The sequence below is a fragment of the Sturnus vulgaris genome, chromosome 6 (assembly GCF_052056855.1).
Source record: "Sturnus vulgaris isolate bStuVul1 chromosome 6, bStuVul1.hap1, whole genome shotgun sequence".
NCBI classification, from domain to species: domain Eukaryota; kingdom Metazoa; phylum Chordata; class Aves; order Passeriformes; family Sturnidae; genus Sturnus; species Sturnus vulgaris.
Window position 1 is genome coordinate 25402485 of NC_142248.1, and position 138946 is coordinate 25541430.

The window sequence follows — 138946 nt, forward strand, 5'->3', positions numbered from 1 at the left end:
GTTAAATGTCTTCATTAATCATCAGGATGTAGAGTCCCTCCTTACTTGGAGATACTTAAAACCCCTCTGATATGGTCCTGATGCATCTCTCAGTGGCCCTTCTAGAGCAGGGGTTTTGACAAGATGACCTTCAGACATCTCCTAGAGCCTCAGCCACTTCATGACTGTGATTTGGGGCACTGTCTTGTCTTTGGTCTCCCACCTGCTGTTTTCGTGACATTCATGGACTTGCATGTTACCACAGGAAGCAAGAAACTTCTACCCCACCTGGAACTCTGTGTAAAAAGGCTTTCTGCTAAGTAGGATGCCTCCAGTAAACCTGTACCTTATGTTCCCTAATTATTTAGCTACAAAGAGACGTATTTGCTGACCCTTCCCTGAGTCAGGCTGTCCTTTCCCTTTCCAGCAGCTTTGGTTTTGCCTATCCAAAGCATTACTTAAGCTCTGAGGTCGTTATTGCCTGCAGGAATGGCACATTCATGGTACCATCAGAAGCATTTATCCAATGTTGTACATGTGAGTCCAGCACCCTTAAGCTTTGGGATGTGTCTGTCTGCTTCCAGCACCACCCTCCTTTCTGATCCTCCCAAGTTACACTTCACAGCAGACTAACCATGAGACATTGGGTGAGGGGGCAGGTTGAAAGGAGCTGAGGTTGCTTAGTGGGGCCTGCTTGACCCCACAGAGATGCTGGCAGAAGGACTGCCCTTTAGCTGCAGTGTTATTTTTCCCAACAAAAAGCAAGAATTCCTAGGATAATACTTTAGAACAGGCATTATCAAATAGGTCTGTAGGGATGTAAAGGGGTAACTTAAACAACATGTTTATTTAAAAAGGAATCAAGTAAATTTGGTGTTGAGGTTGTAAATTACACAAACTTGGAGAAATAAACATACAAAAAGAAGCAGGAAATCTGGGTGGCCACACTTGTGATGGGGGGAACCACTGTCAAACTGCCCCTATTTCAGAGCTCCCCATTGTGTCCTGATGTTACCACTTCTTTATTCCTGTAGATGCATTGCCTGTGGATCACCCCTAGATGATGGAGCTAGATGCTGGAGCTGTGATTCTCCTCTCAAGAGTCACTTGCTGCACTCTAGTACCAGCTGACACCTTACAGCACACCCAAAATTATCTTGGCCTTTCCCCAGTCTTCTCCCTGAGGGTTTTGTGCAGGTATGTTGTTGCTCATCAAGGCCCTCCCAGTGCCCTCATGCCGTGCCTCTGTCAGGACTCTCTCCTCTTCACAGCCTTTTCCTCCCCACTGCCCCCTCTGTCAGGGTTAGAGAGCCCTTAACACAAAATGTTTCACTTTGTTCCATCAGGTAGAAAAGCAGTCACTAAGTCTTGGCCACAGGGTAAAGAAACCTCCTTGAGTCTGCAACCCTTACAGCAGTGGGGTTGTAGATATCAAGGCCTGGCTCTTCCCCAGCTTTTGTTAAACCCACAGAGACCACACAGATGGATCCCAAACAATATTCTCCGCTTTCACCAAGGGCAGGGTGAGGAACAGAGATGCTTGGGGCAGTTTTGCCAGCAGGAACACGGTGTGAGGGAACATGAGTGGGTGTTTAACATGGAGCTGTCCTCCCAGGTGATGGGCTGATGGAGGCTCTTTGGAGTGCCGAGCAGTGCTGACTGTGCACCCTGCTCCTCCAGCATCCCAGAGCACACTGCTGGGAGCACACACCTGCTTGGCCACAGCACACGCGGCATAGGGGGGGGTCTTGTCTAACAGCACAGGGGCGGTGGAGGAGAATGTTATTTTTGCTGGCTATGACAGACAGTTTTTACATATCCCAGACAGAACAACTATCCCCATGGAACGCTTGAAATGCTGGAATTCACCAGCTGTTTTCTTTGGACACTGGTGTATTGTATCTGGACAGAAACTGAGTCATGCTTTTGGACTCAGTACATCCGCTAGTCTGCTATGCCAAGGAAATTTTGCCCACTACTAGGACCTCTTCCTGTTTTATAAAGAGCAAGGCTCTTTGCCCTGGTTTGTGACCCTCTGGAAGAGAGAATGAAGGCAGCTTAGCCAGGGTCATGAGGAGAGCTGGGACAAGGCAACTTCTGAGGCTCCAACCTGATGGCTTCATCTCTATCCCTCCCTTCTGGCAGTCCTCACCAGTTCTGAGCAGCAGAATAAAATACACAGCATAAAATCCCAGCACATGAGGCAAGTGATAGGCCTCACCTAAGGAGCTGTCTGCAGAGAGTGCATGGCCCTCAGAGAGAGACTACCCAAATAACAGGTGCTGTACAGAGTGCCCATGAGGTTCTTAGCACATGGTGGCTGCACACACGACCGAGGGCTGCTTTCACAGAGACTCAGCTGTGGAGCAGTTCCTGGGAGCAGCCAGCAGCTTTGAACCCTTCTGGGATGTCACTGTCCAGTTTGGAAATGATTTTGTAAATGGGTTTCTTCCAGGAGGGGTCGGCATCCTTGCCTGCCCTGACAGCGCTGAAGAACTCCTGCAGTGTCAGGCTGGCCACCTCCAGGAACCGCCCTGGCACCTGCAGCAAGACAGGCATCAGACAATGGCACCACCGTGTCACGATCCCTCCTTACTCCCACAAACACCACTACCCCTTTCCCCCAGATCCCCTTCCTCACCTCAAAGTCGTTCCCCTTGTTATAGTGCATGTTGAGGGCACGGAAGAGCTCTGAGTCCCGGGAGACTTGGAGAGTGCAAGCATCCACAACACCCTCCAGCAGGGCCTGCCGGGCGAACTTCTCCACCTGGATGTAGTAAAACTCACGGAAGTTGCTGAACCATTTGATGAGCTGGGAGGTGATGCAGCGGCTGAACTGGTGGGGGGAGAGCGAGAGGATGGTGTTATGCCAGCTTAGATCCTCCCTACCCACGAGCTTCTGAAAACCCAGCCAGGCACTGCTGGACTGGCCCAAACCCAGCCCTGCCCCAAGGCTGCAGAACCCTAGCTGGGGCAAACGAAATTGGGGTGTCTGAGGTGTTCTCCACACTGAGATTCAGATTCCAGCTGCCCTGCAGTGGGAAGGCACATTCATGATGTGCTTTAATCTGAATACAGCGATTGCACAGACTGAAGAACTGACAGCCCAGGTCTGCCACAGCCCTGTGCACCTGCTCCTGGGCAGCACATACTGAAATGGGTGCTGTCCCCCATCTCCTGCCAGCAAGGCAGGGGGACACAAGAGCAGCCCTTCCCTCATGGTTCCCCAGGGAGACAGGCTAGATGCTACACCACATGAGAGCCCTGCCCAGCACCGGCTCTGGCTGCTGCTCTTTTACCTGCACATCAAGGAAGTAGGTCTTCAGTAGAGTGGAGCTGGGGTAGCGGGTGAAGAAAAACATCAGCTTGGCCTTCTTCAGGTGCCCGGGAGTCAGCGTCTCCTGCATCTGCCTTGGGGTCAAGGAATGTCTACACGTAGCAAGCCCTTAGCTCAGCATGTCCCTGAGCACCACCCCTGACACACACATGCCCATAGGCCCTCATAACCTGCCAGTGGGGCAGAGGGGGTTCATCCTTGGCTGGACAGCCACTGGTTTTTCCCTTGAGAATCCCTGAGGAAGTTAGTGCTCCCCACAGTCTTGTGAGAACTAGAATTTCCATGAGACACCAGTTCATGGTTTAGGATGACAGGACCCCCAGTATGGCCCAAGAGCAGGCTTGGTAGCTCCTGGCTTATACCCACAGCTACAGCATCTGACCAACCCTGAGGAGTGGCAGTGCCCCTCCATGGCTTAGGACTCCTTTCCTCACACCAGTTTAGCCCCCTATGGAGCAGCAGAGACCTTGGCCTTGCAGAGGCTGGCAGGGGCAGTGCCAAGCTGTAGTTCCAGAGGACAAGGGGAGCACATTCCCCAGGGACCTCTAGCTGCCCCCAAAGGATATATGGGTCAAGGCAAAGGGTGCTCTGTCTTTTGCAGCTGGCAGCTCACTGTGGCCATCCCTGCCAGCTGGCAGTAGTGCTGGGCTCTCCATGTTGGCAGGGCTCAGGGGCAGGGGATGGTGCTGCTGCTGTCTCACAATCGATGACCTCAGTTTAACGGTTCCCCAGTGCAAGTTGAGGGGCTCTGGACAAACCCTCTCCAGAGCAGATGGGCTCTCATGAGAGTTACTGCCCCAGAGGCTGTGCTCGCCATAGCCCAACAGCTGGCTCAGCAGCTGGCTGTGCTGGACAGGGGTGGCTGAGCCCAGATAATAACCCATGCTGGGTACCCTAGAGGGTTTTCTGACCCCCTTTGAACTGAAGGAGCCAGCATAAGCGCCCAGGCTCTTCCCCAGAGCTCCTGGCAGGACTTCAGCCTGGGGTGAGCCCAGGGAGCCTGGTGCATTCATGGGAGATGGCTTAGCAAGTGGCTTTCTGCATTTCCCACCAGCTGAATACTCTCTCCTGGCATCTGGCCCCAGCATTGGAAGGCTGTGCTGCTCCTTCTGGATGTGGCTGTCTGCCTTTGGCCAGAGAGTCTTCAGGACAGAGTCCACTACCTGGGATGTCACCACAGTCAGCTCATGCTTCAGTGCCTGTGAGAGTACCCTCACTGCCAAGGGCAGGCCACCTGTGTCACCTCTGTCCTCAGCCTCCTCCAGCCCACACACCTCCAGGACACTCCTCCTGCAAGGCACTTTGCGTAGGTTGCTGGTGGCAGTGGCAATGTCCTTGTTCAGTCTGTCTTCAGGCTTTCCAGGCAGCGGCTGCACTTTCTCAGAATCTTCCTGGGTTTGGGCAGCGTCCTCAGAGTCACAGACTTGGTAGAACTTCTCCTGAAGCCACTTCAACTGCTGCTCTAAAAAGCAGAGCTGCTCTTTCAGCTGCTGGCAGCCCTTGGCATGGGAGTTGCCCTCTGTGGGAGCCACTTGTCCAGCTGCCTCCACGCCCTGCTGGGGCACCCTTGGCTTCCTCTTACTCTCCTGGGGCATCTCACCACCTCTTTCATGCCTAAAAGCTGCCTCTGGGTTCGTGTCAAATGCCTGAGGGGTTGGTGGGAGGCTCATGCCCTGGATGATGCTCTCCACCCTGGCCCGCTTGGCTCGCAAGTGCTGGTCACAGAGCTGCTCCCGTGGGTGCTGGTTGGAGAGCTGGTCCCCATCACGAGCACAGGGCACGGAAGCTGGGGCACGGGTCCTGGGGAAAGACAGAGCTTGTACTTCTTCTCCAGGACCTGCACCACATTTGTAGTCTTGAGGTAGGGCCACTGCCTGAGAGGAAGGGAAAAGAATGGTGGGATCTAGTTTCCTGCCAACCATTGTGTGGCTGAGGAGCTGTGGTATCAGGGATGCTTTGGGGGAAGGCAAAAGAGAGTCATTCTGGAAACAGGGTTCCAATTTCAGGCCCTGGCCATGCCCTGAAGTGGCACAGTCTCTGTCCTGCTCAAAGCCAGTCCTGCTGTCCATCATATCTTCTTCCTGCCTGGACAGACTTGCAGGCTTCCCAGATGTTTGATGTTCAGCCTGCTAGTGGTGTGGAACTGGAGAAAGAGCAAGAAATAGGACCTCATACAGCAGTTTTCCAAGCATGGGGCCAGAGATTTTTTCTCCCAGATTTCCATGGCATCCCTGCTGCCCTGCAAAAATTATTTCACCAGGAAATGACCCAAGCAGAAACCTCCAGGCACTGCAAAACCTGTGAGCAGACTGTCAGATGTCACACCACAGCAGCAACACCCTGGGCACCGCCACACCTCCCACGTACCAGCCAGGCATTCATCATGTCCAGAGTACATTTCACCTGCCTTGGGCTCGCAGTGCCTGGGAGCACAAAATTCCCACATCACCAGCTGCATCTGCACCAGGAGCATTTGGGGAAACTGCCCTTGGGGCTTGTGGACTCGGGTGTGAGGGCAGGGAGCACCAGGCAGAGCTCTCTGCCTCGTACACCTGGGCAAAGGGATGGGTTTGGGTGCTCCTGGGTGTTGGCAGAGCAGGGTGGAGCAGCTGCATCCCTGGTGGAGGTATTAGCTAGCCCGTGGGCACTGCCGGCTTCTGCCGGCTCCAGTACGTGCCAGCAGAGCCCCCAGGGCACGGGGATGGGGGCCAGCACCTGGGGGCTGGGCAAGCACAAACAGGCTGGCGGAGGTGGGCACAGAGAGGGTAAAAGTGCAGTGTGACCTGCTGGGAGCAGAATACACCGAGATGTTCGGGTTAACACAACATAGGGTTCCTAAGAGCTTGGAAAAACACTGAATAAAAGAAATGAGGATGGGGATTATCAGGGAAGAGAAAAAATACTGAGCCAGCAGCCCCAGGCTTAAAATTGTCATGCTGGCTCCAAGCAGGGATCCACCCCCTCCACTCATTCCCCGCTTACCCAGCTTTGCAAAAGAAGGTGTAAAACCTTGTATCCTGGGCAATTACACAGTAACCATCCTTGTGGGATGTTTTTTCCTTATCCACATTAATTAGCAGTAGCTTTGCAGCACTAAATTAGGACAGCTCTTGTCTTTTCTGGACACCTTAAAATTCTGAGATTCTTTTGCTATTCCCAGAAATGCCTGATCATTTTCAACATCATCAGCCTCCTGTCCCTGTAACTGCTCCACACCAAGTCCCCCAGGCAGTGTAGAAAATGGGTTGCTTCTCAGTGGTTTTTAGCAGGTTGCCTTTTTTTAAACACCCCTGAATTCCTCTACGTTTTCCAGAGCCATAGTCTTGACAAAACAGGTATTTTCTGGGTTATCTGACACCACATGTTCTGTGTTGTCTCCCCACCCATCCTGACCATTAGGATTTCATTTTTCTAAGAGTCTGCTGAAGGGTCTTTCAAACTGCTCAGTTTATCCACAGCCAGCACAAGGCTGGGGTGCCAGCAGCTCTCAGCATCATGCCTTGTTGCCCTTGTGTTACAAGCTTCACCATTGCCTGCAGCTGCCTCTCAGCCTGCCGCGTGCACCCAGCAAAGTCGCACAGCAAACACATTGCAATCATAGATTCCATCCACCCTTAATCCTTTCCTCAAGCGTGTGGTCCTGTAACCTCACTTGTTTTTCTACAGAAATGCCTTCTTTTAACACTTGCTCACAATTTCTCTCTTCTGCTGTGCTCAACAGCAAGGTCAAGAGCCTACTTGTCCCCTGTGCTGTGGCTTCCCAGCTCCCTGGAACCTGGGTGATACACTCCTTTTAAGCAGATCAACTCAGAGCTGGCAAGGTGACCTCCACTTGCTTAAGGTTTCCAGCACCACCATCTTTCTTCTGGAGATTTAGAGGGAGGGAGCAGAGCCTCCAGCCCCAGGCCATGGCAGCTCGCTGTGCGTGGCCTTGTCCCCTCCTCGCAGCATCCCTGGCACCGCAGGACCAGAAGGTGCTGCCCTAAGCACACTCCTCCTGCTGATACAGCTCTTTCCCCACAAAGTTAACAGGTTCGTGCTTTGGTTCCTAGTTTTACTGGTAGCTTTCGCTAGTGCCACCCTTCAGAACACTAAACAGCAGTCGAGACTCCTCTTACCTGAACAAAAAGACAGGAACGAAATGAAGATGCTCAGAAGAGAAGGGCAGCGTGCCTTCTCCAAAACTGAAGGCACGCCACACGGGCTCTCTGGGTGCTCCTCGGTGGGACAGCCGTGCACGGAGCAGCGTGCCGTCCCTCCGGACGGAAATCGCCCCCAGAGCCTTCCCCAGCCACCGCATGCCAGTGTCCCGTGGCCGCGGTCCCGAGCCGAGCCGCTGGCAGCCCCCGGGGCCCCGGGATGCCGCAGGGGCAGCGCCGGCGCGTCCTCCCGCTGCGCTCGGGCCTTTAAAGAGGGAGTGGGGAGGACGGAGGCAGCCAACCAGCTGAGAACGACTTCTGAATATGCAGATGGACATTCAGGAGGTCAGCTCCAACACCAGCGTCCAGCCACTTTCCCTGCTGTCTTCCGCACTCACAGCCCCTGGAGCCAGACAGGTGTGAAGGGCTATCAGGTGCCGAGTTGCTGGCTGCCCAGATGGGCAGAGGCCCAGAAGAGCAATTTTCCCCTGGAATTTGGCCGGAAACCCCATTCAGGACCCAGGATGGTGAACTGTTGGTGAGACGATGCAAATACACCAGGCTGACAAGCCGTGCCACACGCAAGGAAGGAGCTGGCCCAGATCCCACCAGCTGCCCATCTTCCATGGAAAGTGGCCAGGCATTTCCAACATCCCACACCATGGGGGCACAGAGGCATTTTGGCTGTCCTGAAAGTCTGCAGCATAAGACATCGCCAAGAAATGGTACAACACAGGAAAAGCCGCAACACAGAGTCCCTTGTTTGTCACGGGGTGCTTTACAGACACCTGCAGAGCTGGCATCACTCCCAGCTGAGCACATCCTGACCCTAGCCCCAGGACAAGCCTTCCTGCCCCAGCAGCATTTGTGGTTATCAGACACTTCTCCTCATGCAGGAGCTATGGGTGGGTGGGCAAAGTCTAGCCATGCATGCCACTCCTGGGGCTTTATCTGTTTTTCTTCCACATGCTTACTGAGCATGGCAATGTTTAGTGTATTCATTGAGTAGGCAGGAGGCTGTGGTTAAAAGCAGTTGACATCAGGTGGTCAATATTGTTCAAGGATATTAGCCTTCGAAAGACAGATCACAGAGAAATCCCTGGCAGAGAGCACTTCTGGCTCAGTTACCTTCTATTAGAGTAGTCAGCTCATCCTCAAAGCTTCAGAGACTCTCCCCTTTTGATTTTTATTTAACCTCCTTCCTTTGAAAATGATCTCATATTTTGAAGCTTGCAGTTTACCGTTCATATATTATTAAGCAGTGACTAAATTAAGCACATGTGCATAACCCAGACTTGGCTCCTTGAGAAATGCCTGGTTGCCAGACAGCCCTTTATAACTATCCCAGGCTGATTCTCAGAATCTGTAAATAGGTTCCTTGGGTTTTTCTTCCACATGCGGTTCCCTGCCTGGAAGCAGGCAGAAAACAGAAACTAGCTGGGGAATTCTCAAATGTTTTCAACATACAGAACAAACCTGAGGAACAGGGCTTACTTATGAACTAATTTTCCCGTCTCTCATGGTGAGATGACCTCATTGCCCATTTCTAACCATGCAGCATCCCAGTGGGTGATGCTTGCGGCAGTGTCATCCCACACGAGCTCAGCCCCGTAGTTTGCCAAGGTGAGCCGAAAAACCACAGGTACAGCTGCCCTGCAGCAACCCAGAGCTGGTTCAAACAAGAGCGTCATGAAACGGCACTTTTCGTAATGCATAGGGTTATTTATCTCACATTACAATACATATACTGTTACATACAATAACGTCTATCTACACATATACGTGTTTATATAAAAATATGTAATACATTGATATTTTATATATATGTGATCCATAAATAATAATATTTAATATAACATATATTATATAGAATATAGCAATACATATATTGTCACATATACGTTAACAATAGGAATATTATGAGCGGACCCTCGCCCCCGGCCCTGCCCCGCAGCCCCGTCCCCCGCTCGCGGTGGTCCCGCCCCGGCTGCTCCCCTCGTCCTGGGAGGTTGGTCCGACCCCGCGCGCTTCCGCCTCGCGCCGGGCCTGGTTCCGGTGTCCGCCCTGCGGCCCCTCCCGCCGCCGCCACCGCCGCTGCCGCTGCCGCGATGGTGCCGCTGTGGCGGTCCCGCTGCCTCGGCCGTGCGCTGGGCCGCTCGCTGCGCGCCCTCCGACAGGTACGGCCCGCGGGCACCGGCCGCGGGGAGCGGGGCAGGGAAGGAGGGCGGTGGCTGGGCGGGCGAGGTCGGCGGCGCCAAGGGCACCGGGACGCGTCCCCTGCTGCCTGGCGCTTGGCACCGCCGCCCCGGGGACACGTCAGGGCCGGGCACAGGAAGGGGTGGCCGGGCTGCTCCCCGGCAGGGACCGCGGTGAGCGCGGCGCTGCCCTTTCCCAGAGGGTGCGCTGCCCCGCTGCCGCCCGGCCCGGCCCGGCCCGGCCCGGCCCGGCGGGAAGGGCGGCGGCGCAGCGGCACCGGGGAGAGCTGACCGGCGGGAAGGGCTTTCGAGCACCGCCGCTCTCGGGCTCCGCCGTGCCCGCCTGCCAGTGGCTGCAGCATTTGGGCCCCTCGCTGTTGGCAGCCACCGGCCTGCGCTGGCAGAGACCCCCCCGGCCGGAGTGCGCCCGGGGCAGGAACGGCAACAAACCGGTATGCGGTTTGTTGTTTAAATTCTGTGCTCGGTTTTCAGGGCAATCATTGAACCGCTGCAAACGGCGGTAACCTCTGCTGGTTGCAGCGTGGGCTGAGAGAGCCCAATAACTACTTAACCCTGAAGCTGCCCTTGGCCAGCTGAGTCCTGTCGTTCAGTGACTGCTGCACACATCTTCCATTTAAACAGCAAACACACACAGCTTCATGTGCACACACATACTCGTGCGTACCTACAGGATGAGAAAGTTCTCTTCCATTGACCAGCTGGAGCCTTAGAGCATGAGACTTGATTTTAGACATCCTGTAAATGTTGGCGAGCATATGTTGACAACCAGTGGTAATGTAATGACACGTTTTTATAAATGTGTGTGTATACATGTAAAACTGCGTTATGGACAATTTACAAGTAACTGTACAGTTAAACTTTGTTATACATATATGTAGAGACAAATTGATCGTAATGCAGTTTAAACAACGTATTAAAGTGGCATTTTAGCAATATTTGCACTTTGTCAGCTCTCAGTGATGCTGTGTAGTTATAATGAACAGGGAGAAGTAGATGTAGTATTCAAACATTGTACAAAACTAATCTGAAAATCAGGAGATTTTAGGCTGAATGCTAGTTAACCTGTACGTTAACCTGTAGTTAACGATGTACTGGAAAAGTTCTAGTAGTGGTTTTATTTCCATTTGAGCAGCGATATGGGAAGTAAATTTTGATTATAATGTAATACAGGCTTTTTGGAGAGATAGAAATACATTTCAGAACTTTGCAAATCTCTGATGGCAGAAGTGAGAACAGTAGACATGTACAAAATTCAGAAATGGAGGATTGAATGGGAGGAGAGTAGAGTCAGTGAGGGTGAGGAAGGGTGACTGGGTTTTGACTGTCTGTAAAAGAAGAAAAGGTCCTGAATTCATGTCAAGTAGAAACAATGAATGTGCATCAGTAGCCTGTAGCACGTAAGATTCGGGGCAGGCAGATGTTGAAGGATATGTTGAAAAGTCCAGAGAAGAGCTGGTCTGGAAAAGATTGGTTTGATCAGGAGCTGCACAAAGTGCTTCAAGAATCAAATCCTGTTCATCTGAGCAGGAGTTGGTAAAGAACTTTTTCTTCTCTGGTTGACCTTCCCCTCATACTGGAGGAGTTCTGAGCCTGTTGTCTTACTATCCTTCACCTTTCAGCGTTGTTATCTCTGTCCCATCTTGGCATCTGCCCTCCCATGCTGTATATAATTCTTTTTATACCCATGAAAACCGTGCAGTGAGGTTCTTGTGTGTAGCAGTGGTTTGTGCTCATCCTTGTTGAAGCAGCAGCTGCTTTGCTCTCAAGAAGCCATGCCTGGAGAACCAATTGCTGCTTTGCATGTTGTTGGAGCTGCACAGCACTGGCCTTCTGGTTTGCCTCTGCTGAAATGAGCTGCACTGTCAAGTTCATCAGATTCCTTACCTGAACTGGTCCCTCACTGTTGGTATACATGCTGTTGCTTTAGCTGATGTATTCCATCCTTTATTTCATTGTGTAGTGACCTACTGGAAGGTGATGGCTCCTTGAAAGGTGTGGCCTGGGACACTGCATACCAGGGTCACTTTGGCCTAATAACAGTTATAAAAACAATTCTGTGAAGTCATGTGAAACAAGAGGGAAATATTAATCACTTGGTACATGAGTCACTGGTTAATTAGACCAAGACTTCTTTCCCCAAGTAAAGGCTGTCTTCTTAAAGTGACCCAAAGTGCTAATGCCAGATAGCAAACCCAAAATATTTTTATTCTCACTGAAAAAGCTCCAACAGAAAGCAGAGGACAGATTTAGCCAAGTGATCCAGGAACAGGTGCAATCAGAATGATTCCTTCAGGAAAGAAAGGGAACAGGAAGCAGCCCTGTCCAGTGTCTCCTGAAGCTGCATGTTCATCTCTGAGGTACTGTAGTTAAGAGATAGACACATAGCAGTTCTGCAGAATGTAAGCCAGAGAAATTACAGTATCTTTTATTAGTGGCTTCCTCCTCCCATTAAGCTCTTTCCGTAATTTCTTTATCTAAAAGACAAAGGGTAGAGTGATACCAGTTTTTTCCTTAATTTTGCTCCAGTTGTAGAACACAGACTTGACACCACTGATGGAAGAGAGCTGCAGATGTGTTTTCTCATAGTGATTTGTTTTAGGACAGGCCTTCTAAACTTTTCTTTTTGTTTTAACTCCGCAGTAAACTGGTCCTGAGCAAATAAAATTGTCTGGTTTTTCTTCAGTCTGAGGCTGTTCCTTTCTAATGATTTATTGTCTGTCATGCTAGGAATGCCTTTAGCCACTTTTAAAATAAAGCATCCAGGGAAACATTAATGGATAGAGGGAAAGTCAGGTTGCTTGATACTCAATTTGTGATTGACTCCATGCTATTTGGGACACTATGGAATGTGGGACAAATATGACCAACACAGAGTGCTGAGGATTGTAGTGCTCTAGACAGCCGACCCAGTGGAGTTAAGTTGGAGTTTGTCTTACTGATCCTGGCTTAGAGCTGGCTTTGCACAAACCAGATGTGAATTAGCAGGGGCCAGTGCTGCACCAAGATTAGGCATTGTAGCACTCAAGATGACTCTACAAAATCTGCACAGTGCTTCCTGCTTTCCCTGACCCAGCCAGGCTTGGGGCAGGGGCTCCAGCAGGCCCTGCCAGAAGCCAGTTTTGCAGGACTGTAGGTTCAGGATCGTTGATCACTGCAGTGAACTGGCAAGCAGGGTAGCTGCATGGTGTTGTGCTGGAGCTTAGCAGTAAGTCAGACTTGCTGCCTGCATCCTTGGCACAGCTAATCACAACCCTGTTGAATTGGCCATTGATCATTGCGTTGACTCTGTGTTAATACCCAACAAGTAAATCCATTTATAAGCTTGGATAGTTAAACCACCAAGGGCTTGATTCCAGGTCTGTCAGTAGTTTTGTTACAAAGTGTTCATTGGATATGTTTCTGTATCCTGCAGCCCTCAGTCCTGTAGATGGTGTGCCGAGCTAAAGTATATTGTTGGTCCTTGGTCTTTGTGTTGTTTTGCCACACAGCTCCTCAATTTATTTTGATATTTAAGGTCAGTTATATCCCATCCTGCTTGCTTTGCTGAAGCTGAAATCAGGGCTTGTATGCAAACTTCTCTACAGATGCTGGAGGTGTGAAGGAAATCTAACTTTTACCTTAGCTGCTGGATAAGGGCTTTTGCTTTGAGCTCTTGAGTTGCTGTTGTTCTAAGCCAGTCAAGTGCATTTCAGTTGTGGTTACAGTGCTGTTTTCCTATTGCTTTTAAAGAGCTCTTAGCTTCTCCAATCCTGCAGGTTTGATGTGAGAGAAATATGTAATAACAGTAGGGGAAGTAACTGGAATATTTTGAAATGTCTTCTACTTTTGAGTGCTGTTATGCTGAGCTAGGAGTGCAGTCATTGATTACACAGGTATGAAGTGAAACATCAAAGAATATGGAATTCCTGGCTAACTGACAGCAGTAGAAATTTTGCCATTGAGAGGAATTCTGGCCTTCTGGAGTTCAAAGGCTCCATAGCTTTAGAAAAAAAAATTAAAAACCCTAGATGCTGCATTCATGACTGTAGGAGTAAACATCATGGGATGTTTTTTCATTATATCCAGTAGCTACCCTTTACCTTTTCATTCATAGCAAATTTTTTTGGAAATTTGTTCCTTCTTCAAGAGTAAGGTGCGCATGAGAAGGTCAAAATTTCTGGATGCAGAACTGGAAAATGAAAGCATCAAATTTAACATCACTGCATCAAAAGCACCCTGGGAGGAGACAAAGGATAGAGAAGGGCATAGGTGCTTTCTTGGTCTAGCACACTGTGGGGAAGTGGCATTCCTGCAGACTGGAGCATGGGAACAGTGGGTCCTGTGTCTGATTCAGATCTCAGGGGAAATGCAAAGTCCTTCTAGGATGAGTTTGTCTTCTTGCAATACTGATACATTCTCTTCTCTCTGACAGGGGAACTGTACTCTGGCAAGATGCCCTCTCTCTGGTGAGTCTTACACTTTTGTTTCATTTCACACTACCTAGAAAAGAACAGAGCTGATGATGGAGGTTGGTAATAGGTCTGACTGAGGTTTATTTCTATCAGTCATGTAGTGAAGAAGCAGTGGAATGAGCTAAGTTTCCATGGGAGTGCCTTCCTTGCCTGATGTAGATGCTGCCTGATCCATTTGGCTCAGGTGAAGATTTCACAGCAGCAGCACAGTGTATTTCAATCATTGCAGTGCTCGAAGCACATGCTGTTGCAGAGCCCTAGCTTTCTAATAAACTCCTTGGAAAATTATACATGAAATGTTAAATCTAGTGTGCCTGTGAACTCCACTTTGGTATTTAAACTATTTCTCCTTAGAGCTCTGTTTTTTCTTGCTGTACTGTGTTCATGTGGCATTACTTCACTCACTTCTAATTCCAGTTTGAGAAACCAGTTAACTCTGCTTTTTTGGTCTCTAGAGTTCCAATATCAACCCTTTAGTAGAGGATGGTGTAGAAATTGTGTTGCTTTTTTAAAATATCAAGTGGGGGAATGGTTCTTCCCTCTGGCATTGTGTAATTGAGATAATTATGTTCTCCAGTTACTATGCTGACTCTCTTTAAGATCAGTCTGGAAAACTGCCCAGTGCCCTGTAAGAGACAAAGGACAGGAGTTCAGTTCATAATAAAAATTGCAGTGTCAGGGCATATGAGTAGTGTCGGAAGGGAACAGTAGGGTATGTGAAACTGGTAAGCTGTGCAAGTATTTCCCTGTTGCTAGTTTTGGAAAATAATTTCTCTGGACAGGGAGTGGGCATAGAAGAAGGATGATGATGGCTCATTACTCTGCTCTGCACCCTCTTTTCAGTCCTTTTTTATGTCCTTAGCTGTCTCTGCAACTATGAGACTTCCTGGGGATTCCTCTTACAGGGCTGATACCTTGCTCCTACCCTTCATATGGGTGTGGATAACTCAGCAGTCCTGGATGTGGTTCCTCACAGCTCTTTCCTGGTTTTGCTCTGAGTAGGGTAGCTGCTACTTTGTTTGCCCTTTTCAAAGTTATCCTTATTAGCTTTGTTGTCAAGCTGTAACTGTTTTCTCCATCCATATAAATCTAGATGAAGACAAGACCACTCTTCTTGGCAAGCTCTGGGCAGGTTTGATGGCACTGAGGTGTCTCTGCATGGATATATTCCCCATTTGGTCCCAAACTTCTTTCAGGGTGGGCTGTGGTGTCCTCTGCCTTCTTTTATCTGACAAGGATACTTGAGGGCTGGACAACTGGATAATATTGCTGTGGGTAACTCCTTTGTCATTCACAGGTGTGTCTGGGAGCCAAGGACTGGCTTACACAAACAGCAGGAAGCTTGTGTAAGTATCCACAGAAAACTGTCGTGTGGGGAGACTGGGGCTGCTCTAGCCGTGATAAGATTTGAGATCTGAGAAACAGAATATGGTTGGCTGTCATGAAATCCTTGTGTGCATCATAGGAACATAGAGCTAGCCAACAAAATCTAGGTTTTGCAGGCTGAGAACTGAAAACAAGCTTTGTCTGCAACCAGATATTGAAGGAAGGAACAGGAATGAGAAAACCAGTGATAAATGGATTTCCACTAATTGATTATCTGACTAGAGGTGTTGTTTGCTCTGTGATAGTCTCCTGGTAGATTTTCTGTCAGGAGTAGCAGGGTCATTCACAGAGCTGTTGTTCGTATGTCAGGGTTTTCATTACTGAGGTGGTCTTATAAAAATGCATTTGTGGAAATAACCATAAGAGTACATGCATAGAGGCCTGAAATGCCAGTCTGTTTGTATAAAGTAGCCTGTGCTAGAGGAAAGGCTAAAGCACGTTTGTTTCAGTTTTCCAGCTGTGATGTCAGTAGATATAAAAATCATCCTTTGGAGTGCTTGAGATTGCCAGCTGCCTGTGAAGAAACATGGTGGAGGGAAATAGCTGGGTTTTGGATGCGTTGCCATAGGCAATTTATGGTGCTTTTCTTTTTTTTTTTTTTTTTTTTTTTTTGGAGTAATCTAACAACTTCTGTAGAGATGATGGTCCTAATCTGGAGGTAAAAAAATTCATGCTGCACTAGTCTTGGGCATTAAACCACAAGGGTTCTCTTGGGTTGTCTGTCTGAATTAAAATTCCATATGTGTCAGTTCTCACTCAGTTTCTGAGAACACTAATGATGGTAGGATGTAATACTTCTTTTCCTACTGGATTGTTGCAGCTTGAACAGTAAGTATGAGTCCTTTGGAGCAAATACATCAGAACAGCCGAGCAGCCTTTCACATCAGTTTAGCAAATGTAAATTCTGTACTTGAGCTTGGTGCCGGCAGCCTGGAGACGAATGTTCTTCTTTGTTCATACTTTTCTCTCTTTCTGCAGAGTAAATAGCTCCAGTGTCTTCACTGTCCGCTACTTCAGAACCACTGCGGTACATAGTAAGTAAAAAGTCAGGAATGAGTGTGATGCTCCCTCTTGCTGTCCTGCCAACAGCTACCTTCCCTCCTTGATCAAGGCTTACTGCTGTCCTGCCTGCATGGATGACTCAGGGTTTATATCCGCAGGGCCCTATAGATTTTGTCTGTCACAATTCCTGTCACAACTTGGCTTTCAGTCAAATGTGAATTTCTGTGATTGTTTAAATGTTGATCAGTGTTGAAGCAAGGGGACGGACAGTAATTGATGTCTGATAGCCTACCCCCTTTAGCAGAGTTATGATGACAAGAATGAAGCAATGCCATCAATTTTTAGCTCTGAATGCAGTCAAGTCTGTTTGTCTCTCTCATAGGGGATGAAGTTGTTACGGTGAACACACCAGCCTTTGCAGAGTCAGTCACAGAAGGAGATGTCAGGTGGGAGAAAGGTAAGCAATTGCCTTTTCCCTGAAATTCTCATCACTGTTACTGCTGTGTTGGACACCTTGGGAATGCATTACAGTTCACTGGCTGACATCCTGCTCTGTGCCTTTCAGTCTGTGACAAATGAGGCATTTAATTGCAGCTTTCCTAAGGGGTATGGATTGCAGTTACTGCCTCATCACCTCTCTGTCAGAGGTAGTGTTGGATGAAGGGAGATGTCTGAGCTGGATGCAGACTCTTAACTGTGCAGCAGATTGCTTGAGCTAGTCTTTTCTTTAGAAGCTGTGGAGAATTGGGGTGAAAAAGTTATGGTTTAGTGTGGGAAACTGCTGTGGGTAAAGAGGGGAGGCCAGAGCACACCTCCCTCCTCACAGTGGTCTTCATATCTGTCATTCAGCTGTTGGAGACACAGTGGCGGAAGATGAAGTGGTGTGTGAGATTGAAACAGACAAGGTAGGAGTTTCTGGACCAAAACTTTTTCTAGTTCTGTGGCAGGTACCCTGTATGGCTTCTCTCCTGCTAAGAGCTCCTAGAGCCTGCAGGTTCCTGACTGTGTCTCCTGCTCTCTTTCATGGAGAAAAGCTTTTCTCATCTAGTATGAAAACTTGCTGTGCCTTAAGAGAGAATTCTTGATAACCCTTACTCATCCATTTGATTAATCATCATGGTGTTGATGTTTGTTGGAGCTGTAATTCTATTCCTCCTTCTAATTTGAGCGCTTTGAGTTTTGAAACCTGTTTGTGTTTAAACAGAAGAGAAATTTGCAAGCCACAGGTTGTCTTCAGATTATTTGAAATTTAGGCTTTAAGTTTATCTATCCCTGAAAGGACTGTTAAGCCTTGAAATTCTTGCTGAAATCTCTGCCAAGTTCTGTTTTTTCTGTTTTGCTGTCAGGAAGATGCTGGCAGTGGGTAAGTTCTTGACTGTACCCTGGAGATCAGGCTATATGTTACACTGCCAGCATCTCCTAAAGCTTCTAACTGTTGACACAAATTCCCGGTGGAGGGTGTGAAAAACTGGTGCAAATAGCGTGAGACATAGTTGCTGGCCAAATTACAATGTAAATGTGCACATTTTGGCATCTTCTTTTGGGCACTTGTTTTCCAACCAATGTTTGGAAGAATTTCACTGGTTTTCTTTTTTTTCAGACATCAGTGCAAGTTCCAGCCCCAGCAGCTGGTGTGATTGAAGCACTTCTGGTACCCGATGGTGGCAAAGTGGAAGGGGGAACACCTCTTTTCAAACTCAGGAAAACTGGAGGTAAGTCAGGCATGTATAATTTGAAGAGGCCTTTGTGTTTCCACCTGTTTGTTTTTTCTGAAGATGAAAGCAAAGCATTTAGATGGATCCTCAGAGAGGTTAAATAATTCCTCCATCTGCCTCTGTAACTGGAAGGAAATATTCTATTCTGTTGTCCATTAGAAAAGTTTAATTTTGGTCCTTCTGAGGGGGATCTTCTCTTTTGTTCCCTCTGGAAGAGACTGAGTTCTTAGCTATAACTAGTTGAGAATTCTCCTAACTCCCTTCTGTGCCCTCTTCTCTGTAGCATCCAGCCTCCTCCTGTGAGGAGGTCAAGGGTGTTCATGAGTAAAACACTTCCACAATGGCTTTCTCTCCTGGTGACTTCTGCCAGCTCAGTAGTGCTGAGAACATAAAGGCACTCTGCCTGAGGATTTACTTTTGTTAGGTTGGTTGGACACAGATCTCTGCCAGTGGAAGCTGGTGCCCTTACTATGGTTCTTCCTTGTCTTTTAGCTGCTCCTGCCAAGGCTAAACCAGCCGCAGCCCCTCCTCCTCCTGCAGCCCCTGAACCTGTAGCTGCGCCTGCTCCTCCCCCTGCTGCAGCACCAATTCCCACTACAATGCCACCAGTGCCGCCTGTGTCAACTCAGCCCATCGACAGCAAACCAGGTGAGGCAACAGCTATTTGTTCCTGTTCTCGAGTCTTTCTTCTTTGGGGGGGAGAGTGTATAAGGTTAAAGAAAGCAAACAGAGGCATTTATGGTGAAGGCCTCTCTCAGTATTGCCCTGCATGCTCCAGACTGGATCGCTCAGCTATGCCTGGAACTTCTCAGCCTAATTCAAGGCTGCTTCCATGCTGTATTGTTTAAGCAAGGAGCTCAAATATGCTTTCTACCTCAGGACTTTTTCTACCTGGCTTCTGTTTTTGACTGATGTGTTTTTTACCCTCAGTGTCTGCTGTGAAACCGGCTGCAGCTCCAGCGGCAGCCCCTCCTGGGGAGGCAGTGCCCACCAAAGGTGCCAGATCAGAGCATAGGGTAAGCTGTGAGAACAGGGGCCTTTCCAGCACTTCTCTTGCTAGGTGATAATCTGTTCTGGCATAAGCCTTGAGCTTTCCAGATGTATCCATATCCACCTGTACACATCCAGCTCAGTAGAGCTGTGACAGGTGGGAAAATTCTCTACATGAGGGAACCACCTATGAGTAGTGTGGAGGAAGGAGCCTGGACCAATGTGGCACGGGTCTTTTCTAGGCAAAAGTCTTGTCTTGAGCTCTGCTGACTCAGAAGGACAGAAGGACTCAGTGTGATCTGCTTTGTTTGTCCACAAGCCTTCAGCAAAGGGTTGAGGTTGCTGAAACTGCCTTGCACATTCTTAAGAGAGCATGGTTGAGCAACCTGCTTTCTTAGCAGTCTTGCTCTTCTCACGTTAGCCACATGGAAAGTTATGCATGCTTGCAGGTCTTGAGGAATGCAAAGGTCAGAAGTAGCTATGCTGTGATGCATTTCAGCACTGCTTTTCAGGTGAACTGTGTTGAGCTGAGCAGTGAAATAAACTCCTCAGCCCATTGTGCTCCTGACCTAGAGTGAAAATCTTGGCCCTAGGCATCTAGTCAATCAGATGGCAAGAGAAGGCCCGTTTGTGTTTCTTGTGCATTTTGCCCTTGTATGAGCTTAAGGCAGCTTCTGCTTATACCTTTTTAATTTGCAGGTGAAAATGAATAGGATGCGTCAGCGTATTGCTCAGCGGCTGAAAGAGGCTCAGAATACTTGTGCCATGCTAACCACTTTCAATGAGATCGATATGAGGTGAGGAGTAAACCCATTTTTCCCTTTATGAGTAGAAACAGATGAAGGCAGTCATCTTTAAATAGCAGTCAAAACCTTTCAGGTTTTCTTTGGAGAGATTGGCAGCATGTCTTTTGGGACCTCTTTCTTAGGTGTGTACCACAGTCTGCGCAACTTCTTTAGGACCATGTTGGTGTTGTGGTGTGAGGGGGTACAGAGCTTCCTAATGGCCTGTCATTCTTTGGGAGTCACCTGCTACTTGTAATAGGGGTAGTCTCTGGTTCCTCTTCTGTGGGCTTTTTGATGGAAGACTGGTAAATGTTGAGCAGAAGAGCAGAAGGGGTTTGTATCACTTGCATATAGTGGCTGTTAGAAGACAGGAACACGGAGCATCTGCTTTCTGCCGCTCCACCAGGTTACTGCTTTTGGAGGTATTTAACTTGCAGTGAGTTGGTTCTCCAGGGCTCATCAGCCTTTCAGGTGAGCATTGCTTAGGCCTAAGGCCTTTGCTGTCAGATGGTACAGCTTTCCAGAGACAGACCAGCACCCTTCCCCATCCTCTCAAGCAGGTGGGGGGCTCCTGACTCAAGTGCTTGCGTGGACTGAGCACATTAATGTCTTTGGAGGGTGGGCAGCTTATGTTACAATGCATTAAGGGGAAATTGTGCCCAAATCAAATTGTCTTGTGAAATCCTATGCTACTCCTTAAGACAAAACATGTAAATATTTGGGTCTCAGAACAATAAGGCTGGCAAAATAGTCTTGATTGGAGGGAAGTGCTGCAGCTTTATCTCCTCTCAGAGGCTCATTGAGGTGTCGCTTTACACCAGCTTGGGGCTCTTATTGCATCTGGTAATGTGGTTTGGATTGATTACTGTGGAGTTGATTTGTGAAGACCTGTGCTGGGGCCTCTTGCTTCCCACGGGGGTCAGTGTCTGAAAGGAGGAGGCCTTAATGAGCCAGTTCCATAGCAAGCTGCATCCTCATTGCTGCAGTCCTTTTGTCTTGGGAGGCACTAATGTCTTTGGGCGGTAATCCTAACCCTAAACAAGGTTAGACACAGGAAAACAAACACTTTAAACCGTGGAAAATCCTGCTCCTTGGTGAAACTATCTCTTCAAAGACTCAAGGTCTCTGAAGGGGGAAGGGATGAACCGTGCAATTCTACAGCATCTGGTGTTAGCCTGGAATAGGCAGAGCTTGTAGCCATAGCTTGGCTGATGTTTTGTAAGTGGCCTCAATTTTGATTAATAGAAACAGTGAGAAAATGTGATTTGTCTGGTCAAGAGCTGTGGGTAGACTGACACCCACTACCATAGCACCTGGGAAAGTTCCTTTCATATTTACTCAACTCCCAAAGCCAGAGAATTGGGTACAAAAGTGGTGGTGTACTGCCTGGTGCTGAATTTGCAGAGTGATTGAGATCTTTTCCTTTGATCAGTTTGATTTAATTTCCTGCATGTTTACTGCTTTTGGCATTTCCTGGTTTTTCACTCTTCTGTGTCAGCCCAGCCACACCTGCATTTGCTGTCTGTGTTGCCACACTGGTACGAGCACTGGCATCTCCAGAGAATAGGTGGCAACATGAGGCCTAAGCAGGAAATACACCATGCCCCATCTTGCTTCTGTGCTTGGCAGTGTGGGCCTTGCAGGTTTACCCTGGCTGTGGAGTTTGCAGTCCAGGACCACTTTCTGTTTGATCCTTTGGCAGGAACCTTTGAGCCATGTTCATATCATACATGAGGGGTTTTGCAGTAGACTGGAGGTTTCCAACTTGGTGGTGAAGATTTGCATCATTGGAGCCAGCACTGAAATCTGTTATGGAGTGAGGAACGGTGTTTTCTTGGACTCCCTGTTTACCGGCGTTATCATGTGTTTTGCAGCAACATCCGGGAGATGAGAGCTGTACACAAGGATACCTTTCTGAAAAAGCACAACCTGAAGTTAGGTTTCATGTCAGCTTTTGTGAAAGCTGCGGCCTTTGCTCTGCAGGACCAGCCTGTTGTGAATGCAGGTGAGTGGGGACCCTTGCTGGTGACTTACGTGTCTAGGAAACGTGGCAAAATGGGGAAAGCAAACAGCCAAGTCCATGTCAGGAGTAGTAGCTTGGAGAAGCAAGTCAAATACACAGGAAAAACGGGGACCTGCATGCTGCAACTGATTTTGCTAATGCCACTTACATAGGTAGAGGACAGCTTGCCAAGAGGGACTCAGTTAGGAAGGGGTGACCAGGAGTGGGGCTGGGGCCATGCATATGCAGCCTACAAAGGGCTGAGCCTTCTGGTTGGCGCAGGTGGCTGCTGTAGAAACAGTGCAGTTCCTGCGCATGTCAGAAGTGCTTGCTGAAATGCAGAGCAGAATAATCAAGGGGAGAATTACTGAGGAGGACTGAGCTGTGTGGACTGTTTTCTTTCTGTCTATCCTGGTGCCCCTCCCACAGAGAGGCAGTGAGGTACAGGTACAGTGAGGGCTCATTCTTCTCTGGAGTTACATTTAAGCTAGACATGAGCAAGTTGTTATGATTTTGTAGCCTATCAAACCCTTGATCTTAGGTTCTATATATGTAACACAAGTTTTTTCTCTTTCTAGTGATTGATGACACGACCAAAGAGATTGTGTACAGGGACTATGTGGACATCAGTGTCGCTGTAGCAACTCCCCGGGTATGTACCTTGGTGGCTTTGTCCATGCTTCCCGCAGCCTTTCATATGGGATGATCTGATACTTTGAGCCAGCTCAGCTTTGTACTCTGCTGCAGCAGAAATTAACTGATAAGACTGATTGTATAAATGAGACACCTGATATATTATGGACTGCTGAGATAGGTTTTGAGAGAAGATGGAGTACCAAGAATATTCTACCACTAGATTCATCTTAATAAGAGATCCGGTGACAGGGTCAATATAGATCTCAGTTGTTAATTAGTAGGGCCAGGCTAGGGAAACCTTGTCCTGTCATGAATCCATGACATAGGCAGTAAAAGCTTTGAATGTCCTATCCTCTGGCTGATTTTGCTGTGCTGTTCCACAGAGATGTTTCTGTCCAGGGAGAGTATGAGATGGAGTTACAGATGTTGAATTAGTGAATTGCCTTCTTGATTAGAAGGTTCTGCTATAAAGCAGAGATTTGACAAGGACTGGAGTTCTGTCACTGCCTTCTCCCAAAGTCTAGGGGAGGCCCAGCATAAAGAGGTGCCAGCTGAAATCCCAGTGCCTCACCGGGGAATTTATCAATGTGGAGCTGGCTCCAGACAGACCTGGTAAATTTTATGAGATAGGCTAACAAAGGCAAAGATGATGGCTCAGTTTAAGGTGTCAGCCCTTGATGTGTGTCATGCCAGGTTTCCTGTCAGGCTGCCATAGTGTGAGGCAGCTCTGCCAACCAGCTGCTGTGGGCTGAGGGGGAGGCAGGACGTCTCCGGAGCTGTGTGCAGGTTCCTGCCCCATGACAGCTATCTGTGTGTCACTGCACCGAATTTGCTATTCATGGACTTTGCTTCTCCCCAGGGTCTGGTGGTCCCTGTGGTTAGGAATGTAGAAACCATGAACTTCGCTGACATAGAGCGTGCTATCTACGAGTTGGGGGAAAAGGTAAGGGCAGTTTTCTGAAGAAGGTTGGGAGGAATGGAAAGAATTGGAAATGCTGGATCGACGTGTATTGATTTGGTCTCTGTGTCGTCATCTCTGACCTCTAACACACTGAGTTGTTCTGTGAGGAGTGATCCAGTTACGTTGCTGGCTGTGCTTCTGCCTTCTAGGACAGCTCTACTTGTAGCACTTCCAGAAGGCTGCAATCTATGTATTAGTGACATGGTGTATCTTCACCTTTGTCTTTAGAGGCCAAGGCTGAACTGTCCTGAGGTAGAAGTCCCTGTGCCTGTCTCCTGCAAAAGCAAGAGTTGGAAGCAAAGGCGAGAGATTCCTTCTCCAAAGCCACTAGATGTTCACTCTAAAGACAGGATGCATTTTCAAGCAATTTGTGCTGGTTTTCAGCTGAACAAATCAATAAGCAAAACTCTTGCAATCAGTATTTATTCCTGGAGAGACTGGATGTCCAAGCCCTTGTTCTTTGCTGTCTGTGATCTGTGTGACTTTATAAAACCTTATTTTTGCTTCTAGGCACGGAAGAATGAACTGGCCATTGAAGACATGGATGGTGGCACTTTCACAATCAGCAATGGTGGGGTTTTTGGGTCACTCTTTGGAACACCTATCATTAACCCACCACAGTCTGCCATCTTAGGCATGCATGCCATCTTTGACAGGCCTGTGGCTGTAGGAGGCAAGGTAGGTGGACCTGCACAGGGGGTTTTAGTGAACAAAGGACAGGGCTCAGCAGACTGAGGACCTTTTTCTAAGGGGTTGGTGTCACTTCTGAAATACTTCAGTGTGAAGGAGGAGCAGAGACTAATGGGCATAGGGCTCCTTTGCTGACCTTGGCACTTGCCTGAGCTGTGCAGGGGACTTTGTTCTCTGTGAATGGGCAAGCTGGTTATAATATGTTTAGGTGTGGGAAGGAGGAGATTGTAAGGTTGTAGCCTTTGTGATAGGGAACAGTTCCAGGAAGGGACCTTATCTTGTATGTGGCATCGACTCAGCCTGAAAGGGTAGGTAGGTAATTTTGCCAGGCAGGACACATCCAGGAAGGCCTGAACCCAGGATTCAGGGTCCAGGGAAAAAGCCAGGTCTTCCCTAAATTCTCAGGAGGGGAGTGTGCAGGCGGGAGCACTGAGCTCACTAATGCCCGTGTCACTCCTCAGATCGAGGTGCGGCCTATGATGTACGTGGCGCTGACCTACGATCACCGGCTCATCGACGGCAGAGAGGCCGTGACCTTCCTGCGCAAGATCAAGGCAGCGGTGGAGGATCCCCGCGTGCTGCTGCTTGACCTGTAGGGCAGCCACACCCCCACACAACCCACCCAGGACAGGGCCGCAGCACCAGCAGGGACAATGCAGGGCATTCAGGAACTGGCAGGGGTCATTCCAGTCTTTCTCCCTCCGCTGTGATTGGAGCTGTCCCAAAGGGAATTGCGGGGATAGCTCCTACCTCCTTTCCTATTTTGTTTAATGAAGGTTTAGTATCTCACAATGCAGTGGGCCAACCACTGAATGGCACTGCCTTTCCAGAGCCATCTGTGTGGCATCCTCTCCCTCACGGCACCAAACTCTCACCTCTAGCTTGTCCTGTACCACTGGAAACTGCTTGCTGCTGCTGTGCTAGGGTACCCTTCCCTGCCCCTCCGTGGCAGGTTCAGCTTTATTGCCTAGCACTAAGGTTCCTGGGGGGGGAGAGGAGAGGAAAGGCTACTGTCCTGTCCATGTTTTGCTTGAAAATATTTCACACTCATCTGCCTTGCAAGGGTGGTCTGACCCCGAGGCCACTTGCAGGAAAAGTTTTGGTCAGAGCAGGGCTTGAGGTAGGTGTTGTGTAATGCTTCTGGCAGTGCCCTAGTTACACTCCCTCCACAGACAGTAACACGGGGTGGCAGCTCCCCTACTTTCCCTTGGAGATTGTCTTTCACCAGCCCAGTCACTGTGGCATGAATGTTCTTGTTGGGGTGGGCAGAGCCCACTGTGACCTCTGTGGAGGTAGCACTGTTCCTGGGGACAACCCTTTCACCATTACATGCCCGACATGGGGGTGAGAACCAGCCCCCAGCAGCTCTCCTTGACTCACTGGCGGTGGATCTGACTGCTGGCTTCCTGCGTGCGGGGGCTTGGCCTGCTCCCAGCAGACACAGCTGGGGGGGCCAGGCCTTTCACTGTCATGTATATCCCAGCCCACGGGTGCTGGTTTTGGGGGGAGGGGGGCAGTTCTTAATCTGATAGCGCACACATGAATTGAGGGGTGAGGGGGTTGCTAGTGCCTGCAGAGTCTATTACCCCCTACACAGAACTTGTAACAAAAATATTTAACACAGCGGATTTTAAATGAAATAAAACTGTGCAACGACTGCAAGGTGGGATGTGTTTGAGGGGTCAAGGACTCTGGCATCAGCAGCAGCCCAAGTGCAGTGCAAGAGTCCTGTTATCTGGTGGTGAGAGAAAAGAGGTAATGGGAGCTGAGCCCATCACTGGTGGTACTAAATTGAGTCTTCTCTGCCTGTGAACACTGCTGTCCTCAAACTGTGCCAAACAATTGATTCTTCCCAGCAAAGAGGAGGTTTTTAGAGCTGGAAACCATCCTTTTCTAGCAACAGAACTCTTACAGATGGTAAGGAATTCCCAGTGTTAGCTAAAGGGCGTGATAGCCAAGCGGGAGTTCTGGGACAGGCTCATAAAGCTTTTCAGAAGTTGGGTTTTTACTGCTACAACAAGGAGGATTTGTAATTCATGCAAGTGTGGAAAAGGCTGTTGCAGAGGGAGAAAGGAAGCAAGAACAAGAAACAGCAGAAGCTGTCTGTGGTGCTGGGTGTTTCCCCAAGAAGCTGTCCTTGTTGAGACAATATGGCATCATTCCTGGATCATGGCAGGGTTTTCCCAGCTCTGACATCAACCTCAGAGATGGTTTACTGGTCCCAGCCACAAGTGAAGAGGACAGTCCCTTCTAACAGAAAATGATTGCACTCACAGCTGCCAAGCAGATGAAAGGGAAGGCAGTTCCTAGTACTGGTGCCTGCATTTTCCTGGCATCTAAAGACAGAGTGCAGAGTCAGCTTTTTTGCTGGCTCTGGCTAAGGTAGGTTAGGGGAAGAGGAAAAAACCCCTCGTTGTTCTGGGAAGAGTAGAGAGTCTAGTTCTTACACAAATGAGTTGAGTGAAAGAGAATGTTTTGATTTTAAAATGCTGCTTGCACTCAGCCTTTGTGCTGATTTAGGATACAGAGGGTTGACCTTGACTTTGTACATAAGCTTGGGGAAGCCTTTATTCTGTCTGCAATAAATGAAGCCTTTGAACCAATCAGGAAGGGAATATACAGTCAAGCTCTTAAAACTATGCAGCCTAGCAAACTGCTTTATTTAATTTGCCCTGTCAAGGCTTGCTGTAAGAGAGTAGTGCGTGAAACTTCCTTTTGACTCAACTTGGGTGATACCCATGGCACTGAGTTGCAAGATGCCATGCTGTGGCTTTGGACACAGGGGTCTTCCTCCTGACCCTCCCCTGAAGCACAGGACTAGGAGACTGGTGGATAGGGTTGCAAGACTGCAGCTGGAGGAGTCAGCCAATGTGGGCTGCCATGGAGAGGAAGAGACCCAGGCTCAGCTGCTCCTGCTCTCTGGCCTTCTGTGGCATTAGTGGTCAGCTCCCTGCTGAGTCCCCCAGCTTCTGCACAGCAATTGAGGTTTCCATACCTTTGCTAGTGTAGATGAGTTTCTCCAGAGCTCTGCTTCCCTCTGGTGGACGAGTGCTCCTGCTGCTGCCTGGAAGGGTGTCTTTACTGCTAGAACCAGCTAGCCACCGAGACCTGTTGCTGGTACCAGTAATTCCTTACTATGGGAGATAAGTGAGCAGTGTGAGTTTCAGCCTGTGGTTTAGACTTGCACAACTGAGCACAGCAGCTTCCACCTTGGGCTGGCAGCAGACACGGACACGTGTTTGTGCTGCTTTTTCTTTGATCTAGAATGTATGTACACTGGGCGTCCTTCCCTCTGTGATGGCTCTCAGAGTTCACCCCTTTAAACCCTCCCTGTGTCATCTTCCAGGGAAGACTGTGCTCAGAGCACGGCTGGGAGGGCTGCTGTCCTGCCAGTGGAAAGGAGCACCCAGGCATGGAAGGCTGGAGCCACAACACATAACAATGACAAAAGGCTGGAAGAAAACCCAGGCATTTCTCCCAAATCTGAGCTGCAGCTATACAGCTGTGCGGACTGGAGAGGCTGTGAGGCAGGCAGGAGTACAAGGGCAGAAGGCCGGTGCCACCTTCTGGGGTTTGGCTGCAGGGTGCTGATGGCTGGGGGTGACACCAACCCAGGGCTCCCAGGCAGGTTTCAGAAACAGATTTGGGGCTCTCTGTCACTCAGCAGGCCTTGGCCTACACCTGGCTGATACAGCTAAGAAATAAAAGGACGCTTCTCTAAGTGATAGTGAGTAGTTTATTTTTTTCAGAGGGCAAAGGGGAGAAGAGCAGAGGGCTGCTTCTTGTCTCACCCCTGCAGCAGAGATGGCACACACACAGATACAGTCAGGGAGGGGCAGAGACCACGGGCTTGGGCTCCAGCCAGCAGGGCCCAGCGGGGCTGCATTTGAAAGCCACAAAAAGTAACAGAGCAGGGGGGTCACTGTGGTAGCAGCAGAGATCAAAAACAGGGAGGGAGGTCCAGAGCAGAGTGTTGAGCTGAGGAAGGGATGCCCCAAGAAGGGGAACACCACTGCTTCCTGTAGGTGGGCGCCCAGGTTCGTTTTCCCACCAGGAAGGACCTGGAGAAGACAGCCTGGCCCAGCCTGATGCCTCCTCTTTGGACATGCCAAGGAACAGAAGCAGAGACAGAAGGACATGTAATGCTGCAAAACCTGATGTGTACCCCACCTCAGGGCAGCCCTTGAGGCAAGCCTTCCCCAGCAGGCAGTGCTGCCAGTGCCACCCAGCGTTACAAGTGCCAGGGAAGCAGTCCAGGGCCCAGCTCCCTGGGGGAAGGACAGCCTGCCTAACCCACCAGCTTATTCCACGGGACTGTGCTGAAGAAGGAATGAGCCTTCAGCTTTGTTATGCCACCTCCTCCAGAGCCCAAGCGCCGTTTTGGATTGTACTGCAGGAGCTGCAGAAAAAGGCAATGGGACAGGAGGATGGGCAGAAAGGTACCCAGGCTGGACCCTGCTTTTCCCCAACCCCTTGTCCCATTCTCCCTCCCATCCACCCAAGCCCCTCACCTCAGTGAGCAGCGATGTAGCAGCCAGGCTGAGGCCCTCTGGCAGGTGCAGCTGGGTGTGAGGTTGAATCCCTGATGGATGGTTTTGGGATAGTGGCTGCAGGAGGCAGAGGGTGATGGTAAGCAGAGGCACCAAGTAGAGTAGGAGCATGCTGTCGAGTCTTCATTGCCACATAACCCCAGTCCTACACAGCAGCTTTTAAAAGCCAGGGCCCTTAACAACCAGAGACCATGTACAGGCACTGGGAATCACATGTCTAAAGGAACCTGGCCAAGAACTGAGGTGCTAGCAGGGCAAGGCACTCTCCCAGCCCTACACAGCAGGCAGCCCTTGAACCTCCTCCTCCCCTGTCCTTCTTGCACAGCTTCTTGGCCTCTTACCACTCCTGTCAGCAACTCATACAAGAGAGAGCCAAAGCTCCAGAAGTCAGCTGCTTCAGTGGGCTCCATAATCCCCCCCACTTCTGTAGAAAGAGACAGAGAGGGATTAGAACTAGAGGCAGGGAGCACCAGCGGCCACAAGGTGCTGGGCACATTTCACTGCCTGCAAAAGCCTCCTCTCTCCAATTGGTGCCACTGGGCAGAGAGCTGAAGAAGTCAGGGGACACATCCCTTACCTGGAGCACTGTACAGCTCTTCCCGTGCCTGGCTGCAGTGCTGGGGCTCCACCTCTGTCCACTGGCCAAAGAAGGTGAGACGGACATGACCTGCAGGAGAGCACCAGAGTCAAAAGCAGGATGGTTAGGACAAGACTGGGGACTTTTGTCACAGCATGAAGCCAAGCCATATCCCTGCCACTGGGAGCAGCCAGGGCACTGGGCCCCTGTGATGCCCTGAACACAGAGGCACTGAGCATCCCCTGGTACCACACATGCTCCCACTGGCCTCCCAGTGCTTGCCCGAGGTGCCCAACAGGTGAGACTGCTTAGGTGGGCTCCAAGCTCATAGATCTCAGTGCAGGCTGTGGTGAGGAAAGAAGTAGGTTTTAAAAGGGAAGGGAGGAGAAGGTTAGCTTTCTCCTTGCAAAACTCTCCGTTTTTCTTTTCTTAAGCAATTTGTAGCTCTCCAGTTTGTCCCAGATGTTGGCAGCTGAGCAGGGACTTGCACTGACAGCAATACCTGTGGCTCAGAGGGATGGGATGACTCCAGAACATTCCCAGCAGGCAGTTGCTATAAGCAGGGGGAAACTAACCCACTAGTCCCATTAACCTCAGGCACAGCTCAGCTGGTCTCAGCTTCCCTAGGCAGCCAACCTCCACGTGGAAGCCAGGGCAATGCATTTCTGTGACTATGGCCCTTGACTCTCCTGCTGGAGAGCTATCTCTTGTAATAATTAGTTGGAAAACCTAAGTGAGATCACACTTCCAATTTCAGAAATACCAAACCTTCCCAGACTCCCACCCTTCTCCAAAGCAAACACAAGTCCACATCTTCTGGAAATGGGGCAAGCAGCAGTCTTCCAGCTGAGAGACCAATTTCCTCCTCCTTGGGGCATTACTTACCAGCTGTATCAAGCAGCAAGTTCCTGGGGTTGAGGTCCCGGCACAAAACACCCTGTTGGTGAAGTCCCTCTAAAGCCAGAAGGATTTCTGCTGCCCAGAGCTGCACCTGCTCTTCCTTTACAGCCCATGCTCTCCGGTTGTGCCCATGGGAAGCCAAAGCCCTGCATTGGCCTGATGGTGGCTGTTTGCTGAGCTGGCCACAGGTCAGGCTTGCTCCCCACGAGGGCTCCCACATGGCTGGGTCAGGCACAGTGGGTTTGCCAGAGCTGGACAGGGCAACTCCTGCAGGGAGCTGCGTCTCACCTGCGGTCAGGAGGGGCTGAGCCTGGGAGGCCTCAGACACTTTCTGAGTTGGCAATTGCCCTGCCCCTGACTGGCCCCCTCTCACAGTCTTTGGTACAGGGACAAGCCCCTGGGAAAGCCTGGCACCTTGTTGGGAGGCTGTTCTCTCCGATATGCAGCCTGTGCCGCTGGTTAGATCATCCCATGGGTAGACAACCAGGCCCTGGCTGGCAAGGTGGCCAGGGCACTTGGCTGACGCTGCTGGAAAATGGTCCACAACACCAGACACAGTCTGTGCCACACTCAGATCCTGTCCTCCAGGTGCAGCCCCTCTGCCACCAGCAGGAACCAGGAGAAGCTGGCAGTGGTCCCCTGAGCCAGAGTCTGTGTTGCCAGGGGATTGCTCTTGAGGGAGTGAGGCATCAGTGTTTTCCAATACTTGGTAGTTCACAGAGCCTGGGAGGCCACTGCCTGTCCAAACTGGGCGGATGGATACTTGGCTGCCACCCTGGGAGTTTCCCACACCATCCTCTGTGCCATGGTCCCTCATGGCTTGAATGGTGTTCGGATCAGCACAATCCTGCTGGATACAGTACTTGGAGCGGAGGTGAGACCACAGTGTCTCCCCTGGAAAGCAGAAAGGAGAACAAGTGATGAGGCAGAAAGTATCCCTGGTTCTCCCACTGTCAACATGGCCCATTCAGGCCAAGACCCACACAGTGGAGTTGTGACTGAGCATCATTTAACGTGCCCAGCACCAAGGCTCAAGTCCATGCAGAATACATCCCTGCACTACAAGCATACCATGCCCAATGCCACACCTTTCCTAGGACCTGGCACACCTAAGTCCCATTCCCTCCTCCTTTAGCAGCCCTCTCCCCATTCTGCACAGTCTCCTTGATCCCACCTCTGCCGTTTCCATGTCACAGACAAGCCACATACTCACAAATGCTCTTGATCCCACTGCCATCCCCACTTTCCCCTGAAAGCCTTTCTTTGCTGTGTGACAGAAATGCCAGACAGCTCCCAGAGCATGGCATAAGGCCATGGGTCAGCAATGAGCCAGAGCAGCAAACCCTGGAGCCCACAGCACATTACCAGGGGCTTCCCAGCCTCGCTACATTCAGTGCTGCTGCTTTCTGTAAACTCATGCTATAGCAATGCACAAGGAGTTGAGCCTGTTCTCCAACACACATCAGCCTCCATTTGTCATTACTGCTGTCCAGCTGCTGCTCCCTACACCTTCATTCAACCAGCAGAGAGTAAATAAGCTCATCCTCTACCTTATCATACTTCTTCACCAGGATCTGGGACAACCTCAAGTATGTCTCTTGGATGTACCCAAACCCCAGTATGCTCACTGCCCCTTATGTCCTAGTTTTCCATCTCCTCTCTTTGGTATGATCTCAAAATTCAGTGTGACCTTTTGTAACAAAAAAAACCATGTTCTATAAAGGTCTTGTCAAAAGATTGTTTTGCTCTACAGCATTCAGATGAACTACCTCACTTTGAATTTCCTTCTCCATCACCTTCCTGTTTTGGTCAGACAATGCAAGTAAAATGTTGGAATTCAAAATGCAAGAAATTCTCAGAACATTGGGCCTGTAAGCCAAAGCCTGATGATTTGAATTTGATGTAAAAATCCATTCTTACAGTAAAATGAAGAGGTTTTTCTTTTCAAGATGCTGAATCACATCAACTTCATTACATAAAAGCATGACCATGCTCTCCCATGAGACCCAGTGGCTCATCTCTCTAAAGACTAAGGCTGGTTTCCATACAACACACCCACACACATACGTGACCTCTTTCTCCTTGTAGTTCTCCATAAGCCCATTTCTAGGTTGCATCCCCAGCTAGTTCCTATCAAACCTCTGCAATTCACAGCTGAGCAGCTCTGTCCACTGAGTCTCCAAGCCCTAGTACCCACCACCCTTCTGTGAAGAAGACAGTTTACAATCTCACTATAAAAGACAGTCCCAAAACAGAGGAGAAACATACTTCGGATTTTAAAGAAAGGACAGTCCTCACTCACCCTGCACATGCTCCAGATGGAGGAAGATGGAGTCCTCACTCACATAGTAGCACAACAGCTTGACCATGAAGGGGACCCCATGAGGGATGATGGTCTGTCGCTCACGGGTCTCAACGTGGGATTTGGGGAGGCTCTGAGGAGGTACAGGTAGATAGGTGGTACAGCACGGTAGGGACTTGGACAGTGTGCAGCCTAGCACGTGGCAGGGCTGGAGGCCAGCCAGAAGGGAGTGTGCTCTCTGCCAAGCTCCATGGCTGCTCCCCTGTCACCCATGATGGAGCTCCCCCATCTGCACAAACTTGTGGCTCATTCAGAGTCTGTCAGTCCCCGGCACCCAGCTGAGATAGGGCAGTGCTCTGCAAAGCTCTGCCAAGGTAGGGCACTCCCCAGCTGCACTGTGGCACCCAGAGGACACAGCTGCTCCAGAGCAGTGACTCCTCTGCAACCACCCTGCTCCCTTCAGGGAGGAACCTGTCATCCCAACCCTTTCTCCTCTTCCCCTGGAAATGATGCTTCTCCTTCTCATGCCAGATCCTCTTTGTCCAGTTATTGAAGTACTTCATTGTTAGTCCCAAGGGCACTGAAAAATACTCTAGGACTTGTACTGAGCACACCTCACAACCTGTTTCAGGGGTTGACCCAGTTTAACAAAGGCTTGAAGTTTTACAAGTTAGAGAAATGGATGACCAAGGAGAACCACTTCCTTTCTGATCACAGAGGATGGCTGAGGCAGACAAAAGAAGATTTTTGAACCATGAAATTTGAAATTTGTCCAGCCTCTGAGAGCTGCTATTTTTTATCCTCTCACCTGCCCTAGCCATCAGTTTGGACAAGGTGGCCCCACCTGAGAGAGAGAAGCAGGCAGATGAAACTGAAAACACCCACCTTGAGTATAAAGGTCTCACCAGTGGCTGGATCCTGGACAATTTGCACCTGAGACAATATACACAGTACTGGTCAGAAGTGGTGACCCAACACACAGCCTACAGGAATGATCCAAGAGACTCAACTCTGGAACTGAAACAAACGCCCACCCAACTGGTAGAGTTTTATGAGGCTCAGACCCCTACTCTTGAAAGACAAAACAGAAGTAATTGGCAATGAGATAGCCATGCAGCCAAGAAACAGGAAATTAGTTAAACCAAGAGGTGGCTCCCATGCCAGTTTTACTTCCTTCACACCGAAGGGTTTCATTGTGCTCTTTCTGGGCTCAAACCTGGGCTTCAGCAGGACAGGAGGGTCACATCAGTCCTAGCAAAATGAGATGTGTGAACAGCAGTGGAGAGCAATGTGCCATCTGTCTGTGGATACAGTAGCCTGGCATCTTCAAGACAATGAACTTCTAACTAGTTTATTCATCTAGACAGTTCAGCTTCTGCAGAAGTCTAGATTATCCACAGGAGTCCACTGTCATGGGCATCATTCCATATGTGTGAAACAGCGAGATGGATAAACCACCCTGTAAATATCTTGGGAGATCTGGTAAACAAAAGTAATGGGGACATTAACAGATTTCCCAATTAACTCCTTAAGGGGTCTTGAGTCCTCTCCTATGAATTTTTCTAGGTAGGAATGGTGTGGGTGGATACCCCAACATTGCTTGATGGATGTGCTGAGGGCTGGCACCCCCATTCCAGCTGCTAGGACCCTCCAGCTTATGCTTCCTTTGGTCCAATCCCAGCCTCATCCCCCATCTCCAGGTCAAGTGATTACCTTATCAATCACTCCCACAACCTTACACCGTCTCAGGTTCTCCACTGCTGAGCTCAGGGTCCTGATCGGCCGGAAGCGCAGGCTGCTGTAGCCCTGCAAGTTGATAAGAGAAGAGGATGTAGGACCTAGAAATGCTGTTGTCCATTACAGTGGGTGAAAAAAATCCCCGCATTTTCCAGAAGAGGCAGCAATACTGCCCAGCTGTTCAACATGCAAAGACAATACTCATATGGCCATGATTCATTTCTAACATCATTTCTAACATCACTTTCTTGGCCAATCCCTGGATTTCTAAATTTTTTAGGGAAATCTTGCACTTGCAGCAGAGGTAAAAATCACACCAAAATTTGAAGCTAGCCCTGGACTATTTCAGCATTAAGTGGATCTGTGTGGAAGGTAGTTGTCTTTCTCCCCACATTCTTCCCACTAGGTTCTGACCTTGCCCTGCCTCACTCCCTTCTCCCATCTTTAACCACCTCTTTCCCACAATGCAGGAAACAGCCACTGTCTTTATTTTCCATACAGATGGAAACGATGACAGATGGGAAGAGGACACTTTAAACATTTGACAGGGTGGTTCCCTGCAGTGGCTTCAGTCTCCACAAAAAATGTCCATAACTACTATGATGGCAGCAAGCTAAGTATACACACTTTGGAGTGTGGGGTCCTGGAAGCACCCCAGGCAGCCTGGGCCCACCTCGGCTCCTCGATCCAGGCAGCGTGAAGAGCTGCCAGCTCCCTTGCAGCCACTGGCAGGCCAGGATACTCGGCAGCTTGATGTGCCTGCTATTTTTTCTACACCATCTTAGTGTGGCATCTGGCAGAGGCAGACAAGGACCACTGGGGCTGCTTTATCTGCGTGTCCGCACTCCCAGCCCCGTTTCCCAGTGTCACAGAACCGCTGCCATGGCACGGTACGGCCCCACGCCAGCCCCTCACCGTGGCAGTGGTGTTGCTCCCCCCGGCCGCCCGCTGCAGGTGGCAATTGAAGATTTCCTCGGCACGCCGCAGGTACTGCGTGATCTTCCGCTTCACGGCCTCCCGACGCTCCTTGTTGGGGTCAACTGCGGTCGGTGCAAAGGGTGAGTGTGAGGAGCCTGGCTCAGCCCCTGAGGACTGGCCATAGTCCCAGCCCCATCACCCTTCTCCCGGTAGGGATGCACTCCCTGGACAGATGCCCCAATGCCCTTAACACACACCCTAGAGGGATTTTCCCGACCTCTTGTAGTTCTCCCTGCAGGGATACTTTGGCCCCGATATGGCATGGGACTCCCGATATGACATGCCCTGGTCCCCTGGCTGGTGTCCCCGGAGGGATGCCCCGGTCCGCCGCCCCCGGGAGGCCGCACACACCCTGCACGCCGCGGAGCAGCACGTCCACGCCGTTCTGGTAGTGGTTGAAGGCCTCCTCGTAGTCTTCGCTGACGTCCCGCTCCAGCGCCAGCCGCAGCTGCCGCGCCGCCTCCACCAGGTAATCCCGGCGCCCGCCGCCCTCGGGCCCCGCCGGGACCACGCGGCCCCGCAGCTGCCCCAGGTAGACGCGGGCCTGGGCCAGCGCCCGGGAGCAGGGCTCGGCCTCCGCCCGGCTCATAGCCCCGCGCCACCGCCGGGACAGCGGGAGCGGGGCTGCGGGGTCAGCCGGGGAGCCACGCACAGCCCGGCCCCTTGGCTCTCCGGCACGGCCTCCCCGGCACGGCCCCCGGCCCCGCCGCCCCCACGGCCCCCACCGCCCCCGCCGTGCCGCACCTGGGCAGCGCGGCCGCCAGCATCCCCCGGCGCCGCCGGGCGGAGCGGCAGGGGCGCGGCAGGAGCGAGCGGTGCTGATTGGCCGCGGATGAGATCATCATCATCATCAACATCATCATCATCAACATCAACATTATCATCACCATCATCATCATCATCATCATCATCATCATCATCATCATCATCGCCCCTTGCGGGATCCGTGCCCTGTCCCCCCACCGGTGTCCCACCCCCGCCCGAGGCAGGCGCTCCCTCTCCGTTAACGCGCGCCGAACGCCGTCGCTCCACTTGCTTTATTGTCATGTTTATTCACCATAAATTGCCCTTAATTAACCAAGCGCCCGTTCATTAAATGATGCCTTTGCCGCCGCTTTTCCTTCCTCCCATAACGCGTAATTAGCTGTGTTTTGATTCGCCTTTGTCTCTGCCCGAGAGGTGCACCCATTCCAGCAGCTCCCCACTGCCACAATTAAGGTGGTGGGTGTCTTGCCATTTCATCATGGCCAGCCCAGGGTACACCCCTGGCTCTTCCCGATTTCCTCTTTCAAGTGGGTGCGCTGGCCCTGATACTGGGCTCTCAGCCAGCCCTTCTACCAGCTCTTGCAGACTCATTGGGTTTCGCAGACTTATTCCTAATGTACAGCACAGGGAACATCAGCACAAATGCATTAAGGTGCAGCAAAGTGATAGCATAATCAAGATCCCAGCTGGCGGTTAACGAATGCTTTGTATGTGGAAAGTATCAGTCTTTGGTTTGTCCTAGAAACATGTATTCCCTGTCCTCCTGGCCTGGCTTTTTCTTGGAAGGCCAGGAGGCCTTGAAGGGCCTACTGGATCACTGCAGTTATTAGCAAAGGAGATTTGCTGAACCAGGAGTGCTCAAGTGGTTACTACCAACTGGTTTGCTGTGTCTGTGGGATGGTTGATCTCAGGATAAATAACTGCCTTAGCAAGGCAAGGGAGGCAATAACTCCCTTAGCTGCAAAGGGAGGAGGGCTGCAATGAAATCTAAGGGATACCCTTAGAAAAAGTCTGCTAAGACTGTTTGGGAAGAGGGAGGCCCCTGCATCTTTGTCCATCCCTTGCTAACCTATGTACATATCCCATTGCAACAGGAAATTATCCTAAGATGGGGATTTTCATTTTGTCAGGAGCTGGCCCTGTGGTATGCTATCACAGCCACACCAGCCTGGTCAGTCCCTGTGTTCAGCCCCTGTGTTCAGCCCCTGCTGGACCTGGTACTTGCTGTGGGACTGGCAGAGGGGGCACCTGTTTGTGGCTGACCTGTGGTTACTTCATAACACACTTGTAGGGGATCTCCCTGGGCTCAGGTCCCCTGGGCAGCTCTTTTGCACAGCCCAGCCTGTTAAGAACAGGACAGTAGACCTGTGCCCACAGCTCAGTTCAGGACCCAGCAACCAAACACTGTCTCTCTTACAAAGACCATCAGACCATCTCTTTGGGAGTATGAAAGTATTAACTGTGACTCAGAGGGCAGGTCTAGGGGATACAAGCCATCTGCTTTGTAAGGCAACTCACTGCCCAAACACCATCAGTGTGCTTGGTTCTTTGGTTTCTCCTCAAAATACTTGCAGGTTCCTTTTCCAACCTCTGCCTAACAGAGACCATTTTTTTCTGCCCAGCCTATTTATACCCCACAGTCTCTGGGGTCTTTTAATTCCCACCAGAGACTGGAGGCTCCTCCTTGAAGTGAAAAGTCTGAGCAGGCAAGAAGTGAAGGAGAGCCAGGGATGAGAGCAGCAGTACTGCTGGCACAACTCACCTGCCTGGCTTCAGCAGATCTGTGTGGGTCTGGAAAGGACAGAGAGTACAGGAAAACCACAAAATCCAGCACGATGTATCTGTAGATGGTTTGGATGTTTAGGTGATGGTGGCAGGGAGGTGTGTGAAGAGGAGTTGCCAGGAGGGTACAAAACTCGGTTAAGTTCTTCATCAAACACCTGTGAGGTGGCCGGAAAAGGGTGAGCCAAAGGCATCAGCAGGAAGTGCCTCAAGGATGTTCCTGTGAGGAAAAGCCTTGCAAGGGAAGAAGAGGTGTACCAGTCCTGAGGCACAAGTGCCTTTACCTGTGGGCTTCCAGATTTGCATGTCAGTGCTGGACGGAGGACATTAAATTCGGGGGACAACTTTTAGATTAACCTATTAAAGAGCTTGTGGTCCTTGTTGAAAAGTGGGAACTGACAAAGCAAAACAAGCACAAATAACAGCGAGAAGAGTGAGAACTGCCTTTTTTCTCACAGGCTAAAGCTCACACATGAGAGCTGGCAAAAGCTTAAAATATGTTGAGACTGCAAACACCACTGGCTTCAGCAGGCAGGATTATGCCAAACTTTGTGAGGATGCAAAAGAATTGTAAGTCACAGCCAAAAATTTAGGACCTCAGTGTTTCTTTATTTCCATGAAGACATGTGGAAGATCTGCACGGGCATGTCTGGGAGACCCTGCTGGGTAGCAGCACTCTGATGGCATCCTGTGCTCAGGGAAACCAGAGGTAACCAGTGACGTTTTAACATCAGGGCTTCATCATCTACGATGCTACATCTCTGGGCCAATCCCCACATCACCTTTACAGTTACTTCCCCAAAACCGTAAAATTTTGTTCCTGGTGCATAAGGCCACTTTATGTTTTGTCTTCCTGTAAGTATCCTCCTAAACCATCTTATTGCAGCTCTGGCTCCTAAAGCCTTATTAAACAAACCTTTGCCCTGTAAGGCTGGAAGACACAGGAAGCCCAGGGACGCTGATAACCCAGCGGTGTGTGCTCTTGTGGGACAGCTGCCTGTCTGCAAGAGGTACACAGGCAGGGAAAGGATGAAAGACTTAGGAGCACTGGGGCTAGAACATGTTTTCTGCCTGTCCAGGCTGGCTTTGGGGCTGGGCTATGTCAGGGTCCCTTTACAAGGGCACCAATCTCCCACTACAGCCCTGCACTTCAGTGCCTGGGGGACGTGGGGCTCTGTAGATGTAGCTGACCTTTGTCAGAGTGCTCACACATGTGTTGTGGCCAAGGAGGGCTGCCAGGAGCTGGTGGTATAAAAATGCTACAGCTGGGACCACACAGAGGAAGGACAGGCAGACCATGGTTGGTGCCCTAGAGAGGAAACTCGGGCATTGGACACAAGCCCTGAAGCCAGGAACCCCTCTCTCCCCCTCAGAGCAGCAGTATCCCACCCTGATCCTCATATCTCCATTGGGTATGATGTCCTGCTGGAAGTCCCTGCCACACTGGGATGAGGAGGGTCTTAGGACTCTCCCCTCTGTCAGGAATAGAGAAAGGAGCTAGCATTTCTCTGGGAGTGCGATGCTGCAGCAGTCACAGGAACTTCATAAACTAGGGCTCATTGGTTTCCTGTTACCTCCAAGGAGCTGGAGATGCAGTTCCCAAACCTCTTGTGGAAGTGATGTTTCCCCCTGCTCCTGCCCTGCTCATCACAGCTGCAGTGGGGCAGCCACATCCCTCCCAGCACCCACATTCTTGCTGTCCAACACCCCATGCCACGGGAGGAGCAGGGGACAAGGCCACACACAGCACCCAGACAGCTCAGGTGATGGAGGGAGAGAAGCAACACAGGGGTCTGTGCAAGGCAGGTGCCTGGCCCCACCATGTCTGATGGGCAGAGCTGCCTGAAATATCTCAGTGCAAGGCAGCAGCCAAAGAGTTGACACCAGACACCAGGAACTGTTTGGAAAAGCCACTGTGTGATAGTGTGTTTGAATTTGTTATACTCCTATTATCAGTCTTGATAAACTTATTTTTATTAATTAACATACTTGGATTTATGTAACTTCCTTTTTTAAATGTTTAATACTACTGGCGTACTAAAAACAATACAGAAACCATCACATACATTCTCAAGTGCTGCACATGGTTCTCCTTGGCCTCAGAGCAAAACTAAACAGGCAGAAATGACACACAGTGATAGGGAAAGCCTGTGTGGACCAGGCCAACACATGGCCCACACAGACTCTGAGTGATATGGGAAGGGGAGCAGCAAGTTCCCCTCATCCATGAGGTAGTGAAGGAGGAACTTCATGGGCTATTTTTGAGGCAAAGCCCATGTAGGCTGTGATCCAGGATACTGTGGATGCTTGGAAATGGGATCTAAAAGGGATCCAGCAAGCTCCTAAAGGATATGCCCAGCTGCACAGTTGCAGCTCACACAGTCCATTCCCTGCTACCTGGTGGCAGTATGCAGGTTCACATCACCTCGACACCCACCTCCAGCTTTCCCTGACAGGGATCTGCCCTATCCCCATAGCTTTGAGCCAGCCTCAGGCAACACCAACATTATGGCTTAGAGAGTCATAATGTAACCCCCATTACAGGCAGCCCTGTCAGATGTGGAAGGAGCCACCTTGGACCCCAATTCTTGCTATGTTAGGCTTCATCCTTGTTCCTCAGAGCAGGATAAACCATAGGTCCCATCATTTAAGGGTAACCTTGAAGCCTTTGCAGATCTTGCCCTCTAGTCTTTTGTTTGAAGCTTTCAAGAATGACCCTTGATTTTGCTTTAACCCAGTGCCAGGAATGCCCCACAAGTATGTAGGTGCCCAACTCACCCCTAGGGTTTCCAGCTATATGCACTGCTCCCAGATATGGCTTGTACAGATCAGCATGGGATGCATTTGGCAGACAGCCCCAGACCCCCTGCAGTAGGGGTGGGAATGGGGACAGGAAGAGCCCCAGGAGAACTGCTTAAAGCACAGAAATCCAGGGGCTGTGGCTTCCCCCTGGACCTGGGCAGAGACCTGGCTAAGTGGGGGAAAGCGGCGAACAACAGTCCCCACAGCCACCTTGATGAGGGCCACCAGCTCCTTATAACCTGAGGGTACATCCAGTAAGGAAAGGGGTCCCCAGGCCAGCCTGTCCCCATGTCAGGTAAATTACCCTTGGTGGGGTATTTCCTGAGTGGGTAGCTTGCCCTCCAGTGCCCTAAACTTTGCATCAGCCCTGCCAGGGAGGACAGGATCCTGAGCCAGACATTTGGACTGGGATGAGAACAGGATGGGCATGATGAATAGGGAGAGGAACCAGTCCCACACTGCGGTGTGGAGGGGAAGTGCAGCTCCCCCAAGGGTCTCCCAGTATCCAACTGAACTGCAGCACATGGATAGCCCCAGCCCAGGGAGCAGCCTGCTTGTTCCTGTCTCTAGCATCACACCAAGGCCAGTCCCCTGGTGCTGCAGGATTGGTGATGGGGACAAACCCTGGGTCACTGCCCTCCTCCAGCCTGAGTGAGTGTCCATGGGGAAGTTCCCTGCCTGCAGTTGCTGGAAAGCAGACAGGAGCTGCCAGCTCCCATGTCTGACCAGCTATTATTGAGCAGGACAAAGCTGGGATGTGGCTGTGAATACATGAGGATCCCAGTTCCCTTCTGTTCACAACTAGAACAGCTTCCCAGGCAAGATCCCTGGCATATGCCTGGGCTGCCCCATGCCAAAGCTGGGACGGATGCAGCCCTATAGCCCTGCCTGCCCCAGGTTTCCTTCCTCCCCAGCTGCAGAGCATTGGCAGGACAGAGAAATTTTGCAGGTGCAGCCCTGTGAGCCATCTCTACTCACTCACACATGGCTGTCCTCCCCAGCCAGTTCCAGCAGCACATCCACCAGCTCCTCATTGCCCCTAGAATGTCCTCTTCTGAGGACTGCTTGAGCTCCTCATCTTCAGCCCCAGGCTTGGTCACGAGTCCTTTGCTCTTGCTGCCAATGGGGCAGATGGGGCAAGGGAATCCTTGTTTCCAGGCTGTGTTCCCACCAGGGCCAACCAAGAGTGCAGTCAGCTCTTCTGTGCTGGAGTCCTGCTCCCCACGCAGCTTGGAGGGACATGACTCCACAAGTCCCCCATTCTGCGGGCAAAGGCAGCTGGCTCAAACCCGGGTGGCAGGAGCAAGGCTGGGGGCAGGACAGAGGCTACCTGCGTGGTGTGCTACATCTGCAAAGAGAGCATGGCACAGGGTGAGCACTGCCAGCATGGGATGCTCACCTGCTCTGCCCTGTATCCCCCTCTTTGTGCCTGGCCCCTCTGCCACAGAACTGCAGGAGTAGGGACTGCAGGCAGCCTCTTAGCGGGGAGGAGTGAGGGTGATGTGGCTCGTCCTGGCTGAACCCTCAACAGCAGGCTTCAGACAAAAGGGGGAAATGCTAGAGGAAAGTGCTAGCCACAGATGTCATACCTCAAAAGTGCCCACAATGAGTCAAGCCTGTTACAGCAAGGAGTTTGAGAAAGTGAGATAAAGGACAAAAAGAGTAGAGTAACCCAAATAACAACCAATCAAGGACAGCAGTAAGGTCATAGCTGGCAGCAAGATGAGGCTGAAACTGGAAATTCGTGGATCCATGAAACTCAGCATGGCCTGTGATGGCAAGAGAGCTAAGCGCCATCAAGTCACCCAGCCCATCCATCGCCTTTCTGCCTAGCTTTGAGCTGCTGAGCCTGGAGACTACCAAGCACTTATCGAGTCTTTGGTAAAAGGCCTGCTTCTCCACAACCCCTTCTGCTTTCTTCTGTGTCTGCTCTGCACAAACCGTTCACTACTCACAGTGTCAGTAAAGATCTAAATGCTTAATAAAGGCACTCATCCCAAGAAAATTGACCCAGAAGACACTCCCATACCTGCCCCTGCTCACTTACACTTCACAGTCTTGCCGTCCCTTCTTGTCTTGTCTTCTCTTACCTCGGCCTTTGGACCTCCTCCTTCGAAAGGAAAGTACCATGAGAAGGGCTGATGTGTGGGAGATGAGACCTACAATCTCAGCCAGTAACAATGCTCCTGATGTCACTTACCTTCCCAACCTCATCAGGTCCTGCCGGGGCCTGCAGAGTGGGAAAAATGACAGAGAGAATGGTTATTGGGCAGTGCTGCATGTTGAGCTGCAGGAGCTGATCCATTGACATGCTCCAGTGCACAGCCCAATCTACCTCTTATCATTCATGTTTAAAACAAACACCGTATCTCTTCTCCTGACCTTACCAACTCCTCAGTCAGGAGTTGATTGCAGTAGGCAGAGAGAAGGCAGAGACAGCAGAGGGACTGGTCAGCTTGGGTGACTTCCCTGGGGATGTGACGTTTTGCCAGTGAGGCTGGGAAGGGCAAGTTCAGTCCTAGCTGCTCTCAGTGACAGCTTTCACATCTCATAGTTAAACAACGTGCAACATCTTGAATAACAAATGGGGGATTTGCTGCAAAGTCTCGGTAGTGGGTTCTCAGCCATGACATATCCCCCCATGGGGGTCACAGCCAGGACATCTGCCACGCCTACATTAACTACAAAAGGGAGCGGTGTACAGGTGTGGAAAGCGGATTAGGAAGAAGCCAAAAACTGCTGCAGAAGGCAGCCTGCTCATAGGAGATCCCCTGGGAGTTACCCTAGGTAGGAAAACCACAAAAGCCTAAGGAAATCCCCTGCATGGGAAATAGCTGGAAGCAAAGAAGGAGGCAAGTAACACATCTGTTTCTTCTCACTCCCCCTTCTGCATCTACTGACAGACATTCCAGAAAGAGACTGTGTGGACCTGGGTCTGCTCCAGTATAGCTGTTCACAAAACTGCAGGGGAATACCAGTCTGGGAATCCTCAGGATCTTCTTCCAGGCAAGGATCATAACTAATGGCTGCCCAGCAGGACACTAATCCCCCAGTTTTTGCAATACTAAATCACCCTTGGATCATTATGAAGGGTGATTACCAGGACCCCCCGCGAGGCAATGCTGGAGTCTCTATGGCAAGGACCAGCTGCAGGTGGCACTGGAGCTGCTCCCACAGCATTGCAGTCCTCAGGCAGAGGCCCCATCCTGCCCCAGCTTTCACCATTTTTGGGTCCAAGTGGTGCCAGGAGTCTGTGGCAGGTTGGTGCTACACATCCTTTCCAAGCCAACACTGCATATCCAGGCCAGGTTGGCTCTGCGTGTCTTAAGCTTTCATTTGTTAGCTTGGATGTAAATCTCTGCTGTATCCCCAGGTCTGTATGAGGCAGCCCCACGTAAATGGTGGCCCAAACTCAGCTGTTGAGCTTTCTCTTTGGGCCTTGGTCACACTCAGGCATGCCAGGCCATGGAGGTCCTCGCTAAGCCACCACCTTGGACATGCTGTCACACACCAAACACCTGCCTCAAAGCCACCAGCCTTGCTCCATTACTCACAGGCATATCCTCTGGCTAAAGGAGCCTATAAGCAGGCATGCCAAGGCAGCTGCAGGGATGGGGAGCACAGCTCTGCAGACACTGCATGATGCCTGATGTGTCTTCACAATGGCATGCAGCCCCTCGTCTGCAGGGAGCAGGTGCAGAGATGTGGTGCAGCCTGCAGCTGAAAAAGGGCCACAAGCACTTGCAAACCCTAGTGCAAAGATAGCAAGAAGGGGTCCCAGCACAGCCAGGGCATCCCTGCTCCACACACAGGCTGAGCTGACAGGGTTGTTCTTGCTGGAACCCAGGAGTCCCTACCTGCACTCGCACTGCTTGTGCTCGGTGAACGCCATCTCCACATAGGGTGCCTCCCCGTTTGGCTTTATCTTCAGGAGCTGAAAGAAGAGCAAAGGTTACTTCTCAGACAGTGGCAGGAGGGGGCTGGAAGGGCTCCTGCACCACTGCCTTGCCACCCCAGGCTCTTGGGAAGATGCATGTCTAACCTGTTCCTCGGGACCTCCAACAGAGACTCCACCTCCACACGTAGGCAGTACTGGCCCAGCCCAGCTGCCCCGGCAGCTTGGGAGGCTCTGCTAGTGCCGCCCCTTGTCTTCAGGGCTTTAATTTAAGTCCCATGGTCTTGGGATTTCTCAGCCTCAGAAAAGATTTTTCAGTCTCTGCCTTTCTAGAGAGCTTTCACAAATTTGACTCCTTTGCACACCTCCCTTCTCTGACAGATATATCCCTCCAGTAATATCATTCAGACCAATCCCATAGCTGCTGCTGCCTCCTCCTGGACCCCCTTCCTACAGCACTGAGTTGGAATTGACTGGAGTCAGTACCACAGTGCCTCCCCAGTCCATGGGTACAGTATTCGCTCTGTCACATGTCACAGCCCAGCCTGAAGTTCAGGTTGGACATCCAAGGGCTTTACAAGGTATGTTCGTTCTGTGTATGATCCACACAAGCTCCTGGAGAAGTGTCTGGCATTTTCACCCTGTACACAGCATCAGGATCCCTCCCAGAGAGGGAGATCTGTGCTTGGGGAGCTGCCTCCTGTTCACGCCAGGCTTTTAGTCCATCTCAGCCAAGAGTTTTTGGAAACTGCCATCCTGCCTTCCAGCACACTTTCAACCTCAGAGAGACCAAAATCACTGGTGATTTATTGCAGGCATTCCGTAGTCCATCATCCATGGCAAAGCAGAGCTTTTCCCTGATCCCTGCAGCATCAGCAGGTTGATCTCTGGCAGCTCAGTGCAAGGGCTATAGTGTGAGGACAACTGCTGCCTGGTACATGGGAAAGAATCAAACGGCCCAGGATCTCCCACCCCACATCTCATAGCTCACATAGTGGTGACTGAAAACGCATTTGGCTCAGCCCTTCAATCTCACCATGCCCCAGTGTGGGGGCATTCACGTCAGCACCACCCCAAGCATCACCTGATACAGGAGAGCCTCACTCTTCCCTTCCATTCAAGGGCAGTATCTACTTTGTCCCAACAGGCAGTCATGGGCAACTGGAACACCCCCCAGCCCCACCACAGGACAGGAAAGGTCTGGAAAAATGACAGCAATGAGCGAGACAGACCACACAGAGAGAACTCAGTGAAGGAGGGAGTGAGGTCAGTACCCCCAGGGATGAAATCTGACCTCAGGGGAAAGCTCAAAGAGGAGGCAGAGGGATTCTACTTCGGCTTGGCATGCATTCGAGCACTTGTAAGTCCCTCTCCCCTGCTAGCCCACTGCTACAATGTCTAGAGGATGCGAAGCTGCAAGTTCACCTTCCAGGCGCTTGGTGAGCAGCCCTCCCTTCACCTCTCCGGCACACCCCCGGCCCCACAGCAGCAGCACGTACCTGCATGGTGACCGTGCTTGTCTCCACGGGGACGCAGCGGAGACCCTCGTCCCCACAACAGCCTCCACAGCGCTGCAGGGAGACGCAGGAGGGTCTGAAAATGTACTCCACCTCGTTGGGGAATTCGGTAATGACGTCCACCAGCTGCTCCAGGGGCCGGCAGAAACTACGATTCCAGATCTCCCGAAAGGTCAGGACTGCAAGAGACGGGGACAGGGACTATAAGGAGGTGCCCAGAGAGGCAGAGCCTAGCCGGGCCGCTGCCGGGGCAGGTGCAGCAGCCGCGGGGGGTCCTGCAGCCATCACGGAGCACAGGGAAGCAAAAGACCACCTTGTGCTCCCAATAAGTCCGTCACCGTACTGTTCACATCACTGTGCTCCCACAGCCACTCCAGCAGGCTCTTTCTCCCTCTATCCGCCAGCTCTGTCTCCTGCCCAGGCACTTTGCTCACCCCCAGCCTCCGCCACGAAGGGGCTCCCCCGCTCCTCGCACCTCGCTCGGCCGGACAGCCGCCCCTGGGGCTTTCCAGCAGGGAGAGCTGAAGCGGAGTGCTCCCACTTGGGACCCCGCACGCCGGAATCGGAGGGGAGGCAGCTTAGGGATTGGGCTGCGCTCCGCTTCGGCCCGCAGCAGTGCCCGGGGCGGGCTAGAGGAATTCAGGTTGGTCCGAGCCTCGGTACAGCTCCCGTCTGTCACCACGGGACTCCGGAGGTAACACAACGGAGGTAACACCCCGGCCTTGCGCGAAGCCCTCCCTGAGATGCTGCCCCCTCCCAGCCGGGGCACCGGCGGCCGCCCACTGCCAACTTACCGGGCGACTCCGTGCTGGCGATCGCCCGTTCCTCCGGGGCCTGCAGGGAGGGAAAGGAGAGCTCTGGACGGGCGGCACGGGGCGACCCCCCGCCGCCCCCCGCCCAGCGCCGGGAGGAGCTGTCCCGGTCGTCGCGGCCACCCCGGACAGCGGCACCATGGGCTCGGACTGCCCCTGCTCCGACCCCACTCCCACCCCTCGGCTCTCACCGGTGCGGGCGGTGCCCCCAGAGTCCCGGCCACCAGCAACCGCAGGAAGGCGCCGAGCAGCCGCATCGCCGCTCCCGCCGCCCCGGCACAGACTCGGCGCCTCCACTATCGCCCTGCCGCCCCCGGCATGCCGCCCCGACCCCGGGCCAACGGCCCCGCCGTGCCACCTCCGCTGCCGCCGGGCCATGGGAGCGCGCCCCGCTCCGCCGCCGTATTTCACCGCCACCGCCCCGCCGCTGCCCCGCCCCGGCCCCGCCGCGGGGCGGGAGCAGGTGCCCGGCCCCGGCGGCCGCGGGGACGGCCGGTGCTCCCCGGCGCGGCGGAGCCCCCTCCTCCAGCCTCCGCACCGCCTCCGGCCATCACTCCATCGGGCTCCCGACGCTTCTGTTCACCGTCCCGTGCCCGGTGAATCCCTGGCCCGTGGGAACCAGCGGAGCTGTGTTGGGCTTCTCGGCTTGCTGTTTTCGCTGCCCCATGCCCATCCACATATTCTGTGCCCGCTCGGCTGCCGTTTCCCCATACAACAGGCCCTTTCCCACCCATTCTCTTCATTCCTCTACTGATGCTCTGTTCCCACTGAGATATCCCGTGACTGTCCGCCCACCCCCTTCCCCCTCAAGCTGCCCCGTGCCTATTCCATCGTTCCCTGCCGTTGGACCCCTGCCAGAGGTTTCCAGCCCCCCACTAGCCTCACGGATAACATCCCAGTTCTGGTCTACTACTAGGAAAGGAAGGGAACACAGCAGGTCTGGGGGCAAACCCTGCTGTCGATCCAAAGGAACTCTGTTGGCCTTTTCTGTTCTATTTTTAAGCCCCAGAGGCCAGGGAAGCTGGAACTATGGGAGGTGTGATGAGATTCCAAAAGGCAACACGATCCCAATCCCTCGTGGGCTGCAGGTCCCAGGGAAATAACAGGCTCTGTATCCGTGCCAGGATTCACATTTCTGTCCTCCTGGGAGAGTGGGGAGGCTGCTTCAGGGCTTCCCTTCCCAACGCTATGTGAGGTCTGGCCCTGCAGCATGAGGATACCAGTGACCTGCTCCCAGCCCTGTGGGATCTGTCCTCAGGGGATGCAGGACATGCCAGCTGCCTGATCTCAGCTCCGTTGGGCCATGCAAGCAGCAGTGACTCAGGCACCAGCAGGAGCTGGACTCCATCAGGAGCTTCTAGGCATTGGTATCACTGAGTGTGTGACAAAGCTGCTGGAGCAAGGCCTGGCAAATTAGCACGGAGATGCTGCAGAGATAAGCACATAGAAATCCCAGCCCCACCGCGGGGAGGGTGTGCTGCAGTTCATCATTCAGCAGCACAGAACCAATTCAGCAGCTGCCAGGGGCTGCTGTGGCAGCGTTCAGCGCCTGTTCATACTCTTTCTCCTGGCTGGGCAACAAAGAGCAGGAACATCCTTAATGTGATGACTGGAGCACGCCTGTGCTCTCCCTCTGCCACCCTATGGACTCTCCTGGGCCAAGGGGACCTCCTTCCCACTTCCCCAGGGATGCTTGTGAGATGGGGTGAAGAGACCATTTCCTCCCACCCGAGAGCAGAGGCCGCCCTGAGCAGCAGCTGCCGCCAACTCACTGGACAGACAGAATCCTGTTATTGCAAAGACCGTGACGACACGGGGCCTCATGCCTGTCCTTGCAGGAAGGTCCCTTGGGGCCACCTCTCATACACAAGGCCAGCCTCTGGCGCTGGAGCAAAGGGCTCTCCCCCAGGAGCTGTGTGGCTGGGGAGACCAGCCCTTAATTGCTGAGTGCAGTCCTGTTCCTGGTTGAAGCTATTTCCTCAGAGGCCTTGGGCAGAGTTTACATTCCTGGGATGAGCATCCACTTTCTAGGCAGTGTGGAACAGAGACAGGAGATGAGAAATAATATTTGGACACTGGTAACCTGTGATCAGCAACATCCTCCTGCATATGGGAGAAACATCAAACTGGCTGGGGTCACAGTTGCTTGCTTTCCCCTCTGCCATGCTCCTCCCCAGGGAGCCAAATCTGCCCTTCCCCAGCTGGAGGTTGATGCTATAAATGCACCAGCACGTCCCTTGTGCCGCTTCCCACTTGACTCTGGGGAGCAGAGTTACGCACTTTGGGAACAAGGGACAGAGGAAGCTCAAGGAATCAGCCAGGGACGTAAGGCAAATAGAGACATTTCCTTAAAGAGCACATGCCTCCTCTGCACTGAGCCCCTTGCAGTGGCTGCTGACTGAGAGCATCACCTCAAATATGCCGCTGCCTGACTGTGTCACCTCCCTGCCCTTCTCACAGAGCTGAGGAAGGAGGTGGGTGAGAATGATGGTGTGGGTGAGCCCTGGCTGTCAGGTGGAGAAGGCCAGCCCTGGCACCCAGCTGCAAGCATCCCATGGCACAGCCCTACCAGGGAACAGGGTCACCTCCATGCCTCCTACACCTTCAGGGTGAGGGGCAAGAGCAGGGCCCCCAGCTGCCCATGAGCACTGAAGGAGCCCAGAGCAAGCAGGTACTCTTCCCTGCAAAACTCCACCCTGCTCATTGCAGGCAAGGTCTCTCTTAAGTAATCTTTTCCATACAACAGCCCCATTTCAGCATCAGAGTTCTCTCCTTGGCATCTTATCCCCTGCAAAATCCCACCTTTGGCATCTCACACAGAAAGAACCCAACAAAAACTTGTCCCGGCATCATTCCTAAGCTGACTGTAGCCAGGACCTCCTATGTTACCCCTGAAGCCCTCAGTGAACACCTCTGAAATCCTCAGGGTATTATTTTTGTTCTGCTGCTATTTAGGACACAGGACTCAGTCTCATCAAAGCTATAGGCTGTTCCCAAGGGAAGGGCCAAACTCTCCATGATCCAGTGCCCAGCACAGTCACCCTCTGGTGTTTGACCCCAGTAGTCAAGAACCTTGCCAGCAGCTTCGTATGTCCTGCACTGTGACAGGACTCCTGAGGTCAAAGCAGCATAAGGATGTAGGGCACTGGGCTCCTCTCACCTGCCCATCACCCCAGAGCCCCCATGTCTCACCCTCATTGTTTCATTTGATTGCTTTCTGTGGTTCTGTGATCTCTTCTTAGAGAGAAGCTTCCTAAGCTCCACTATCAGTGAGCCAGTCTATAGTTAGAACTGACATAAACCAGGTCAATCATCTGCAGTTTGTGTCTCCACAGTGAGAATGAGGATGAGAATGGTCTGGGGCATCCCCAGCTCCAGCCTCTTGTCACAGGGAACCCAGGAGACTGGTGCTGACTTCTGAGAAATGCAGGGCTCTCCAGGGCCCTTGCAGGCAAGCAGAGCTGCACCAGTGACCCCTGAACAGTCAGTGTTGCTCCTCAAGGAAACAGCTTGCCAACAACCTGCCTGGGCACCTGGGCCCTGAAGGACTCTCATAGCTGTGCTGCAGCAAGTCCAGCTCTGAGATCCCCTCGGCAGCACATCCCCTGTCCCTGACGGCTGGCTGCGGTGGCGTCAGTGCCTCTCCCAGCCCAGGTGCGCAGGGGGATGTGTTTGCTGAAGGGGAGGCTGACAATAGGGGGAAATGGGCCGGGCTGTGCACCCCAATGGTGGTGGCTCACAGCCCCGGCCACTGCTGCCCGCGACAGGCGGAAGCGTCCGGCCTTAGTCAGCCCCAGCCGCACGTGGCAGGAACTCTGCTGTTTGTTTTGGTTCCTGGGGAGGGGAGCTCAGCCTCCCCGGGGACCCACAGCCAAAACTGCAGGCACCTGACAGTCCGGCCACATGCCTGGGGACATCAGGGTCTGGTCCCCATGGGTCACAAGCACTGCAGGCTGGCCTAGGTCAGACATGAGTTTTGGAGGGGCATGGGATGAGCACCAGGACTGTCTGAGAGCACTCCAGGCAGAGAAGCCAGGCAAGGGGAATCCTTGGTGAGCATGGGTACTGCTTTCAGACACAAATCCCTCATGGGGGAAGGGATGATGTTACCAAGAAGGAGGTCCCTGAGACTGCCAGACCCAAGCCCTGTGAAGCCATGGCCCTCATCCAGCCAGTGTTCCAGGCACAGATCAGTGTTGGCAGACATAGTGCCACTTAGCTTAGTGCTCAGTGGCCAGTGGCTGGGCAGCCCCACACTGCAGGGACTGGCCAGGCCACAGGTGTTTGTAGAAAAGCACAGCCCTGGAGCAGGGTGAGGCACTGGAGAGCCACACCACAGCCCCAAGCATACGTGGGCACCTACAGGTAAGCGTTCTGTCAGCAGCCCCGACAGCAAGCACAGTTACCATGCCAAAACAACAGCCCCATGCACACCAAGTGCCCAGAGATCAGAGCAGGAAGCAGAGACATAGTAACCACAGCACAGCTCACCCTGCTCTAAGTTCCTCTCCTGAAGCCCTGGGTGGGAGCTGCATCTTCAAGTCCCAGAAAGCCTGCAGGAATTTCTCTCCAGCAGCTGTAGAGTGCTGTGCTTGAGAAAAACAAGACTGAGGGCAGGACGGACTGGTGCAGCAGTGTGCATGACCTTCTGCCGCCAGCAGAGACAGAACACCCTGGGCCCAGGCACAGGGTATGGCGACCGTGGGAGGGGTGAGATTCTCCCAGCAGGAGCAGAGCAGCCCTCTCCTCAGGAAAGAGGCAGAGGTTAGTTACTTTTCCACCAGTGAACCAAGCATGTTCTGCACAGTTATCACATTTCATCTACCCTGGGGAAAGGACAGTGAGCACTGAGCAGAGAAGAGGCACAGGCACAAACCGGCTGCTGCTCTGCTGCTGCTGCCCCTCGTCTCCAGATCTCCCAGCCCAGCCAGTCCGTGGGCAGGGGCTGCCAGGCACTTTTCTCCCCTGCCAAACTGGAACCCGATCCACACCCAACCCAGAGCTTCTGGCCGCTTATCGTGTGGATGCAGTTCTCCTGCTTTTAGTTGTCATAATATTGACACAAAGCAAAATAATAGTGATGGCGAGACTCTGCCTGGCTCTGGAAGGCAAACAGGCAAGGAGACGGGGAATAGCAGACTCCGCTATTGTGTGAGACAGGGCAGCAGCCAGGGCTGCTTCCAAGCTCTGCTCCTCAGCATCACTCCTGCTGATAAAGGGGGATGTGGGATGCGGGCGGAGGGGGATATAAGCTCCACAGCACACTCTCCCTGCTGAGGAGAGTGAACGTGTGTATCGGCAGGACTTCATCCCAGAGGCTTTCCTAGAATGTGGGTGGAGGAGTGGCTCATCTCTCCCTTTCCCCGAAACCTGGCAGCCACTGAATAGCTGCCATCACCCGCAGCAGACAATGAGCAAAGCGAGCCCGGGGCCAGCTGCAGCTCCGGGAGCGCGTGAGCAGGGGAACTGCGGGGAGCTGGCTGGTGACCAGGAAGCAGCCCAGACTGCTGGTGTCACGGACCCCTTGGTGACCACAAAGCGTCCGGGCTGCACTTTGTCTCACTCCAAGGGCCTGGCTTCCTGCAGCCACACCAGGTTTACTCCGGGGCTTCTCTGAAGCCAGCCCAGAGGGATGAGCCCCCAGCAGCACCTCCTCTGCAGCCCAGCCAGCCTTCCATGCACCCTCCAAGTGGTGGCAGGGCCACAGCCAACACCTGCATGGTGCCATGGAGCTTTCTGAGCACTTATGCCTTTGGTGGCAGCGAAAAAAAGCCAATGCTTTTCAGGGTATGAAGGTCCAGGACATTAATAGCAATGCTGAGGACAACAGCTCCCACCCAGCTCTGTAGCATGCTCCCTCATCCCTTGCTAGATCTTGTTTTCCTACATGACATGCAGTGACTTCCCACACTTCCCTCACCTCTTCCTGAGCAGCCTGGCCTTTGAACCAGCTGCCTCCAGCTGCCTGTATCACGAGGGGAGACCTGGGCTACTGCCACAGATGAATGAGCCGACGAGTGAGGCTCCACATCCAGGGCAGGCATTTAGACGCCAGCTTCCCATGCCTCTTCCAGGGGCTGGGAAGAGCAAGAGGCAGCCCAGCCTGGGCTGCTTCCACAACAAGCCCTAGAAAAACCTTCATGCTTCCCAGCCTTGGTCTCTATTTTTAAGGCTCCTAAAAGGAGGGGGGCGCAAATTACAAACTTGCTGGCAGGAGAGACGGTCCCTGGGCTGGATTCAGAACCGCCCACTCATTTTCCACAGGGATTGTGGACTCCATTGGTACCGCAAGGGTCTGGCTATGGGCTTGGCCTGCCTGTGTGTGCTGTGCTGACGTGAGGATGAGACAGCAGCCATTTTCCAGGCAGAGACAAGCACACTTACACGCAGGAGGCCAAGCCAGGAGCTGCACAAAATCCTTTGCTAACCTGAGGTACTGAATCCATCCTGTTATTGCCCTTAGCAACCCCTGCCTGTTTCCCCTTGGCCACCCAGGCAGCTATGGCAGCTGTTCCTGAGGATGACCACTTTAGGAGGCAGTTGTTACCAGAGTCATCAGCGAAGACTAGCAGACCACGTGCTCTGGTACCTGCAGCTCAGACGTGAATTTCAAGCATGCCAAAACTGCTGATGACTCAGACAACGTGTTCCTGCGCCTGAAAAGCCACAGAGCTCAGCTTTCCAGCTATTCACGTACCTGCATTTGATCAGTAGCTGTTTGTTTGGGCTTTTTGTCTTCTTTCCCTGGAAGCTGGAGTTTTAAACCAGCATTCCACACTCAGCCCAGCTCATCATTTCCATCCCCTTCACTCACTAAGTGACCTACTTTCTCCCCTGTAACACACAGAAAACACTGGTTTGGGCTCCCTTCAGCAGATTCATTCCTGCCTCTACGTCTGTGACTGCAAGAGCTTTGGTCTTGACTTATTTTTGTCTCAGGCCTTTGAGCACAGGTTTTCTGAAGAGTAATCAGGTCACACCAAAGGTACCTTAGTGCATCCTTCCCCTTAGACTGTGCTTTGTGTTCTCCCCACACCCATGCACCGTGACCTCCTTCACTCAGTCACTTGTGCTCAGCAAGTGGCTTAGGCACCCAGTAGTAATTCTGCTTCTCCCCATGTCACCCACCCAGCCCTCACAGTCCATGCCGAGCTGACAGCCTGCCCTGCTGCTCCTGCTGGGCCATGGCTCAGCTGGCTCTCCTCTGCTGGTTCCCTTTCTTTGCCTGTGCTGAGCGTGAACAGCTCACTTTGCTTACCCAACTCTTACAGATGAGTCCAATTACTAGAGTTCAGCAAACTGATTCTCCTCCCTGGCATTTTATCCAGCCCACTTATCCACTGAGAGTTTCTAATCCAAACAGCCTCCCAGCACACGATGTTCCCGTGCTCTCAGGCTCTACCCAGCCTCTCTTCCGCCTTGTCCTCCCTCACATGAGCACTTGGGGGATGACATTCAGCCCCCAGGGATGCAGGATTCCCTGGGCTGAGGGAAGCAGTGTCCCCAGCAATCAGCCCAGATGGTACAGAGCAGGATGCCATCCTGGCTACGCTGGCAGATCTCCAAGGAGGTGAGACAGTTTTCAGCTCCTCTACAGGCCCACAAAAAATGCTGCCATGCTCGGCTGGCCAGCTCATTCTCTGCTCAGCTCTTTTGTCCACATCACCAGCACTGTCTGCAGTTGTGTCAGCCTTCTTGCTTGCTTGTGCACCAGCTGGGAAGCTGCAGCCACCAACTCTGTCCAGAGTACACCCAGGGAGGGAAGGAGGATGGGCTGTGCAGGACACAGTTCCTTGTGGCTGTGGAGAGGAGGGTCCTGCTCCCTAACACCCAGCAGCTGTGGACCACCAGGTGAGACTCCTTCCACCTCCCCACTCCCATCGTTTCTGCCACAGTGCAAAGCAATGGGATTTTAGCAGAGTACACCAGGGCACCAACAGGCATCTTTCCTTCCCCACTTGCCCTAAACTCCCTGTGCTGTCTTTGCTGCCACTCCTCCTCCTCAATCCCTCCTTTTCAGTCCTGCTGGGCAGTCCTTGTCTAACTCATTGGGTCCTGACAGCAGCGGCTGGCTAGTGACAATTGGATGTCTCATAGCCATGGGCCCTCTGAGCAGCCTGAAGTTTGCCTCACAGCTCTCCAGAGAGCCACAGGTTTTGGCTCAGCTCAGCTATGCAGACCTCACAGCTCCTGAAATCCCCATTCAGAGGCTTTCATTCATGAAACACAAGGCAGCAGACCAAGTGCAGGGCTCTGTCTCTCAAGGGACACTAGATTGCCAGCTGCCTAAACTAGCTGTGGCAGCAGTGCCAGCCAGAAAGTGCTGTAGGGAAAAGAACAGAAACAGCATAAACGGGAAAAGCTCTGCAGCCTGGCAAAGTGCTGGGAAAAAACTGTCCTGCAATAGTTACTGGGACCAAAGCAGGGAATGTAAACAGCCCAGCATCCACAAGGAGGTCATAACCTCAGAGCCTGGTTTCCCTTCCTCTTCTCCATCCTGCATAATCTCCAAGAGCTGCTCTGTTTACTAGCAAGATAAGTAAACAAACAAAGGAAAGCTCCAACGCAGTGATTTTTATTTTTCTGGCCAATCCACAGGTCCCTGGGTGCATGTGTGGGAGCTGTTTCTGCACACCAAGACAGCTGGCACACAGCACTGCAGGACCAGCCAGCAGCAGGCAGCCTCCCAGCACATGCAGCCTCCCCAGCCCTGCCTGTAAATGGCTGTGCAGAGAGGAAAAGGGGGAATGGGGCTCCCCTGCACAAATGCAGAGCTAGGCAGACCTTGCTCCAGGAAGCCTCCGATTTATGCACTATGGAAGAAAACATACACCTAAATCTGGGGAGAAGGAGGAGACAAGGCAGCAGGGAACCAGGATGGGCCCAGCTGGCACAGTGGGGCCCAGCACAGCGGTGCCAATAGCTGGGCAAACCCTGTCACCCTCTACTGACTTTCTCCAGGGTCAAAGGATGGGATAAGCTCATCACGGAGTGAAACTGACTTCCATCCAGGGCTGCAGCATCCCCCAAGCACATCCAACCAAACCTGGATGTATGGCCTTTTGCCAGGCATTGGAGAGATACAGTGAGCTTCCTTCCCCAGGCTGCTGGGCTCTCTGGCTACCAGGCACACAGGGGCACTTGAAGAAGCAGGCAGAAAAGAGAGGTATGGAAGGACTCTCAGTCCCCTGCAGGCTTTGGGTGACAAATCACCTGCCTTAGGTCCTCAGAGCCAGCACACCAGCTGTTGGTATTTTGCTGGGGACCCAACAGTCCCTGGACAGGAGCTGGCTGTAGGGTGAGTCCTAAGCTAACTATAAGAACGCAAAAAGTATGTCATGAACATCCTAAGCCCTACCGGCCTCAGCATGAAGCAATCACTGAAAGCTTCCAGCATAAAGCTGTTTGCTTTTAATTCCTAATCTCAAACAACAGGACACAGAGCAGCGCGATAGAGTAAAGAAGTACCGCAATGAGAATTACTCCATGGCTCCTGCCTGTTCCCTGGACACACTGCTCCAGGAACTAGACACAAAGGAGCTACATTCCTGCCTTATCCAGGGCCAGTTCTGGCTCTGCCAGCAAGAACAATCGGGCTGCCAGGAACTGCGCCTTTCCCAACCCGTTTGATTTGGCTCCTTAGACGCGGCGCACCGCCCGCTCCAAAGTAAACCCGGCCATGCGCGCCCTCGCCGGGGCTCCGGGGCACCGCCTGAATCCGGCCCGCGGCAGCAGCACCCGCCGGGCGCGCCGCTCATTGGCCGAGCCGCCGCCGGGGGGCGGGCACAGCTCGGCAGTCTCCGCCAATGGGGAGGCGGGCGGGCGGAAGCGGAAGTACTGCCGCCATGCCGGGCGCCGCCGAGCGCGGCTCGGAGCTCTCCGAGCAGATCGAGGCCTTCGCGGCGCGGCTGCGGCGTGGCGGGGAGCGGCCGCGCTCCGAGGATACGGCGCGGCAGACGCTCTCGCTGCTGCGGAAGATCGTCGGGCACGGGCGATGGAACCGGGCCGGTGAGGGCCGGGCGGCGGCGGGCGGACTCAGCGTTTTCCCCGGGCGGGTGCGGCTCCCCCAGCGCTGGGACCGAGCCCGCGGCGGGGCAGTTGCACCCCGGTCGCGGCTGTCGGGTGCGGAGGGATTACAAGGCCAGGGCAGGCCCGATACGGCGCCGCTGGTGCTGCGGCTCGCGGGAGCTGGGGCCTCGCTAGCAGTGACCAGCGGATTCCCAGTGCTTGTCTTGCCACGGCGGAGCCCTTCCCAGCCTGCTGTGCTGTGCTCGGGAAGCATTACCCGAGGAGCTGCCGTGCTCCAGCCTTGCTCTCCCCTCACCGGCGTCAGTCCGAGTAGCACCTTTCTAGCAGCACGCGGCTTCCTCTTTCAAAGGAAAGACCAAATGCGCTGCTGATGGTCTTCCCTAAGTCTGTGTCGTGTCCAAGCGTTTCCGACTCCAGAATCCACAGTGGAACCAGCTGCTTTGTGAGGGGCTCTCTGCTCGCCTCTTCCTATTGTTTCTTGGTGCTGTGGTCCTTGTGCTGGAGCAGCTGCACATGGGATGTTCAGGGGAGTGCACTGGTTTGATGCTCACATGGGTTTGCTCTGGGCCTTAACCAAGACCCTCCCCTCTTTTAGGGGAGCTCATGGATCTGATCCGGACAGAGGGCCAGAGAATGACGGCAGCCCAGCCGTCAGAGACAACAGTGGGCAACATGGTGCGACGAGTATTGAAGGTCATTCGTGAGGAATATGGCAGGTAAAGTGCCCCTCTTGCACCTTGTATCTCTCTGAAAGCCCAGAACTGCCCTTTTAAGTTGCTTCTGTAAAACCCCTTTAGTTTCCATCATCCTCTTTTCCCACCTCTCCTAGACAGGGATTCAGGGAGTTTAACACCAAAGGAAATCCTGCTGATTCCACCGTGGGTGATGATATTTCCTCTTTAGAAACCCCTTGGTCTATGTGTTGTGAGTGCATGACAACAGTCTGTGCCCTGGCCTTGGGTTGTTCGCTCTGTCTGTACCCAGGGGGGTCCATCCCACTGCAGCAGTAGCCTCAAGCCTTCTCCTTGTCTATGGACAGCAGTGTTTGCAGATGACTTAAGAAGGCACTTTCTGGCAGAGATTTGGGTGTTTTTCTGCCAAGACAGCTATGGAAGCTCTTTGGTGTGGCATGGTGTGCCTCCTGTGGGTGGCTTGCCTTCCTGTCCCTTCACATCCAGGTGTGCCATACTGTGGGGACAGTGCTCAGCCTGGCTTTGTGCTCTTTCTTGAGGCTGAAATGGCCACTTTTCTCCACAGGCTTCATGGGCGCAGCGAGGAAAGTGACCAGCAAGAATCCCTGCACAAACTCCTCACTTCTGGAGGACTGAATGAAGATTTCAGAACCCCTTACCCGTCCCTCAGAGCTAATGTTATTGAAGCTATTAATGAAATGCTAATTGAGCTAGGTATGTATGGGTCTGAATTGCTCCTGAGTGAAGATTCTTATGGGATAGGACTGATGCTTCCCCCTTCTCTAGATAAAAATAAAACAACAAGAATCTAGGAGGCTTAATCTGAAGGAACCAAGGGACTGAAGCCCTGCTACTCCCAGGACTTAGTTTTAAATTCTCGTTAGCTTATGGGGAGATGGGTAGATTATGGAAGGAGCAATATGGGGGGCTGTAGGCCTGTGCTCTTGCTCTTCTGGGAAGTCTTGAGCTCTCCGAAGAAGAGTGTAAAATACCTGTGCACATATAATCTGACCCTTGTAACAAAGAACTGAGACACAATTTTCTTTTCCTGCTATACTTGTGACAAATCAGGCATTCAACCCACCTTCTGAGGCCCAAGTTGCCCTGCTATTGAACTACAAAACTGTTGAAGTTTTGTGGGCCTGGTGGTTATCTGGAGTAATGCTGACACAATCCACTCCCCTCACAATGGCGTTTTCAGTACAGCTATTTTTATATATAGGGAAGGTATAGCTAGGGAGCATGGAGCATTCAAGGGCCAGCTTCTTGGTTCCACTCCACTGGCAAAAAGAATGAGGAGAAAAGCTGCTCCTGCTCTGCCAGTGCTAATAACATTACTTTAGTGAAAAATGATCTTGTTGGAGGACAGTCCTAGCAGCAAAAGTGTTGCTTTTGCTGGCTGCTTTTACACCCACATCTTGCTTCTGTTACAGAGGGCACCACTGATAACATTGCTATGCAGGCGCTGGAGCACATCCACTCCAATGAGGTGATCATGACCATTGGCTACTCACGCACTGTTGAGGCCTTCCTGAAGGAAGCTGCTCGCAAGCGCAAGTTCCAGGTCATCGTGGCAGAGTGTGCACCGTTCTGCCAGGTGAGGCCTGGGCTGGCTGTACCATATTGTCCTGCATATTGTTACTGAAATCTTATGTCTGGAATCAAGATGAACGTTATGGAAATTCCTTTGCAGCTGAGACACTGGAGACAGCTCTTTATCCTATCCCAGCATCCTTGAGTTGAAGGGCTGTGTTTGGGTTTCATCACTTGGTATTCTTGCAGTTCAGACAAGAATTGAGTGCTGATACCTCTACAATTGCACTTCAGGAGCTGTGTCACAGGGAACCAATTGGATTCTCCCTCTTTTTAGGGTCATGAAATGGCTGTCCGACTGTCTAAAGAGAATATTGAAACTACTGTCATGAGTGATGCAGCTATTTTTGCTGTCATGTCTCGAGTCAACAAGGTAAGGAGAGCTCCACTGGAGGAGGGAGTTCATGGCAGGTTGGGTGCTTAGGCCTCTCAAATCAGCTGGAAGTCCCAGCAGTGATGGATGTTTCTTCACTGAAGACTAAAAATTGTAATAGTCCCTCTTCACTGCTGGGGTGGAGATTTAGTGTGGAACTCCAAGTCAGTATGATGACTGACTGAATGGTGATAGGTTTTTCTGGCTTAGTGGCTACAGTTACAAGAGAGCCTCAAAGGATTAACCTCAATTTTCAAAGGAGATGGAACAAAAAGCAAGATTACCCCTTTGCCTGAAACAGAAGATGACCGATGAAAGGAATCATTAAGGTTTGTCTTGTTGAACAGATCTGTTCTGTACTTTTATAGAGATGAAAACTTGGCACCCCAAAGTGGGGAAAAAAGAAGTACTTGTAACATATTAAAATCTAGCCACATAAATTCTTATCTATATATTTTGAGCTGCTTTATATTATTCCCTCAACCAAAATGCAAGGGAATTTTTGGAATGAGTAGTCAAGTTACTTGTACAAAGCTTACTTTGTAGGTTTGTAGAGCAACAGGGACCACAGCCCAGTTTCTGCTTGCTGTTCCCTGCAGTAGAACATACATTTGTCTTCTGAAGTTCTCCTGGCCTCCCTGTGCTGGAGTCATGCTCTTGTTAGTGAGGAACGTCTCAGTGCAGAGCCAGTGCCAGATGAAACAGATGAGGCATTCAGCTGCCCTATAACTCCAGCCGCTGGCTGGCTGGCTGTACTGACACAGTCTTCTTCCAGCTCATCTGTCAGGGTTTGAGCCAGGAAGTGTTCCTTCCCCAGTTTGCTGTGGAACATGCTATCCAATTCTGATTTGCCCTTTTAAGGTCATCATTGGTACAAAGACAATCCTGGCCAATGGCGCCCTGATTGCTGTGAGTGGGACTCACACTCTGGCACTGGCAGCTAAACACCACTCCACTCCACTCATCGTATGTGCCCCCATGTTCAAGCTTTCACCACAGGTAAGTACAGTAGCTCTTCAGGACCGCACCTGCAGGGGCTCTGTGGGAGCTTAGGGTGGAGAGCACCATCTGTCCCAAGGCAAGGTCAGTAAATGAGCCATCTCCCCCATCTAGCACTGTTACTTCAGATAAGAGATCCTCACCCAAATCTGGCTCACCTCAGGATCTCCTTGGAGCACTCCCCTCTGCCACAGGTGCAAAGCAGTACATTGGGTATAAGGATGTAGACCACTGCCTAGACTGATGAGACTGGCATTGCCATACTTATTTTTCCTTAACCACGACAGATTTCAGTTGATACCATTAGTGCTGAAAGGCAGAGAATGTAGACTGAGATATTAAAAACTCTTAAACTCGGTACTTTTTCAGTATAGGCAGATGAAATTGCAGACTGAGGAATTCACTCCTCCAGTTCACTAGGCTTTGATAAGGGCAGCCATATCATAGAAGGTTCTGAAAGCTTTGAGAAAAATCTTTCACCTGTAAATGTTAGGTTCTAGACACAAGCACTATGTAATTATTTTAAACAGAGTTAATACAACCTAAGAAGTCATCTTCTTATGTATTAGTTCCTTCCAGTTATAGGATCTGTTTCCACCAGGATAATCAGGTAGGTTTTTTTTTTTCCTGATCTTCCTGTACTTTTTCTCATTTAGTTCCCTAATGAAGAAGATTCATTCCACAAGTTTGTGTCACCACAGGAAGTGCTGCCATTCACAGAAGGTACTGGTTATTCCTTATACATCTGGTCAAGCTGGTTCAGACTGTAATATTTTTTTTGTGACTCATATAAAAAATTAAACATCAGACTATGTTATAACCCAAGACAGAAAATCCTTTTCAGAAAAGAGTGCTGTGAACCATCCAGTTTTATAAGTTTATATTACACAGAGAAAAAGTATTTCTTTTGAACACTGTCTTTGCAGTTTTGCTCTGCTCTGAAACAGTGTTTTATTATAGGATGGTGATTATGATGCCAAGTAGGTAGCAGTTTCCTGTGGGACAGGGTAGATGCCCAACACCAAGGGCAGCTTCCCTTAGTTGCTATAACTTCTTGAAACTTTGTTACATGATACAGCCATTGAAACAATGTCTCTGCCATGGGCTTCCGACACAAACACCATCTTTAGAAAGGTGTCAGTGCCCAAACCCATTTTCAGTTAGCAAAGTCCCTTTCAATTCTATTTCAAATGCCACAAATTCAAATGCCACATTTCTATGTGACAAAGACTTTTGAAATGAAGATAGCAGGCTTGGCACCAGATTTTAGTTTTGGCCTTCTGAGCATTTCTTCAAAGACTAACTTTGGCAGTATCAGGATTCTTGGATTACATAGTGGTAGGGTTTTTTGGCAATTAGAGCCATCTACATCAGAGGGGATCTGGGGTTTCCACCAACAAAAATGACCAGAAACAGAATTTTGCTTAATTCAAGATTGCTGTATACCTGTAATTCAATTACATCAGCGAAGAAATTGGAAAGTATTCAGGATGTTCAAGTACTGACTTGAGGGTGGCATGTGCATAGCCAGTTTCAGAGACTCCAGAAGCTGTGCAAAAGGCTAAATGTACTTTGACTTGTTTTGACTGATACTGTTGCTATTCACTTTACAGGGGAGATCCTGGCAAAAATTAATGTTCACTGCCCAGTGTTTGACTATGTCCCTCCAGAGCTCATTACTCTCTTCATTTCTAACATTGGGGGTAATGCACCTTCCTACATCTACCGCCTCATGAGCGAGCTCTACCATCCAGATGACTATGAACTCTAACACTGTGAAGCCCATCAGTATCTGGACTCTTTCCGTTTTTCTCTTCAGAAAGATACATCAGCTAATTCAAGTGTATATTGCAAACACAGGTTGTTGTGGGGAGCCAGTGGGGAATTTGCTCAGCAATGTCTTTCCTACCCAAAAGCAAGAGACAGCAGAGCTCTTGTCCAGGTTTTTCTCTCTATGCTGTGTCAGAAACGATGTGGAGCTGCTAACTCACTTTAATTTTGAAATAGCAGGGCATATGTGTAACTGGGGCAGCTAAGCTGTTACTTCAAAGTGTAAGTGTTACTTACGCTGCAATAAAGGCTGTTTACAGTGACCTCACTGTTAAGCACATCTTCCATATGCAGTTGTTTTGTTTCTTCAGCTAGCAGGAGTTTTACCAGTGTAGTGAGTTGCCTGCACTCACTACATGATGTAGTAGCAGGCTTTACAGCATGCTTTCACATGTGAATGTGACAGGAGTAGGAATCCATCAACAGTTGTCTTCAAAATGAATATTTAACTATTTAGTTATTTCTGTGGGGCTATGTGGGGATTTAGAAATCTCTCACTCAAGAACACAAACTGCAAGGAGCTGGAGAAGGCAGCTGTGGGTGTCATTCATTGCCAAGTTAAGTGTTTCCTGATTCTAAGTTGGTCTATATATACTATGAAGCTGGTCGATCCTCATTCCAACCACTGCCATGAGCCCAAGGAGTAAGTTTAGTGTGAACTTTATTAAGAAATACCTTCAAATTTTCAAAGTACTGTAAAATACACTTAATTAAAATTCCCCTCTCTATTATGCAATTATATATACAGAATTATGCTGTGCTTGCAGAAAAGTGCTTTGCTTTAGTAAGTGCAAGTGGCTGCAACTGCTTACACCCAACGTCCAGCACTGACAGAGCCCAGATGTACAGCACCATTCCTTAATTTTGAAGATGCTTCTCCAGGCTCCAAGGGTGGGCTCCTCCTGCCATGTTCTTGCTGGTCTCTGCTCCTTTGGTCAGTAGTTGGAGAGCTTTGGTGACTGCACTGGCTCATAACTTGGCTCCACACAGGGTTTGTAGTCTAACAACATAGCTCATGGATCATACCAATGCTTCTAGTGGTTGCAGTTTACAGTCTTAACCTTTTTTAAATAGGTTCTTTTTTTTTTCCAAATAGTTGCCATGCTCGTGCCATCTTCCTCAGTCTAGTCAAATTAGGTTTAGGCTGGAGGGAGGAAAATTAAGAAGCGTAAGTCTTAACTGAATAAATAAGTTTCAATGTTTCTATACTCTTTGCCCTAACACAGTCATTCCCAAGTTAATATCTAATTCGAAGTCCCACCTTTCAACACAATCCAATTTAATAATAATAAAGCATAGTAATAGCAACAGGGAGGAGTAATGATTTTGTTTTAAATTTAAATTTAAATGTAACCTGATTTAAATATAATTCAAATGTAATCTTGTCTAATGGAAGGCATTCCTACTCATGGCAACTAGATGATCTTTAAGGTCCCTTCCAACCCAAACTATCCTAGGATCTTATAATAAATGTTGCTATTCTTGTGCTTTATCTCCATTTTATAGCATCTTAAATTTTGGGAAAGTAAGCATTTTTTGCCACTAGCAGAATTTCCATGTTTTCCAAAATTTACACTTAAAAACTGCAAATACTTTAAATGTATGCTTAACCTTAAGGACACTATTCAAGTCAGTGTGACTATTCAAATAATATATGGTAAGATCCTTGCTAAAGTGTTTTCAGGGCAGATGGCTTATGTTCTAAAGTTTCATTTTATTGATAACAATATGTAAAAAGTAATATAAGTGCTGTGGTGGTGGTTTCGATGATCCTAGTTCCAGCACACATAAATGATGCACCTCTGATAATCCAGAACACGGAGTACCAGAGGTGTGTCCCACACTGTACCTGTTTTTCCTGCTGTAGATGGTCTATGTCTGCAAGAGGCAGCATTGAAGGTCTTCCATGAGCACACTGGAAGGGCAGCTTACAAGATGACAAAGCTTCAATAAGCCTGCAGCTCTCCTCCAAAGTCAAATGCTCGTTAAACTTAATGGCTCCTGAAAAAGAGAGACACATTCTAACCCCTGCTGCCAAAGAGGACTCCACTTCCTTCTACACCTGTAGTTTTCAGTGAAAACAAGGCATCTCCCAAAGATGAGCTGAGAGGCTGCAAAGGCAACCCAAAGGCTGCAGTGTGTCAGACTTGGGGCTTAGGTCAATTAAAGAGTATGCTGTATAAGGAAATCAGCTTTCCACAGCTTAAACTTTCACACAGCCCAAGTGTAATGGACAGTAAGATTATTACGTTTTGGTGTTTCAGGTAATGTTGCAAGAAGCAAATGGGCCTTTTTGTGTGTATGCGTTACAGCTGAAGTTAAAAACACGTCACAAATCAAGTATTAAACCAAGACAACAATTTCAGAGGCTTTAGTGCTTCTCCATGGCTGCCACGGACAGGTATAACTTCTGACACCAAGTCCTAGCCCTGCCAATAAGTCCTTTCTCACAAGTGAGCACTTAAAGGTGTCCAGAGGAAATTCAAGCAGAACATTAGGGAGTTACTTCAGAGGTGTTTGCAAACTTTAGCCTTCACAGATGCACAAGACCATCTGCAATCTGCTTTCAGCCATGGGACTTTTTTAGACACAAAAACCCAAAACATATTGACTGCCAATTGTAAATTGAGACACTGTTGAGAAAACAGATACTTCTGGTTCACGTTTGCCCTTTCAGTGTGATCTTGTTGATACTGTATATGGCACAGGAGTTGCAACAAGAGGCTAGAGCTACTGCAGTTTACACCAGTAAGGCCTGCTCATTGCCAGGTGCTGGAAAGCAACAGTTCCCTGAGATGTAAATTTTTACTGCACTCCTTCCAAAAGTACTTGAAATGCTGCAGGCACACTTAAACTACCACTTGGGATACTTAAAGGAAATTAAAAATTTGGGAAGAATGGCTAAGTGTTCTTCCCTACATGCTTTCAAGCAGATTCCAGCACCCTCCCCCTTGGCCCATCATAGAGCTGTTATTTGAATGGTTTAGAGCTCACACAGATGAATGTATCTCAGAACTGTATGTTTCACATGAAGATTGGAAAGTACATTAGGCCCATACAAGAATAAATTGAGGGACTATTGCTTATCCTTCAGTGCTGTCCATGAGCATTATCTCCTCACCCGTAAGAAACACAGTCTTAAACCCTGCAATAGCTGCAAACACATCCAAACACTGCCCCAGGAAGGATGTTGTGTAGAGAGGTAGGTCTGGGGAGAAAAAAAAAAAGAGGAAGAATAAAAGAAAAGTTTCCCTACCATGACAGGCTTGGGAAGCTAACACCTTCAGAAATGTAAGAGGCAGTGTCCCTCGTGCTCCTCCTCTTGTGGTCTGCATTAGCTAGAAGCAGTAAGGGAACAAACATGTTATTTTCCATTTATTTTGAGAAAAAAGAACTGTAACACAAAGAAAACTAAAAATGAGGGAAAGTTAGGTGATCATCTAGCCCACTCTCATTTGAAGCTCAACACACTCCCTTTGATTCACACAGCAAGCTTTGGATTGTTATAGTCAACTCTAGAAGTAGACAGCAACTCACCTCAACTTGTTCTTGAATAAGCTCCTAGAAAGAAAAAAGGTAATGTCATCAGTTGCTATTTTTCCCTTCTATCCCCCTACCCTACTTTGTTCATATCTGTCTATAATTTACTGTGTGATGGCCAGAATCAGAAAAAGTGATACAGTTGGTAGTACACTGACCATAGTGAAAGATGTAGGTGGAAGTCCTGACCTCCCACTGCACTCACATTTGCCAGGGGACTTCATTGTCTCCTTCATAACAGAGATCCTGTAATATCCTGGCCATGAATACAGAACAAGACCTACTATCATAACTTCACTCATATCCACAGCTGACCTCCACAATACTTTTAGTGATAGGTTGTCTTTTCCGTCGTAATTCATTGGCTTCTCTTTCTATAAAACACATTGGCACTTTCCTCACAAGAATCAAGGAGTTGCTCGTCTCAGGAAATGATAATTCAAGACCCAAATCCTCCAAGTCTTTGTAGCAGCATCTGAAGAAAAAAAAAAAACCAACAGAAATAACCCATCAACCACTGTATTTATTACTCCACAGCACATGCAAGTATTTCTGTAGTCCACATATATGGTTTCCTTATTTCACTTCCTGTAACAGTTTCCCATCTCAATATCCATGCCTCATGAGATTCCAAGTAATTTTGCCCTTTCAGCTTACATTCAGACATATTTTTTCACTCCAATCAACTGTGCATTTTTCATGTTCTACAACTACAAGATCTAAGAGTACTTGTATTATGTGAAGAGAGGCTTTATTTCTAGCTCTATAAATCTGCCTTTTCTGAAGATGCATGAGATGTCTGGTTCAACTCCAAATATTGAAATTACACAGAATTAAGACTACTTTAAGTCTAATCTAAAAGAACTGTGATTTCAATTGACACGTATTAGCAAATACTTAAAATGGAAAAAATATTGTAAGAGATTTATGATGGTTTAATGAACTTTATATCCTGTTAAACAAAGAGAACACAGGAAAGAACAACCTCTAGTTAATCATGACATATGTCAGCCTGTGGATGGAAAAATACACACAAGAATGAGACTTCACAGACAGATGAGAGCTTATCTTCAAAATGAAAACAACTCTTACAATATATACTTCATTAATTCAGGGAACATTCACTTAAAACAAAGGTGGTAAAGGTTATTTCTAGAAAAGAAATTCTTTGAACAAAAAATAGAAGCAAATCTAAACTTAGCTAAATCAATTATGAGAATAGTACAATTATTAGCCTCCATATGAACATGGCTTGTGAAATTCTGTTCAAAAAAAGAAGACATGTATAGCCTTCAGCAAGTATACAGAAAGACAAAAAGCCCATTGTGAATGAAATGACAAAATCCAAGCAGCTATTGAAGTCAACTGGGCTTTTCTGAGTTTTTAAAAATTATTATTAAGAGAAAAAATAAAGAAGGAAGTTCAAGAGAGTCAACAGAACAATGCATTACTACAATGCTTAGTAGACAAATAACAGAAGCAAAGCTGCAGGTGAACCAGAGATCCAGCTTTACGATTAAATTGCAAGCATAGCTAAAGTGAAAGGTCTTTTAGAGGATTTATTTTATTACACCAAACTTAACCACAGAATACAGTCACAGTCTGACAGTAACAATAACAACAGAATTTAGATTTTCACCTAAGACTTTTAATTCATAACTTTTTAGTAATGATAGTCCCACAAAGTAATTGCAAAGGGATTAACTGCTAATACAGACTGAAAAATTATTAGGTCACACAATAAAAGTACTAGTAAGCCAGCACCAGTAAGCTTCTTGCTGAAAATCACAATGGCATTCCTCTGTGTTGAATATTCATTCAACCAGTGTCCTTAGAAGAAACACACACCTTTTTGATTTACTTCCTTACTCATTTTTGTAGAATGTTTGTGATTTACCTGATGAAAAAAAGTAGCTCTCAGAATTTATTTGCTCTTTCAAAAAGCCTTTAATGCCACTACTTAAAAGCAGATAAAAAAAGAAATGCAAAAGGTTGTCATGGATAGAGAAGCAACATCTATTATGATTTAGAGACCACAGAAGCAAGGTATGCTGGCAACAGATCGTCAGTGTTCAACATGAGTCCTGATCTGTATCTTCATGACTGTTAATTAATGATGGGGAAAAGAAGAGGCATGGTCAAGCATGCAATTTGTAGAAAGCACAAAATTATTTAGGTCAGCTGATACTAGAGACAAAGTTCAACTCAATGAGAATTTAAAACAAGTAGAAAAATGAAGAACGAAATCAATAGGATGAATGAAAAAATGGGAAGAAAAATTGAATTTACTGCTCCTAAAAACAAATAAATACAAATTATCAGAAGTAATTTAATCTATTTCTACTTTTGGCTGGCTTCTACATAAACAACACAAATTCAAAAAACAATCCCCACTACTCTGTTTCTTTGTCATGACCCTCCACAGACAAGCAGCTCATACAAGCAGCAGTACCCAAAAAAGCAGACAAAATATCAGGTGTGGATATAATAAACAGAAAATATGGGCACAGCTACAAAGCTACTGTATGAATCAATGGGATTCTCTCACTTGGTATATTGTATTCAATTTTTAATTCTCTAAAATAGATCTATTAGAAATTAAAGTAGAAATTAATCAGCAGCTGTTGAACTTGGAGCTTGCCACAAGAATCACAAAAAAAAAGTAACGAGGACTGACAGAACTTCATCTGAAAATTCAGAACAACGCACTGAAAAAACCTCACAAATGCATGTGGCAGGTGATAGACAGGGATCTGGGGGAAAAGAAAGTCTGATGATGTCCAATAGGTCTGCAATAGTCCAACAGTAAACCTGTATCTAAACTCTCGAAGTACAAAAGTTAAATATCCTAATTGTAGCTAGGTCACCATTCTGAAACATTTGGGAAACAGTGTTCATTAGTTACTCTTGGCAGTCACCTAGGAAAAAGGAATGTGTTTTTGAAGGATTCACAATACAGACTTTCCATACCTCATCCTCTTCTCAAAAAGTGCCTGTAAAGTCAGTTCGACACTCTAGGCACTGCACTCCTTTGTGCACTCCCAGGTCCTGAGCCCCAGATAGGAGGAACTGTTGGAAGCTGCTTTGGCAGACTTCTGGCCCACACATGAAGGTTTACTTTCCCAGGGAAATCAGAACACATTGCAAAGACACAGAAATGGCACACCCCAGGATCTTGTCTTGAGATGTTGTAACAATGTGCCTAAGAAGCATATCTATTTCCCTCAGTACATACAGAGCCAACTGGGCTCTGCTCAAAAAAGAATCAACAACTTTTCTCCTGAGTTTCATGATAACCTGGCAATATATAGAGATCTTCCTGGTGAACAAAGCCATCCCCAAAAATTAAGAGCTAATTGTCACTACTAACCGTAGAAATCTTCTTTGCTCTTCTGTAACTTCAATCTCTAAAGGGGGAGAGATGGAGGATGACAGTATTTTCTTCTTGCCACATGCTGCAGCTTCCTTCTCATAGGAATCTGTGAATGAAACATTTAGAAGTATCCCTCTTAAAATATTTACGGAGGCATTACCCTTAATGACCCTCTGGTTTGGCATGTAATCCCCTGCTTGGATTAAAAAGTGACCACAGAATGCCTTCTCTTGAAACTTGTGGAGGACTGGGAATGTCACAAACCAGACAGCTAGTCTCTGGGGAAGGGTTGGTTAATGCCACTTTGTTTTTCCCACCAGTTCCAAAAAAGAGTCACTCTAAATAGCAAAAAAAACCTACTGATATATTTGGTTCAACTCAGAGAACAATTTTTCCACAGGAAAGTCAGATATAAATGGAGTTAAAATACCATTCATTAAGCATTTCTCCCTTCAGTCTTTACCTTTTTTCAGTACCTGACCAAAAGGAGCAGAGTTCCTGGAACACTGCAGGAACTGCGCAGTGTTTGTTGATGGAAGAGAAGGTCAATGATTTTTAAGTACTTGATGGATGGCTATTGTGCCTTTTAACACTGAAACCAATGGCTAATGAGTTTATACAGAAGACTATTATCCCTTTGCAAACAGTCAGACTGTGGAAATTTTAGGCTTTAAGCACAGTATTCAGCTAAAAAGGAACCAAATTAACTAGGCTCTTAGCTCAGCATCCCATGCCTTATTCTTCACAGTATAACCACACATACTTATTGATGTTGTTCTATTTCCTATTCATTGTTTTTACTATCTGTCTTCCTGCTCTTTCATTATGTCAGGGCTATTTTAGTTCAATAGTTCTGTGGCTAGGGAGTATATATTTTATTTTTGGAAAGGCTGTAAGAATTTTCAGCTGCCAGTATTATGACTGCTATAGACACTGAATGTCTGCACTCTTCTAGGGATCAGGATAAAGATGACAAATGGATATCTTATCGGTTATGTACATCCCAGAGAGCTCATTTCTACTTTCCTGTGCACTGATTATCTTTGCTTCTTAGACCGCCTGAATCCTCACCTGCAATCAGCTGCTCCAAGCGGATCCGTTCATGAGCTGCATGTTGGTCCACCAAAATCAAGAGGTTTCCATCTAAAAATGTACCACAACAGATGAAATATAGGCACCTTTGTACCAGACAACTATTCAGAAAGAATAACGACTTCCCAGAAGCCACATTCAGAAGATAAGTATCAGCTTGTTTCACAGAAACAAAGTGAGGAGGAGGCTGTTTTGGCAGAACATAAAGTTACTACAGAACAGAAATTCAGTGGTCCAAAATGGTGGTTAAATTAGGTAATTAAATTGAGTCAGGAACTCTTGTCTATTGACATCTTCATCTAACTTAAGAATGAGAGCTGAGGTCACCTATAAACTGTTTTGTTTGACGGTCTTTCAAAATGTTACAAAAACTACTGATTTTGAATGCCTTTTTTGTACAGCTTCAGAGAGTTTCAACAATGAATATGTCCAGACACTGTGAACAGAGCCTGAAAGATATTAGCAATTTGAGTACAATCTATTTTTATAACATTAATCTGAAGGCAGTAGGAACCTCAACAATGTCCAAAATAAAGATAAAGAAGATCCAAGAAATTTCAAGCAAAGACTAAGATTTTCCTCTACTAACAATATCATCCCAAGGCAAGAAGAGATTACAAATAGAACAGTGCTCCCTCTGCAGTCCACTTGACAGCCACCTCAACTTCATGCTATTAACCAGTCTTACCTGCCTTTTTATCCATTCCATTCCTAGTGTTAATTAAACAAGCGATAAATTTATTGTCCACTTGCTGAAGAACCTGTAAGATACTCATAAGACTCATTACAGAGCAGTAAAATTATTTTTAAAACGAAGGCAAACAAAAGAAACAACAAATGGATCAAGACCAACAAATAGCTCATATGATGACTGGAGGACTGGAGGCCACATCTTTCCTAACCCAAAAGGCCTAGCAAAACTAGACTGAGAAGCTATATAGTTATTCTTTATAAATACAGTGGGGAATGAAATATGGAAAAGGCAGAAATTATTTAAGCTAAAAGATAATACTGGCAGAAGGTCAAATGACCATTAAATGGTCATGAAACAGTTTTCGTCTGGATCTAAGAGGAAGTTTCAAAATATAAAAAAAATAATTCTGGATAAACTTTTTCAAAGATAGTAATAAGGACATAAACATTAATTTTTCTAAAGTGAATTAAAAGGTCATGTTGAAACCTCGAGTTGGGAATGAAAACTGTGCACAGTGATGCTGAGTAATTGATTTGTTGATATCACCAAAAGAAAATATAAACAATCTTTTTTAACCTGCTAATCATCTGCAAAAGACAGGAAGCAATTTTTCCCTTCATTTTTTGATATAGAATTTGCTTCTGTAACTTGATTCCACTTTCCCCTCAAACATCAGAAATCAACCAGAGCAACAGGCAATACTAAGATGAGGTGCACAATGCTTTCAGTATCTTACTGTTAGATTTCAAATATATAGATATGGTGTTATGGAGGAATTTCTCCCACTGTCACATAGCTCATTCTGAATTCTCTGTTTCACAACGTGCACACTGTTCACCTGGTAGGTAAAAATTAATGGATGACTCTATTTCTTTGCAGGGGTGCAAGACTAATGATTCTTTTTATTCTTTTTCTGTTGCATGATGCAACATTTTCTGCTTTTAATCTTTTGTAGAGAGATTCTCAAAATTGCTATACTGAAGGCAGTATTTAACTTTATCAGGGATAGGAAGAAGTAATTTCCTCTAGTTTTGCCTTCTTAAAACATAGGAAGGAAAACATGACACAGGTAATCACAGAAACATTCAGTAAGTTTTAAAGAACAGTTCTTACTATGAGAAAACAAATGGTACCTTCCATTCTCCATCTTTCCTCTCTTGTCTTTGTGAAACATAATCTGTTCACTACAGTAACTTTATTTACTCCTATTATTCATGCACTCATAATGTAAGTAAGGGAATAATTTGGATCCTTGTCCACCCTGGAGATGAACATTACCACGCTTCACACAGTCAGAACTTGCAATCTCAAAGTCAGCAACCTGACTGTGTAAGAGCAGTGCCAGCTGGACCTGTAAGCCTTTTGTCACTGGGATACAAGAGAGGGAGAGAATCCACTCTGGTATTTCTAACCAAGCAAGCCATCAAATATGTAAGTTGAAGACACATATTTATATTAGATTTTTACTCAAAACGTTTGATTAAAAATAGTAATAGTAAATACTTGATATTTTTATGCCATTCCAAAAAATCACTTTTAAGGGCAGACATAAATCTTAGGGTGAAATTTCAAGTTCTTCCATTAAATCTTGGATTTGATTTTGAAATCACTCTGCTAAGGAATAAAATTTCTAAGGTAAATAAAAAGGGAATATACAGGACACAGAATTAAGAGAAATATGAACTAAGAAAATGCCTACAACAAATATAAAAACTGTACTTTAAACCATCATTTAGTTAATAATGTTTCTAAGCAGCAGTAACAGGGCTATCTCTTGATTTTGATTTAATCATACTAGTCAAGTAATTCTAGAGTCACTTGGAGATAGCTGATTAACCATGAAATGATACTAAGATAATGGCATGACACACATCTGCTGGTATCACACATGACCAAGAATTCTGTTAGTGCTTGTGAAAATTAGGAATATGAACTGTTTTCCTGGATATTTCTTTCCTACCAGGTAGAATCATCAGCAAATCCCAACTGCTGAATGGGAATTTGGGGGTGAAATAGTAACAGATTATATTGTACCTGCATTGAATGAACCATGTCTTTGGTGAAACGATAAGGATACAAGATATTGTGAATTTTCACAGCCAGACTGTCAGCCTGATTGCTGGTCACATCAACTGCAATCTGTAAAAACAGGATCCCAGAGTTATTCCACATCAAGGAAAGGCTTGATGATAGGTCTAAAAAAACCCCAAACACACAGAGCAAAAACTCCAAACGAACCAGTTTTAATAAAAACTGGAAATAACTCTGCATTTCACAAACCAAGCTTTCTATACAAGAATAACACTAACTAAAAAAATCATCTGGCAATTTCTCAGCTTCTACCCCCATGTATCTTTCCCATCTGGCTATTACCTGTTAATTTCAATGCATCCAGCTGATTCCAAGTACCTATGAAAAGCTGAGGTTAATCATCAGCCTACGTGAGCTCTCAGGGGATAACATTACAAAGGATGTATTAGCCTAGAATGAGTCAGAACACACGTCACCACAAAGACTGAACAGAACTGTTCCCTTCCAGAAACTCACCAGCAGGTGGTTTGCAGCTCCATGCCTATTGTTTGCAGGTGGAAATGGTTACATACATATGTTTACACACACACAACATGAGGATTGAAGATAATGCTACCTCATGACAGCAAAGGAAGTTTTTCTAAAAGCTCCAACATTGTTTCCCTCTCACACGCTGTAATCCTGGCCAGGCTTTAAAAACAGCTATGGTAAAATACACTTTTAAGAACTGCTCAAACCTCGGTTATTCCATCTCTGTCCACAAAGCAGACTATATTACAATTTTGCCACTCAATAACTTTTAATTTTGAGATGACTATTTCTATAGAGGGAAAGACAGTTTACAATGTTTTGGTTTTGAAATTATGTAAAATTAAAGGTTAGCCTGATATCTGCTTCTCTTTGAATAATCCACAACAATGACTTGCATCTAAATAGTTTATAAAAACCAAAACTGCCAGGTCCACAGTGTAACATATCTCTGGATAACTCACATGCAACAATCATTATATTTGCAATTTTGGAACCAATGTCAGAAAATAACAAAAATCTAAAATTATCCCTATTTCAGCATGAGATGCAAGGTAATGCTTACCTCTGGGCAGGGAACAAAAACAGGATTATCCCATTCCAAAAGCAGTGACTGGAGAGACTCTCCTTCAGCATCTAGGAACGAACACATAGATAATACAGGAACTACCACCATCTGTAAATAGAATGTTCACTGGGTACCTCAACCTCACGCAAGTATTATTTCACTTTTTTACTTCATAAAAAGGGGAGAGTGTACAAATAAATAATGGAATGTCGCACTAGGCTCCTGTACTGTCTGCTTTAACTAGGAAGGGCAGTGTCCATCGTTCCGATTCCTAAAAATGCTGTAACACATTCAGCACAATTCAATAGGCCTGGAAAACGGGTGGAGGGACAGAAGAAAAAGAAAGACCTGTTTAGCCACCCACTCCCTCTGGACAAAGTTACATACCAAAAAGATTATTTCACCCTTTCCACTGCAAAAAAAAAAAAAAAAAAAGTGTGAGGATTGAAGCTATTTTTCACATTCCAAGGCTGGAATGAGTACAAAGAAAGGAGTAGGTAATTATTCTTTTAAACTCATGACATAATTCAACAAAGAATTGGGTATTTCATCCTGTAAATAAGTATCCTTTAACCTGCCTTCAACCTGAACTATTTTTTTCCAGTTCTAGATGTGAGATGACTCACACAGTCTCACTGTTAACAGACCTTGAGTAATTCTGGGTTCCTGTTGGGACATCTGGGAGAATTCTTTGATTTGTTTTTACAACAGAACACTGTGTCCTGGAAAGCTGGCCCTACCTCTCAGATTCTGGCTTGCCTGAGTCTTCTCTTTTTGAGGTCTAGGAAGGAAGGGAAGCACAATCTCACTTCTAAAGGGATGGCATCTGAACTGAAACCCTGAACAAAAAAATAAATTTACTGCTGCATAATCAGCAACATGCAAAATTACTAAAAGCTATACAATTATTATATTCTTATAAAAGAGTGTGTATCTTAGGCCTGTAAAATTTTGAGTATCCCACGGATTTTGCAACCTAATATTGAGAAATAACAACACGTATGTAAAAAGCTGAGAATTATCAGACACACATGCCTTGGGAAATGTAAAAATATTACCATGGTTTCTGCAGGACTGTATTTAAAAATTGGCTTCTGCTTTAAACTTGTAATAATTATTTCCAGAATTAGTGCAATCAGAAGTGTTTTCCCCAAAGAAAAAGGATGCATATACTAGTCTATCAGAGATCAAAACACTGCTGAATTCCCTCTGTTAATGAGTGGCAAAACTGTCAGTCTATCACCATTCCTATCAATACTTAATACAGATATCAGGAATTTGTAAAATTGAAAACTACAAGTCAGTGAGCTCACATGAGATAACACAGTCCAACAATATGTTCCCACCCACCTAGAAATGATTTAATATTACAAACTTGTATTGTTATCAAGAGTATTAAGAAAAGTGGCTTAGATTTCCAGCACATTGGTAAACATTTCACCCTTCCTTTGGTACAATTCAGTCTTCTATTATTTGTGAAATAATAATGAATTAATAAAGTTCCTTTCTACCAAGAAATTAAGGGTGTGCATTCAGGAAAAGAGGCAGAGTGATAATGCCAAAGAAAACCAGCTGTGTGCTGATAAGCTCAGTGTGAAAAGGCTCTATAAAATCTTAGGCCAGTCCAGAGACTCCTGACTGTTGGCTCCATTCCAGTGAGGACTAGTGACTCTGGGGACTAAGAATCCTTTCAAGAATCCAAACTGGCAGCCCAGCACTGGAGAGTAACTCAGTATCCCATTGTCACAAAACCCAGAGGAGAGAACAAAATGGCCTGATGTAGTTCCTAGTAAACTGTGGCAAATTGAAGAATGCTGCCTAATTCAGACTCTGACAGAACTTTTATAGCTATTGTCACGAAAAGACAATATCTCTCAAGTTCACAGAAGAATCTATCATCTGTAACAACACAAGTCCAGGATTTTATACATGTAGTAGACAAAGAGTCATCTCCCTGTTTTTTCTTGAAGGAAAAATCCTTGTTGAAGATACACGTTGTTCATAAAGTTAGGATTTACTTGCTCCAAGGCTGGTGAGACTTCAGACTTGGCAGAGATATTATTAATATGATTCTTCTGACAAGTAACATCAGAAAAGGTGCTGAGGAGAATAATGTATATACTTCAGGCAGGCAAACCCCTTACAATTACCATATTTGAGCAGTCATTTTTACCTGCCTCAGTTAGATCATGAAGATATAGCCGTGTAATGACATAGCATAACGTAAGGAACAAAAACTGCAAATATAGCTGGCATAACAACAAAGATCAGGTTGAGCTAGGATAGTTTCCTACAACAAATGCGTTTTTCAAAAAGGCATCCAGTGGTGAAATGAAGTTTGATAAATTTGCCTGTAGCAATCAGTTTAATCAGTATGAAGATGTTTGGGTCTGGCCTACAAAATCTAACATCCCTGTTGAGCACGTGGCTTGTGGCTGGAAAAGATAACAGCCAGCCACTGCTGTCATGAAAAAGAGGATATGGATTATTCTTACCTACTTCCACCTATTGCTAAGCAGTGTAACTTCCCTAGAATTATGTATGAGATGCTATTCTTAGGGGCTATGAAATTCTAAGTCAATACAATGAGATTATTGACACTACTCTAAAAAGCAAAATGAAAGCATGCAAGTGAAGCAATCTTTCTACTCCTGGGTCTTAACAGCAGTCCAAAGCAGTGGTCAAAATGAAGAGACGTGAATGCTGTGTTAGGACACAGCTATGTTTATTCCTATGGCTGAAAGGAACAAACATCCTTTGCTTCAAAAACATATGAAAGAACATGTTTGTTGAACTTTGAAAACCTAAGACCTATAGGATCTAGCCACAGTTCAAACTTCTTGTGAAGGTTTGGGAGGTCCATCTCCTAACCTAAGAAAATAATAAAATCAGACATCTCCCCAGAGAACTGACAGAGTTTAGGAAGACTGGCACCACGGATACAACAGAGAGTTAACACTTACTTAGCTGAGGCTAAGAACAGTGCCATGGGAAGTAAAAAGAGGCAATACAATATATGTCTTCAAAGCCTACAGACTGTACATCATCTGAAAGCATAAGGATACATATAAACATAAATGCACTATCAAACATTTTGGATAGCAGGTCAAGTTCTACATCTCAAGGCTTTGGCTGATTACTAAAGAGTACTGTGGGCAACAAAATTGGTATATCACAGAAACGAAAATGTTAGTCAAGGAGTGTATATTTGTGCTTGCAAGTAGTTTTGCTTAATAAAACTTGCATCAAATTTTCTTCAATGGAACATAATAAATATTAAAAAACTTTTGGCATCAATTATTATACATAAAAGGAAATAGCTCAACAACTGAAACACCTACTGCACCAGTGTTTCTGTGACTGGTGACATACAAGTAAGTAACAGACAAAAACAGAACAAACCAAAGGCCATGAAAATTGATTAGACAATTTTTTTACATGATAACTATCTAGAAAGAAGTCCAAACTACTTTTTCAGAACAAATTATGCAGTAGAAAATAATGTCTACACAAAGAATGGCTGCATCTTCACTCATAAAATCTGCCAATAGACAGAATGAGGAACAGCTTGAGAACACAGATATATCCCTTGAAGGGAAAATTATCAAAGACAGTACTAGACAGACAAACTAGATTAGGAAGATACAGAAATTCAACACTCAACAGACACATCGGTGAAAGCTCATGGACACCATGCCCCTGAAAAAATAATACAATGCAGGGTTCTTTCACTAGTGGAAAAGGTCCACCATCAAAACAGCAATAATGTTGTACAACAACTGCAACAAAGTGTAAAAGAACAGCCTGCCTTCTAAAATCCATGGACAGGAGATTACACACTCTCAATGAAATTAGATTTTTTTTATTGTTCTTTCAAGGGCTCCTTTAAATTTTGTATGCAATTTGAAAAAAGATCACTTTAATATAAGGCTCTCTTTATCAACACATTCTTAGAAACATAACCATTTAGGACAAAATGGTAAAAAACACAGTACTTTTCTGGTACCCTTAATTTGAAGTATGTTTCTCATTTTATATGTGACAACAATTATATGTAACTGTTATCACAGAGAATGTCATGATGCCCAGGGAAAACTAGGCAGATATATGTTAATTGACATGATGCTGACATTTCTTTTTACCATTTTATTAAAAATTATCTTTTTATATATTTACTGTTAATGTTTTATTGTCTCCATAGCTCCCAACACTGTCTTGTTTTCCATGCAGCTATTACCTACAAGGCAGTGACTAACTCAGTAAAAGCTCTCAGCTGCCGCCAGCAAGATTATTTCATGCACCTACAACAGTTTTCCTCATCCCATTTTTACAACCACCACCCCTCTTACCATTCTCTGAAACAACATTCACAGCCATTGTTGTTATATCTTGAATACAGGCAGTTTGAAATCCTTCACTAGGAGGAGTGCCATAGGTGCTGAGTCCAGTTGCTTTATTGATGTATACTGTCTGACCCGAGACAGCATCAAAATCTTGCAGCCAGACAGAACACGGATCATTCCTGGGACTGCCTGTGTTTGTGTTGCTGGCAGAGAATTCCAAGTTCCTTTGTAAGGTCACATGGGGAACCTCAGTATCTTTCATTTTTTGTTCTGAGGATTCATCTAACTGACTTTTTTCTTTACATATGACGTTAGTACAATCATTTTTAGCAGGTAATGATAAAACATTGCCTGAAGAGACTGTGTACTCTCCTTCTATACTGCTGAGTGGTGATGAGCTGACAGGACTCTTCACAGACTCTGCTATCACACCATCTGATTGGGAGCACTCGGCCTCCTCACAAATGCTGGACTTAGACTCCCTCACTTTTTTCACTGAGGATTTATATGTTTGACAAACATTATATAAAAAATCATTATCTGAGGATTCAAGATCAAAAGAATGGTCATCATTTCTATTTGAGTCTGTTTGGAATTGTTTGCCAAGTTGTTTTACTTCTTTGTGATCAGTTTTCATTCTGGACAGTTTGGATGATAACGATCCTGGAGATCTTTTACACCTTGTATTTTTGCTACTAACCAGAGAGTAATCAGACAATGTCAAAGGACTTTGGCAAACGGCTCGTTTGTCCTGTGACACTTCTCCACTGCAAAATAAAGTCTTTTCCAAAGAACCAAAACCTTGGCGAATATTATTAGAATCTGCATCTTCTGCAAGCGGAGCTTCACAACTGTTGAAGTTACTATGATTGTCATTCCCATTCTTTGAAAAGTCACAGTTAGTTTCTGTATTAAGAACTGGGAGATCACATTCACTTCGCTCTGATGTGGATGTTGGTAGCTTAGACTTAACTCTCCCATAATACCTCCTGAACTTTTCTAATGATCCCAGCTGTGTGGATAAACTCAGTTTCTTAGAGGGCTGAGGTCTTGGCACAGCTATCTGTCTTCTAGTGTTTTTGATAACAATTTTCTTGCGAGGAATACCTGAAGAAGTTGCCAGCGGCAATTCCACATTATTCGATGCTTCATAAGGTCTTTTATTGGTAGCAGTAGGCATAGCTATCTCCTCCCTCACCTGATGTGACAAAGGTTTATTCTCATTAGCATCAGTCATGCATACTTCTCTGGTAAAAGAAGCTGTATATTCTTTATTAGTATTACTGGAAATACCCTTAGCATTTGAAGACTGAATCACAACATTCACTTTGTGGTCAAAAATATCCTTGGCACTGACAGGGCCAGGCCTACGCTGTGTGTTTAATGCAAGATTTGTTTCTGTTGTCTCACAGTCAAGTGGGGGCTCATTTTGCATAACACTTTTAACAAGCTCTGTAAGGCACAACTTTAATGGTATTGAACTAACAGCCCCTTTTCTGACATCATCTTCCCCTTCACCTGTTTCCCTGTTTCTTTTTGCATTACATAGTCTGATTAATGAACTTCTAGAGGCAGTTTCAGATCCCGCTGCTGTTTCAGTAGGGTCTTCTCTCTCAGGCAGTGACTGAATAACATCCTTACTTAAGACACGGACCTTATTGCTTTCCCATATTACTGGACCTTGCTGGCTGCCCACAACTTTTTTATTTATCTCTGCACAATCCCCTAGGTCACCACAACCATCTATTTCTCTTATTTCTCTTCTGGCCCCTCCACTGAGAGAGGAACGAAGACGTTCTGAAGGTTTCAGACGAGTATCAGGTACTTTTTGAGAACTGTTAGTGTATTTTGGCTCCTGTTCTGAGGTATTTGATTTCACTAAATCAGAAACTGTGTCATCTTTGCTTGACAACGGAATCTCTGCTTTATTGTTTCTACATGGATCAGACAACTCAGCAGTGTTCTGAATTGGGGCATTTCCAGTTTCCTGTACATTTTTACTTGACTGTATAAGACTTGAACTTTTTTTTCCAGTAATAGGTTTCCTCTTAACATCTTTTGATTGCAAGGTACACATCTCATAAGAATCCACAATTCCATCACATGCTTTCTTAAAACTTTCTTGGATGCTCTTCTCGTCAAGAATTGAGGGCTTCAGACCTGGAGTGTTATTCAAATGAAAGTCACTATGTTCATTAAATTCTCTGATGTCCTCACTACATGGTTCAATAAATAAATGCTCTCGTTTCAAAAATGTTTTCACTCCTTCCTCTATGCAAGTTAGAAGAACATCCCAGTTCTGGAACTCAATCAGAGTCTTTGCAGGTTCCAGGCACACATCATAGTCACTGTATGCACAGGTTACATTGAGAATAAAGATCCCATACAACTCTGGTCCACAGCGATGGCGACCAGGACTTGAATTAGCCTGTCGACTTGCAGGGACACTTTTTGCCTTGCAGATTACACTTTCTTTTCTTAATAAAAAATCAATTAGTTTATGTAGTCTTGTCTTTAAAACAAGCCTTCTATTCACATACAAGAACTGCATATTCTTATTGTAATGTCCCTCAGTACTGATAAAACCACTTATCTCAAATCCTCTAGACTTGTGATTTATTTCTCGCAGCTTCTGGGATCTGCCCAGTCCATAAATTTGACAAAACCGAGAGTATACATCTCTTGTCTTAGGGAGCTGAAGCACCATAGAACAAGAAATATCATTTCTTAAAGAAAGGGAAACAGAAGGATGCATTAGTGAAACAGCCTCTACCTTCTGTCTCACTCTCTCCATTTCCAACACAGGATCCATACACTTTCTCCTCACTGGCAACTGATGGAACAGATTGCACACGGTGACTGTAGTTCCGCCACTTGGTCTGTTCAATCCAGCTTCACACACTTCCAGTGCTTGCCCATTGTGAAACAGTTTCATGAATGTTTTTGCTGTTTTACTGGTCTTAGATGAGATTTCTACTACACTGGCCATGTTGGCTATACTTGCCAAAGCCTCTCCTCTAAAGCCATAGAAAGTCAAGTTCTCCAAGTCTCTCACTGAGCTGCACTTGCTGGTGAAATAGCGCTTTCCAATAGCCTTTAAGTCCTCTTTCCCCATCCCAGAGCCATTGTCCACCACCTGGATCTTGAAAGCTTCCAAATCCACCCTGATAGCTACACATGTTGCTTTGGCATCGATGCTATTGAGGACAAGCTCCTCAACACACTGTCCGAGTGAGTTGATAGTGACTCCAGAACGCAGCCTGGCTCGCACATCTTCCACCAAACATTTGATCATGTCAAAATCTGACAGGTGAGGAATACAAGAAACTGCAGGGAGCTCACTGTTCCATGTTCCTAAAACATGGAGAGAAAAGGGGAAAAAATTAAAGAAATACAAATTGAAGACCTGAAAAGATTGTCATTTATTTCTTTCACCCTCATAAATAACACTTTTCTTAGTTTTCTTGGCATTCTGAGGCTTTTTCTGTGATTACTTTCATGCTCAGGCTCTGACTACTCACTGTCAGTGCCTTCAGGTTAGATGGCCAGAGCCTGAGTCTAAGCTCCTTACTAACAATATGCTGTGTTCTCAAACAGCATAACCAAATCACACTCCTACCTTACGAGGCAAAACTCAAAGGACCTGAAAGCAAAAGGTCTCTACTGCAATTTTCATCAGAATCACAGAGTAAATTTCACCAAGAATTGGGCAGAAAGCTGTTTTTCTCCTGTTTTTACCTCTATGTCCCCACAAAAATTCACAGTACTTCGTCCTGGTCAAACAGCATCTGCTGCTACTTATCCAGGAAAGGAGTAAAACGGGCTTGGCAATGGGTGTCAGGCAGAGCAAGCTGTTTATGCGAAAGAGAACCCACTGTTTCCAAGTCCTTGGCGCCTACTGGTTTCCTAGTGGCATTCAAAGGTCCTGCCAGCCGTGCCTGGGGATCCGGTGCCGCCGCTGTGAGAGGTCTCCCGAGGCTCCCGGCCCCGGGACTTGAGGAGGGCGGAGCGGACCCGCGGCTCAGCTCGCCACCTCGAGCTGTTAGTGCCCTCCCCTCACAGCCGGAGCGCTCTCTGCTTCCTCTTCGGGGCCGCCCCGGGCCCCGCTCCCGCCCTCGCCCCCTGAGCACCCACCGGACCGGACCGGACCGGACCAGGCCGGCCCCGCAACGGCCGCCGCGCGAGACCAACGGCACCGGGCCGCCGGGCTCCTCGCGCGGGGCAACGGCGCGTGCGCAGCTGCGAGCGGGCGGGGTCCGCGCAAGAGCACGCCGGGAGTTGTAGTTCCCACCGGACTGGGCCCGAAAAGGCGCGCGAGGCCGGGAGCCTGGTCCGGCTGCAGGAAGCACGGCCTTCCCCTGGCCATTCCCGGACAGCGGCACCGAGGGGAGAGGGAGAGAGAGCAACAAGATCCCGCTCCGAGGGCCGTCATCCACTCAGCCCCTCCATCTGACATCCATTCCACACAGGAGGTGAAATCGAAACAATTTTATTTTACAGAAAATATGAAGTTCTGGAATAAAATAATGGTTTTTTCTGAGGCATTTAGTGCACAAAAATAATGTTTTTAGCGATGTTTTCTATCGGCATTTACCCTGTGATTTCCTTCACATGAGCACTACACTACAAATTTCAGATCTGTCTCATGTACAACTCCCCAAACCACGTACACTTAGAAACAGAGGTTCTGGCCCTGAACAACCCCTTTTTAAAAGGGATAACGCAGCTCTTCCTCTACCCACTGGAATTCTGCGAAAAGATGAGCATTAAACAGTGCAGAAAAACAATAAATTAGGAACTCAATAAAATAAAGTTCTCTAGAGCTGAACATTGGCTGACTGAATGAGTCAGGAAGAGGGGAAATGTTTTGTGAGGGCAGGTCATGCTCCAGACTTTACTTCTTCCGGGACAAAGTCACTTCAAAATCTGGAATTCCTTGTGATCCAGCGCCTCAATCTTCTTCTCATTGCTGAACTCTGCTCGGCTGATACGGGACTGGGGACTTCCTATCTTCCTGAGCCATTCTTGCAGCTCCCGCACCCTGGCAGTTGGACCCTGGATTTGGCCTTGAACAGTGCCATGGCTGGTGTTTTGGACCCAGCCAACAAGCCCCAGTTTCTTAGCTTCTGCCTGAGAAGACAATGCAGAGCAAAATGAGGTTAATCCAAACTGTAAGAGATCAATAGAACAACATTCGCATACAGGAGCCAATTTTGTTGGCAATTCATAGACCTCCAAAGAAGTTCCTGTGGCTCAAGCAGCAGGAAAGCAGCAGAGGCTTCACTCGACTACTCAGTATATTCTTTCACGCGAAAAACTGGGGCTGAAACTCACCCTTCAGTCATGCTTACATAACCTGGCCGGGCTGCCAGCAGCACCGCGGTATCAGCCGCCTTCAGCAGCAGCCGGAGCTCAGCCCTCAGCCGCGGCCACGACCCCGCCCGCCTGCGGCTCGGCCCCTCCAAGGCGCCCGCAGTGACAGCGGGCTGGCAGCGGGCTGACAGCAGGCGCGGCGCACGCCGGCGGGCAGAACAGCCCGCCCCCGGGGATCGCGGCACGTACCTGGGTGTACTTGCGGAAGAACACGCCCTGCACCTTGCCGTGCACCTCGTAGTCCACGGACATCAAGCCATCGCCGTCCGCCATGGCGGCACCGCCACCTCCTCTCGCTTCTCCTGCGACCGCAGTCGCCGCGCGCCCCGCTGCGCCTGCGCCGCGCTGTGGCAGCCGGGCGCGTGGCCTCACTCCTGCGGCCAATGAAGAGCAGTGGTGGGGTCGGCCCGGCCCCTCATTCGCCGCCTCATGAATAATGCATGTCGCCTCACGGATAATGCGTCTCGTACTGCTTCATGAATAATGCATATCAGTATCGGACCGCCTCATGAATAATGCATCAGGGCCGCCCACGGGCGCCGCGCTCGTGCCGTAATGGAACTGCCGCGCGGCCGGGAGCGATCCAAGGGCGCGCGCCGGCCGGAGCAGCGCCGGTCTCCCGGCAACAGCCGCCAGCAGCGCACAGCCCCACGCCGGGCACAGCCCCACGCCGGGCACAGCCCCACGCCGGGCACAGCCCCACGCCGGGCACAGCTCCGCGGAGGGCACAGCTCCACGCCGGGGCCCCGGGCAGCAGCAGGAGGGATCGGTTCTCTTGGGCCATAAGCGCGGCGTGTGGCGACGCAGCTTGCCGAGGAGGGAGGCCGGCGCGGCCCCGCAGGTAACCCCGCTCGCCTCGCGGCGTGAGCACCCAGCACAGCTGGAGGGATGTGGTGGAACGAGCCACAGGAAGATTGTGCCGAGATTGGTCGGACTCCTGCATGTCAGATCTGTGTGACAGAGTGGTGGATCACATTGCCGGAACTGAAGGGACACGTTATGAGAAACCGCCTGGGGAAACTGCCTGCTCTGTCGTTGCAGTATATTTCTGCTGCTACTATGATAAGGCAGGGCTCAGACAGAAAAGAAATAAAAGTGTGTCTTATTTCTGGCTGCATAAACGGTTGGGACTAGAAGAGGCAGCGTGGGAGCTCCGTAGGTGGGAGGAATGTAAAGATTTATAGAAAGCAAAAAAGTTACAAAACCTTTACTAATACATATTATAACCTGTGTCTGTAGCCTCTATGCATAAGCTGTTAGGAGAAGATTTGTCTAGTTTTGGATAAAATTGTTTGTAATGTCTTTTCTTCTAATCTCAGGCTCTTTCTCAGGCACTGAATGGCTTTTCCACTGGTGGCTCCTGAGGTGGCAGCTACTGAGTTTTCTCCTGGTTTCCAGCTGAAACACCAGAAGAAGAACTTTCAGCATGGATTCATACTTGACAAAGAAGAAAGTTTAAAAGATCTCTACGCACAAAAGAACCAAAGATTTTCCTATTCTAAGTCTGCAGAAAGCACTCAGGATAGGCCCGGGCATGGAGGCTTCTGGTCAGGTGGACTAGAGAGCAAGTATCTCATCAGCCAGGCCTGTACTCTGTCAGCAAAATCATTAGGCAGACATAAAGAAGGAGTGGACCGTGCATATCCCCTGCAACCAATTTCTCACCACAAGAGTGCAAGAGCTCCACTGCTCAACACTGGAAGTTCCCCATATGTGCAGGAAGCTCCAAATAGCGGATCAGGCTCAATAAGCAAAGGGATGGTTCCAGCAGGGAGCTCTCAGTTAGCTGCAGTGCTCTGCCCTTGGACAGGGGAGCTTGAACCATCAGTTCCCCATCTGTACAGAAAAGAGCTGGCCAACATCCTAAAGCTGGAGGTAGATAGAAGGAACCTAGAAGAGGCAATTCAAAAGAAAAAGGCTCTTCTTCGAGAGAAGCTAAAGAGGACAGAGGAGACGCTTAGGAGGATTCAAAGAGAGAAGGAGCTTATCAAGGTAGAGGAGAGAAGAGAAAGTAAAGTGGAAAGGACCAGTGAGCAAAAGGCCGCAAGGCACCCTGAAGAGAAAACTTTCAGAGCTGCAGACAAACCGGATGTTGGGATCTTCAGTGGGGCACAGTCTGCAGAGGACACTATACCAAAGCCTGGCACCACTCTCCACCCTCAAGAGCTGGCTGTGGGGAAACTCAAGGAGTGGCTGGTGGCCACAAAATATGATAAAACAGACAACAGCAAAATACAAGACAACATACCCATGGAGCATTTAGTTTCTTGTTCAAAACTGGCCCCAAAACATAGCCTTTCTCTCTCTGCCCTCTCAGACCAAAATGCTGATGACCACCCATCTGCAGAGATGCTGTACATGCAGGCCACCAGTGCTGTGGAGCAGGAGGGGTTTGGACAGTGCAGCTTCTGCAAACGTAAGTTTCTCTGCACGAGGCTTGAGAAACACATGAGTATCTGTGGCAAGAACCAAGACTCCAAGAGGAAAGTGTTTGACTCCAGCAAGGCCAGAGCTAGGGGAACAGAACTGGAACAGTATCAGCAGAGGAAGAGCTCAAGGAGTCCTCAGGTAATGTGCAGTCCCTTTGCCTCTCTGGATCCACATCTACTGTTCACGTTCCTTCCACTTCAACATCTGACTGAGACGCAAGAACCTTCCCATGTACATGGGCTAAGGGATACAATACAGCTATTGTCTCTGAAAGGTTCTTGCCAAATGGATAAATAGATCCATTTAAAATCTCATAGATGGAGGCAGGCATCCTGACTTGGCTTTATAATGTGTCAAGGGTGGTACTACTGGAAAAAGCTCTTGTTGTAGTTAGGATGCATACTGGTTCTGTAGCAGTAATGCTCTGTGACATTGGGCTGCAGGGAGCTGACTGAAAATCCAGATAATAACACAGTCTGTTAAAATGAAGGCAGTGGAAACATGCAGCACTGCTCCTGCAAAGCAGATATAGCAACCCTCTTTAGTTCTTTGGCCCTACTGCTTGCTTTTCTGGTTATCCTCAAGCTCTTTCTAAATACTGATGTTTCCATCAGTATTTCCTTTACACCCTCCTTTGTGTTGATCTTTCTGATTGCCGTTGTGGGACTGAGCTTCTCAAGCTGGGTTTTACAACAACAGGGAAGGCATGGGGACGGGTGATATGGGTGGGGCTCTGGGTTTGAGAATGGAGGCTGATGGTGGTCTCAGTTGCCCTGACTGCCTTTCCCTTCCACAGAGTAAAACACCACCCAGAAAGAACAACTGGAAACAGAAGCACGAGGCTCTCATCCACATCTTGTCGCAGGCCCGCCAGGTGCAGCAAATCCTCGCTAAGGGGAGGAAGGTGTCTGACCTGCCCCCATTGCCTCCCATCGAAAATCCAGACTATGTTGCCTGCACCTACTGCGGGCGCAAGTTTGCTCCCCGAGTAGCTGAGAGGCATATTCCCAAATGCAAAAACATAAAGAATAGGCCCCCACCTCCACCACAGAGGAGGCGCTGATCAGGCGGTGCCCAACTGTACCTGCTGTGTGATTCCCTGCCTGGCTTTTGCCAGATTCTCAGCTATAGACATTTGTTTTCTGTAGTCTTAACACTGGCTGCAAGCTGCTATGTACAGCAAGTGAACACCTCAGGATGAATAAGCTGAATAACAGAATTTGCATACTTTACCCTTCACTCTAGGTTGCCCTACAAAAGATGCCTCTTTCCTCAGCACAAGAAGCTCAGCATCAGAAATTCCAGGGGTTAGAAAATCCAGTAAGAGCAGGCGCTTGCTGTTTGAATCCTTATATCAATTAATGTGCATAGAACAACAGGGATACTCTGAATTAGCCAGGCCCTTGAGGCAACAGAACAACCAACCATCACAATCAGATTTAATATTTTTTTTAAATTGAGTTTTCCTGCAGGACAAGTTGCTAGGAACCTCTAAAAACCAAAGCTTGCACCCTACCCTTCCTTAAGTCATCAGTTTATATTCATCTTGGTTGCTTCAATGGTAGGGAATTATGACAAAAACATATCCCTTCTTTTGTTCTCAAGATGTTATTTTTCTAGATCCTGATTATTAAATATATTAAACTAGTTCTCTTGTGTAAAAGTTATTTTAAATAGTCACAGAGCGGTCTGTGTTCTTACAGTAAGAATGACTACTTTGTATGAGAAAGTTGCAACAAGCAACGAACAAGGAATAAAAAAACTCCAGCAGCTCCTTTTGCAAGTCCTCTGGTAGCAATAGCAGCAGCTCATGGGAACCTAGGAAAAGACCTAAAGCAACTAGGTTAAGCTGGAATAGTCAGAAGCTGAATAAGAAGAAATATTCCAGCCTTCAGTGAGTGAACCTGACTCCTGAAAGAGGTTGGAAAACTTCTGTCCTATAGATACGTGAGCAGAAATCTCAATCCCTTGGCACACCCTGGAAAAGCATGAAGGTCCCAGAAAGGATCATTGCTGCACTGTGCTAGCCAACAATGTATGTACAAATCTGAGAGAAAAAGCAAACTCAAAAGAAGGGAAAATAATTTACTGTATCCAAACTGATCAGAAAAGCAAGACCAATGCTTTAACTTCAGAGTTTTCAAAAACAGGATAGCAAGACGTGACAAGAAGTAGGAAAGGGGTAAACTGAAACCTTTATGCCAGCCTCCTTGAATTCATAAAAGGTGTAAGTGATTTGAACACATTAGTTTAACAATTCAGTACCACTGCTTGTCTTCTAATATCAACTCTGTTTCCACTGCACTATGTTTTATTGACTGTATTTAGTGGACCCTCAAGGTCAGCAGTGTAAATGGTGGTATGTGGATACACACAGAAAAGTGTTTGATGCTATAAAGTAAACCCATGTGTTGGGGACTTCTTGTAACTGACATGCAAATGGCTCACACTGATATTGAAAAGATTGAAACTGTAGATTAAACAAACGTTATTAAAATTAAATCACCAGGCTTCATTTGTTACCAAAAGAGTTACACCAGTTCACCCTTCTTTACTATTGTTTCAATACCCAGAAAGTCTCTGATAACTGGTTTAAAATTTAGTAACATGTTAGATAGAGTATCAGGCTCGGCATAGAGGTTTAGGGTGCTGCTTTGCTACTATGGTTAGTTACCGTCATGCTACTCAAGCTGTGTTATTCAGGCCAGCTCAACTTCTTTTGCTCCTGCAGTACATTCCCCCTCTGAGACATACTGCATTTTCAGCATCCAAATCTCTAATGAATTTTAAGTCTTTAACTCTGCTCTGCCTGTCAAGATATTTCACAATTTAATAGAACTTCTCATAAAAGTGACAAGCTTTAAGTACAGTGTGCAGGAACACTGTGGCTGAGCAGGTGTCAGTCAGGTTCTCCCTTCTGTAGGCCTTAATGATCAGTGAAGATCATCTGAGAGAAACAGGTAGTTCTTCCCTTTAAGCCTCTCTTCCCGTTACTCATTTCCCCACTTGGCACTCAAACTGTGGAAATAAACACACACACACACACACACACACACTCACACAAAAGCGCCTGACGTCACTAGGAGGAGATGTAGCAGTATGAGAAAAGAATGGGTTTTTTGTTTGGTTGTTGTTGGTTTCTTTTAATGAAGGGACACAGAAATTGACTTTTTTTTTTTTAACCAGAGCAAAGAACCTAAAAGCCCTTTCACCCTCTTTCTATAAGCAAAAGAAAATAATCAAAACCAGAATACCACAAAACCACATGACTGTATGCATATTTCCCTTTCCTCTCTTGGAAAAAAAAAAAAGAAAAAGAGTTCAAACACAGGAGTATGAGTTTAAACATTTATTTAAACAGAAATTCCAAACCACTCCACCCTTTAACCTTTCAAAGAAAGACAACGACAAACTAGTTTTCAGCCAGAGTGTCAGAGCAGGCATAAGTTGTGTTCCTCTACAACAACTCAGTAGCAATACTAGCAGGAGACCAACACATACAGAGCTAGCACTGCAAGAAGGGGAGAAGTAAAAAGGGTTTGAAACTGCTCAAAGGCACTTCTGCCTGCCTGCCTTTCTGTTTTCAGCCCAAGACAAAGGTGCTACCTTCAAACTGCTTTTTTTGTTGCATAGCTGGCTGGTGTGAAATCTGTGGTCTGTAACAGGCACAACCTGGATAGCGTGAATCCTCTAAGGCACATATGAGATTGTGGAGCACAGGGCATCCTCTGTCAGGAACCCTAATCCTCCACTAGATCCAAGGGGAATCCAGTCTGTGCACCTAGCTTCCCAACTGCAGAGCATTGAGAAATGAGGATAGCAGTGCACTGCAGGAGAGCGACTCTCATCAGCTTGGTGCTTGCTTATTGGACATGGCTCAGGCTCAACTTTTCAGTCCTCAAAGACACTGTTGCATGTGACCAACGACCCTCAAGCCGGGACCCTGACCTGAGAATTGGCTCCAACACACGTGGGGGAAAGGAGAGCAGAATCACGAGGGCAAACAAGCCTGGCTCTACCAGGACACCTGATTCTCACCACCTCCCAGGAGGGCTCTCCTCCTGCTTGGCTTTTGGTAGCAATGGACAGGCACACTGGAACCATCCTTGCCCGGGATGCTGCATTGGGATGACAGCACTTGATTCAGCTCCCACATACTAGCAATAGGCACCAAAGAAGTATTTAAGGAGCGTTACAAGTAAATGGTTTGGCATCCACCTCTAGAGACATATGGGGAATGCTGGATTCCCCAGAACAGTCTCTCAGAAGAAGTCTGTCAGAGGTGATACGAATTCCACCTCCAGTAGACCTAAGGCAATTCTAGTAACATGGCATTGATGGGGGTCATTTAAGCCTGATGAAATCACAGCCCCACTCTCACAGCAAAGGTGAGAGGAACTCAGGACTCCTTGGAGGCGCCATGTAAGGCAGGGGAGGCTAGCTGCTCACAGGGATCTTACCAATCCCACAAGCTTTACTTCAAAGTCAGTTTGCTAATAATTTTAAGGGGAATAAAATTAACCTCATTCTCTAACAGAAAATGAGTAAATCTTGAGCATCAGACCATGCCTCTTCCCATTTCCAATTTTCTTGGGAAAGCTTCTAACTTCTTGAAAGAAGGCAAATTCCAGACTGAGATTTGATCATTCATGGTCTTTGGGGAAGGCTACATCCTGTCACCACAGTAGTGACCTATTCTGGGTATGAAATGGCATTCCAGCTTCATCAGAACACTGAGTGGAAAAACACGGATTTTTCCCACACCCACACAGAGTGTAGGCACAGGGACAGAGCAAAAGAGAAGCCAAGCAGGGAGTAGCTACAGGTTTATGCCAAGAAACCAGAAACTCTGGCACCCAAACCAAGTTGAACAACTGGAGCAATAAATGGGTAAATCTGAAGCCCAGATGCTTGGCATCTGGTTGGGAGGCAGGTGGTCAGAAATGGAGAACTACAGATCCAATCTCAGCCAGTCCCCACTACTGCTATGGGAAACACCTGATTCACTCATCTTGGTGCATTGCTTGGAAGTTGGAAAGCCCTCACACCCAGAATAAAGCCTTCAAACTCTGTCTATACAGACCAGTGGGCACAGCCATATGGCCAGAAGCTGTGCCTCAAGGCCAGGGACATGCTGTCTACTATTATCTCCCTAAGAAGAACATCTCCACTGCCTCCAGAATGATACATTCGCTGGTCCCTCTGCGCCTGAGCAGAGGGAAGCAGCCTCACCAGCAGGGCCTTACCACGTGGTAAGGAGAGGATCCTAGTCCTTCACCCCTCTGAAGTGAAGGTGGCGAGTCTTAGGGTTCAGCCAGCTTCAGTACAAAACATGTTTCCTCCTCTCATCTAGAGTTGCAGTGATGAATACTGGGGTCCCAAAGGCAGCTCCCAGGAAACAGTGAAACAATGAAAGGGCCACAAGCTGCTACTGGAGCCATTGCCATAATGGGGCCATTCTGCCTCACGTGCAGAATTGACAGATAAGGTACAAAGAGGAGCTGCTGCTGCTTCAATCACTGAGCTGGCCTAGAGCTCAAGGGCCCTCCCCCTCTCAAACTCACTCCTAGTTCATATCAAACGTACATGGGTGCTGCTCTGGAGCCTCCGGCCTCGCTCCTTGTCTGCGAGTGACCTGACGCCAGAAAAGCCGCTCTCTGCATTCGGTTAGTGTGCTGTGAAGTTAGATGGATCCCAGTGGGCTCAGGAGACTAGAGGTTGGAGCGGCACGAGTCCGTTCCCAGGAGACACCAGGAATCTGAATCCACGTCAGGTTTTGGATCCACTTCCATCTCCTCTTTGGTTGTCTGTGTTCCTTTGGAATGAACCTTCACCTGTCAAAACACACAGCAGTTACACAAACAGCACCAGAATAATAAATAAATAGATAATAAATAATAAATAGCTGCAGAATAGCTAGAAGCTGCACAAGGCCCAGTTTGCATTCTACACAGCCATTTGTGACTCTTCGCAACATCTGACTGCCCATCCCTTCTCATCAGCAGAAATAAAGGTAAATTCCACATCCCTCGAAGAGTGGGCTGTCCTCAGAGGAAACGCTTCTTGGCTTCATTCTTGTTTTGCTCCTGTCAGCCTGCATCAGCAGCTTACACAATAAACAGTCATCTTTGTTAGTCCCACCAAACTCTGCTGATAGATGGCTGTTAAGAGCTGCTTCCCTCTGCACAGCCTCCACAATATGCAGGAGCACGGTGAGCCCTGAGCATGGATGTGCACCCAGATGATGGATTCTCACCTGTTGCATTTCCTCCATCCTCCTGCAGAACCGCTGGAGTTGGGCACTCAGACGAAGGGTTTCCTGCTGCAGCTTCTTCTGATCATCCAGACACTGTAAAACCAGGCCTCGGAGGTGTGTCACCTCCACTTGCAGAGTGCTGCACATGCAGCCTGCACCAGAAGATGCATCCTTCCCTTCACCACATGGTAAGGTTGGACTCAGGCAAGTAGGCTGCAGAGACATGGAAGGAAGCCAGGCCAGGTTTGAGTGCAAGGCCAGGAGCTGTATATGCCACAAGAAAAAAACATACCCAGAGTGTTATCCCAGCTTGCTCCCCAACTCGCCAAACTTCTGGCGGGCAGGGTCAACAAGCTACTTCTCCTTCTGTCTTCTGTACAAAGCCACTAGCTTCCTCCTTTTCCTGGGAAGGTTGTTCCTGTTCTCCTATCACCAAAATTCATCTGGTTTACCCCCATTTCCCTAAGCGTAGGATCTGTGTCTCTTCTTGAGACAGAAAAATTCCTACAGTTAAGTAGTCTCACAGGTTGTAATTTCTCATTGATTTTCTATAGAAATTCTTTCCATCTCACAACAAATTCTGCTTTCTAAGTTTCTGTCTTCTGCTAGGCTTCTGAGCCCTTGGCTTCTAATTTTTTTCCAACTGCATTATACACATTTTCCCACAGAACTGATTTCATTACTTTAAATCTGACCAAGAATCAGCTTTGTGTTCTAGATCCTTGGGAATTTTTCTCTTTGCAGTGTCATCTCTGATTATCACTAGCCCTCTTTTCCTCATTCAGATGAATTAAGCCAATCTAAGTTTCTTCTCAGCTCTCCCCATAAACCACACATTGCCATTTATGGTCCCCAAGAGCTTTCAGACAAGCATTCACTTTGGTAACATTACCCAGGGCTCCGTTTTGGGCTTGTTTAATTCAACAGGTTCCTCAGAGGCCACTTTGAGTCCTTGAAGTTTCTGGTAAGGAAGAGTCTCCTTCTCAGGCTCTGAAGATGCCATGCTCAGAGGAAACGGGCTGTCAGGCATGGGGATGAATTCAGCATTCTCCAGCTCCTGCACACACAAAAGCAGCTCTGTCAGACCTGCCAACTTCCTGCAGGTCATTTCATCTTCTCAATCAATGCACCAACACCCTCTTGTGGTTAAACAGGCAGCTGAGGCCTTAAGGGCTCTGTGCAACACGGCTCTAAGAACCTATCAGTATCACTCAAAGGTGGAAGGGGCCACCCAGTTTTCCCAGCCCAGATCCCCATTTTAAGGCATTTCTGAGAAACCTTACCTTCCGCAGCCAGCCAGGGCAGGAGCTGCTGTCACCACTGTTGCCTCCCTTTGCTTCTGTAGTGCTGATCCAGCCCCCCAACTCACGATCTGCTTCCATCGTTCCCCGAAAGCCTCCACTGGGATTGGGGGTTTCTGCTTCCTGTTCATTATCCTCTTCCTCTCCTCCCCCAGTTGTGCAGCTCTGAGCCACTAGCAAACAAAAGTGAAAACTTTATACTTTTCCCACTTCTGCTACTCCTGTTGCCAAATCCCAGAGAGAGCAGAGAAGATGCATAAATTTGTGCTGTATGGTCATGGTGAGGGCACATGCTAGCATTACGTCCCCCAATGGTTTAGCTCATTACACTCCCTGCAGGCCTCTCCACAAGGGCTTGTGTAACAGTCTTCTGCAGTTTCTTGGCCCCAGCCCTCCCAGAGATTCAATAAACTGGACTCCCTCTCTTTAGCAATTGCCCCCATAGAGCCCCTTCTCTTATCAGTTCCCTTCAGTGAATTCCTCTCAGCTTTTCCTTGTCAAATTGAAGTTCCTCAACTGCAAAGCCCTCTCCGCATCCATGTTGTTTCTCATCTGTTTCAGTTGTTGCTTCCTCAGGTTTGGGCCATCCTTTCCCATGCATGGCACCAACTAGATTTCTTCCCTTTCAGCTCTTCCGTGAGGCCTTTCAAACACAGAGAAACTGTGCTGCAGGACCAAACTTCACCCACTCAAACTAACCACTGAGTGGACTCAAACCAGAGCTCCCCAGGGCATGTCACTTACCAGTACCAATGGACAGACCACTGCTGTTGGATCGTATTGTTTTGGAGTTCAACACCTTTTCTGCAAGGAAAGAAGCACACTTCCCGTTAAGAGTGCCACATAGAAAGCAAGATAACTCCTACAAAGCCAGTGTTACAGGCCTGTGGCTCAGAGCAGCTTGCCACATTTGCCCGAGAAATCTGGCCTTGTTCTCAGGCAAGATTTATACTCTCCTGGCTAGAGAATATATCATCATAAAAAAGATCCCAAAACTACATCCTAAATTTACTCTTACCAACAATGATGATGGTGTGCCAGCCACGGCATGACAGGTCTGGAACATGATGCAATGATCCAAATATTGGCCGAGGCCACGAGGTACAAATATCTGAGCCATGAGCTCTCTCAGTCGATGTCATTGCCAGACGCCCATTCCCGCCATTACCCCAAGCAAAGATATGGTTGTCTGAGGAGAAAGAAATTCAGGGGTTCAATTCTCTCCCTCCTTCTCAGCCTGTAATTGCTGCAAGGATCAGTCTTTCTGCTGTAATTGCTATTCCAAAGTATTTAATCGACCAGCTCCATTTTGACAGTGGGAGAACAAACCAACAATAAACCTAACAGGCAGCTGCCATGTGAGTACTCTGCAGCCTTAGGGACAGCAAATACTTGGAACTGCACACGGGCGATTAAGAGGGCAAGACAGCCCCCGTCTAAGATTTCTTTATTTCAGTGCTTTGCTGTGGGGCTGGTAAAAGAAATGATCAGTGGGAGCCAGTTAACCACTCTGCAGATTAAGTTTAAAGTAACCCACCACAACTTGGCAAAGACCCACTCACCGTCAGTAGCAGCTATGGTGAATTCATCTCCACATGAAACCCTGATCACCTGCTTACCCCCCAAGGGGCCTCCCAGCAGGTTTATTCCCAGGTGCTTCTTATAGTCCCCAACACCAAGCTGTCCGCACTTGTTGGAGCCGAAGGTGAGCAGGCGGCCCCGCTCTGTGAGGAAGAAGAAGGAGACGGTCACAGTAAGGGCCCAACTCTGCAAGCAGCCATGCACACAGAGCACAGACAGCAACAGCCCATGAACAGGAATGGCTCTGCTGAGCAGCCAGCCAGGCTGGAAGGGGACAGTGCCAGCCAAAAGGAATGGCTTTAGCCTGGAAACACCTCCCTAGTTCCTTTTCCCACTGCTTCCCTTTTCTGATGCTGGGGACTGGGACTCCTCACAGCTCTCTGACTGATGTCTCTTGGGCAAAGCCCAAGTTGATCATAAATGATTCCACTGCTAGTCCAGAGCATGATTCTTCACAAAACTATTTTTTCTCCGCTTTAAAAAAACAGGAAGGCTGACATTGCTGCTTCAGCTGGCCAGGAAACAAGACTGCTGAGAAACAGGAATCCTGAGTTCCTGCAGCAGGTGTGAACCTTGCTACCAAGAGCAAAACCTCCAGTATCAAGGGCCAGGCTGAAAGGGTGAAGTTGATGTAAAGCAATTCAGCAACCAGCATTCAGTTCTTACTGCACAAGGCTCTCACCATCAATAGAAGCTGTGTGTGTCTTCCCTGGAGAAATGGTACGGATCTTGTAGAAGGACAGCTGCTTGGCCAAAGTAAGGGAAGTGGCATATGGCACCTCACAGTATGTCTGACAAAAGATGTGGGCAAGCACAGAGTGAAAAAACCACACATTTATCAGCTAAGACCTACTCAAGCAAATTCAGGTCTGACCACGATATTAAACCTAAAGTTTAGGTTTAATGGACCTAAAGTCTAGGTTTCAGGATGTAAAGACAGTCCTAAAACAAGTGTGATATAAAACTGCCAGAATCTGTATCACTGGATAAAGTCACCAGAGCAGCTCACTCCATTTCACTACCTCAGATCTGACATAAGCCCATAAGGCAGACAGAAAACTGAGGAACAAATTGCCTCTTCCCACAGTCCCAGTATCCATTGTCTTGACTGGAATTAAAGCATTGTCACAAAGCTAATGAATACTCTGTGACAGGACTACCATTTCCCCATATACTACTGATTGCTGGGAACTGGAGCCAGGGATCCAAACGCACTTACATCATGATTTATTATCCCTGATGTGCACTGATTCAGGCCCAGCTTGTTGAACTCGTTGAGTCCACATGCCAAGACTTTGCCTGTCTGGGTAAGCAGGAAAGTTCCATCACAGCCACAGTGAACGGACACAATGTTTAAGGTCTTCGGAACATCCACCTAGGTGGAAGAAATATATCCTAAGAAAATAAAAATCCCAACACCTATTACATAGAAGCTGGCACAAGGAAAACATATGAGGGTAGAGCAGTGGCACAGCTAAGTTTGGACACTATCAATAGCCAATACAGTTATTTTAAATGAAGGTATAAGAATACCATAAAGTCTGTGGCATATGGAAACTCTGGTCACAATGCAGATATTCAAGGCAGACATCACTGACCAGCACAGGAACCTGAAATGTGATGCATAGGCAACCAGGCCAGATGGGCTCTACAAATACCAAACCCAGTTAGCTGAATAGGGCTGGGTTTGTGTCTCTGCCGTGTGGGTGTGATACTGTGTGATCACAGATCTTTGGCTTATTCACTTCTAACCCCCAGAGGGTTGGAATACTCCAGTTACCTCAATACTGTATTCAAAGAGGGTTTTACAGTCAACTAATCTTTAACTCATTATATTACGTTCAAAGACTCGCAGTAGCTGCATGGCTGTGAATTTCCTCTACAGACCCAACATAAACCATTTGGTATTTCTCACTATGATTTCTACATTCGGCTGGCATTTTCAGTTTCATCATGGAAATCAGAGCAATGAAACTCTAAGCTATGGTGCTGTCTGGTTTGTGAGTGATATGACTCTGTCATGATCTCTAGGAGAGATATGAAGCAAAATGAAGTGAGGAAGCAAAGTAAAATCCCTTGCAAATTCTATGATGTCTCAGAAAAAAAACACCTGAGCCCCAGACAGACAGCATTTCCAAACAGCAAATAATTTGGATTGATGCCCTTGCAGATCTTGAGAAGTAGTCACAGCCCTACCTTCTGAGGGGTGTAGTGATCTTCTTCTGAATCCAAGCCCAAGCGCCCTGCATTAGTGAAAATACTGCAATTAAAAATGGTCTCACCAGACGCCCATATCTAAGAACTGGTATTGTCTCTCCATAGTCCCAAAAGAATCTCCCTGCTCCCCTACATCCATCACCACCCGCCAATCCTCAAGGGAATCCAACCCTACTCACAGAACCACTGCCCTACCCTCAGGGAAGCCAAATGACACCCTAGAGCTTTCCACAGTAAAGTCCTAAGGCTTCAGTCTCCAGTTCCCCATTTTTACAAGGGAATAAAGTCACAAAGAAACAATGTTTTTTGCCCCCAGTGTATATATCAGGCAGCCCTCACCCAAGCCCTGCATTACACACCTGCACAAAGCCGCTTTCAGGCAGGCATGTCTCAGTGCCTTTAGGGTTCAGGGAGATTCTACCTACCATACTCTCCACAGCCCCATGTGTAGACTTCTCTGTTCCTGGTCAGCACTGCCACATGGTTATCTCCACATGAGACCTGCTCCACAGCATTAGTAAGAAAGAAATCCAGCTGCAGGGGCTCAAGCACTTCAGAGCCGTAAGCCTTGTCAACACCAATGCATCCATAATAGTCTGAGCCAAAGGCATACACCTGGCCCTCATCTGAAGGACATAAGGGAAGCTTGGGTCAGCACACAGGGTTCGTGTCAGGCTGCATATTAACCTCTTATGACATGGTCAGAGCAACTTCTTTTCTGCAACCATCCTCTTTAGTGCAGAAGAATGTCATCAGGAGACTATGGAGCCCTTTCTTGTTCATGTTAAGATGGATCTTACAAGACAACCTTCAGCTACTTCAGTAAAAAGTTCTTTGGTTGAACCTGCCAATTTCTTTAACAGTAACCCACAAATTGATTCTGTGGCCACCTAAGTCACTCTTTCCTCCTGACCACCTGAGCTTATCTCTGTCAAATCTCGCCTTTTCAGCACTAGCAAAATAAGATTGAAACTACCTTCTTGAGAATCACTTGCATGGGTAAAGCAAGAGTCAGATTCTTCTATAACAGACAATGCCATAACTAACACATCCTTTCAACTATGAGCAGGGTTAGAACTAGACACAGCTACCAGATGTCAAACATTCTGAATTAAACAGCAAATGCTAGACACATATTCTTTTTCATCACTGGGTGATTCTTTCCCCACACAGTTCAAAGAGAGTTTCAAACATCTACATTCTTGACTTCAGGCTTCGTTGTCTTTAGTACAAGCACGAATGGAGGCAACACATGCACTGGTAAAAGCAGAGACTCTGCATTGACTTGTGGATTTGTGGTCAACATCTAGCTTTATCACCAAAAAGGAGCACATCCTTAGCAAAACCCCATCCATCTTGGGAATCAGTATCTTCCTCTGTGAAATAATGTTAATTTATCTCAAATGTCGAGACATAATCTATCCCAAATGTAATAATGTTGGTACTATCCTCAAAACTGAGGGATGAGTAACATATGAGGCTTTCTCCTTCGTGCACAAAGCTGTGTTAATCTGATGGTGAAGGCAAACGCCTCCAACAGCTCAGCAAAATGAGGGGATGCCTACACATCCACAATAGTCTGAGCCAAAGGACTTCCAGCTCTCACCCGTGATGCACACTGTGAAATCATCTCCACAGGACACCTGGCGAATGGCTTTTCCCTGAAGCTTCTCAACGTGCTTTGGCTGTCGGTAGGAAGCTCTGTCTCCATGTCCCAGCTGCCCGTGCAACTTGGTGCCCCCCTGCATATTCTGCAAGACAGAAACACCTGGTGAGGTTACCTTTCCACAATCCCAGAGATGGTGTCAATACTTAACAGCAAACAACAGAAGACTGCAAGGAGCAAGAGAAAATGTTCTGTCTGCTCTTGGGAAGAGACTGCTATCTGTGCATACAGTAGGCAACAATCCCAATGGCAGCACAGGCTTTCTGGGAGTGATGTTCTAACAGTAAGTGATCCAGTCTCACATCAGCAGCTGGTGAGAAACCTCTGCTCCTTTTTCATCTGCCAGGCTACAGAGCCTGCTCCCTGCTTAAGGACTGAAATTCATCCTTCAACTTTCTGAATAACTTTTCTAAATCATAATGGCTGCAAAGAAATGCATAACCTGAAACAAATGTCACTGAAGCCGTCTGACATAGCAATTATACAGGAAAACCAAAACAAGTAGTGTTGAAACTAAAACTATTAATAGCCAGTTGAGAGTTTTCAGTGGTTGTTTTTGCAGCAACATCCAGCAAATTACTCTAAGTTATTCTCTTCCTATTTGGATCTCTTTCCTTTCTTACTGACTTATCTTCTAATCTCTTTTAACAGATTCTGTATAATCAATACAAAAACCCATGGAAGACTGGAGATGGAAAAGACCTCCATGTCACAGACCATCTAAACCTGAGAAGACTGAATTCAGTTGTTTAAAATGCATTATATGCCAACATTTTTTATTCAATTTAAACTATTCCAGAATTTCCACTCATCATAAAAAGCAGAGTTGTTTAACATAAGATTCTTCTGCTTTCAGATAGAAGTTACTTTGCAGATGACAACTGTATTACAAAAAGGTCACTCATCCCACCCATTCTGATCTTGAAAAACCCTCCCTGAAAATACAAAAACAGAGAATCACTAAGTCTCCACTGCATGTCTAGTAGTATCAGGAATAGAATGAAGAGATGTTTGACTGTGTTTGGGCCTACAAGACCACCATTTACAAACGTCAAGTGCACAGCAAGTCTCCAAGACACTTCCTGTCACAACAGAAAATGTCTTCACAGAACACGCTTGCCTTGGGAGACTTGGATCAGCCTCAGATCAGATGGTCTCAGTGTTCACTGTAGTCAGATTTCTCCCTTTCCAAGCTTCCTGCCCATCTGATTCAAACAGGCTCATGAGCAGCCAGCAGCAGATGTGAACCCTCCTTTCCCACCCTTACCCACTTCCTGCAGTTTGTCTCACTTACCACCCAGGTGTACAGCTCCTTCTCCACGGTCACCACAGCAAAGTGAGTGTTACCAGCACACACCTGGCGTGCACTGCAGCCACTTTTGATGGCATCCAGCTTCTGGGGGGTGGACTTACCACCTCCCCAAACATACACCTCACTAGTGCGTGAAGTCACCACTGCAATGGGAGCCTCGTTCATGGTACTTGACCTGCACAAGACCCCCCAACAAAATACACACATGCTTTTAACAATGAGTTTGCATTCCTTGTCATCACCCATTCTCCTGCTGTTGTCTAGCTGTTTCCTCTTCACAACCAATCATGTTTTTTATTTTCAAAAACTGTTCTTCCAGCAAACTGTGAACAGCCCATGAACTGGGACAACTTCACCTAAGGTGCTCAGATAGTGTTAGTACTTCCAAGTTTATGAGGAAAAAATGGTCAAATTCTATCTGATAAATAACAGACAATCAGCTATACATGTCACAGAAGCTACCTGCTTCACAGAGCAACTCTGCTTACAGGCTTGCTTGGAACTGTGCTGAGCCTCTGCTATATCAAGTTTTATAGAAGATATTTATATTAATGTAATAAATTAATAATCAGACAGTCATATTCCTCCTGCTGAAGGGAATTTATGTGAAAGGAGAGATCTACACTACAATTCAGTTATGTAGGCTGTAAAGATTACATCCTTAGTAAGACAGATTAGAGCTGGATGAGATCTGCTGAGGTACAGCTCCAGCCATACAAATAACTAGGGTATAAAAGTCAGAGCTAAACACAGGACAATAAGCATGCAACTGCTCTGTCAAATTTCTAGCATTCAGGGATCTTCTAAACGACACTATTCCATTAAGGTTGTCACAGGCTAACACTCTCAGTTCCTTTCTGGGGAGTTGTTCTCTCCGTATTTCCTTTCAAACACGTCTAAATAATTACCTTGGTCGCTTATTTGGCCCATTAAGCAGCGTGACTTTCTCTTCCATCTCCCTGCCAAGAGAGAAAAAGGATTTTAGGAAACAGCAACATTACTCTATGCAATTTACTGACAAGCAGCACACACAGGCTGTTTTCCTTTCCCATAAAATGCTGCTGCCTCTTGGAGGAAAGATGGCAGTTATTTACCAGCTCACAGAATACACAGTAAGTAGGGCAGAAGTAATGTACCACACAGCTAACAAACTTCTAGAAGAGCTGAGGACAACAAATTATGTCTGTATGAAAATGCAGCCAACCATACCCATATTGCACAAGAATAACCTCAAATGGCTAAATATTATCAGGGTTTGGGTTTTTACCAACGCATACAGCAAGATAAAACTCAAACTCTGCTGATCACCAAGCAAAATAGTATTGTCTGCTGTTCCCAAATAAACCAATGTGGAATAGAAACAGCCCAGAATTATTGTCCCCTTTCATGACAAGATAGTGTGTGCAGGCTGATGGTCAAACTATGCTAAAATGGGCCACTTTCAATGCAAGTTTCTCCCAACGATAGAGGCAACAAAAGGAAAAAGTGAGAGTATCTATACTGAATGATCCATATATTTTGAATATATATATTCAAAATGGCTTTTTCCAATGATTGCAAGAGGATCTCTGTGTCTCTTCATTCACAGACATTTGAAGAGTAGAAAGAAGCATTCCTCAAAGAGGCTCAGAATGGAATACCTCAAGGTTCTCAAAATAACAGGTTCTAAGGATGCAGAGACCCTTCACATGCACCAACAGAACATCAGATCAGAAGACAAGACTGCAAAAATGCACTTTTCCCCTAAAGAGAATGAAGTACTTAAATATCTGCCTCACATCAGTCTAAATTAACTTAAGGATGTTGCTGTGAAAGCATAAACACCACCAGCCTGCACAAACCCTCCTGTTTTTCCTGTCAGCCTCTAGGTTTCAGGCAAGACCATCTGATTACCTCCTGCGTTTGCTGAGAAGGGGATGTTCAAGCAATTCATCTGCAGTGGGTCTCTTTTCTGGGTCCTAAAAGAAGGAAGCAACAAGTAATTCTCTGGGAAATACTCATCTACAGTAAAATCTTGGGCCAGAAGACTTCATTCAAGCCTGCATGAACTTCGTTCCTTGACTCCCTTCAGAAGGGAAAGGAATTAATTCAAACATTTAGAATGAACAGGGATAAATACCAAAGATGTGCAGGAAGGACTTGCATGCTCCAAAGGTATTAATACTATGTTTGCTTTCAATAAATTAATTCCCTGCAGAAAGTCAGAGCCCTAAGAGACTGTACTGACATGATGCTCCTACCTCCACAGCACTGCTTTAAAAAATAATTGCTTCTGCCAGCCCATTAAATACTTGTGATCAGAGTAAACCCAGCACACCTCCAGAGCCTGCAGGACTGAGACAAAACTTTCAGAGGACTGGAGAAAACCCAACCCTAGTGATGTCTCAGGCCTCACAAAAATTACCCTGCATCAGCAGCTCACACACTGAAACAGGCATGTCATTCTCTTTCACCCCTGAATTCCATGACTGAGACAGCTGGGAATAGGTATTTGAAAGTTAGAATGTATGCACCAACCTGATCAAGGCAGGAGTTCACCATCTGGATCAGCTCCCAGGAGTAGACAGTGGAATCAACCTCCATGGCACGATTTCCCTGTACAATCTTCACACAAAGGTTGAGGGGATTCTAGGCAGAAACCAGAAACTAGCTATAATGGAACCAAACTGGACAACGTGTCCAATGGGGAGACATGCTATAGGCCACCATTATTTTCTTCCTCTATCTCTGACCAGGACACACCCCTCTTCTTCCCCTCTTAGCAGGTTCTCCAGAAATCTAATAACAATTCCAGCAGAAATGCAACCCTGATGTCTAGGACTTAGTGGCAACACCCAACTTTTCACCAAATTCTCTAATGGTGCAGGGAGAATAGGCTTCTCTTTGCATGAAATCTCCTATGCCACATATCGCCATTAACACGGCACAGCAGCAAAGCTGCTGGGAACTCGAGAGCCATCACTGAAGAAAGTCAGGAAAGGATGGTATTTTCACACCTTCTCTTTCAGGGTTACAAAACCTTGCATTTGGAAAATGGCAGCTTTTCCCATTACATGGCACAGCTAGCAAATCACATGTGCCAGCCAGCAATGCTCCTTTCACCCTCTCTATGCCAGCTCGACCAGACTTCTCTTGCAATCAAGCTTAGAGAAAGAGTAACAGGATGAGATCCAATGAAATCTGAAGGCCAGAACTTTTTTGCCACAGAATGCTACACAGAAAATTCACAGCTAGTAATGCTAAAAGAGTAAAAAGACTACACAGTCACAAACTTCCTCCTTGTAGTGAAAAGGATAGTTCGTTCATAACCACGATACCAATTAGCACAGTTGTTATTCTGCATCGAGTTAACAGGGGCTGCAGACAAGGGTGGGTTTGGCACAAGTCAGAGAGGCTACTGCATGAAGGCAGAAGGGAAATCTGCACAAAGGGTAAGGAGAACCATGCAGACATTTTCTCTGGCTATAGCTGTCACTCTTAGGCCACTGTTTTTTTAATTAGCAGATTTAAACAACGACAAAAGAAAAACATGACCGAAGAAAGCTATGTGTGAATCTTAGGACAATAAAAAATAAGGTTGTTCAGTCCATATTGGTTTGCAGACTTACAGTAGCATCAAAGGTCCTCTTCAGAGTAAGCAGCTCAAAGATGACACAGCCCACAGCCCAAATATCTGATTTGAAGTTATATTTCACACCCTGGCAGAGTTCTGGGGACATGTAATATGGAGTTCCCACCAGCTAGGAAAAAAAACATTTAAAAACCAGAAATGATCCAGCAGCCTGCAACTCAAGAGCTCTGTATCCATTATGCTCACACAGGACAGAGCTAGACACTGATCTGACACAGTACTGAAGTGATATACCTCCCTAATGTGCTGGAGGGATGGGAACAACAAGCACACTTTTTCCCCTGTCATCCACAAACCTGTCTGACCCTGAGCTTCCTAAAAGAATCTAGACACCTCTCTTCTCACGTACCTGATGTGGTACATACTTCTCACTAGAGTTAAAGTCATAAAAACACAGCAAGGACTTTCCCCTCTCTTAAATATACATCATTTAGAGGTAATCAGGTCTTATGCACTGATCAGGCATATGGAAACCTTCACATGAGGTTGAAGAAAAAAAGATCTAGCAAAGCTTCCAAATACAGATGCCAGACCTTAGCTATGGAGCCACTGTGATCACAAGATACTGCTATGACAAAGGCTGCTCTGTCTCAAATGAAAAGAAGGGTTCCTTTAGGGTCAGTACGTAGAAAGCTGGCTTGAGTCCCATCCAAAAGGCTTTCACTTTAGAAGTGACTTCCTTGAACAATTGTTTTGTGTAGAACAAACACCCCCACTACACAAAAAGTCCAAAACCCTGCACATAAATACAAAGGCCTCCCAGGTACTGCAGAAGAAGTAGCTTAGCTCAAAGTCACAACAAGGAGACACAGAATAAACATGAAAAAAGATGCAAGAATGAAGTTTCCAGATGAATGGAGCTCATTCCTTAGAAAGAAACTAGACAGCAAAATAAAACGAGACAGAATTTAGAAAAAGGAGAAATATTTATAGATGACCTCTTTTCAACTCTCTCAGCAAAGCTCCAAGGACTACAAAGCCTGCCCTTCATGAGACTCTGCAAGTACACTGGATACCTAATGGGTACATTCAGGATCTGCCATCTCCCTCCCATTTCCTGTCACAGAGTGTGACTGCTACAGAGGTACATGAGTTCCAGCCATGGGAAAGTTTAGAAGCCCTAAGAATTGGAGTGCAACATAGAGAACTAGGACACTGTACCTAAACATTTTTTTAGCAAAGGATAATGTAAGCTTTCTGTAAGACAGACATATTTTCTCTATCTTCTTTGGTAAATGGGAAAAAGAATTATAAATTAAGAACTCAGTGTTTAGTATGCAAGATGTCAGCATTCTACAAAATCACAATCTGACTGCTACAATTACAAATACTGACAATAATATGTTTGCACTCATTTCCCAAAAAAATTACTTCCAGTCTGCCACTGGTCATTAGATTACAAATTGAGCAACTAGACCAGAGCATAGCCAGCATATAAAAATCAAAATATGGTTGAAGGTGTGTAGTTCAAAGTTTTTTATATGTTAAAAACGAAAAAACCAATGCTTGCAGGTGTAGTAGGTATAGATGAATACAGACAGCACAAACAGAAACAAATCTGGAAATTCACAGCACAGACCAAACCGCCTCTTAAAGTCAGAAGGCCGTGAAAAGTGTGACAAAACAGAAGTAGTTCTGCTGCAGCCCAGCCTAGTGATGGCTTTATCCAGTAGCCTTGAGTTCCCACTAACAGGGGAATAGCACAATAGTGCACATTTCTGGAAAGAGACTGGCAAGTATTTAACTACACATCCTAACAGAACACCAACACCTGGCATTAAATTGAATAATACAGCCTGGTAAGGAAAAGTATGAGCTGGCTTGTGTCCCAAACTATAATAAAGGCCTTTAGCAAATAGGAACCTCAGACATGGTCTCCCTTTCCAAGCCTAACACTCACCACAGAAATTAATGGAGTTGAGAAATGCAAACTGAACCTTTTAAGTGCCTGCAATACAGCTTACCCCATGTCATAACTGGCTGCAAAAATGCTTTCTGGCAGGGTCTGGAACTAGGCCAAGCTTGACAGCCTTCTGGTACAAAAAAATCTGTCCTAAGAAGCTTTGCCCCCCTTCAGGAGTATTACCAATAAACTATACATCTGGTTACCAAAAGAAGCACAAGTGCCTGTCTTGCTTCTTCACAATTTGGTTCAGAGCCTGAATATTAAAGAGATTTGAGACATGCCTATGTCAGAGTGCAATGTCAGGCATGCACAACCAAGCTATCTCAGATCCACCCGAGACAAAATTTACCTGTTAGCAGCATGACAAAATTAATTTATTTGTTAAGCTGGCCTTAACTAGCCCAGAGGGAGGGTGTTGTTCTGATGTGACTCCAATGCTGTCTCTGTCCTTCAGCTAGCACTGCCTTCGTGTTGCACAGCTTCATCTTTAGAATCACCATGCCCGGGGAAAGAAGAGTAGTGCTCTCTAGCATGGCTATGCTAGCTCTGGTACAATTTTATTTCCATAGTGGCACCTATCTTTAGTCACTGCTGCTTTCCAGAGAGACAGACCTCCAAAAGGTAACCTGGGAGCAACGATAACTGCAGGCTGCAACACATCAGCAAATATGCCAAAGTTGGAGCAAGGTGGGTGCCAGTCTCCAAGTAATAAGTGGCAGGACAAGAAGAAATGGTCCCAAGTTGTGCCAAAGGAGCTTTACATAAAATGCTAGGAAAAATTTCTTCACTAAAAGGGTCAGGCATTGGAACAAGATGCCCAGAAAAGTAGTTGAGTCACCATCTCTGGAAGTGTTAAAAAAAAAAACTGTGGATGCAGCACTTGGGAACATGGTTTAGTGGTGTACACAGTGGTGCTGGGTTAACAGCTGGACTCAATGACCATAGAGGTCTTTTCCAACCTTAATGATAAGATACCATAGCACAAAGGGAAATTGAGGGGTGAGGGAAAGAAAGTAACAGAAAACAAGCAGCAAGAATGTAGTGTCCCTGGTCTTCTGCAAGGCATGCAGAGATGAAAGAAAAATGCAACTCAGTTTGCATACAAAGATGGCAAATACTCACAGTCTCAGCCATAGAGTACTCAGAGTTCAGCTTCTTTGCCAACCCATAGTCTCCCAATTTAATCAGGTTTGCCTTGGTTAGAAAGATATTTAAAGTCTTTATGTCTCTGAAACGAGAAAAAGAAATTCAAACACTCAAATACACTTCCAGATTTCACAGTTCTCCACACATTACTATACTTTCCCCCCAAAATGAGCTATTTGCTACTCTGCCAGCACTCATATACACAGAGTTCTCCAAAGGCAATTTTGCCCCAAGTACCAGGGCAGTAACTGCAGTTAGCCATGTTTTATCACATTCCCCATGCAAACACAGTTTCAAAAGTTCAGGCTCAGACACCTATGTAAAGGCCACAGATCAAAGATAGTTCTTTTCCCCCCCTCTCAGTTTCTTCTTGCATGAAGGTCATTGAGCAGGTCTTATTTTTGCTAGTTTTATAAATAGACCTAAGCCAGGAGACACTGAGCTCACTAAAAACGTAAGTGCAAGTATAAATATGTATGTATGCACATATAAAGACATACACAGAGGGTGTGAAACAGATGCCACTCTAGAACTTAAGCATAATGTCCTTATCCCTCAAGAAGAACTCTTAGTAACATGACATAGGATTCTAGCCCATGAGTTGGCTGGGCTGATTAAGAAGCTCTTAGTCTAGATTTAAAGGGGGAAGGAGATAAGACCAGGCTGGCTAGACGTGAGCCTATAGGCTGCATGCCAGTGTTGGGGTGAGATCGACAGCCCAGCTAAAGTGCATCTGTACCAACGCACACAGTGTGGTAACAAACAGAGCGACCTGGAAGCCACTGTGCAGCAGGAAAGCTGTGACGCAGCTGCCATCATGGGAATGTGGTGGAGGGACTGGCACCACTGGAGTGCTGCAGTGCAGTTCTTCACAAGGGACAGGCAAGCAAGGGATGGCTCTGTATGATGACTCTCGACTGCCCAGAGCCCAGGTTCAGTGATGATATGACTAGATGCCTGTGTGTGAGAATCAGGGGGAAGATCACCCAACCAGGATTAAGAGCCAGATGAGATTCCATAAGCAGCTGGCTGATGTTTCATGATCTTCAGTTTTTGTGGGAGATTTTAACCTGCTGGATGTTCACTGGAAACTCAACAGCAGAGAGGAGGCAGTCTAGGAGGCTCCTGGAGGGTGTGGAAGATAACTTCCTGACACAGCTGGTTAGAAAGTTTACTGGGGCAGCACCTGCTGTTTCTGAACAGAGAAGGGCTGGTGGGAGATGCAGTGGTTGGAGGCCGTCTTAGGTAGCGACCATAAAATAACAGTTTTCTATTCTCAGTGAATTAAGGAAGGGGGTCAACAAAACATCTACACCTTGGAGTTCTGGAGGGCAGACTTTGGTATTTACAGGACGCTGGTTCAGACAGATCCTTGAGAATCCACTCTTAAAAACAAAGGGGTCTAGGAAGGCTGGACATACTTTAAGAAGGAAATTTTAGAGATGCAGGAGCAGGCTGCTGGAGAAGCTGGCAGCCCACAGCTTGTATAAGTGCACTCTTTGCTGGGTTAAAAACAGCCTGGGTGGCCAGGCACAGAGTGTGGTGGGGATGGGTGCCACATCCAATTGGTAATCAGTAGCCAGTGGGGTTCCCCAGGGCTCAGTGTTGGGGCTAGTCCTTTTTAATATCTTTATCAGTGTTTTGGATGAGGGGATTGAATGCACCCTCAGTCAGTTTGCAGACAACGCCAAGATGGGCAAGAGTGCAGATGGGCTGGATGGTAGAAGAGGCTCTACAGTGGGATACAGACAGGCTAGATCAATGGACTGAGGCCAGTTGTAGAGGCTCAGTAAGGTGAAATTTTGGGTCCTGCACTTGGGCCACAACCCCAGGCAGTGCTACAGGCTGGGGATAGAACGGCTGGAAAGCTGCCCAGCAGAAAAGGGCCTGGGTGTGCTGGTTTGACAGCAGCTGAACATGAGCCAGCATGTGCCCAGGTGACCAAGAAGGCCAGTGGTATTCTGGCCAGTATCAGAAGCAGTGTGTCCAGCAGGACCAGGGCAGGCTCACCTATACTGGTGAGTGCTGGTGAGGCCACATTTCAAGTCCAGTTCTGGGCCCTTCACTGCAAGAAAGACATTCAGGTGTTGGAACATGTCCAACAGAGCTGGTGAACGGTCTGGAGCACAAGTCTGATGAGCAGCAGCTGAGGGAGCTGGGGTTGTTTAGCCTGGAGAAAAGGAGGCTCAGGTGGGACCTTATCACTCTCTACCACTGCCTGAAAGGAGGCTGCAGCAAGATGGAGGTCAGTCTCTTTTCCAAGGTAACTGGTGACAGTTGTCAAAAGAGGAAACTGCCTCAGGATACACCAAGGGAGGTTCAGGTTGGATATCAGAATTTCTTCACTGAAAAGGTTGTTAAGCATTGGATTGGGCTGTCCAAGGAAGTGGTAGAGCCACTATCTCTGGAAGTGTTCAAGAAACAACTAAACATGGCACTTAGTGCCATGGTTTAGTTGACATGGTGGTGTTCAGGTGGACTCTTGAGATCTTAAGAAGTCTTTTTCAACCTTAATGATACCATGATTCTATGACATTCTATGCCCAAGAGATTGAAAGGCTGAGGACCACAAAAACGTTGAACTCCAAAAGTGATAGAAAACACTCTCCCAAGAGTAATCTGTGTGTAGTTTCATGGATCAACACAAGAGGGTGGAAATAGAGAGGAAGCCCCTGCAGCATGATACACTTTTCATGGTCAACATAACACCTTCTTTTCCTAATGTACATCAACAACTTCCCAGGGTAGATCAGGAAAGCATCAAGTAAAGCAGCACTTTGCATTCATCCACTTGGGGCACTGCGAAGTCCTGGGTCACTCTGACAATATCTGCAGCAGAAGGAAATTACTGCAAATATTTAAATAATTGTTCAGTTTGTTATTATGGAAGGATTTGGGACCATACATGTTCAGAGGTGGTAAGAAGGAAATCACTGCAAAGCAAGACAGACATAATTGCTTCAGGCCAAAAACTTAGGCACTACTTTGCTAAGTGTAGGCTACCAACCCCTCATTAGCAAGGCTTGCCAATTACTAAAGATTCAGAATGGCAGCAGCCAGAATGGCAGCTATCCTATAGAAAACATCCTCACACAGCTATGCCCATAAGTTAGTACAACACATGATCCAACTGTGCTGAAAGTGGCTGTCTACATGTGCAATACTCCCCTGAACATCATGGCCTCCTTGAAACACACATCAGACATGAAATTTACTGCTCCCAAACAGAAAAGGGCAACGGAAAAAGGTAATTAGCTACACATTAAAATCTCAGAATAACTGTCAAAATTACCACTACAGGCCAACAGACTGTACTAGCTCCTTAAGTAACAGGCCAAAGAAATAAGATTCAGACAAATGTAGGACAAATCTTCACATGGGTTATATTACAGCAACGGACAAACACAAAGCCTTCATCATCATTAACCTCCAGGAATTACAGAATGATGTACATATTGGCTTTGCAGCTATTAATTGTTGCACAGGTCGGAAGTACCTTTGACCTGTGGTAAATGCTCTTCCTACCCACTTTAACAAACATCATTTATATGCTATCGCAATAAAGGGCAAATTTACTTCCTTCCTATGTGGATAAACTCTTTGTTCACACAGCTGCAGTTCCATTTGCAAATACAAGATTTCCTGCCACATTTATCACAAGACGGTTTCCAGCCCAATGGAAAAGGGATTCTTAACATGTAGGAGATCCTATTACACTTTGAAGAGAAGCTCGATGTTTGCTTTAAGCAAAGCAGCAAAGAAGTTCTTCACTCACCCCCATGAACCGCATTGGTTACCTCAGCTTTCTGCATGCCACACTTACCTGTGAAGAATTCCAGCTCGATGAATGCAGCTCACAGCTGATGCAATTTGAAAGAGATACCAAACCACCATCTGCATGGGTAGGAATACAAGCATAATGTGAGGCTCAAAGGAAAAAGAAACCACCACAAAACCCTACATGTCCCTGTCACTGTGGCACAGCAACAGGGCCTGGCCATACCATTTAGAAGCTCTTTCAGGAATATGCAAATTTTAGAATTTCTTGGTTTGGAAATCTCTAAAAACATATTTCAATTGGTAGATTGTTCTACTTCCATTCATAGTATCTGTCCTGACAAGCATCAGAGATTCAATAAGTGAAAAGACTTAAGATAGACAATTAATGACCATTTGGGAAACATCTACAGTTGTCTCTCCAAATATTAATTGGGACCATTAAATACTCTCCATAAGCCAGAAAGTCTAAGTAGTCACTATATAAGACAATTACATGTAATCATTAATCAGCCCAGCATGCAGTGAAAGCAGACAGCAAAAAGTAAGTTTAAATAAAGACAGAAAAAGAACAGAGTAAGATAGATTCAAGGAAATGGCTCAAAGAAAACAACTCTACAAATTTATTAAGAAGGGAGAGAAATAAAGGGCCCACTAGGAAGAAACACAGAGAGAGGTTTAGAAGTTAAACGTTTGCCAAGATGATAAGGTGAAGAAAGCCAGCTCTCTTTCATTATTCCTCCCTTGGAACTATATACTGCTTATAGACAGTTAAAAAGGAAAATAAGAAGTTTCAGATAGTCCGTAAATGCTTGCAATATTGAACCAGGAGGATGCCACCCCTCAGATAAACACAGAAATCACAATGAAAAAAATTGGAAGAAATACTCAAATAACCCTACAGATCCCCCAGAACATTAGGCCAGCTCCACTGCTCCCTCAAACCACTCCAAATTACCTCTTCTTCAAACAACTTGTCTTTCTGTCGCAGAATCTTATCGTAGAGGTTCCCTCCTGTAATTGTGAGTAAGAAAGACAGAGAGGTTCATCTTAGTTAATGGCAGCAGTTATTCTGCTCAAGTGCTGCTGGGAATACTCAAATCCCCTAAGAGATCTGATAAATCACTATAGCTCTCTCTCAGCATTCTTCACTTAAATTGGTCAGGCACTCACAAAATTAAGTTCTTCTTCCATCTAAGAACTTCAATGGTGTATTTAAGTCTAAGCAGAGACGATTCTTTAACACCATCCTTTAATACTCTCTGAAAAGTAAATCAGTAAGCTCAGACAGCAGTCCCTACTTTTCTACTTATTTTTTGTAAGTGCTTCTTGGGGTATGTAAACATGTATTAGCTGTATGCCAAATCAAGCAAGATTATCCTGTTCAGCATTATATATATAATAATACATTAAAAAAGAGAAAGAAAACAAATTTTAAGTCAGACGAGTTCCTGAAAGCACAATTTACTGTCTTTCCCTATCTACTCCCCAGCTCTGACTGGCCTCTCCTTTATCTGCCCTGCCAAATACATTGGTGCAGAACTCACAAAGCACTGACAACAGCAGTACCACTAACAGAAGCCTGAAATCAGCAGAAATCCTCAGTGCACCCCATGACTTCAACACAGCAGACTGAAAATCAAGGAGAGCTGAAAGAAATGATGCTGTGGGTTGCAGGCAGAGAAATGCCCTGTCAGATCAGCACCCAAACAGTAAATCCCAAAACTATGATAACCTCCTGCTGCTATTCCAATTCCCAATTATCATATACTATGTCCTAATTGTAATGGATCACTAGGACCATTCCCATGGTGCAAGACAGCTTCTGTCTGCATGATTTTCATGGGCCTGTCAAGTGGTGAATGTCCAATACAGGCTGCAAGGACTCCGCTGTCTACTTGAGGAACTGAATTCAGACTCCCATGTTAGGAAGATTTTTGTAATTAACATTCCCTTCACTTAATTTCTTCTCATTCAGCCTTGCTGTAACTTCCTAATATTTCTTTTTTCTGCCTTACGTTCACATTTACAAATTAGCTACAAACCATTCTTCACATTCACAATTTAACCAAAGTATTCACTTCTGCTTTTTCTTATGAATGTCTTTTCTAATCACTCAAACTTTGCAGGCATTTAGTCAATTGTGTTCTTCATCTCTCTTATTCTCACATCTTTTTGCAGCTTTTCTGAACCAAAGAGCAGAATGATAGGTACTACATTGCCAAAATCCTACACAAGGAGACAAGTTAGCTCTTGACTCGTATAACCAATACTTCTATGCACACATATGAAAACCAAATTAATTTAGTATTTGTTTCATTTAATCACATCTAACCTTCCAACATAAGGTTATTCTCTTTTCAATTACTGTATTTTATAGAATATTTCTTCCCAAATATATTTTATACGTATTCATTGATGTTATCCCATGGTAAATCCAAGTTTTACAGCACCATGATATACACATGGAACTAAAGGCAAATAAATCAATAACCTGGTTTCCTCCTCTGTAAAACAGGGGCAACATTTACTGAAATTCGAAATTCTTTTCTAGATCTTCAGAAGAGACAAGCCAATTAAACAGTAAAACCTTTGGATTCTGACAGTGTCTGACAGTGACTGGTCCTGCTTTACTTTAAAAATTACTCACAAATTATCTTGGGGTTGTATCATGTAAAAAAAAAAAGCCAAATAAACAACTATTAATGCATTGGCAAAATCGCTATGTGGAAGTCCACACAAGATTTCCTCTCTCACGTCCCTTGTTTTCTACCATTCAGACACATTCAGGCAACGCCAGCTATACATTCATCTCTTGGTTATTATCCCAAAGCTAACAGAGGCATTTACAAATGTGCACAGACATCAATACTATGCAGCTTTTCTCTATGCCCTCCAACAAATTTATAATGGCCTCAAGCATGCAAGTCTTTTCAGGGCAAGTAAGTAATTCACACAGAGAGAAAACCCTTAAAATAAAAGGTGCCTCAAAGAGCTAACTTCCCCTATGCTTGCACTGGACTCCACCCTCCAAAAGAACAAAAAGCAGAGAAGAAAAAACAGCTTTGGCGAAGCTGCCAACCATGGTGTCTGGCACCCTTCTAAAAGACCTTACACAACTCTGTTGTGCTCTCCAACCTGTTCCAGTGAAAGCAATCTGTTGTATAAGGTGATCACAACAGGTGATAGCCTTTTCCAGCAAAAAACGTTTCTACTGATGAGCCAAGGCTTAATGCAAGCCCTATACAAACCAGACACTGCCTGGGGAGCTGTCCCACTCACCCAAACAGGAACCACACTGCAGTTCTATGTATGTGTCCTTTTACAGCAGTGTAAGCTGTGTAAGGGCTCCTCTTCCTGCCATCTAAGAGCAGCTGCTAGTCACAACTTCATTGCAAATCCTTCTACTGCTCCATCCAAGCTAGGAATGCTTCCCCTGACAACTCCAAATACCACCATCCGAGCTAGCCTTGGAAAGAATTTTAAAACTTTCTCCACCATCAGAAAAATTTTTATTGTTTGAGTTTTTTTAATAGTTAATGTAAAAGCTGAAAGCAGAAGATAGGAAAAAGTCCTAACTGCAGCATAGTAGGACATTTTTAAGCTCTGATTTTTAATTGCCAAATTATAAACCTATTTAAGTGACAGTACTGAAAAGACAGTTCCACTTGGTACTGGTAGAGAGGCCCAGATAGTCTCATGGTCTTTTCCCACTGCCCTTCTAAAAGAACACAGCAAGGTGCACTAGAAATGTTTATCACCAATAATCCACTCCTTCCAGTGCACCAGCCATTCAGAAAACTCAAGAAATCATCTACTGCATAGACTGCCTCCAAGAATTACTGGGCTTCTTTTTTTAGCACCTGACATACAAATCAGAAGGGTTCTCAGTCTCTTCTTCAGGAGCCCTGCAGCAGAATTCACCTCCACTCCTCTGCTCTCCAGTTGACACCCCAGAAATACTTGCAGGTTCTGTAGGAGGGTGACCCAGACACATGGCAGCTGCCTGTTTATAAATGGGAGTAAGGATCTCACCATTACAGTACTCCAGCTCAATCAGGAGCGTGGTGTTATCCATGAAGTGATTGTAGTAAGCGATGATGTTCTCATGCTGCAACAGGGCCAGGATAACGATTTCGTTCAAAGCATCACGACGCTCCTTTTCGGACAGCCGGGTCAGGTCCACCTCTTTCCACACTACAAGTGAGTCATCCTGAAACACAAAAATATCTTTCAATTAAAAAGCACTGTTATGAACAGAACTGTATGTGCCTTTATAGCAGGAACTAAAAATAGCAGGAAAAGTAAAAAACTTTCCTGTCTCTTACAGATTTCAGACAAATGCTCTTCACAGCTTAAGTTTTGAGGTTTGTTCTTTGTCATTAGAAATAGTGATGGCCTGAAGCCATCTTTCTGGCTGGCCAACACTCAGTCTGAGAAAAAAAAACAAAGCAAAAACACCAAACCAAGGGAAAGATACATGGTTTGTTTTTTTTCAATAAACACTAAGCATACTCCTGTTCAATAAAGAGAGAACATTGTATTTTTAGTGGTGTAACTGCAGGATATTGTACAAGACCATAACCTGTTACAAATATTCAAAAGAAAAAGCCTAAAGGAAAAAAAAAAACCACCAAACCAAAAAAAAACCCTCAAACAAATCAGTAAGGAAACCAGAAGGAATTTAGATTTAGTTTGCCCTTGTTAGGCCCACATACGTTGTCAGCCATGCTACGAGTGATCTCTCACGTGAACAGTGTTCACTTACACCTGCCCAAGCCATGATATCTCAAGGAGGCCAGAAAAAAAACTGAAGAACTTCCTTTTGGAACTAAATCAAATATTTTTCTTTGACAGCTGCTAAACCCACAATTGAACTGGACGGTACTAAACGAGCTGGGATCAACGGGAGAACTGGCTTTTCATCCAGTCTCCCCTGATTACACTGAAATGCTGAGCACGTGAGAGTTTACCTGTATGAGATGACCCCATGTCCTCTGTAACTGGAACAAAACACAGAAAAATGAGTAGGCTACTAGCGTCAGAAGAATCTCCGCATCTCCCTGCCAAACTTCAGGGGACCCAGAGACTGGCAGCGCCCAAAGGCTCCGAAACCCAGCCCCTGCACCGCTGGCCACTGAGGGCTGAAGATGTCGCTTCGTATGCGGGCTGTTCCCAGAGCGGTGCCGGGGGATGTCACCCTGGGCTGTCAGTGCCACCCTGGGGGCTGTCGCTCATCCCAGGGGCAGAGCCCGTCGGGCACCGGCGCCTTCAAGCACCGGCCCCTGGCGCCCCGCTCGCCCTGGCAGCGGCCCCCGTCCCTCTCGGAGCGGCCCCGGGGCCCCGCGGCGGCGGCGGCGGAACGGGGCCCCCGTCCCGCCGCCGGGGCCGCCTACCTACCTCGGTGCGGCGGTACAGGGTGGCCTCGCCGAAGGCGCCGCGGCCCAGGGTGCGGATGGGGATGTAGTGCAGCTCCTCCTGCTCGCCGGGCACGCCGCCGCCGCCGCGGGAGCCGCCCCTGCCCGAGGACTCGTTGCCGAAGTCGGAGCTGATGGAGTCGCAGTGCCGCTCGTACTCGCCCAGCGACATGGCGATGGCCGCCACGCTCGGCCCGGCGCTCCCTCAGCGCGGCCCCGCGGGCTCCATGTCGGCTCCCGACCGCGACCCGGAACCGCTTCCCGCCGCTGCCGCCGCCGCGACCTCCGCGCTCCCGCCCCGCCGGGCCCGGCCCCCGCCCCGCCCGCCCCCGGCAGCGGGACAGGGATCGGAGCGCAGGGAGCCCCGGCTCTGCGCGAATTCACTTCAGAAGAAGACAAGCGTCCAACGTTAGCTTCTTGGAAAGCTTTTAGGAATGAAAAACTGTCTGAAGTACCTGATTTCTATCAAAAAAGTAATTTCTGCTTCTTATTGTAGAGATGTTAATGTTTCTTTTTGCTTAGCCATGCATAATATATATTATTGAAATTACAGAATATATATAATATATATATCATAATATCTATTATTGAAAAATAATTGACACAAGGGAGACCACATACATACCACAACTACCCCAAACACAAAGATCTGCTGGAGTAGTAGAGCACTTGCAGTGCATACATATTCCATATTATTAATAAAGCATAGCCATCTCCCTCTCTGTGCTACTTACACTTCATGGATTCTCTCTCTGACGAAGAAATAAACTAAAAGCCTCATAAATTTTAGAGCTGGAGCGGAAATGATTTCTCTGTCATGAAAAAGTATTTGCAACCCTAATCTTAGGTTTGTGATTCATTTTCTTCACAAATGATGCAAACCATCATAATTTCAACTTTTTTTTTCAAAGTTCTGCGGTCACAACTACAGGTGGGAAAGCAGAATTGAATGATGGAGAACATTCACTTCAAGACAGGTGATCCAATACTTACAGGAAACCTCAGGAGCTGAAGCACAAAGCCCTAAACCCAAGCACAACGGAGCTCAGTTAGCTCTTATTTCACTGCCTTGGGAAGATGCTTGAAAGAATGAGCAATGCTCCTTGCAAGGTGCTGAAGGTTAAAGAGCTGTTTAGCATTATATGCACCTATTTGTAACTTATACATCAACATCTATTTGTCGTGCTTCGACACTATTTCCATATAAAGATGATGTCCTTAGGAACAGCAAAGACAGCATGTCAGTGTTAGGATAAAGAAGCTTGCAGTAATGGATGAAAAGGCTCTGATGTGTCTTGCTAAAGATAATTTACTTGGAAGGAGAGTATTTGGCAAAATGTCACCTGGCAAATAGTAATTAAAAAAATCTACGTGACAAAAATCTCATGAAAATAGGATTAAGGAATTTAGAACAGTTGTAGAAAATCAGAAGATTAATTTTAAAAAATCAATCTTAGCTCAACTTTTCAAATAGGAAAAATTATCTTGACCATTATTATATAGAGTATCTTACAAATTCTTCCACAAAATGCTTACAATAGTAGCTATAATCAGATTTAGCCACCCCACAGCATTGCCTTTGCTACCCTTTAAGAAGCAGGCCACAATTGTCACAGCAAGATGCCCCTAAGGTAAGTGGCAGTCGTTGCGTGCTCAGGTTCATTGGAATGACTGAAGAATGCATAGCTGACTTTACACTGTATTTTTTACTCAAGCATTTAAAGAAATCAGACCATCTAGCCCCCATCAGGGGGTAATGTGTCATTTTCCCTCTTGCAAAATGAGTATTGAAGGATGAATTTGGGTAAGGGTAAGAAAACCGTCATTTAAACCAAACCATAGCAAACATCTGCCTTATTTCAAAGATTCATTCATGGTTTTCAGAGTCAAGGCAGTACATTGGTTATATTAGTAAGCAAATATCAGCCAATATATTACAAGTAAACATCAGCCCATGCTGAGAAAGAAGTGACAAGGCATCTACATGGTTAATTATAATTAAGAAGACAACACCATGAACATCCAGTTGCATATGTATAGCAAATACTTTATGTGTGAGGGAAGATTGTCCAAACAAAGTACACTCGGGGGAAATAAAAGCCCAAGCAGCTGGTATGGGTGAGAAAATGCTAGAGGGTAAAACTCTGCAGCAGGTCAGACCAGAGCTGCCATGGGACACAGCAGAAAAACACAAGAACCACAAGCACATTTCCTCTGCTGACCTCGTCCTCCTATGCTGTAGGAACAGCATCCACCAGATAGCCAAGGAAAAACAAGTTCTTACCATTACAGTTCCAACAGAACATCTTGGTGCAGTTTATGCAAAGGTCACATAATGCAATCGACTTAAAAGATCGGGGAAAGCTACCCTAGGAATACCAGCTGTAAAAGGAAATTAAGTGACAGGAAACCACAGAAGTGGGAGAAAGCAATGAAAGCATAGTCCTGTCGTTGCTTTTTTGGGGGTTATGTGCCCCCAAAGGAAGTTATTCAACATGTACATTTTATTGCAGAAACTGAAATACAAGACAAATTAGTCCTTTAGGAGATAGCAGCTTTCTCCAAACATGAGCTAAACCAATGATCCTCATAGCAAAGATCACTGGGATGGACACCGAGAGATCACAGGCGCTCCAGCAGGCTGTGTCAGTGAGCTGGAAATGCAGACGCTAATGCATGGAGTTTGAGGTGATGGACCTCTGGCAGTAGAATAGAATAGGAACCTGTTACTACAATTTTGCAGAAAGTTTAAATTTCAGCTGCAGTTGAACAGAGAAATTTCCTGCTTCTGCCAGTCCTTCCAGTAAAAAGCAAAATAGGATTCCTACAAACACTACTGAGCAAATACAAGTGTTTGAGTGCAGTGGCAAAGGCTTGGGCCCACCTGTTTCAGGTTAACAAAAAGGTCCAAGAAAAGCCCAGTGGCAGTTTTTCTAAACCCTCTGCTCTTTCCAGCCTGCTCAGAGAAAGGTTAACTGTCTCTGGTCTGCTGAGCTACCACACCACCACATGCAGTGATTTGGGGGAAGAAAGAACAAGCACAAGTCTGACAAATTTTCCAGGTGGATAAGGGGCAGCAGAAAAAACCTGCCAACACTGAACTCCTATAGTCTTCACCAGAGCCAGCCTTTTTTTTCTTCTGTGAAAGATTTATCCATTTCAGGTTTGTGGTCTCTCTTTCCCAATAAGCCACCTTCAACATAAAATAAGTTAATTTCCCAAAGACTTTGTTCACTAAAATCATGGCCATCTCAGGCATCTTAAAGACAAGTACAGCAGACTGTCAACTCACAACTTAAGATATGTGAGACAGAAATATACCATATGAATTAATAGAGGTAAAGAGAGGCCACACTACTTTCCCAAACCTCTGCCTCAGGACCCATCAAAATGTATGGGCGGGAATCCCCTCATGATCTTGACAAGAAGTTGCCAAACTAGTTTGAGTCAAATGTCTCTCGTCGGCCAGTTAGAAGAAAACACAGATGTTGTACTCTCGAGTTACTTCTCACATACCTGAGCAGCTTGTAAAAAATGAGCAAGTGTGTAAAATGCTCATCCCCTGAAAACGTATGCAAACAGCAGCTGCGGTGGGCACCCTGTACAGGGAGCAGCCCACGCTGGCAGAGCAGGAGGTGGAATACACAAAGATATACCTTACTCAGGAATGCTCACGTGCTGAGTTAAGTACTGACATAATTAAATCGTTAGTCACATTGACAAGTGGGTGGAAGAGGCTGGAAACATCTGATGCAGTTTGCTACAGGCAATCAGAGATTTACCACTGATGCATCTGTCACACACAAAGATGGGCTCAGACCCAAGCATCTGCAACAGCTCAATGTAGCCTATTTCCCAGAAGTGAAGTGGAATGAAGACAGCAGCCCTGCATTCCCAGTGCTGTAAAACAACCAAGACCAACTACCCAACCTACCGCATGCAAGCAGCTGTATGATTTCCACATACTCAAAATATTCATCCGAGAAAGAACTTGCAGAAGCTAATTCTTATCTAGACATCTGGGGATTTCCCTTCCTGAAATTCTCCCTGATAGTACTAGCTAGTTATCTAGCATTTATGTCCCCAGTCTTGTTATGCAGCACATCTCACTTGGCTACTGCATAACAAAAGTCTTGCAGGGTCAGCAGAGGAGATCTGACAGCATTTCAGTAAATACCTAACCACTCTCTTCAGTATCTGCCACTCACATAGTACCAACTCATCTTTGCAACAGTTTTCAATCTCCTCTAAAGTAAAAAACTGAAAGTACTTCTGTTTGTCTTAATGAACGAAATTTTACATGAGAGCTGATGGTGAAAAACTGGATCTTGTACCCCAGGGCACCAGCCCTTGTTTCACTACCAGCCTCAAAATTCCTCCACATAGAGCAATATAATTATGAAGGGTGGAGGGAGAAAGGCAAAAAATGGTAACCTGTATTAGGACCTCATTTGCTGTGCTGGTCCCACTCCACAGAGAAGCCTGTGCACCTTTCCCAAGTCTAGAATTAATTGTTAACAGAGAAGCCTAAGGCTTGTGGGGAGTCTGCTTAATTGCTGCTTCCTGCAACAGGTCAACTTTCAGGAAACAGCAATCTATAGGAACAAGCACAAACAGGACAAGACTCACAGAAACAAGGTGAGGTGGGTTGTTTTTCCCCAAAAAATTTTTATTTGAGAAAGCTGACAAAAGTCCCCCAACCAGTCATTACATGTAAATCCACACCAGTCCCCTGCACCTGCTCCCCAGCAACTACACCAGTACAGTGAAGATCAAAACATAACACAGAACGATGAGAGTGTAACAGTCACCTGGGGAACTTAAGGCCTCACCATCATTTTTAAGATAACTTTGTACTCAGATAAAGATGGGGAGAGGATATCAAAACAGACAAGACCGGAAAAGCCTCTTTCTTGCACTATCTTTTCAAGTTATATAAAAACGAAAGCAAAATCTTAACAGATCTACAGGCTTCAAACTGTAGGACCTAAAATTACCTTCAAATGACTTCTGTAGTTCAGTCCTGTGGCACTGCTGCTATTCTGCACTGTAACTGTCAAAAACATACAAGGATAAAATGGATACAAGGGCAGAGGAGTGGACTTAGAATCCTAATATGGCTTTATCAAAAACCAAACAAATTAAAAGCAATCAAAGTACTTGCAGTGGAACTAACAACTCCAGGTACTTGGGAATAGCAAAGAGCTAATGTATTTAGATGACAAGAAATAATCTTTACATCCTCTTTTCCACTGCCTCACCCTGGACAACTGTTTCCCTCCTAGTAATAGCTCAGACTCAGATCAGAAATTATAAAACTATGCTTTTTTTGAAACTGCTAGGCTGGGCCCAGGGCCATGACAACCCCATCCCTACCAAGAAGTATCTGGACACAGGACACCAAAATGCTGTGCTGCTGAACCACTTGCTCTGAAGGAATGCAGAGACGATGAAAGAATTGTAATCACTGCCTAAAAACTGCAGCAAGTCCAGGAAGTTAACCTGCCTGCTTTTTCCCAGCCTGGTTTATTTAACATAGTGCCATCTGGACAGCTGAGAAATGGCAAGAAGCTGCTGGCTCTTGCTGTCTAGTACTGCACAGGAAAATAACAGTTCTGTTGATGCCACAGTTCAGACTGCCCCCTCAGATGTAGAATTAGCCTATTCCCACCCTATACTGCCTTTTTTCAGTCCATCCACATTCTTCCAACTCTTCTGCTACCCTGCACAGCACTGCTGTATCCTCAGACCTCAGTGCAGGGTACAGGCCCTCATGCTTCCTGCGAGCATCAGCTCACCTTGCTTTGAGGTCTCATAAAATACATTCAGCCAGCTGCTTGGATAGATGAGAAGTCTCCTGCTCAATCTAAGACCAAGTTTCCTAGCATGACCTGCTCCCATCTGCTCTGTGACTGTATCTGACTGAGGCCTCCTGCACAAAAGGCTGTTCCTGACCAAGGTTTTCAGGAAAGCTGCTGCACCATTTCAAAACAAGAGAGGCAAATCCAAGACAAACATGTGGGGGAAGGGTGGAACCAAAGCTGGATAGCTCATTTGAGCAAAGCAGGCTTCTTTCCAAGCTCAAACACACTTCCAAGCCGGCCTTAGAAGGCTCCTCTTCCTCCAGGCTGAATCACCATATGCTCAAGAGCTCTGACCGGTCAGCACGAAGACACCAGCTCCCACAGGGAGAAACACAGAGGTCCACGACAGGGACCAAACCTTGGAAGACCCTCTATTCTCAGGCTCTGCTGGAATGATGCATCCTATTGCTTTGCACTAAGCTCCATTTGCTCGAGGCTTAGATCCCAGCTGGTGAGGACAGGGACTCTCCCTGCTCTGCCCCAGTGTGACCTGAATGCCACCTAAAGAGCACAGCCGAGTCAGGTGTTTCTGAGTAACAAACACTGCAGTCACAGACCGATGGGAGACATCATCAAGCCATGATTATAAAAGGAGAATAGACAGCGCAAAAAACTTGCTGCAGCTGTCATGGAAACATCTTTTTTTTTTTTTTTTATTTAACCGCTGCCCCAGGAATACCCAAACCTATCATGACCTCCCCCACCCTCAACATCCAACAGGATTTCACAAGTCCCCCATTGCCTCTGATGTTCAGGCTCCCCTCCCCTTTAGGGTCCAAGTTCCTCCAGAAAAGCTCCAGTCAGTGGGTATCATCTGTAAGATGGCTCCAGGAGGCCATGGCTAGGTCCCAGAGGTGTCCAGCTGGGTCTGAGAGGAGGGGGAAGAAGATTTGCTCCTTTACTCAATCAGCTTCTTGGCCTTGAAGAAGCGACGCAGGTAGAAAACCTGCCAGGTGGCCAGTCCGATGAGGCAGCACATGGAGAAAATGCTGAAGTACAGAACCCGGGTGTTTGTTGACTCTGAAACAGACAAAACATTGCACCTGAGTCTGGCATCACAGGATGCACCCCAAGATGGCAGAGTTCCCAGGACTTCTTCTCCTCCCCCATGCAAAAGCAAGACAGCATGGAGGCAAGGGCACCTGAGGACCAGCAGCACTTGAGAATAAAAGCAGAGGGAACAAGAAGAAGGATAATAAGAGGGAACAAGGTGAAGCTGTGGTTAATGAGCAACATTGAATGGAACAGAGTAATTCACATTCGGAATGGAGACAGAAAGAAATGATTTCTAGAGACAGAACAAGACTCAGTGAGTGCTTCAGGTTTCCCTTATCAGGAACAGAACAGGCAGAGACCAGTAAAATTGCTAGATCTCTAAATTCTGCCCTAATAACACATTTAGCAGAAATGAGGGGTGTTAGAGTTCCATCCCTCTGAAGGGACACACAGTCTCTCACCGTTTGTGTCCCTCATCTCCTCTTCTCGTTTCTTCATATAGGCAAAGTCATTAACGATGGACTCTGAAAGATCTTCCAAACGCCTCAATTCTACTTCCAGGGGTTTCAACTTCTCCACTTTAGCAATCTAGAAAACAGAAGACTCATATCACTGAACCAAAACCAAAAGCTCCCACATGGGTTTTTACTGCCAGTTTGAACCGCTCCTCCCCACACACTACAGATCTGGGGCATCCTTCCCCTTGGGAAATACCTCTACAAGCCAGAAACTACCATTGCATAAAACACTATCACTTCTCCCACCTGTTTTCTGAAACACACTTTCCTACTACTCCTCCTACACAATGGAGGAGCACAGCATGCGTACAAGCACACTTCTTCCTTATTCGGCTTAATGTTAACTTATCACAGTCGGCTTCTGAGGAGTGGGTAGAAGATCTTACCACATGACTAAACCTCCAGAGAGTATAAGTCACAGACTGAGATACAGGTGACTAACTTACATACGTGTACGATACAGTTCCATAGGCACACAGGCTATCAGCACCGAGACTCCCTTTGCTAATGTCCCAGAAAGCCCAGGCGGCCCGGTTCCCAGTAGCACCGGCTTGATTATCCCACGAGAGCTCGGGGCTTTTCTCCCTCAGACGGAACCTCCAGGGCAGGGCAGTAGAGGCTCCTGGCAGGGACCCGCAGCCAGCGGGTGTCGCTGCGGGGCCGCTGCCGGGCCGGCTCCCGTGGGGAGCACCAGCTTCCCGCAGGAACGCTGGGACACGGGCACATCGCTTCTGTGTGCAACGCCCAGCCCGCGGCCCACACTCTGAGAAAAAACCACTACAAAATTCAATTAGAAAGCACAGCACACAGCAGCAACTACTTAAGTTGAATGTGTAGACGTGTCTCTGCCTCAGTTGTGGCTATAACCTGACACACGCGTTACATAAAACCTGTGACACAAGGACACTCAAAGGAAGCTAACTGCAATTCCTGACACTTCACCGTGGTAACTGCGATTCTTTCATAGAATTTGCCACTATTACCAAGAAGTGACAGGCCCCTGCCATGAAGACCAGATGCTGTGTCCCCAGATAATGCAGCAGAAGAAAGATGAGTTACAGAAAACACACAAAGCACCTGCAGTTCACCACCAGTCACAGCTTCACAGGATTATTCAGATATAAGCTGCATGGTGGCCATCTCTCAGTGATCTATGCTGACAGGCAGGCAACAGGGAACCCAGCATGAAGGTATCCCCAAAATGCCACTTCCAGAGGCAGCTGCCTTGGCATCAGAGCCAGAGTAGAAGAGATGCTCGTGACCAAGCCAGTGCTTGCTAATCAGCCGTTCCACTGAAGGGTCTCCACATGACACGCATATCCTGGCAAGCAGCAAGCCATCAAACAATCATCTGAGGATTTTTATGCTGAGGCAAGCTGTATATTATTGCTCTGCCAGCACAGCAGTGTCAGTTTGGAGTGTGTTTGAGAGGAGGGGTAGGAAGGAGTAGGTTAACCCCCTCCTGCTTTCTAGCCAATAGGTTGTAATAACAAAACCCTGTGGCCTGGCCACATATCTGCCAGCACAGAACTTTGCTGAAAAACTGGCACCAGTGTCTGCATGCCTACAGCCCAAACTCTGCTGACACTGCTAGAGCAGCAGGTCTGTAACACATGCAAGGTCTTGGGCAGCTGTACTGACAAGCTAGCCTTGCATTTACCAGCTCCATTATCTTCCTTGAGGGCTCATTCACAGAAGGCTACAAGGGTTCCACTGGGAAAAACCAAAGCTTATCTGCTCTATCTGCATCCCTTCAACTGCTCTTAATAGGTGTACCTACAACCACCTAATAGCTACTTTCAGTTCTGTATGTATTCCAAGACGTGTATCCTGAATCACAGAATCAATTAGAGTGGAAAAGACCCCTGAGATTGAGTCCAACCTAAGACCTAACACCACCAAGACCATGGCACTGTCTTTCCTTAAACACCACAGCTGCCGTGGGAAGTCCTGGAACCTTTTACCCCTAATGAACCCAATATGCACAGCTGCTCCAAGAGATTTTGTAAAAAGGCCCACTAAGTATCTGTGATGGTGGAACATCATCATCCTAGAATTAACACCAGTACCAGGATAACAACTCCAATGAGCTTCCCAGGGATCACAAAGATTTGTCAAAGCCTAACTCTCTTCATAGCATAGGAAGAAATATACTATAGCCAAGAATTTACAAGGAGTAGTTGATGTGGAAAAAAACTTAGATCATCAAGCATTTTTAGTGCCATCGGAAATCTTTTCACTTTTCTGTATCTTCATTTCTACTTCTTGAATAGATAAAGTTATTCCTCCCAAACCCAGATAACTAAGGTATGACATTGCAGTTAGATCTTCTAATCCAGCTTGCTATTCCATCTGCTTTGCTCCAAGAATGTCTGGATCTATGAAAGTTTATGAGCCAGACTTAGTATCAGTGACTCTCATTAAACTCCCTGAGTTAAGTCTCCTTGCAGCAATTCAACAAGAACTAGGGCTGTACAACAGGTCATTGGTACCCAACAACACATGAGCATCATAAACAAAAGGCTCAAAAAGGCTGCAATTCCATGAGAGAAACCTGAGCAACATTCCTGCTCTCTGAGGCCTTACAGCAACCTGTCAAGTCAAAACTCACAACTACCACAGCAAACTGAGAAAAGAGATAGTGAAGAAAGAGATATAGCAGCTGTACAAATAATAAATCAATTTGAGTCCTTTGTAGACATGCTGCTCAACAAGGTTCAATACAATCTACCACTCCGAGAGGTCCTCACAAGTCAAGGATGCTTACTGGGGCCGCCAAGATCTGCATTTGGTATCAAGTGGGACTGCAAGTCTAAATCCTTTTCTTGTATTTGTCCATGGACCTTTTCCCTCCATGAGCATAAGAGATGCATCATTTATCCCAAGACAGTTCTATCAGTACAGCCAGTGAGTATGTAGATACACAGGCATAAGAGAACCTTTCTGCACGGCAACAGTGCTTCTAGGTAGCACTACAGTAATGTAACTCTAGAGTATGCTGTGGGGTGGTATTTAAAGGGATCCTGTAAATACAGCAATCAAAATCTTTCCAGTTACGCTCTCAGGGATTCACCCCATAACATTTCAACATCTTGCAATCCCCCAGTAGCAGGCTGACAGATAGCTGGCCTTATGATTGCTCTGCTCTTCCCTGATCCCAAGCACCTCCCTATAGTCCACATAAGAAGTGCTCCCAACCAACTTAAATCAGGGAAGATCAGATAGCCCAAAGTTTGAAAGGATATAAAAACACCAGCATGACCATCGGAGAAATTTGTTAATTTTCTGTCTGAAACCCTGCACAGCCTCCTCTGCTACCCACTTTCCTCTCTATGGCATCTCCCATGCTCTCATGTACAGTCAACACTGCAATCATTTGAGGGACTCTTTCTCCACCAATAATTCTCATTTTTCTCAGGCACAGGCTCTGTACTGGGGGGTGACTGATCCCAAATTCTAGTGAGCCAAAAGTGTGATAGCTGCCATAAAAATTCAGCATCCAAACCAGTCAGAACTGTCTCAGTCACAAAGTAATTGCTACTCTACACAGCAGGCTCTTGGGTCTAAGCAAGCTATATCCTCCTAAGATGGAAGTGCTTAGGCTTTTATGCCTATTTCCAATGTCATGCCTTCAAACCAAATACCCGTTCCACAGCAGCTACTACTCTGCCAAACATCTTTACATTGATACACTGCCAGTTCTTAGAAACACACAAGAGCCATTTCAGGCCTGCTGAGCCAGTACATTATACAGGCTGGAAGGTAAGAACAGTAACATTGAGACTTGACCTTTAAGAAGGTCTGATATTAACTTAAAATGATCTCTACTGCTGGGGCTGGGGAAACTTCACCTCTCAGTGTCTTGCTGCCTCTAATGTCTATGCCCAGAAGCTGGGTCATGCTGTCCTAGCAAAGAAATTCACACATTAGGCTTCAGTTCCCAGAGTACAGAATCAATTCTAGTTGATGTTTATCTCTTTTTTTTTTTCCTCCCGTAACACACAAAGCTTCACTACAATTGTAGTTTGCAGACAGGCTTTCATCACCACTGGGAAAACAGCTTCCCATCATGAGCCCAGATCTACAAAAGGCATCACGTGAGTGCTGGGAAAGGGGAGCCTGCAGTGCAGGCAGCCAGGGGACATACCTCCTCGTAGTTCTTTGCTTCAACGCCATGCTTCATATCCAGAGTCACGAGCTGGTCTGGCATCCTCCCTGTTCCTGGAAGCATAATGAAAGGATTCCTTGTGTGAAACATTCAGCCTGCCAGGAAATCACCAGCTCTTCCCACCAGTGAGAAAGAACTCAAATCCTTCCCCTCCCCTCCCTCCACGTCTGCAGCTAACTGCGGAGGCAGCACAGTCCAGCCTAAAAATACAGAGACTTCACAATAAATCCTGGCTGAAGGAGAGCCTTCCAAAGATAATGAGAACAAGCTGTAACTAAAAGCACTGAGTGTCTACAGGATGCAAATCACTGTAAAAACTGCAAAGGATTAGAACATGAACAACAGCTGCTATGAGACAGCCTAGTGAAAGACAAGTCACCGGAGGGACAAATATTCAACTGGGAAGCCCACGTTCACAGGAAGGGATCCAGCAACTTGTCAAGGTTACTGGGGCTGTAAATGGCTTTACATTCAAAGGAGCAAATGATAAACTGCTCCAATTGAGGAACATGGCATATGAGGACTACTGACCCTCACATGCCGGAATGTCTGCAGAAACCAAGGCAATCCCTTTACCAGCCATCTCAGATAGCCAAGAACCACACTGCTGATGCAAACCCCAGGAGAGCAAGAGGCTTCTGAAGCTGGGAAAACACTGCCTCAGAGAGCTGCCAGCTGGAGCCACACAAACAGCACATAAGGCTGCAGTCACCAGCAGAGTAGGTATTTTTCAAGGCTCTAACCCCCAGGCTAGGTAAACCTGTGGCTTATAGCCTCTTTCAACTGCTACAAATTGTCACATCTGGGAACATTCAGAAGAGGAAAAAATATATTTAATATAGTCATATCAGATACTCTCAAAAATGCTGCACATCAGCTTATCTGAGTATCATTCTCTACTATACAACCCACCAAGAAAATATTTGTACGTAACACATTTCCAAATTCCAGCATGCTGGGACATACAGCTGTCCTCAACTAGCTGCCAGCAAAACACAAGGTCTGAAATTACTTAAACTATGAATTTCAGAGCCTCTATCCAGGAGCATGTTCAATACTTACATTTTGTCTCAGAAGGCTGCCAGGTGGGCATTCCCTCAGTCCACAAACAAATTCAATGTACAGGTTACACTGGGTCACTCCAGTTGGAGCTAGGAAGATACTCCAGATCTTCAATACAACATCCCCAGATTTCTTCCCTACCACTCACTGAACACCTCTTCAACACCAGACCAGAATCACCTTATACTGCTAGCAGGACAATGAATAATGTACTGATAAAATGGTGCATATCAACTACAAACGGCTTCCTAAGTTTCTTTATAGGAATGCACCATACAAGAGCCCAACAGATAAATTATGATTAGGATGGAATTTTGTTGTTTTCTTACAAAAGACCAGTTACTGTAAGAAACCCTGAAGTCTCAGCACTGTTCTTTAACAGACAGGCTGTATACAACCCCCAGTACTCTTTTCCCTAATCACAAGTTTTGACTGCTTATGCCACACACATTACTGGCGTGCATGGAGACAAGCAGGTAGGAAGGACAACCGTAGTTGCAAAAAAAAATTCACAGCACACAGTTCAGCGAGAGGTTTTTTTTAATTGTGCTCAAATTATAGCAACTTAAGTTGAGAGCTGAAGTTTGCAGGAAGAGATGAGAAAGACAAAAAGGTCAGTGAACAGAACACAACTGGAAGAATTAATTTGCTAGACTGGAAGGGAGAGCTGCCAAGAGGCAGGAAGAAACCAGAAACCTTAAAGCTGCCAGGTGCAAAGGGATAGAGAGCAGACATTTTGCAAGAGGCTAACGTTGTCAGGATCTGGCAGGGAAAAAGTCAAGCTGCTCTTCTATAAGTTTACTAAGCCCAAGGCGGCTCCCTTCACTCATCAGAGCCTCTGAAACCCTTTGCTTCTCCTGCAGCAAAGGCTCGTCAGAGCAGGCTGGATCAGTAGCAAAGAGAAAAACAGTCGTGATTCAGAGATCATTAATTAAACTGATACCTACATTCCTCAGGTCTTCAACAGGTCATCTCACATGAGCACTGAACTGTTTCTGGGAAATTAGGGGAGCTCTTAATTTGTAAAGTCAGTGGAAAAGTAGGATGTTTGAGCTGAACATTAAAAAGTTTTCTCACAGGAATTCCAGAAAAAAATGAGTCCAAATACTCTTAAGAATATTTGGGAAGAGAAGGATTACAGAGGGAGCATACAGTTAAAGATTAGCACACAGAAGAGCCCTAGAGGGAGAATACAGTGAGGCCAGGCTGTTCACTCGAGATTAGCATATCCTGTGAGAGTAAATGTGCCTGGGAGCAGAGCACTGGTTAGAAAGATAGGACCATTCCGCCTGGAAGAGGGTAAAAAGCCCATCATGCAAGTACCCACAGCTCCAAGAGGCACCCTAAGAATTCCTCCACTCTGATAAGGTAAACCTTCGATATAGGATGTCCTTCTTACTTCCTCTTCCTCATTTCTGTGGTTAGGGATTGAGAAATACCAGTTGCTTGGACTCCTCAGATCCAACAGCTCTAGCTTTCCTCTACCAACAGTTTGCCTCTTTCACTACTCCACAAACATTCTCCTAGGCTGCTGTAGTTAAGTCCTGATTACTTACTTGATGAGACTGGTATAAAGACCCTAGCCTTTAAAGGGAAACATGGGAATTAAGCAGACTTGGTAGTTCCCCCACTCCCATGCTGACCTTACAGAGGAAACAAGGTACTTCCTTGTGACGTGGTTACTTCTTTCCAAGTACCTTAACCAAGTCCTGCACATGATCAAGGCTCACAGTGTCACGTCCCTTATTTTAATACTTCCTTGACTTCCAGCACTGACATGGGAAGCCTGGAGATACTCTAGGTGGAATTTGGGAACCCGGATCTAAAAAGAAAGTCATAAAAAATAGCCTCCACAAGAGGATCCGGTTGCTCAGTTGATGAGCTCTAGATTTTGGAAGCTCAGTGCCCCACAGGTCATCAAGGTATAAACTGCATTAAGAAATACTTAATCCTCAACCATATTGAAAGCTTTAAAACAAACTTGCAACGAGGGAGTCAGGGAACAAACATTTGCTACAACCAAAACAGTTGTAAGGGGCTCAGTCTAGGCAAGAAACCTCTGCTCAAAAGCACCAAACTAAGAGTCTAGACACAACTAAAGAAAGAAACCTTTCCCACTTCAGTGTGTGATCACATGGAAGCTATGAAAAGATCTGCAGGACTGTCTGGAGACGTCTCAAATACCCAGGTGTTGGAAAGTAAATAGCATGAGTGACTCCCAGATGAGTCACTAGTGCCTGCATGTCTCAATGTGTTCAGGAACATTTGGAAGTCCTACCTTTGGAATAAAATAAAAACATAATCCTGAGCATTCGGGGTCACTATTTTATCTATAAAATACCATAGAAGAGGTATTACAAGCCAGACCCTTCCCAATCCCAGCAAATAATGCAGCCTTCTCTTTCTGTAAAGTTCTCTTCAACTTGGAAAAGTATTTGCATCTTATACATGGAGCAGAAACAGCAAAACAGCAGCTGCCTTTCAACTGCTTTGAGGAGTGCTGCTAGTGAATGCTCTCTGAAACACTCTGGAATTCTTAGGATAAGACCTAAGAAAAACTGGGCCCAAGGACCAGAACTCTGATAGAAACCATGAAAAGATCTAGCACCTACAAACTTGCATGTTGGCCATTTGCAGCACGTTTGTCCTGAAGTTGAGCTCGGGCATTCAAAGCAGTACATGCGTCACACTCACAGGAAACAAGCCTCAGCATTCGTTAGGCAACCATCCTTGTAGCACAAATGCAAAGCTGACATCCTGCTCATTTCCCCTTCCCTTTATTGACCACTTCAAGAGAAGTTGTGGGTGCAAATCAAGGACACATTCCCTATACACATACAATCCAACCTCACTAAATAGTTGTCAACTTATTGCAGGACAGCTGCCAAGAACGCATTGTACATAGATCACATTCTACCAAATGAGGAAGAAATGGCCTGCTGGGGTGAAAGAGAGGTCCTGGAGATGATGGCACTCAGCTCTCTCTTAGCTCAATTGCAAGATAGGGAGAAGCATGAAACTGGCAAAAGAAGTGTGGGTTTCTCACTGGTACTGCCATTCATTGCAACTGTGGTGACCTCTGTAAGAGAAATGCCCAATTCCCCTTTCAGAGGAAATGCAAGTGCCCTACACAACAGCCATAGAGGATTACTTTAAATGCAACACACAGAGTAGATGTTCTGCAGTTAGACTGGCCACCTCCTGAAGATCAGCTTTAAAAATCAAACAGTGTTCTGTGGACTACACTCAGGATCACTTTACTCGTATTCCTAATCCACACAGCTACATAAACTTGATCAGAAGCTAGAAACAGCCAGCACATCTTTCATTTCACTTACCCACAGGAAGCTTGCTCTCAAAGCAGGCCTCAAACATATCATAGTCTTCAGTGGTGAAAGCAAATTTGCCCTTGGCGGCATCCTCCTTGGCATACAGGATGTGCCCAGCCGAGTCAGTTATCTGTAAGAGAGACAATGAAGGTAAGAAACATGGTACTTTGCTTCCATGACCTCATGCTACCTGTGCAGCAAGAGTAATCCTATGCCCCCCCTTTGGATCTGCTGCTTTCTCCTTTCAACAGTTTCCCTCCTTCTTTGTGACTGCATCAGTTCCTCCCTTCCTCATCCACACACCAGGAGCTGACAGAGTGATTATAAATTATTGATTCTTAGATTCAAAAAACTACCAACCAACCAAAAAACAACACCTCTCCAAAAAAAAACACCAAAAAGCAATTGACCAACTAATAAAAAAAAAATCCCAAACTGAAACCCACACTAATTTCTCTTCCTCCTTTTAATCTCAAATGCAGACTACATGTAAGAATTATAGCTGAACTAAATCGTCATTCATTGCCTTTATTTTGCAAGCAAAATTCATGAATTCCCATAGCGACAAAGACAGGGAGAAGACTTATGAGACAAAAGAGTCACATTCCCCAGAAGATGAAATGGAGAAGGGTACATCTATGCCTTAAGAAATGAACCACGAGTGTGGCCCTGAGTTACACAAGGTTTGGGTGCCAAGATCCATAAAAGTGGCCACTTCAGAAGACAATTCAGAGTACACAGACAGAATAATGACTGCTTTGCACTAACTCTATAAAACTACTAAGAATAGGCAAAAGCTGTGGAAGGTCTACAAAAATGCTCCAACAAAGAGTATAAAAAGAAAGGACGCGCATTTCATGACGCAAGCTTGGGAATAATTGTGCTCAATTAAAGGCTCCATCAAGCTGAAACACTCTGACTGGGGAGAGGGGTGAAAAAAATGGAAGGTGTTACAACACTGCATGAAAATGAACAGTGTGTATTCCACTGGAATGCTTCCCATTTTCCCTCGGCGCTGACTTTTAACGGGTATGTCTGAAACAGCATGGACACTAAAGCTGCTAGGGGTCTTTGAAAGTCTTAGAGATGAAGAAAGTAAAAAGCTAGGGAATAATTTTAAAGGTATATAAGACCAAAGTACACAAAATAATTTGTGGCATAGAAAAGGTAAGTCAGACATTCTACTTTACTCCAGCCTTTTTTCCTGTGCAAAGGCCATGCAAAAGGGCTATGTACCCAGAACTATTCTATGGAAACACTCTTTATTTTTATTAGAGCACCTAATTAACTCTCTGGCACCGGGTGTGAAACAGGTGTGGAACTACTCATGGATGAGAGTTGCTGCATTAGGCAGGAAAAACAATCAAGTACATAAATTCTCACATTTTATGGTATAAACCATAGCAGGCAAGACTTTAGGAACAAGCTTCCTCTATATATAGATTATACCATCATGGCCTTTTAGGTGATTTATTGTAGCTGCCCCTGCACCATACGCTGTCAGTATCTGAGAACAATGAGGGGCACTGTTCTCGGTGCAGCAGCTCAGAGCTGTACCTGCTTTCAAATGGCAAGCAGATGAAAGCATGCCTGTGCACTCAGGTGCAGGCAGCTGTGCTGCTATGCCCTTGCCACAAGCCACCAGCTTCCTGTCTGGAAGCCACCAGGAACTGGGGAAGCACTGGGCCCAAGTGAGCAGGCCCATGTGCAGTAGAGAACTGTGTGTTTGACCATGCCAACACAATGTAAAAGCCTGTGATTTGGCCACCACATGGCATGTGCTGTTCAGTGGAGCGGTCACGATTAACCACGATGCCTCATCAGCATGACACCATACACTCTGCACACTGGGTTCTCCATCACAAAAAGTAGTCAGAACACAGCTCTCAGATGCCCCTATTATTTTGAGCACTATTTTCCTATGCCTTTGTAGGCACCAGAGCTAATCTTTATGCAGCTTAATCTATTTTTGCCCTTTGCAGCTCATAAGCAGCATTCTGGACAGTAAAAGCTCTGCTATCCACTTTCATCAGAACTGAATAGCATTACCCAAATCAGCCAAATACACTGCCCATTCAGCCGAGTGTGCGAGGGCGGGAGAAGCTGCTAATAGCCCAGCCAGAACGCTTGTGGGGGAGTCGATCTGAAAAGCATTCTTCATGCTATTCTAACGTTATTTACGGTAAGGCAATCCCCTACAGACAAGGCATTGTTCGCCCTTGACAAACAGCCGATACCGTTGCTGGACAATGGGGCAGAGGCATGTGGCTGCCAAAGGAGAGAGCCCAGGCGCCCGACGCCCCCCTCCCCCCCCGCAGCAGCCAGCTGGCAGAGCCTTCGGATTCTTCCAAAACAGAGGGTGCCACTGTTAGCGCCGGGCTATCACACACACAAATCTCAGCTCACCGGCAGGAACCGAACTGAGCCTGGACAGCATTAACTACCAACCTCTTCCTGCCTCTGTTCTGCGGCCCAATCCAAGGGGCCAAAGCAGAGCATCCAGTGCAGAACAGAGAGTACCTGCACACATCACGTCCTGAACTGACCTTTCCCACACAGAGAAAGCAGGCAGCTATAAGAGAGGTTTCAGTACTTATAATAAGGCCAGCATATTGGGAGGTCACAGCCTACCTGAACAATAAGAAGGAAAGCAAGAATTGCATACATTCTTTTTTCTCCTTCGTAGCTTTTCAAACTATACAGAGCTTTAAAAAAATTATTTCATTTTATGGTTTGATCAAAAAAGAACTTCTATAAGCAGTACCACCCGGATATCAGCTTCAACAGCAAAGCCAACCAAAACTCAAACATGGGATTCATTGGTTCACCATCACCTCCCTAGATAAGTCCTGTATCATAAAAGTGAGTTTTGGAAGAGATCTTGGGGTTAACTGACCTGAGAGTGGGCAACCTGAGAACCGGGAGGCTTGGTTACCAAGCAGTACGAGACAGATGGGAACATGGCACTCCATCTGAAATACATGTGCCTTACCAGGCAAATACTACATCAGCATTTCAAAGCCTTAATGCTGCTTGGCTCTGCCTATACAAAGACAAGTTTCCTTTTACAAATGATACAAGGACAGAAGAACATGATTTTTTAAAAAGTAAGACTTCAGAAGAAGCCTTCTCCAGCCAAAACCAAGCAAAACTGCCAATTATGCCACAGCCTCCAGGCATTGGTAGGCAGATGCTAGAAAGGCAACCTGACTTCAGGACTTCTGAAATACTCAAGAACACCAAGTTCAGAAACTCCTGAGCAGACCATTCTGTCTCCGTTTGTGTACTTATTATTGAAACCCTTAGGAATGTAGACAGAAATAAAAAAAGGGACAGAAGACTGTTAGGAACTGACTATGCAGCAACAGACCTTATTCAGCTAGGTTGGAATTTTGTAGAAAGCCTAGGAAAGGCAGATTCTAGGCAGAATTAAAGTGAAACTGTTAATTAAGTGAAGCTGTTGAAGTTTTATAGCTGTGTGTCACACAGGTGTATTAGTCACGTATATTCTGCCAACCGTGCACTTCCTGAAGACCTTTCAGGATCATCTTCTTCCCTGCAGCAAACATCTGCCTACCTAAAATCCATGCAAGCCACGACACAGTAAGATGAGAACAGCCATTCTGTGTACCAGAACCTGGCTCTTCAGCCCCCTTTCCCCTGTGCCAGGATCCCGCTGTGCCAGGCCCTAGGCGTGGAGGAAGCCCCGGAAAGCCACGTCACCATAACTCTTTCCTGCTCACACGGTATCAGCGGCCCTGGTACAGCTTTATCGTAGCGGCCCATCTCGCCAGCCGCCGGATAATCCGCACCGAGTGCGGATTAAATGCCAGATTGCGGGACGGGCCGCTGCAACTCGATCTTTGGGCAGAAAAAGCTCCTGTTTGGCTCAAGCTAAAACGCTGCGCTGGTCCCTGGCTGCCCAGCACTCGGAGCACCTGGGCGGGCTGGCAGCCCCCCGCACAGGGCGAGTCCCGCGGTGCGGTGCAGGCCGGGGCCGGGCGGTGTCGGCTCACGCGTGGGCCGCTGTCACGCGTGGAACACGTCACCCCATCCTTCCTTTCTTCCTTCCCCGCCCCGCACGGCCGGCGAGGGGAGGCGGGGCCGCGCCGCCCGCCCCGGCCACCCCCGCCCCCCCGGCCGGCTGGGGCCGCACCTTGAGGTTGGCGGAGGGTCCGGTGGAGGAGCCCGGCGGCGCGCTGATCTCGTACTCGCCCGTGACCAGCGTGTCGCGGTGGATCTCCTCTCGCAGGCACTTCCGCGCCTTGCCCGGCAGCTGGAAGGAGATGGGCCGCGCCGGGCCCACCAGCAGAAGCAGCAGGAGCAGCGACAGGAGCGGGGCCCGCCCGAGGCGGGGGCGGCCGGGCAGCGGCGGCAGCGGCATGGCGGCGGCTCCGAGTGCGGCGCGCCGGGCCTGCCTCCGCCGCACGTGACCGCCGCCGCCTGCGTCACCGCGGGGCGGGGCCGCGCCGGCCGGGGCCGCCTGACGGGGTGCGGGCCGCGGGCGGGACCCCTCCAGGAGCCTGCTTCGTTATGAAACAAAGCAGTAATGAAGTTAATCCGGTAATAACGGTTTCGCTCGTTAAAGAATTGGAAAGTTAGAACAAAACCAAGCCGTGCTCTGAGGCAGAGGATCATGCTGGGGCTGGACAAGCAGTCTGAATTTCTGCGAGACTGCCTTGCAGCTGAAGTCCTTCACTGGGACAGACACACACTTGTTTTTTATTGTATAGCTTTCTTTTCATTTTTTGAGGAGTAATTTCCCTCTTGACTACTTCCCACAAGAAAATTCGGTTTTATCAGATGTCTTGCTTCTTTGCATCAATGCTTTATGAATACCACTTAGTAGGAGTATCCAAGTGTTTTTAACAGCAAATGAAATTATGACGATTTTTGAAGACAGAGCATTACTTTTTTTTCTCCTTTCCCAGCATATACTCAAATCTACTTTTTCGGTTTTTTCCTCTTGATGTTTTTACTCGTTAGGAAGATAGCATCAAGTAACCACTGACCAGCTTTGGGCTGCTGCTTTCCCTGGCACCACATCATCTCCATTCCCAACCTCCTGGCCTGCTGGTGGAGCTGCCAGAAAGAACACGCACAAGTGGGAGCAGTGACTTGTTCTGCAGCATAACTTGCAAACAGGGAGGAGGAAAATCGCACAGGTGTGTGGTTAAGGTCACCACAGTTGCAGTGAGCTCCTGGGATCAGCTGCAAATATTTGTGTGTGCTAAGATGTAAAGAGCAACAGGAAGAAAGAAATGAATAGTTACATTGCTAGAAAGCAAAATATCTTTTTTTATTTCTGTTAGCTTGATTAAAAAAAAAATTACACCATTGTTCCACTTTTATTCCTTAAACATCACCAGTTGTGTTCATTCTCTGGTCAAAACATCTTTAATGACAAGCAATAACAAGGAGCCGGTACAAACTTCAATCTAAAGAGGTTTTAAGCAGCAGATTCCATGCCTGGGTGTTCACCTGCAGAGCATTCTAAAGAACAGTTCAGCACTTTTGCCTGCTTTTGCTCATACTTACTGAGAAAAAATGATGAAGTTCTCTTGCAAGAACAGGCCTTGTAAGCCTAAGCCCAAATACACAGTGGTGGAGTGACCTCATTGCTTGGAGGGAAACCAAAAGAACCTTCACCAAAAAAATCTTCACCAAAAAACCCCCAAAACAACAAAAACCTTCCAGCACTAGACCTTTGCCCTTACTTTAAGTTCCAGTTTGTTGTTTGAAGTGGGATTTACAGTCACTTGATGGACATTCCAATGCATTTTTATTTCTCTTATCAGTTCACAAACCTTCCCTTACTTGGACAATTAAATTATAAATATTTTGCTCTTTCTGCAATATGTCAAAGTATATTTGCAAATGAAAACATTCTTTCCATTGCAGCACTTAAGGCAGAAATAGCTATTATTTCACAAACTTTAAGAAACACAGATTACTAGAATATGAAGATATTAAATATTGTACCATAAAATTCCTGATGAAACAGGCACAGCATGACAAATTTCTTCATGCAGAACATTCCTCAAACCAGTGATATGTATCCAGCCTTCTAACATGTTTAAAACATTCAATAATGCCTTATTTTCCAGAGAAAGTGCTCATTTGTATGAAAGTAGCCTCATTTTCTAAAACCAAAGTGTGAACTCAACCATCAAAAAGCAAATACATGACTGACTACAATCCCTTTCTACTGTGGCCATTTTGTCATGGCACATTTTTAGACGAGTTACATTTATGACCAACAAATTTATCCCCTACTTTCTGTTGTAGTTTCCTCCTGTGGATGCATTATTCTAGAAACTGCCACACAGGCAAGTTCAGATCTAATTATAAACCCCCCTCAGAAATCCTTTAGTGCTTCAGTGTTCTGTGAAATAAAATGGTACA

At 47.0% G+C, this 138946-nt stretch overlaps 10 protein-coding genes across 21 annotated transcripts; 3 read left to right on the forward strand and 7 right to left on the reverse strand.

Annotated features, from left to right (window-relative positions):
* Nucleotides 1-817: 817 nt before the first annotated feature.
* On the reverse strand, nucleotides 818-5517 carry PROX2 (prospero homeobox 2). Its single transcript, XM_088167354.1, is given in 4 exon segments — nucleotides 818-2520; nucleotides 2621-2815; nucleotides 3279-3390; nucleotides 3860-5517. Coding segments are annotated over 4 exon segments (2022 nt in total). The 5' UTR covers nucleotides 5389-5517; the 3' UTR covers nucleotides 818-2334.
* Nucleotides 5518-9476: 3959 nt separating this feature from the next.
* Nucleotides 9477-25946, forward strand: DLST (dihydrolipoamide S-succinyltransferase). The gene is made up of 15 exons (XM_014890309.2): nucleotides 9477-9632; nucleotides 14083-14116; nucleotides 15420-15468; nucleotides 16487-16542; nucleotides 16893-16967; nucleotides 17360-17415; nucleotides 18111-18222; nucleotides 18718-18873; nucleotides 19156-19241; nucleotides 19915-20012; nucleotides 21875-22005; nucleotides 22581-22654; nucleotides 23498-23581; nucleotides 24110-24277; nucleotides 24751-25946. The coding sequence occupies exons 1-15, from the start codon at nucleotides 9564-9566 to the stop codon at nucleotides 24883-24885; spliced, it is 1383 nt and encodes a 460-aa protein (XP_014745795.1). The 5' UTR covers nucleotides 9477-9563; the 3' UTR covers nucleotides 24886-25946.
* A 406-nt stretch (nucleotides 25947-26352) lies between these two features.
* RPS6KL1 (ribosomal protein S6 kinase like 1) lies at nucleotides 26353-35927 on the reverse strand. 2 transcript variants are annotated; one of them, XM_088167352.1, is made up of 11 exons: nucleotides 35685-35927; nucleotides 35271-35395; nucleotides 34332-34424; nucleotides 33504-33551; nucleotides 32619-32751; nucleotides 30302-31210; nucleotides 29417-29506; nucleotides 29181-29263; nucleotides 28801-28896; nucleotides 28587-28688; nucleotides 26353-28386 (listed from the first exon to the last, which is right to left on the reverse strand). In XM_088167352.1, exons 1-11 carry the CDS (start codon nucleotides 35920-35922, stop codon nucleotides 27946-27948), a joined length of 2358 nt encoding a protein of 785 aa, XP_088023478.1. In that variant the 5' UTR covers nucleotides 35923-35927; the 3' UTR covers nucleotides 26353-27945. The 2 variants fall into 2 exon arrangements, with proteins under 2 accessions (XP_088023478.1, XP_014745202.2); XM_014889716.2 differs by having other exon boundaries at nucleotides 28003-28688.
* A 3905-nt stretch (nucleotides 35928-39832) lies between these two features.
* PGF (placental growth factor) lies at nucleotides 39833-47163 on the reverse strand. The gene is made up of 7 exons (XM_014889703.2): nucleotides 47098-47163; nucleotides 46889-46928; nucleotides 46077-46273; nucleotides 44540-44616; nucleotides 42883-42912; nucleotides 42730-42792; nucleotides 39833-42030 (listed from the first exon to the last, which is right to left on the reverse strand). Exons 1-7 carry the CDS (start codon nucleotides 47161-47163, stop codon nucleotides 42009-42011), a joined length of 495 nt encoding a protein of 164 aa, XP_014745189.1. The 3' UTR covers nucleotides 39833-42008.
* Nucleotides 47164-56705: 9542 nt separating this feature from the next.
* Nucleotides 56706-62702, forward strand: EIF2B2 (eukaryotic translation initiation factor 2B subunit beta). Its single transcript, XM_014890295.2, has 8 exons — nucleotides 56706-56914; nucleotides 57531-57651; nucleotides 58193-58341; nucleotides 59061-59224; nucleotides 59498-59593; nucleotides 60455-60592; nucleotides 61249-61315; nucleotides 62206-62702. The coding sequence occupies exons 1-8, from the start codon at nucleotides 56713-56715 to the stop codon at nucleotides 62361-62363; spliced, it is 1095 nt and encodes a 364-aa protein (XP_014745781.2). The 5' UTR covers nucleotides 56706-56712; the 3' UTR covers nucleotides 62364-62702.
* A 364-nt stretch (nucleotides 62703-63066) lies between these two features.
* MLH3 (mutL homolog 3) lies at nucleotides 63067-82667 on the reverse strand. 9 transcript variants are annotated; one of them, XM_088167355.1, is made up of 12 exons: nucleotides 82467-82667; nucleotides 78598-81945; nucleotides 74246-74316; nucleotides 73156-73260; nucleotides 71116-71188; nucleotides 70407-70478; nucleotides 69333-69441; nucleotides 66278-66437; nucleotides 65960-65983; nucleotides 65679-65760; nucleotides 64272-64423; nucleotides 63067-63566 (listed from the first exon to the last, which is right to left on the reverse strand). In XM_088167355.1, exons 2-12 carry the CDS (start codon nucleotides 81884-81886, stop codon nucleotides 63489-63491), a joined length of 4215 nt encoding a protein of 1404 aa, XP_088023481.1. In that variant the 5' UTR covers nucleotides 81887-81945; nucleotides 82467-82667; the 3' UTR covers nucleotides 63067-63488. The 9 variants fall into 9 exon arrangements, 8 of the variants coding, with proteins under 8 accessions (XP_088023481.1, XP_014745768.2, XP_088023487.1 ...); XM_014890282.2 differs by lacking the exon at nucleotides 82467-82667 and adding an exon at nucleotides 82330-82463; XM_088167361.1 differs by lacking the exons at nucleotides 74246-74316; nucleotides 82467-82667 and having other exon boundaries at nucleotides 78598-78764.
* Nucleotides 82668-83064: 397 nt separating this feature from the next.
* Nucleotides 83065-84313, reverse strand: ACYP1 (acylphosphatase 1). Its single transcript, XM_014889834.2, has 2 exons — nucleotides 84154-84313; nucleotides 83065-83721 (listed from the first exon to the last, which is right to left on the reverse strand). Exons 1-2 carry the CDS (start codon nucleotides 84235-84237, stop codon nucleotides 83506-83508), a joined length of 300 nt encoding a protein of 99 aa, XP_014745320.1. The 5' UTR covers nucleotides 84238-84313; the 3' UTR covers nucleotides 83065-83505.
* Nucleotides 84314-84486: 173 nt separating this feature from the next.
* Nucleotides 84487-88896, forward strand: ZC2HC1C (zinc finger C2HC-type containing 1C). Of its 2 annotated transcripts, none has more exons than XM_088167339.1 (3): nucleotides 84487-84805; nucleotides 85296-86532; nucleotides 87191-88896. In XM_088167339.1, exons 2-3 carry the CDS (start codon nucleotides 85303-85305, stop codon nucleotides 87455-87457), a joined length of 1497 nt encoding a protein of 498 aa, XP_088023465.1. In that variant the 5' UTR covers nucleotides 84487-84805; nucleotides 85296-85302; the 3' UTR covers nucleotides 87458-88896. The 2 variants fall into 2 exon arrangements, with proteins under 2 accessions (XP_088023465.1, XP_014745730.2); XM_014890244.2 differs by having other exon boundaries at nucleotides 84497-84805; nucleotides 85284-86532.
* An 832-nt stretch (nucleotides 88897-89728) lies between these two features.
* Nucleotides 89729-116862, reverse strand: NEK9 (NIMA related kinase 9). Of its 2 annotated transcripts, XM_088167338.1 has the most exons (23): nucleotides 116588-116791; nucleotides 116161-116190; nucleotides 115223-115400; nucleotides 112146-112201; nucleotides 111234-111304; nucleotides 107387-107492; nucleotides 104336-104467; nucleotides 103245-103355; nucleotides 102621-102685; nucleotides 101636-101686; nucleotides 100710-100902; nucleotides 99356-99500; nucleotides 98175-98375; nucleotides 97729-97775; nucleotides 96752-96907; nucleotides 96215-96323; nucleotides 95514-95675; nucleotides 94970-95140; nucleotides 94696-94755; nucleotides 93934-94124; nucleotides 93543-93707; nucleotides 92651-92863; nucleotides 89729-92228 (listed from the first exon to the last, which is right to left on the reverse strand). In XM_088167338.1, exons 1-23 carry the CDS (start codon nucleotides 116774-116776, stop codon nucleotides 92106-92108), a joined length of 2925 nt encoding a protein of 974 aa, XP_088023464.1. In that variant the 5' UTR covers nucleotides 116777-116791; the 3' UTR covers nucleotides 89729-92105. The 2 variants fall into 2 exon arrangements, with proteins under 2 accessions (XP_088023464.1, XP_014745701.1); XM_014890215.2 differs by lacking the exon at nucleotides 116161-116190 and having other exon boundaries at nucleotides 116588-116862.
* Nucleotides 116863-121238: 4376 nt separating this feature from the next.
* TMED10 (transmembrane p24 trafficking protein 10) lies at nucleotides 121239-136974 on the reverse strand. Its single transcript, XM_014890230.2, has 5 exons — nucleotides 136698-136974; nucleotides 132551-132671; nucleotides 128130-128203; nucleotides 123926-124052; nucleotides 121239-123488 (listed from the first exon to the last, which is right to left on the reverse strand). Exons 1-5 carry the CDS (start codon nucleotides 136923-136925, stop codon nucleotides 123367-123369), a joined length of 672 nt encoding a protein of 223 aa, XP_014745716.2. The 5' UTR covers nucleotides 136926-136974; the 3' UTR covers nucleotides 121239-123366.
* Nucleotides 136975-138946: the final 1972 nt, after the last annotated feature.

Bases quoted from the DNA above. Each gene is read 5' to 3' on its own strand.
- TMED10 (XM_014890230.2), bottom strand. From the start codon at position 136,925: ATGCCGCTGCCGCCGCTGCCCGGCCGCCCCCGCCTCGGGCGGGCCCCG. The intron at 128,204-132,550 runs GTAAGTGAAATG...TTATGCTTCCAG, and splicing joins TGAGAGCAAGCTTCCTGTGG to GAACAGGGAGGATGCCAGAC. The intron at 124,053-128,129 runs GTATGTCCCCTG...TCTGTTTTCTAG, and splicing joins AAGCAAAGAACTACGAGGAG to ATTGCTAAAGTGGAGAAGTT.
- MLH3 (XM_088167355.1), bottom strand. From the start codon at position 81,886: ATGATCAAATGTTTGGTGGAAGATGTGCGAGCCAGGCTGCGTTCTGGA. The intron at 70,479-71,115 runs GTAAGACTGGTT...GTACATTTTTAG, and splicing joins TGGAATGGATAAAAAGGCAG to ATGGAAACCTCTTGATTTTG. The intron at 65,761-65,959 runs GTGAGTTGCTGT...TACTGCTTCTAG, and splicing joins TTATTCAAGAACAAGTTGAG to CTAATGCAGACCACAAGAGG.
- EIF2B2 (XM_014890295.2), top strand. From the start codon at position 56,713: ATGGGGAGGCGGGCGGGCGGAAGCGGAAGTACTGCCGCCATGCCGGGC. The intron at 56,915-57,530 runs GTGAGGGCCGGG...CCCCTCTTTTAG, and splicing joins CGGGCGATGGAACCGGGCCG to GGGAGCTCATGGATCTGATC. The intron at 58,342-59,060 runs GTATGTATGGGT...CTTCTGTTACAG, and splicing joins TGAAATGCTAATTGAGCTAG to AGGGCACCACTGATAACATT.
- ACYP1 (XM_014889834.2), bottom strand. From the start codon at position 84,237: ATGGCGGACGGCGATGGCTTGATGTCCGTGGACTACGAGGTGCACGGC. The intron at 83,722-84,153 runs GTACGTGCCGCG...TTGTCTTCTCAG, and splicing joins TCTTCCGCAAGTACACCCAG to GCAGAAGCTAAGAAACTGGG.
- ZC2HC1C (XM_088167339.1), top strand. From the start codon at position 85,303: ATGGCTTTTCCACTGGTGGCTCCTGAGGTGGCAGCTACTGAGTTTTCT. The intron at 86,533-87,190 runs GTAATGTGCAGT...TCCCTTCCACAG, and splicing joins AGAGCTCAAGGAGTCCTCAG to AGTAAAACACCACCCAGAAA.
- RPS6KL1 (XM_088167352.1), bottom strand. From the start codon at position 35,922: ATGAGCCGGGCGGAGGCCGAGCCCTGCTCCCGGGCGCTGGCCCAGGCC. The intron at 31,211-32,618 runs GTGAGTGAGGAC...TCTGCTTTCCAG, and splicing joins CCATCTGGAGCATGTGCAGG to GGGAGACACTGTGGTCTCAC. The intron at 28,689-28,800 runs GTGAGGGGCTTG...CTTTTTCTGCAG, and splicing joins CTACATCGCTGCTCACTGAG to CTCCTGCAGTACAATCCAAA.
- DLST (XM_014890309.2), top strand. From the start codon at position 9,564: ATGGTGCCGCTGTGGCGGTCCCGCTGCCTCGGCCGTGCGCTGGGCCGC. The intron at 20,013-21,874 runs GTGAGGAGTAAA...TGTGTTTTGCAG, and splicing joins TTCAATGAGATCGATATGAG to CAACATCCGGGAGATGAGAG. The intron at 22,655-23,497 runs GTATGTACCTTG...GCTTCTCCCCAG, and splicing joins TCGCTGTAGCAACTCCCCGG to GGTCTGGTGGTCCCTGTGGT.
- PGF (XM_014889703.2), bottom strand. From the start codon at position 47,163: ATGCGGCTGCTCGGCGCCTTCCTGCGGTTGCTGGTGGCCGGGACTCTG. The intron at 44,617-46,076 runs GTACGTGCTGCT...CTCTTCTTTCAG, and splicing joins CAAGCACGGTCACCATGCAG to CTCCTGAAGATAAAGCCAAA. The intron at 42,031-42,729 runs GTAAGTGAGCAG...CTCTCTTTGCAG, and splicing joins GGACGGCAAGACTGTGAAGT to ATGTAGCACACCACGCAGGT.
- NEK9 (XM_088167338.1), bottom strand. From the start codon at position 116,776: ATGTCGCTGGGCGAGTACGAGCGGCACTGCGACTCCATCAGCTCCGAC. The intron at 104,468-107,386 runs GTGAGTATTTGC...TTTTTTTCCTAG, and splicing joins AGTACTCTATGGCTGAGACT to CTGGTGGGAACTCCATATTA. The intron at 93,708-93,933 runs GTAAGGTTTCTC...TTGTGTGTGCAG, and splicing joins GCCCTGGCTGGCTGCGGAAG to GAGCTGGAGAATGCTGAATT.